The sequence below is a fragment of the Sebastes fasciatus genome, chromosome 8 (assembly GCF_043250625.1).
Source record: "Sebastes fasciatus isolate fSebFas1 chromosome 8, fSebFas1.pri, whole genome shotgun sequence".
NCBI lineage: Eukaryota > Metazoa > Chordata > Actinopteri > Perciformes > Sebastidae > Sebastes > Sebastes fasciatus.
Window position 1 is genome coordinate 3,720,717 of NC_133802.1, and position 114,886 is coordinate 3,835,602.

Here is a 114,886-nt window from a genome sequence, read left to right on the forward strand (position 1 = left end):
GGACCACAGAGAGATGTGCCGAGGCTTTTCAGGGCAGGTAAAAGCTAATGTTAATATTATCTTTGTTGATCCAGTTTGTTTGCTTTAGGGATGCACCGATACTACTTTTTTTCAGACCGAGTACAAGTACTTACATTTGGGTACTCGCCGATACCGAGTACCGATACGAGTACTTCTCTGTGCCAAAAGACCCTCGCTAACAGCCAGCTGGAGGGTGTGAGCGACACACGACAGGCTGGGGAGTCCCGCATACGAGGCGGTGCGCCGCCACCGGCTCTAGGTCGGCTTGGAAAGGCTCGTGGCGAAGGTGGCTCGCGGCCGCAACTTTACAGCGCTCCCCGCCCGGACCTCGCCGCACCGGGGACTAAGGGCTCGCTGTGCCCTCTCTTCCCGCCGGGGAGGGGCTGGGGCCCCCTGCTCCTGATGCGACTGTCGACTCAACCGCGTTGTGCTGCGACCCACGTAAAAGGCGCCAGGGGTCTGCGGCGATGTTGGCAACCCACCCGACCCGTCTTGAATCACGGACCAAGGAGTCTAACGCATTCATAACAGAAACCAGTTAGTATGAAGAAAAGCTTGAAAGAAGACCTATAAAACAGTATGAAAGAGGACACAATGAGTCGGACTCAATGAAAGCAAATAACCAATGTTGACTAATGCACCTGTTCTGATGCTTCTGGAAGACTGGACCGGACTGCCAGAAGTCCCCTAATTAAAGGATATAGAGGACCGTGGTACTAACGCAAGGATGTGTGAAAAGTTAATGCGCGCTGTAACATTCGGAGAAACAGTTACTGAACCTCTCAACCCCGCCTGCATGCTTCACACTTATGCTTTATTCATATGTGACTCACTGTCTGTGGAGCGGGGCGTTACTCTAAATGATGAGGTGCACCTATTAAAGGGGAAACTCAGCATATCGCAAAATGTCAAGGGCAAGTTTGCCTTTATGTGAAAATGGACTAGCTGAGTGCACAGCTGTGTGGAGAAGTTGACATTTTAGAGACACAAGGTGACCAGTCAACCCCCAAACTCACCACCTTTCACTCTTTTACCTGAACCAGGGTCCATTCACATTTATGAATATTTGTCTCCCTCAGTTCTCTTTTTGCCAAATCTTTTGCACGTTTTTGTTCATTTTTTATGCATTTAATGCTATTATATATTATATTATATTATATTATTTATCTGGATACTAGGGCTGTCAAAGTTAACGCGATAATAACGTGTTAATGCAAATTCGTTTTAACGCCACTAATTTCTTATTCCGTTTCTTTTTTTCTTGCAAGTTGCAATTTGTAGGTTGTAGAGAGTTAAGTTTTAAAGCTAGAGTGAAGATACTGGCATCATATGAAACTAGAAAACCTAAGGACTCCAGTGGTACTAACCATGGCCATTTTCAAAGGGGTCTCTTGACCTCTGACCTCCAGATATGTGAATGTAAATGGGTTTCTATGGGTACCCACGAGTCTCCCCTTTACAGACATGCCCACTTTATAATAATCACATGTAGTTTGGGGCAAGTCATAGTCAAGTCAGCACACTGACACACTGACAGCTGTTGTTGCCTGTTGGGCTGCAGTTTGCCATGTTATGATTTGAGTATATTTTTTATGCTAAATGCAGTACCTGTGAGGGTTTCTGGACAATATCTGTCATTGTTTTGTGTTGTTAATTGATTTCTAATAATAATTATATACATATATTTGTATAAAGCAGCATATTTGTCCACTCCCATGTCGATAGGAGTATTAAATACTTGACAAATCTCCCTTTAAGGGAAATTTTGAACAGATAAAAAAATTGAGATTCATTTGCGTTTAATCGCAATTAACTATGGACAATCATGCGATAGATAGCGATTAAATATTTGAATCGCTTGACAGCCCTAGTGGATACTAACAATATGTAGTCCATAATACATGCATCCTCCCTCTACATTGACTTTTCCAGGAAATATAGCACCTTAGAATCTCCGGCTTTAGAAAATGAACCTCTGAATTGCTCAATCCATCGCCGTCTTTCAACAAGCGCTGTCTCTCTGGCTGTTGACGAGGACAGCTTAATGACAGCACTGTTTGCACGCTAAAACAATAGGGTACATATATATTGTATATGGCTTTATGTAGGGCAGCATGTACTAGAACTGCTGTATGTTGCCTTGACTGTGACAGATGACCGTTATTCTGCTGTCTACCTGCTCAATAAAGAGGAATGTTTATGACTGTTTGTGTGTATGTGCGTGCACTCAATCATGCGTGCATTGCATGCCTCTGCGAGTCAATCAGAGCGAGAAGTAGCCTAATAGAGAGAGAGAGAGCGCAGAAAGAAAAGAGTACGAAAAAAAAACCAATAATGGGAAATCTGCCTGATGTGGAGAGTGTGTAAGCAGATTGCTGTATTTTATGTAAATCTTAACCTTTCTACCAGTGCTGGCTATCAGGCTTGTTGACAGCATGGTGCGTATCTGTCCTGTTGACAAGACGAGCGGGGAGACGGAGAGAGAGAGAAAAGACCTGTCACCACTGACTAATTACACTGCAAGCAAACAGTTGAGTCCTCTGTTTACATTTGGACAGCCAAGGGAGGCCGAGATGAGCATCATTAATCAGATTTTTCTATTGCATACTACCAACACACACACATGCACTCACAAGATTACAAACGACCATCAGTCATGTTTTTGATTTGACATGAAGGACGGTCTTTCTAATTACCAAAGAGTTTGCAGTGATGAATCCCAATAAAGAGCAGGACCAGATGTGGTTAATCAAGGCTCTCTGGGGTTCCTGGAAGCCAACACTGGGCTGCAAAGCTGCTGTCAAAGTCAATGGGGACACGGGCCATTTCTCCCAAAATCATTTGCAAACTGTTCCATTAGGTTGCACGAGGTATCGTAGGATTCGATTTGGAAGACAAAATAAATAGATTTTCCATTTGCTCACATGGGTATTACCAGGGATATACCAAGCTGTTGACAGTCGTTCCAAAACTATAGTAGATCAGTGCTGGAGAGATATTTTTGATTGAGAATTGATGTTTTCAGATCAGTCATAAAGGCCTGAGAATGTCCTTGTAAATCACTGTGCAGCATTTTTTTAAAGGTCCCATATCATGCTCATTTTCAGGTTCATACTTGTATTTTGTGTTTCTACTAGAACATGTTTACATGCTGTAATGTTAAAAAAAAACTTTATTTTCCTCATACTGTCTGCCTGAATATACCTGTATTTACCCTCTGTCTGAAACGCTCCGTCTTGAATTGCAATGGAATTGCGTTGCTAAGCAACTGTTTGGGTCCATGTGTACTTCCTGTCAGCTGATGACATTCACATACACTGCAACCGGAAATAAACTGGGACACATTTAGAATGTTTAAGTTTAAAACTGTGTAAGGGTCTAAATATTGTAGATTTGTGACATCACAAATGGACAGAAAGCCTAACGGCTTGTTTCAAACGCACAATTTCTGATACGGGCTGTGTGTATTTCTCCGTATATTGAGCGTTTTGATAGTTTAACAGGATTTATATAGCACTTAAACCTGCTTTATAATATAAAAATCTCACGTTTTACAATATGGGACCTTTAAAGAGGAGTGGGTGGGGTGGGGAGAGGGGGTTCTGAATGTGAACAAAAGGGCTAATTGCAGGCATATTTACAATATTAATGTAATGCTTAATAATTAAATACATTCATACAAAAAGGAAAGAAATTATTTCTCATCCTTATTAGACTCAATGCTGGGCTAAATACATTTCAAGTAGTTGAAGCTGCAAATAGTAATTGCACCTTTCTAATGACACCTCTCACCTGGAGGGAATTGTAATACATTTGGCACAAACGTCCACTTGGACTTAAGGACAAACTGATTAGACTTTGGTGATCAAAGGTCACTGTGATCTAACAAAACAAGTTTTTGGGCCATAACTCAAGAATTTATAATGCTAATAATGAAAATTTCACACATATATGTAGGATAAAATTATGAAGTGATGACATTTTGGACAGACATGGATGTAAATTGTAACTTGACTGGTTGGCGGAAGTTAACTGCGAGGCAATAATTCTAGTTTTGTTATATTTGTTGAAATTCTCATTTCATCCCAATAACAATTAATAAATGAAATGATCTGACAAAAAAATGAGGAAAAAAAATCCCGTATTTGCTGTTGTTGCAAGAGTGTAATAAACCAAAATTTCATGAAATGATTGGACAGCCTTCCTGCCTTCCTGCCTTTCTGCCTTCCCGCCTTCCTGCGCGCACTCTGCCTGTGCATTCATTGCGTGTCCAGAGTCTTCCACAAGCTACTAGCTTGACAACTGTGAATATTAACAATAGCCATGTTCGTTGTTTACATTCATAATGAGAATTTTGCGGGAGTGGCTTTGAAGGGAGGAGCTGTCAGTGTTGCCGCCTTGGCATCTTTCTCACAAGTATTTCATAGGATAAGAGTTGGCAACACTGGGCTTGGTTTTTCAGTTGGAACATTTTTTTAATCCAGTTTACTCTTGCTAATTTTTAACATTAGCATCAAGGAACCACAGTTTGAATGTACCCACTGTCATTATGACGGCTGATTCCGGCCAGTTCTAATACAACATTTGGTTTGAAATATCCAATAGACATAAGCAAGGAAAGGAAAGGAAAGGAAAAATCAAAGGTGATGAGAGGAGAGTACAGGAGGTGCGGCAAGTAGAGGAGTCCCCTGCCTTATCGTTTTAGCCGTGGACCACTGGTCATGGGTGGTTTCAGGTCATCTGGCACTAACACACTGGGCTTCACTGAGAGACACAAATACACACTTAGACAAGGGCCACTGGACAGAAGAGAGAGGGTGGAAGGAGGAGAAAGAGCGAGTGTAGCTGGGCTAATGTGCTGCAGGGTTTAAGTCAGATGTTCGGAGCAGGGCCATCCAGCAGGACATAGAATAAAATGGGGGATGTAAACGTAAAGTCTCTTACAGTTTATACAGTAAAGGAGTAAGAAATAAAAGCAAGGGTTACGGGAGATTGGCTTGTTGGTTAATTTAACAATTAAAACACTTTAATAGTAGACAAAGAGTTGCAATTTTTCTTTCAAGTCAGAAAGTAGATTAGCTTTGACCAGTGGGCTACCTCCGGGTTTGAGAAGAGAAGCCGATGCGGAAGTGCCTTAAACTTGCATTCTTTCTAACAGCCAGCAGGGGGCGACTCCTCTGTTTGGAAAAAGAAGTCTGATTGTGTAGTCTATGAGAAAATGAGCTTACTTCTCTCTTGATTTATTACCTCAGTAAACATTGTAAACATGAGTTTATGGTCTCAATCGCTAGTTTCAAGTCTTCTTCAATACAGCATGATGTTCATTTAATAATTTATGGTCGCATTTAGAGTCAAATAGACCATAAAGCAGGGGAGGCTTTAGGGTGTGGCTACCTTGTGATTGACAGGTCGCTACCACGTCGTTTGGAGTTGTCTGTGTTTTCGTCGTTCGACTTTAATCCTTTCACAGTGTGTTTTCAGTTCATGAAAGTTAATTATAACCTATTTGGTCGCCTAAAAATGTCCCCGTCAGCGTTTGTTTGTACGTAGCTCCTCCCTCTCGTGTCACTTCTGGTTGCAATAAACCAATATGGCGACAGCCAAAATGCCGAAATAGAAGCTTCAAAAAACGTCAGTCCACGAACCAATGGATGACGTCAAGATGACTACGTCCACTTCTTATATACTATATGTCTATGGTTTTGACTGGTCATTTTAAGGGCAGGAGATTGTGTTTATATCTGCTGGCATGTCATGAATTTGAACGAGTGCAGCTGGAAGGAGGCAATGGGCAGAACCAAAATGGAGCGAGTGAAGCCGAATGCACAGATGATTTGTCAGTCTGCAAAATAACACTGTAACATGCATTCTGTGAGGTGACTGGAGGCTTCATGGTAACGCTTTAGAATTTTACCAGCTCATGTTGCAATGCTGTATTTGTCGCGGAAGGAAAAAGTGTGTGCATGTGTGTGTGTGTGTGTTTGTGTGTGTCTGCGTGCGTGTGTGTTGACAGGTGACAGGTCTTCTGGGCCAATGAACTGGACAGACAAGACGCATCACTGTCACCTCACGTCTGCTCTGACAGGCAGCCAGGGCGGCCATGACAGGCGTAAGTAACACGTTTTAGCCTGGACGCTAACACACTGTGACATGTGCTCTCTAACACACAGGCTGCCCACTCACCACTTACAGTTTTTACAGTAATTACAGGCACCACACAATATTTTCGGCAGAATGCCAGCGATTGGGATGAAACTGGATGGTGAATGTTGCCTCTAATCATGTATGTTTGTCACACACACACAAACAAAACAAATATTTTTTTCTGTAGAAGTCTTGCACACGATGCCTCTAATGTGTTTGTAACACCACTTACTGAGATGACAAATTAAGTGTTTGGAGTAGAAAGATGTTACAAGTCATTGGTTTCTCTTAATCAAGTTTCAATTTAGGAAAGAAAAAGCATACACGCTTTATTGTTGGTAAACTCAATCAACGAGCATAATGAGAGTTAATGGGCTCTATCGTCATGCAAATGCAGACTATGGGAGTGGAAAACTGAAAATGTACACCCTCACATTGTCTTACACAGTTATGTGTATCATCAATCTGTGATGTTTAGAACCGTCTCCGAGTAATTTTGTGACTCATTGTGGTAATTCTTTGTCTCATATCTCTACATGCCTCGTCTGTTTACTCTCCTGCTTCTCTCACATTTCCCAGAATAACTGTCAGTGATGTTAACAGGCCACATTAACCTTTAACAACGAACATTGATCGCATACAGGCTTTCCATATTTTTTTTATAAACCAACTGTCCATATAATTACCATACATGATTCATTGTATGAGTACCCACTTAGCATAAGGAATGATTTAAAAAAATATATTAAAACAGACCAAGGAATCCAAGGTGTATTGCTTGTTGCCGCAATCGTGTAGACTCCTTCACTACAGGATGTGACGGGGCCAACATGAACAGCTCTCCCAACGACAACAGAAACAGCACATCGCAGGGACAGATGTGGTTGCTCAGGATCTGAATATTCATAAGTGCCCACAGTTCATTTCCATTCACAATATGCCTAAGTGCCTCAATCACACACAGTCACCTATGCACCAATTATCTCTTTGTTACCACAATATAAGCAATACCACCAGTACCTATTGATCACAGTTAATCAATTCTTCAATAAATGTTGTATAGTCAAACAGTGTATATTTGTCACAACTGAGGTGTACTGTATGACACTGACTAGTGGACACCTGCATTTTAATAAAAGGTCAATATCAGTTATTTGAAAGAGTTTGAGACTCATGCACTGTTTTTGGGTGTCATGGTGTGTATATATATATATATATATATATATATATATATATATACACATATAGGGCTGTCAAAGTTAACGTGATAATAGCGCATTAACGCAAATTGGTTTTAATGCCACTAATTTATTTAACGCGTTAACGCAATTTGCGATTTTTAGGTTTGTAGCTGGCTCAGTTTTAAAGCTAGAGCGAAGATACTGGCATCATATTAAACTATAAAACCGAAGGAATTCCTTGGTACCAACCAAGGTACTCGTTGTCGTGAAGGAGGGCCAAATAACGGTCCAAACTTGCGCTAAATTTTGGCGAGGATAAACTGGCATGGCGATTTTCAAAGGGGTCCATTGACCTCTGACCTTTTAAGATATGTGAATGAAAATGGGTTCTTTGGGTACCCACAAGTCTCCCCTTTACAGACATGCCCACCATTCTGGGTCTATGTCTATATATACATTATTCTTTAATAATTGTGTAGTATCACTTATTTGTTGATAATACCCAAATGCAACCGTCTCTAAACCCAGGAGATAGTGTATGTAGCAATTAGCCAATTTACCGTCTGTGTATTAAAAATGATTTCTTATAGATGATGATGGATGAATCTGAAATTGGATATAAGCCCTGTGTTGCTCCAGCCCTGCTGTCCTGCTGTCTGTATTTTCTAACTGTAGAAAACGTTAAGGCCACACCCCTTTTTGGGTGATAGAAAACCAAAGATCCCATAGATGTCACTACAATTTGAATCGTTTGGATTGTAATGCATTCATCTCTTGTTAAAATAATATTTGTTTGATATATATATCTAATGATTATTTTAAGGCCTGAACCTTGAGCGTTCGTGATACCTTAATAGATTCAGGCTGATCGCCGCCATGTCCCTTCAGTCTTCCCCCGTCCAACACAGTGGCCGGATATTGCTTATCCAGACATCTATACATCTTTGATTGAATCACATTAAGCTGAGTGTTGTCTGTAAATAACCAACCTGTTAATAGCCAACTGTTTGATCTATAGGCTGATATATAAGTTGGAGACGACAGTCTGATGCTGCAATACTGTGTGATCGCACTGCAGCAGCCTCCCACTCAAGATAACGTTAGCTATCCATCAGTAGTCACTGGCATCTTTTAGCCATTTTTCCACACTGACAGTGAATATTCACCTATCGTTTGGGCTTCAAATCTCAGTGTGAAAGCCTCGGTTAACTCGCTACACAACAGCTTTTCGTCATATTCCATTTTCTCCCAAGTGACAGCGACGTTCTGTCCCCTAAAGTGAGCACAGCCTCGGTGATGAGGTGATGCTGGTATGGTCTATGGATTGGAGCCAAAAATCCTCTCTATTTTTTATCTTTTTTAGGACTCTTGGGCATAGCGTTATAAATTTAAACCACTTTGTTTAAAGTAGAAGTTTGGAGACATGTTTCAACTTCTTCAGTTTACGCTGTTGCTGTCTATGAGGGACGCGGGATTGTTTCCTCCCCCCAAAAGGGTCGTGGTGATGAGAGCCTTCTCAGGATGACGTATTGCTGGTCTGATGTATAGCAAACAAGGACCGTTGACAACAACACCACACAATATGGCAGATAGTTTCCTGTTCTGTCACTGATGGTGTCTTTGTGATAAATGCAATGTGACTAGGAAATGCCATCATAAAATTAAGAGAAAATAAGCATTAGAAAATGTTAGGCAACCTCAGTCAGCATGCACAAACCTAAGTAGGCTTTATATTGAAAATGAATAACATAATTAGAGGATGATTCTGGTTTATTACTACTTGGTTGTTATCTGTAGTTTTGGCCATCATTTCTATTGGTAATAGTAAGACTGTAAGTTAATTGCGGACATTTGGGAACACGGCTCCAGGTTAGCCAGACTTATTTGGAAGAGAAAACAAAGGTGGGGGGCTGTGAAATTATCAATCAATAATAGTTTCACTTTGAGTTTTATAAGGACTGTCAAAGTTAACGCAATAATAATGCGTTAAGGCAAATTTGTTTTAATGCCACTAATAACGCATCAACACAACTTGCGATTTTTAGGTTGTAGCGGGCTTAGTTTTAAAGCTAGAGTGAAGTACTGGCATCATATGAAACTAGAAAAAAACTAAGGAATCCATTGGTACCAACCATGTCATACTAACTTGTTGTGAAGGAGGCTAAATAACGCTGCAAACTTAAACTAAATTTAGGGGAGGAAAAACTGGCATGGCCATTTTCAAATGGGTCCCTTGACCTTTGACCTCAAGATATGTGAATGAAAATGGGTTCTATTGGTACCCACGAGTCTCCCCTTTACAGACATGCCCACTTTATGATAATCACATGCAGTTTTGGTCAAGTCAGCACACTGACATACCGACAGCTGTTGTTGCCTGTTTCAGCTTGAGTTTGCAATGTTATGATATAATATTTGAGCATATTTTTTTTTTATTTTGTCATTGTTTTGTTTTGTTAATTGATTTCCAGTAATACATACATTTGCATAAATCAAACATATTTGCCCACTCCCATGTTGATAAGACTATTAAATACTTGACAAATCTCCGTTTAAGGTACATTTTGAATAGATAAAAAAATGTGTGATTAATTTACAATTAATTGCCATTAACTATGGACAATCATGCGATTAATTGCGATTAAATATTTTAATCGATCGACAGCCCTAGTTTAGATTTTATATAGTCTGGCTAAACTTGTCTCGTTTACATTCTGTCTGATCATCTATCTGAATGCTTGTGTTTCTGGCCCCCATCGTACGTTACAGCTACTTTGTGTAGTGACTTTGGTGAGTACAATGATATCATGAACCGATAGATATGATGACCAAAACTATAAACTGACCAAAGTTATAATAAACTGTAATTATACTTTAAGATAAATGAATTCTATTCCTCTCATACTGATACATCATATGCACATTTAGCCTTACATACTTTAAGTCAGGCAAAGCCAGAATTATTTTCAAGCCTTATCTCAGTTCAGAAAAAAAACCCGTTAAGACCGTGCTGTGTTTTCTGTAACTTAACAACACTAGAGATTTTCTGTCTTTGACTCACCGCTAAAACTGCAACCCATGCTTCTCCTTCATTACGCCTCCCAGGAAAGCTGTCGAACCCAGCAGTTTATGTCCAGATTACAGTTTGTCCAAAAATCCTGATGAGAGCTAAGTGGAGAAGACAGTCTTATACTCCACTTTAGCTTCACTTCATTGGCTACCAGGGCAATTTAGGGTTGATTGTAAAATTTTATTGATCAGCAATAGCTGCAGTTTTTCTCCTAAGTAGTCTAATAACACCACATTGTTCCACTGTTGCTGCAATAAAATCACCATTTAAGCCACATTGAATATATAGACAGGGACACATTTTGCGGACATGGAACAACTGCCTTATTATATCCTCTCACTCACATGGCTCTGTAACCTCTGACACTATTTTGGTCATCATTCTCACAAATGAATACACTAGCCTGGCTAATGCTCATTATTATCTCTTTTTTTCCCCCTCAGTCTCACACTCATGAATGAAAAGTCAATGTCCTGAATACTTTATAAAGCCTGAGTTGGGTCATTATACTGAGGGTCACCACGGTAACAGCCTTCCTATAGCCGTAGCCCATTATTGCCGCACGCTCCAGGAATGCAGCAATTACATGCTATGTATATTAGAATTGGCCTGCTTTGCTACAGAGGCAGCTAGCAGACAAACAGTGGTAAAGCTGAGGTCTGTCATGTGCTGGCCAGCGAGCAACATTAATGAGCGGGTGAGATGAAACATGGCACAGTGACTTGCATGCCTCTGAGGCTCGGTATAGTGGCACCGCGGGGACTTGCTGTACTGTATGAGGAGCTGTCACGGTCTGGGCAGCGCACCAGCCTCGTACGAGATGATAATCGCTGTTTAGATGAGCACTAGTGTGTTACCTAGTGCTGGCATTGTTTGTGTGCATGTGCGTGTATTACCCATCTGTTACCAAATGTTAATCTGTGACAAACACAAATGCAACATCTGCGACTGCATGGAGAGAGTTATCATAGTTGAGTAGTTAGAGTTTTATTTTCCTCTTCATCCTCAGTAGGAGGTGATGTGTGCTGACCTGATGCTGGGTCAGACGGAAAGAAAGGAGAGCCAGGTGGCGGTCTGATTGGAATGGACACTTATGGGATTGTAAAATGCTCATTATCCAAATCCTGATGATCATAGATGTTTGATCCTCCATGACAGCTGTCAAGTCCAAAACTGAACAGCACCATTTTATCATGCTGCCTGCAGGTCATTAAAAAGTACATAAAATGTCTTAAATCATCTAAAGTAAAGGATTTAATGCTGCACTGATCAATATTTCTATATTAAAGATAGGGTAGGTAATATATTTAGATTTTTTTTAAAAATATATTTCTTGAAATTCTCTTTATATCCCGAAACCAATCAATAAATCAAATGCTCTGACAAAAAAAAAAGGACTGTAATAAGCCCTTCAATCATTTCATACGGCCTGAATGCCAACTTTCTCGGTAGATTTAGGGACTTTTGGAGCTAATGTTGCTAGCAACTTTCAGTGGAAAAGAGGGCTTGTGCTGGGTTATCATTTTTAAAATCCAGCGTACTCTTGCTGGTTTAGCCAATGTTACCTACCCAAGCTTTAACAGTGTATCCGATGACAACGTGGGATATAGAAATGGCTCGCTTATATTGACGAACTTACAGAGAATTAAAACCAATTTCTATTCCAGTTACAAAAGTCAACTGTTTTCAGCGAAAAAAAACTCTGGTAACCCCACTGTACACTACATGCCCAGCTCTAAACAGCAAACAGACATAATTAGATGCAACTATTTATCAGCTAAAGAGCCACATATTTCCCTCAGAAGTTGGTGGAGACCAAAAACAGAGCTAAAAGGAGAATAAATATTGGACTTGCATTCATCATGTGTCAGGAAACACGAAATCAATGCTAATGTTGCTCTGTATCTGCTGAATTTGAAATAGGCAATTTCTTGCTAACATGTTCATTTATAAGGTGACATGTCAGATGTTGTGTTTTAAAGGCATAGTTTTGGTGTTTTGAAGTGGGGTTGTATGAGATACTTTTCCATAGTCAGTGTTTTACCTATCGTAGATGACGGTCGGCACGCCCCTAGCTTGGAGAAGCAGACCGGAGTTACCTAAGCAATGTAGCCTTCTGCTGTGGACGGGCCGGCAGCAAAACGTAGAAGAAATCAATATCAGTTTAAGTGTAAGCTATATTTTGAATATTTTTGCCGGTTACCTTGACCTGAGACAGCCCTTTCCAACTGGGAACTGAAGCCGTTGTATTCATCTATGCTGTCTATGCTGGTGCCAAAGCCACCAGACTCCATTAAAAAAACGTGCAATTTTACCTCACAGAACACGGAGATTGCTGGTCTACCGCTGCCTCGATCGGTTAGTTTGTTTGTGTTATTGCGTGACCCGAGGCCTTTATTATGAAGCGAGTTCAACATACCCAGGGTATCTTCTCGTTATCTGGTTTAACTAACCCAAACAAACGAGATCCCGCTAAATGGTCCTACGACGGTGGTTATCAACTTGGTAAATCAACCCAGTGTTTCTCAATCTGGCTACGAGCGTGTTCACATGAATGGGTCGGTGTTTGCAGCATATGACCAATCACAGACATGGACAAGTCTACAGACTTGCAGGCAGACAGGCGGAGCGGCACATGTTACAAAGGAAGAGCAAACTGTATTAGAAAAATATGAAGAAGTTAAACACATAATCAGACTAAAAATGATACAGTTGAAACTGCCAAATGCAGGAAGGACAGCTGGCAAAAGAGATAATTGTCGATTGTGTAAATGCGTTAATTAACAGACTTATTAACTTAATGGAAAACTCAAAAGTCAGATATTGACGTCTAGATGGGGCAGTGATATATAAATAGCTTCCAGAAATGTAAAGTATGAATAGACCATACTTCATTATTCCCTTTAGCAATGATATGGCGTGTATGACTATTTCAACCTTCTTTCAGCTGCGTCCCCGACAAAGCTCTCAAGTCGGTGTGAAACCGACTTGAGAGCAAGTGAAAAAAATAAATATAAAAACATAATTTAAAGCGGTAAGCACCCACAGCATAAATCCAGCTGTCCTTCCTGCATTTAAACTGTGTTGTTTTTAGCCTGAATTATGACTGTAACTTCTTTGTATTTATATAATATTATACCATACGATATGCGCACCGAGCTCTGGTTGGTCAGTAGGCAGTGCTTTCATATGAGTTGATCTCTTATCTGGAACACAAACTGCTCCGGAGCAGGTTAGCTGTTCAGCGTCAGTTACCATGGCGATCTACCGCGGTAAGAAGTGATCCACCGTCGTAGGACGAATAACCCAGGGTTAACCCCTTAAAAGTCCCATAACATGCTCATTACCAGGTTCATACTTGTATTTTGTGTTTCTACTAGAACATGTTTACATGCTGTAATGTTAAAAAAAAACTTTATTTTCCTCATACTGTCTGCCTGAATATACCTGCATATACCCTCTGTCTGAAACGCTCAGTTTAAGTGCATTTCAACGGAATTGTAACGGAATTGCGTTGCTAGGCAACAGTTCGGGTCCATGTTTACTTCCTGTCAGCTGATGTTATTTACATAGCCTACAACAGGAAATAAACTGGGACACATTTAGAGTGTTTACGATTAAAACCGTGTGATGATCTATATATATTGTATATTTGTGACATCACAAATGGACAGAAATCCTAACGGCTTGTTTCAAACGCACAATTTCTGAATACGGGCTGTGTGTATTTCTCTGTATATTGAGTGTTTTGATCTTTTACAGTATTTATATATCACTTAAACCTGCTTTATAATATAAAAGACATGAAAATCTCACTTTTTACAATATGGGACCTTTAAGTTACCTCACTAGGTCTTTTTCACATGAGACATTTTTACTTGTTAAATTAGGAAAAGCACAAGGTACTAATGACATTAGCGATGGCTCCTTTCTATTTAAGTGTCCCAGTAAGCCATGACAGTGTGACAGTGAGCGAGCATGCACAATACCAGGACCCTGCTAATTGGTATCCTACCTGCTATCATTAATTTTATTCTTTGCACCTTATTATTTATGCTTTTCCTACTGTGACATGTCAAAATGTCTTCTGTGAAAAAAAAAAGATAGAAAGAAATAAGACAAAGCAATGTGCAGATTTACCATGTCAATGGGATTGGCGGTGGTGCTGGTTTTACTGTATTTATTCATTTATGAGTGGCATTATTAGTCATTATCTCTATCTATCCATGCCGTAGCCGTATCAGCAAGAGTTCCACTGATGTTTATGAGGGTCACTAAACACAGCTAATTATCCCATCTATCCCTATCTCAGCTTCTCTTGAACTATCATCTTTGTATCTTTGTACAGTTCAAACAGCATAAAATAGCATGAAATAAAAGCATAAAACATCCAGCTTTTTTCTCCAAAATTGCTCCCGCAGTATAATTCAAGGGTTTTGTAGCGAGAAAAAAAAAAAAAGCACTGTGGCAGTAGAAGTCTAATACACACACCTCATTATCTCCCGTTTTTCCCTGTTTATTTGCCAGAACTCAACCAGAGCATTCTACATATAAAAGATTTACAGCATCTCCATGTACATATACTGTATATGGTACATGTAATGTCAAAATGTAATAAAATGCAATTAATTGTTGTCTAACACATGTTGCACATTCTGAAATATTCCATGTGTCTTTATTTACCGTCATTTAACCGCCCTCTATATTTTCTTATACAAATAAATTCCATGGCTGCTTTGTGAACCTTTCCATGTGGAAAATGCGGTTCTTCCCTCCTGTTCTCCAGTGTGAGGAATGAATATAGCCTACATGCTTGGCTTGTCCTGTTCTAGTGGGAATGGTACCAATATAAAAATGTTAATGCCATGCTCTACCAACTGAGGCCCATGGGACAAAATATGGAAATTTCTCAGCAGAAGTCTTTGGGCACCCATTAATATCATTATCATCACCACTTCTGCCACCATCACATTTGCATGCCAGAGGATGGTGTGCTAAAGCTTTGAGAAGTCATATCAGTTCACTAAACTTAAGCCACAATGCTCAACATTCTTCAGTCATATGTCAGAAAAAGCTGAATATGAGAGCAAGGACTGACTGGAGGACAGTGATGAACTTCTGATGTGACATCCTCGGACATTCATTTCTGAAGTTTCACATCTGCATCCAGCCCAGTCGCACAGCAGTTAATGAAGTGGTCACAAAATGTATTGTATGGATTATCGATGGATATCGTGTACATAGACACGAATTTCAAATTTTTTTTCGTGATGGTCAGCACAAAATCAATTCGTATGTAATCCACGTAATTGTGAACCGGAGAGTTTAGAGAGCGCCGAATGCCGCATAGGGAGGAGTTCGGTGTGGATGGGTGGGTCAAAAAATACAAAACTTTTGCCGAGGAGATCGGTGCTCGTGTCCCGTGTGAAACCACAAGTCAAAGTTGATTTATTTGTCACGTAACTTCCGTAGTTAAGCTCACTTTCTGAGTTATTTGAACCCAAACCCCGATTTTTTCCTAAACCTAACTAAGTAATTTTGTTGCCTAAGCCGAACCAAGTCGATCTTTTCCTAAGCCAAAGTAGTTTTTGTCATGTAACTTCCGTACTTAAGTTATGGCACTTTCGGTTTTATTTGAACCCAAACCACGTTCTTTTCCTAAACCTAACTAAGTAGTTTTGTTCCCTAAGCCTAACTAAGTTGATCTTTTCCTAAGCCTATAACTAAGAAGTTTGTTGCCTGAGCCTAACCAAGTCAATCTTTTCCTTATCCTAACTAAGTAGTTTTTGTCACCAAACTTCCATACTTAAGTTATGGCACTTCCAGTGTTATTTTAACCCAAACCGCGATCTTTTCTTATATCTTACTAAGTAGTGTTGTTGCTTAAGTCTAACCAAGTGGATCTTTTTCTAAGCCTAACTAAGAAGTTTGTAACCTAAGCCTAACAAAGTTGATCTTTTCCTAAGCCTAACTAAGTAGTTTGTTGCTTAAGCCTAACCAAGTGGATCTTTTCCCAAGCCTTACTAAGTAGTTTGTTGCCTAAGCCTAACCAAGTCGATCTACTCCTAAACCTAACTAAGTAGTTTTATTTTGAAAATTGACTGTTGCGGTAATTGGCATGTGCGTCATGTGTTGCTGGACATTTTTAGGAGCACGCTGCATTGTGGAAAGTCGTGCTGAGCATCACAAAAAAAAAATGTGTGTCTATGTAGACAAATCAAATAAATTAAATTTCGACTATTTCATGAACTGTATTGAGACTGTGTTGTAGCATCACCGATGGCGAGGGTCGTGCGTGTGCATGTGTGAGTTTTGTTGCATTTGGATGCAGAGTGTATGGGTGTTCCAACCAGCCATCCCCCCCCGAGGAGGTCACTTTGAAATGGAATAGATTTTTCTAGATCTCAGCCAAGGCTGTAGGGAAGGTCACTTCATTAATCACAGCTAAATGCCACTGTCTGCCCGTCTCCCTCCTTAACCAAGTAACACCCACAGATAACATCATTGATTGATACTAATAATTAATTCTCCTTCGGTACAGAACGACGGAGAGTATCATTCAGTGGGGAACCTTTAATTACTATGTAAAGACTCATTAGGTTAATGCCATCGTGTGCTCTGGTGGCACGGGGGGGCAAATGGATGTCTTCCTCTACCCGTGGCCTTTTGTGAAACAAGCTGCTTCCCCCCCCACCCCCCCCTCTCTCTAGCTTGTCTCTCGAGCAGTACTCGTCTACGTGCTAGCCTACTTTCTCTGCTGATTCAGTGTTGGAAAATGTCAAGTCAGATTTTGCTTGAGAGGATTTTGGCAGATGGGTTGAAGCACAAATGATGGCGCAGACACACACTCTGAGCCCGTGTGTCCGCATGACTGTCAGTGTGTGTGCATTTATGTTTGCCGTGATGATGTATAGGTACGTGTGTATGTCTGACTTTGTCTTGAGTCACATATATGCCACCAGTGTATCTGCATCACAAGCAACAATAGAGGACATGCCATGTTCCTTTATTATCTACCAAGCCTCTGCTGTGTGAAGGAAGCTGATGCAATGTACCGCTGAGAGGCTTTTACTTTTAAAATAATGCTCTGTGACATGTTCACATAAATAAATGTGTCATCTGCTACTATCTCATTCAGTCCTTTTGTTTCCGCTGACAATTACGAAAGCAGAGTAATGACTCATTCTATGAAAGCTTTTACATTTGCTCTTCTTTATTGTCAGTGTCTTGAAGATCTTTCCTGAGAATAAACCTCTCGCACACAGGAAGCGATGCGTACAACATTTCGGATTCATCATAAATAAACAATCGAACTTAGCATTAACAGAAATAGCCACAGTTGCTGAAAGAGGAGCAAAAACTCAAATTTCATCAAAAATAAAATTCAAGGAAAAATGTATGGATTACCACTAAGCTTATATGATTCAAGCTTTACAAAATAAAAGCCCAAACATGACTTACATTTTATTTTCAAAGCAGTTATAGGCAGGCAGAATATTTTTGGCATCATTGGGCAAAAATTCCATTCTAACCTTTTAGATTATTGTAATTCAAATGCTTTGAAAGACTTCTGCACCTCTTCTTGGCTCTGTCAGATCTAGCCCGTGACGGGAGACTTTGACCAATCACAGGTCATTTTAGAGAGAGAGAGCGTTCCTATTGGCTGTTCATTCAACAGAGGCAGCTGTCAATCACTTGCGAACTCCGATCAAACGGTGAAACTAGGCAGCGTTGATCAAATGAAGCAATATTCTGTTACTCAAATGCCTATTTCTTGCGTAAAATGTTTTCAGAAACATCTTATAGTGTACTGTTTAGCTGTAAAATGAGAAAGTTTACTCCGGCTGGTGGGCAGTGCTTGGTATTTCCTCAACTGATCAAAACATGGCTGCCGGGTCACAAACTTTCTCATTTTACAGCTAAATATAGCCACAAGATGTTTCTGAAAACATTTAATGCGAGGAATAGGTTTGAACGGAGTTCGCGAGTGATTGACAGCTGCTCAGAGACGGCAAGGCTCCAGCTCGGCTCTGATTGGTTGTTTTCCTCTAGCCTGTGAAATCTTGCAGATGCCATTAGGAGCACCACAGGACACAGAGGCACATGATTTGTTTTTTTCTGATTACCTGTCTCATGCACTACTGTCAGAATATAGTGACGTTTTATAAAAATATTTGTTTTTTTTAAATCATATGTGCTCCAATTCTACCTACTGCAGCTTTAACACACAATCAGATTTAACCAGTACACAAAGCCATGCCTGAACAAAGCTGCACTGGTCACTGATCTGATAACATGGCCTGAATGCATCATTCAGCTCATCCTGTGGCCCTCTCTGCTAGACTTTAGCTCCATCTTGTGGACTGTTTAGATATTTTCCAGAAGATATTGAGCTGCAACCTTAAAGCTGCAACCTGGCTGTGACGTCTTTTCACATTTCCACATCCACAGCTTTTACTCACGCAGCTGTGACTGAGCCTGAGTTGGACTGAGAGACGTGTGTAGTAATATCAGGAGCGGCTGATGCCACCAATCTGGTACATCTTGTAAAAGTAACATTTCAAAACAGGCGAGTAGCTCAAAGCATAATGTGGCAGGCTTAAATATATGTGGGATGCTGTGTTTTTTGAAAATGGGATCATAATTTTATTGTTTAAGCGTATAAATCCACATAGATTGAGATGACTGTAGTTGCTTTTTGCAGCCTTTGCAATGTAAACTGTTTATTTCAGTCACTGTGTGTGTGATGTTAAAGCTGCAGTGGGTAGAAATGGAGAAAATCTGATTAAAAAAAAAGTTATTTTTATGAAACGGTCACTATATTCTGACAGTAGTGCATGAGACAGGTAATCTGAAAAAAAAATCATGTGTCTGTGTCCTCTGGTGCTCTTAATGGCATCTGCAAGATTTCACAGACCGGAGAAAAACAACCAATCAGAGCCGAGCTGGAGTCTTGCCGTCTCTGAGCAGCTGTCAATCACTCGCGAGTTCCAATCAAACGGTCAAACTAGGCAGCGCTGATCAAATATGAATCAATATTCTGTTACTGTAATGCTCTGTAATTTCTCTGAAATGACCTTAGATTGGTCAAAGTCTCCCGTCACGGGCTAGATTTTTATAAAGCCTGTAAACAGAGCCATGAGGAGGTGCAGAAGTCTAGTTGTCTCTCAGAACAATTGAATTACAATATGCTGAAAGGTTATTATGGAATTTTTGCCCAATCATGCCAAAACCGTTCTGCCTACTGCCACTTTAAATAGGCATATTATCATTTTACTGAATATATTTTGATCAAATATGGCATGAATTGAATTGAATTGAATTATAGTCTGAAAGGAAAATGTCTCCCTTTACACAACTCTTATATCACAAAATATTGGCAAATTCCTTCTACCGTAGCCAACTTCTAACTGACACATCTGCCATAACTTTTCTGCCAGAAGCTGACGTAACTCGCTCACTGGAAGTGAATCAAAATCCTTTGTGTTTGGTGGACTCCAAAAATATCTCTGAAATTTGGCATTTCACTGACATTTACCCAGACAGAGCGACGGAGGCCCTCTTCAAGCAGTTGATGAAAACTATTTTTGGAAAGATTGACAAAATGCAAATAAAGAGCAAATGGATTTATGATCAATAGTGGCGACGGCAGACAGACAGCAGATGTCTGACAAATTGGATTTCTCAATTTTGGATATATCAGCCTGCAGGTAGCATGTAAAGTAATTACATAGAACAATGAAGTATGCAGACTTGCATCAATAGTCAGCGGTAGAGTGGATTCAATAAATCAAATCCTCCAGAAGAGGACAGAGGGACAGTGTGGCTTCCAGAATATACTTCAAACTTTCGAGCTTTTGGTCAAGGTGAATGACAAGGTGAAGGAAACTTTTAGCTCATTTGGTTCATTTTACAGTTAGATATTAAATTAAGCCTGTGCCAGGTGCTAAATTGTCCTTCGAAGATCATTGGCTCCAGCCATTAGTGGATTATTCTTTTAAAAGTTACTTAACAGGAGGGAGCCCATCGTAAACTGCATGCATGGAGGTTATAGACGCTGGGCTTTAATGTGTTTTATGAACTGAAAAGCATCTGAGGTTTATTGATTTTTAATTTACTGTAGCTGTACTGTAGGTACAGTACTGCGCTGTGGCTCAGTGGTTACAGCAAAAAGGTCTGACAACACAACGTTCTCATCCCAACTCGTCACATACTGACGCTTTGTCAGACCCCTTCTGCGTCACTTTTCGGTCGCAGTAAACACGCTCTTAAAGGGACTGTTTGTAACTTCTTACACGTATAAATCATTGCGGGTTGGTGTCCCATGCGCGCTCGCGTGTGGCTACGCTGTTCAGACAAGACTCCAACACAAACTACACGGAAGCACCAAAACCACAAAGTTGTATCTAGTGAAGCCCGTCTATTAAACAGTGTTGGCCGCGGTCGGAGGACGCGGGGGAGACCGTAGCTTTGGTCTCCAGGGCCGGAGTCTCTGCTGTAGTCTGCTCCTCTGCTCCTCTGCCTGCCTTCACTCACACACCGTGCTCGTTCTCACTTGCTCAGCTCGTTCTCACTTGCTCAGCTCGCTTCACCTCACATGCATGCGCGCACACTCCACACTGCAGAAGAGTTAGTTTAGCTCTGAGAATATCTAGTGAATGTACAGTGGACGTTTGTGCAGAAATAACTGCTGCAGCTCCTCCAGACCAACAGAGGTTTCCCGTGTCTTGTGAAGTGACGGGCTCCGCAGAGAGAAACGTTATCATCTCCGACCAAAACTCCGGTGTCTCCCCTGTTCCCTCCGGCCGCGGTCGGGAGGCTGAGGCAGGTAAAGCCAACACTATGATCAGCATTGATTCATGGAGAGACCTTCGTCTGGTCAGCTAACATTACTGCCAAGCAGCTGAAATATAGAGTGATATTGTGGTTTTAGCTGACGTGTGTCGCCTCACTGTGTTGAGCGATGCTCATTCATGTCTATGTAGAGCGAGCACAAGTGCGAGCAACAGGACGCTGACCTTCGTTGACTTAACGGCCACAGGTGTCGCTGTCAACAAGCAATTTCTGATTCTTACATAGAATCTCTTTAATGTTGTGAATTAAACAAAACCACTTAGAAGTAGAGAATTAGGAAAAAACAACGTGGTCGGGCTTAAAATTATTACGTTTGTACAGTGAACTTGTGACTTTACTTTGTGAACACGTGACAAACAGCTAATTGTAACGTGAAAGTGAAACTTAACACATCCTATCGCATTCGCTCACGCTCCACCTCCCCGGCGGTGCGGGCCCCCCGCGGGGCCGGGATCCCACCTCAGCAGGCCCTCACTTTCATTGCACCACAGGGTTTTGTATGCACCCTCTGACTCGCGCGTGCGTTAGACTCCTTGGTCCGTGTTTCAATACGGGTTGGGTGGGTTGCAGACATCGCCGCAGACCCTTGGCGCCTTTTACGTGGGCCGAGTCTCGCTATAGGGGCACGACGCGGTTGGGGAGCACTAAGGACAGTCCGCCCCTGTGACACTTTGGCCACAGGCATGGGAAGCACCTTCACCCCGAGCCTTTCCAAGCCGACCTAGAGCCGGTCGCAGCGCACCGCCTCGTATGCGGGACTCCCCAGCCTGCCGTGTGTCTCCACACCCTCCAGCTGGCTGTTCTGTCGTTTGGCACAGAGAAGTACTCGTATCGGTACTCAGTATCGGCGAGTACCCAAATGTAAGTACTAGTACTTGTACTCGGTCTGAAAAAAAGTGGTATCGGTGCATCCCTAGTTCATAATGTAGTTAATGGAAAGCCTGGTGCGTCTCATACCAGCGCTAAAGGGTGCTTTAACTGGCTAAAACTGACATGGCCATTTTCAAAGGGGTCCCTTGACCACTGACCTCAAGATGATATGTGAATGAAAATGGGTTCTATGTGTCTCCCCTTTACAGACATGCCCACTATATTATAATCACATCCAGTTTTGTGCAAAAAAACATGCAGTTATTTTAATGCAGTATAATTGTGTTATTTTCACCTATACTAAAACATTATGTTTGAATATTTCTGCATACTAGGGTCCCTAAACAGTCTTGAAATTACAGAAATTGGGTATGACTGGAAATAATCTTGTAGATCCAATGATTCCAAAAGTATTCATGTGTGATGATGGTAGTCCTCACATTTTGTTTAAACACGGTATTTCTGTATAGTTGGAGATAAAATCAGGCTCCACTAATATTATTAGTGTTATACGGGCCATTTCATATTACTGAGACCATGTATAGGTATAAAATGACCTGTGGTGACCTCTAGGATAATCACAGCCTCATGAAACTTTACAACCACAAACTAGAGACCTAGAGCAGTGGTCTCAAACTCAATTTACCTGGGGGCCGCTGGAGGCAGAGTCTGGGTGAGGCTGGGCCGCATCAGGTATTCCACAAAAAAAGCTTTGTTAAAAAAAACAACAATCTTCTCAAACGTCATTATTAACAGTTCTTTAACTTGAATGGGTTCTTCTGAACATGAACTGTCCTGAACATTAATGGAACATTGAAGAACATGAACGGTTCTTCTGAACATGGCCTCTATTGCGTCTCCCACTTTTCCTGAAATTGTCTGTGCTCGTCACCAACCTTTCTCTTCACTGCAGGCTTTGAAAAAGACATGATTGGGGCTGTGTGACAAGATATATATTCATTCCACTTGGTGTCACTCCGCAATAAAGTTGTGCCTGCTGTGTTTGTGTTGCTCTGCAATTACACCACCAAACCGCTAGTTGGCGGCGGCGTCTCTATGAGTTTCCTTCTTCTTCTTGTACTACAAACAGAAACTGAGGGAGTTGGAGCTAATAACTGTTGAACCACAGAACTTTTACTGACATTACTGCAACGCCGAAAAGAGAAAATATATCTGAGTGGATTTGTGTGAACAAACATTGAAAAGATGGAGGCAGAGAGAAGTAGAACTTGGTCCTGGCCGCTCAGCATCGCTGAGAGACTGGACCAATCACAGCTGTTGCGGTCTGCGTCGCCGCGACGTGTAGTTACATTTCTGGAGAGGTGCACGTCAGGCTACGGCGTCGATTCAACGCAGAAGTATAAATCAAGCTTTAATCGAGTTTATGCGATGTTACACGGGCGCTGCCATAGTTGTTGTGAAATGTTTCTCTGCTTGCATCAAGCCCGGCCGATTGCCCGTCCCCGGGAGCCATATACCCCACTGTGATTGGTAGGTTCGTTCAGCTCGGGCTCGCGCAACAAAGGGACCTTCCACGGCAAACTGCCATTCACATAAAACTCGCGGGCCGAGGGCGCCTGGTTAGCTCAGTTGGTAGAGCGGGCGCCCATGTAACAAGACTTGGTCCTGACCGCGGCGGCCCGGGTTCGAATCCGGCCTGTGGCCCTTTCCGCATCCACTCTCTCTCTCCCCCCTTTCCAAGACTCTATCCACTGTCCTGTCAATAAAAATGAAAAAATGCCCCCAAAAAAAACTTTATAAAAAACTTTATAAAAAAAAAAAAAATTTGCGGGCCGCACTAACATTAAACTTTCATATCAAGGTGGGGGCCACAAAATATCGTCTTGCGGGCCGCAATTGGCCCGCGGGCCGCGAGTTTGAGACCCCTGACCTAGAGCATTCAGAAGATGGATGGCTTTCCTAGGTAGATTGACAAAAAGGGGGTTTCTGAGCAGATTCTAGAACAGAAGTGCTCACCACCCAATCGCCAAAAAATGAAATTCTTGCAGAAATCTCCAAATGTCAAAAGTTTTTTAAAACCAAATCACAGCATGGCTTTTTCTATGGTGTTCCTCAAGGTCTTGGTGTCTTAATGTGGTATTTTGGAGGGATTATTATTGATCATTTTTATCAATCTCGATAGGTAAAAAATGGTTAAATTTAGCACCAAATCTGTGTAACAAATGGTATCAATCCAAAAATTGCTGCAACAACTTCTGAGACATAATAGAGCATGGGGATGGACATCATATACTTCTATCATAATGCTTTAAACCCTTATACACTTTCACAATTTATTTAAATTAATCAATTAATTCATGTTTATTTCTGATTTATGACTAGAACAATTTGACACACTGAGCTGCATCTCAAATTAATCTTCAGGTTCCAGCTTTCAGATGATGTACACCACTTCTATCTGCCCCTAAAGAGCCCCTGTACTCCCTAAAAAAATACAAAAAGGGGTCTATTGTGGGTCTTGTTTTTAGGGTATACATTTTATTAACTTACGTAAAACATTACCTGCTTAATGTAAGGCTTTAAGGTCTTTTTCAATATTGATTTTTCACCTTTCATTTCTCTTTCAGCCTGAACAATCAATGTCCCTTTCTTGACCGTCTTAATTTCTGCACATAGAGCAGGACAAATGATGACAGCTTCTTCTGTGTGCGTGAGGAGTTTACCAAACCTACCGCCACAGGAAGCAGATTGTTATATATGGTTATACGGTGAAATTATATTATAGGGCGTTGGATGCCAAGGCTACCTGGAGCATCGCCAGCCCTGCATGATGGAAAGGCCAAAAGGTTACAGAGAGAATATCCAGTCTCTAGATATAGATAAACCCTGGTGCAAGGTTCTACCTCGGGCACAGCCAGTTCATCCAGATGCATCGGGTCAGCAGATCCAATTCTTTCCAGCCCTGCATCATACAGGTCTGATCATCCTAATCTGAGTCTCCATCATCACACTATCATGGCCTCTAAGCAATAACATCCCAGTATCTCTCACAGCTCCTCTTCATCTCACCAGAATCATAGCTGGTCCAAGCAGACCAGTCAGACCATGGCATCATCATCATCAATCATCAGTCTCTTCATTATTCTCACTTTCTTGATGATCTTCTTCCTCAAGGTCTTCCTCATCATCAGAGGAGAAAGATGGAATGCCCACACCTTCATCTTTCCCAAAAACAACCTCCACTATAGTAGATTGGGAGAGTGTTCCCTTCACTGGCGTCGATGGTCCTAATTACGTCAGGGATCCTTTCAGCGGCAGGATGCTCAATGATGTAGGACAGTGGTTCTCAACCTGGGGTTTGGGCCCCCCTTAGGGGGGCACCAAAGATCACAGGGTGTGCGCCAAGATTTGTATGCTCTGAGGTTGTCAAAATTAGATTTGCAGAGGTATAACTAAAATCATAATAACACACTTACTGGATAATTTATACAAACCTCTGTATACGAATCTATTTAAAAAGGTGTATTTTTTTGCCACTTATTAGGCCACATTCTGTTTAAACCTGTTTTTTTCTGCCCAGGCTACACTAATATTATTAGTATTATACTATTTGTAGAATTAGATTCCAGTGGTACTGCGTAGTATTGTTTCTGACTCGTGTGAATCAAACATTTCCAATAAATCCAGAGCGTTGTAAAGTCCAAAAGTCAACAGTTACATTGAAAAAAGATAAATGTAATCATTTAAAAGATTTACAACATGTTTTTATCTAACAAAATATTCTGCTTCAATCCATATTTGTTGGCGTTTAGCCTTTCAAAAACATAATTTCCACTGCAGTCGTAAACAATATTTGCTCTCCCGCTTGCGACACAGAAAAGCGAGGCAAGCACCCGTATTAACGGGTTGGTGTAGCAGCAATTTAACAGCACCACAAATTACATTTATTTATCCACAATAACAAAAAATACTATTTTGGCTCGCTAAAACTACTCTAGTAAAAAAAAAATGAAGTTAAAAAAAAAGATCATATTATGTATCTGCATTTGCTTGGCACATTCGTCAAGATGTCATCACTTTATTTATGTTGACGAAACTGACGAGTTCTATTCATTAAAGAAAGTAGATTTAATGAAAAAAAGACTTACTCATTTAGTACACTGAATCACTTTATTCAAATTGAGGATTTTGTTTGAGGATTTGTAATTTTTTTAAGGGTGATGACGGCTTTTCTTCGATACAAGGGAATAGGGAGGGCTAAGGTAAGGAACCATTGATGTAGGAGACACCTGCGGGGGGAAAAAGGATGAAGCACATGATTTTTAAATCTCAAGTACCTCTCAAAAATTTTTATATTTGTATTTTTCACAGCCACTCTGATGTGTACTAGTCTATGCACATCAGATAATTGGTAACATTAGCTGTAAAATAAGAAAACAAAGTATATCAGTATGTGAGTCCTTAACTCTGGCATGTCAAAGAGCAAAGTGTGAAGACGGAAAACATCTGCAGTTCTCGCATGACCTCGGCCGTCACCGTTCCGTTACCATGACTTTTACTGCCGCACACGCTTATGTGTGAGTGCTGCTAACATGGTGAGAGCATAAGCAGTCAACCTTTGGGCATACTGTATGTCTGCAACCGATGAGGGAAAAGGGAAAACCCTTCTTTGTCACATGGATGCTACAGTTTCAACCTCCTTTAGTCTACTTTGCAAATCACTTGACTAAACGGAGACCGGTTTAGATCAGGTCTTGAAACTCCAGTAGGCGGGATGTTTTCTCTAAAACAGAGTACAGGATGGAAAGTGGGTTTTAAAAGCCAGAAAGTTCAGCAGCTGGCCAAGTAATGGCTGAGTCATTGGTATCGATCCATAATTCTTTCAACCCCCGCAGATATATTATGATCATTTTGTGCCATCTTGCAGTAAAACTCTTACTTAATGCACACTTAAAAACAGTCACTTCATCTTTCTCTATACTTTAAATGCAGCCGCCCAAAAAATGAGAGCAGCTGCATTGACTCAAATCCCAAACAGGCATTATAGATGAATACCACTAAATATTACACATTTTAGGTTTTATTCAATCGTTTATTTTTTGACTGTGCATAATTTAGAGTTTATATGCACCATCTTTGCACCTTTGTATTTTTTATTACATTCTCCTTGAATAAAATAATTATTAATAATACCTTCACTGATGACAAGGGACTGACATGAGACTTAAACTTAAAGAGGACATATCATGCTCATTTTCAGGTTGATGTTTGTATTTTGGGTTTCTACTAGAACATGTTTACATGCTTTAAAGTTAAAAAAACACATTATTTTTCTCATACTGTCTGTCTGAATATACCTGTATTTGTGCTCTGTCTCAAACACTCCGTTTAACGCATTTCAACGGAATTGCGTTGCTAGGATACAGCTTGGGTCCATGTTTACATCCTGTCAGCTGATGTCATTCACATACACTGCAACAGGAAATAAACTGGGACACATTTAGTATGTTTACTTTTAAAACTGTGAAATGGTCTAAATATTGTAGATTTGTGACATCACAAATTGGACAGAAATCCTAACTGCTTTTTTCAAACACACAGTTTCTGAATACGGGCTGTGTATTTCTCTCTGGATTGAGTGTTTTGATACTTTCACAATATTTATATATCACTTAAACCTGCTCTATAATATAAAAGACATGAAAATCTCACTTTTTACAATATGGGACCTTTAAACTAAGAGACCCTGGATTAGATAAGATAAAATAAGATATACTTTTATTATCCCCGTGGGGAAATTTTTCCTGGACTCCGTCCAACTGCAGTTACAAACACTAAATTAAAACAACATCAACAACAATAATAAACAATTCCACACAAGAAAGGGAAACAGTTTCACAGAAACAGATGTTTCAACTCATACACAGTCCACATACATAATGGCACATACCATCACACACACCATGGCAGGCATTGCACCCAGGTAGTGCAATGCACCGTCCACCGTCCCGCCCATATTACACAGACAATAGCCCAATATTACACGGATGCAACATATTGGACTGTCCCTATTTAACATATTGCACTGTCCCTATTTAACATATTGCACTGTCCTTATGATAGCGTTATGTTGCGAGTTGTTGAGAAGTTTAATAGACATCGGCAAGAATGAATGTTTGTAACGGTTCAATCTGCTCTGTGGGACTCTATATCTCCGGCTGGAAGGTAAAAGTTGGTACTCCTGATGTAAGATGTGAGTTGGGTCTGACACAATTTTCTGAGCCTGTCTGATGACAGACAGCTCATAAAGCATCTGGAGGGTTAGGGTGGTTTTGACCTCCATAATCTTCATGGCAGTCTGCACCAGGCGAGAAATCTTTGACCTCATCTGCACAGTCAAATTACCGTACCAGGCCGTGATGCAGTATCTTATGAGACTTTCCAAGACAGCCCGGTAGAAACGTAACATGATCTTCTGCTCCACTCCGTAGCACCCGAGTCTGCATAAAAAGATTATTTACACAGTATTATCGTATATGTATTATTGACATGATATCAATATTTCATTTTTTAAATATCACTACCAATATATCTCGACACCCGCAATATATATTAAAACAGATAGATTGATATAGATAGATTGATGTATAGAGAGAGACATTGTGGGTGTCGAGATATATATAATACACGCTGTGTAATGATACTGTACTTATCATTACACATTCCCACTGAATTTCTGTGGAGCTGTGTATCTATATTTAGATACACAGCTCCACACAAATTCAGTGGGAATGTGTAATGCGTACTGATAAGTACACTGCCGATACTGTCAGTATCACTGTAACAGGATACCCATTAAGATGGAAAGAAAACCAGCAACATTGAATTCACAAGGTCAGCTCTGAACAGACTGCCAACGGAGCAGCACCAGGTTACGTATCTTGATGACACTGTAGATTTCAGTGTTGATCTTCTGGCTTTTCAGGCTTTCAAGGAGAACTGCTCATTTACACAAATGTTTAAGCTATACATGAACAACATGTTTGCTCATATCAACACTAAAAACAGCATCAATCTGTGAGGGGTTGTGATTGGAAAAAGATGGGTTCATAATTATGCTTCTTAATTAATGTGTACAAAGTCTAAATGTCAGGGCTCAGTTTACATGTTTTGATCCATGTCTGTACGTGTGAATGTTCTGCTGCAAGCTGCCATGATTCATAAACTTCTGGTAATGTACAATAATTATTCCTGACAAGTAACACCTACTCTGCGTGGGTGGGAGCAAATCCAGTCATGACATGTTTCAGCAAGCAAGCCTTCTGATTTTTCACAAATCATTTGGTTGTTTTCCACACGGCGGATGAAGCATATGAAATGTTTTTTATTTTCTGCAAAGGGAAGACTACATCATGAGGCTACATGTTTAGTAGCCTAGTCCTCCAGGCTGTTTATCTACTGTAATACAGTATGGTATAGTATTATGCTGGGGTGCTGAGTCAAGCCAGCCAGAGATGGGCACATTCAGACAGGAAATGTAATGATTTTGCACTTCAAAATAAAGTTTTGTTTCAATGAAAAATTTAAATGACAATCTTTTAAAACAAGAAAGTCAAACGATATCCCAAACTAAATGTCATGTTTCCAGAATACATTTGCCTGTTTTTTTGCTTTAAATGCCATTTTTATGGCACATATTAGTTATTAATTGACATGAATGGAGGGAAAAGCTGACAAAAACTCAAATATAAACACCTAGACTCTTAGAATACAGTCTATTCTAATCTTTTAGGTTTTTAAAATAACTTAAATTTAGTTAATTTCCCCTCAGTTTTTGTGACTGGACTGGCAAATAAATGGAGCAAAAGTTCTAATACTATGTCTATAGGTTTGCCCTAACACTGTCAAGGGGGTTGTTTTATGCTCCTACTACTACTATTACTATTCCATAAAGACATGTAATAGGGATAATGTACAGCGAGCCGGTCATTGTGAAAGATTTAATTTCACAACAATGACCCGCTTGTTTAATATTATCCTGCTTATTACACAGCTACTTACTTAAGAAATCAATGATTTCACACAAAAATGGTCCGCCAGAGTTTGACATCAGAAATGCCTCCATAGTAACGGTCTGTACCGGCGGTCTACTGTAAAGAAATAACAGACAGTAAAACTGTGATTGACCAATCAGAATCGAGTATTCAACAAAGCACTGTAATAGAGTGCTCCAGGGATGAGTTATTTTTATAGGCCAACCAGGAAGTTAGCATCGCCCTGGGTTCCATTAACAAAAAGCCAATGGGATTTTTTCCCAATGGCTTTTGGATTATTGCAGGAAATAAACTCTGTAGCAAACAAACGTTTATGATACTAACATATTTTCTTCAGCCAGATAATCGTCACAAATTAATACCACTTTTATGATTTTTGAACGTTAGGCTATAAACGAACTACACCACGTTCGCATGAACACGAGTATACGCAACGAGGCTGTAAAGGTGTTTTGTAGTCTCATGTAGCCGCTGGTTAGCAACCGCCTTTGCTTATGACATAGGCTTCAAAATTTTCGAGTGGGATATTTAAAGACTTATTTTCTTTCGTAGAACAAAACGTTAAAATCTCTTCCGCTTGTGTTAACCACATAATAACAGGCTTATTTCAGGCATCTAACTAAAAAACCCGTTCCAAAAAAAACACTGTCTTCGAGATGAAGGAACCGGAAGTGTTAAAAAGCTAATTCATTTCCGAGTTTTAGGACTCATTCCTGTAACACACTTTTTGATTTGCAATTATAGCGGCACAGATTATTGTGGCATTTCAATTCGACTGTAGCAGATTTGTCAGCTAAACATTCATTCTGTGAACTCTACTCCAGCACAGTAACAAAAATAGGTTTCAAGATAAGTAATGTTTTTTTTTTACGCCAAATTCCATCAAACAATTTTTTCCCTGTGTTTAGGTGGCAGGAGTGAAAATTAGTCATCCTCACTATTTGTTGTGTAATGGTTGAGGATGATGAGGACCGGTGTTGAACACTTAAGATACAAAACATGATGTAGGCTATACAGGATGTTTTTTTCCCTGGCAACTATCATGTTTCTCCCAAATGATGAGCAGATTTTTAGGTATTCTATTATCAAATGATTTGAAAAATAGACCCTGTTAAGAACTGGTATTAACATGCGTCCTCAGTGATCAGATCACAAGAGGACAGCTCTGAGTACAGGTGTGAACGCACTCTAGACGCATTGAGGACGCATTGAGATCGGATCTTTCAGACCACATTCAGAGGTGATCTGGGCCACATATGACCACATTTTTTTATAGCAGTGTGTACGTGAATGCGCTCCTCGGATGAATAGACAGACAGACGCGAGCGCTTGTCTGCCTTGCAGCATGGAAACGGCCTCTGTGGTCTACTGTATCCTGTTGTTACAACTGTATTTTATTAAAATACATCTTATCTGTAGGCTACATATCTACAGACTATCCGGCTAGGCACAGGAAGTGCATTATTATCATACTGTGTCTGTGTTTTTCTTCCACTGCTTCCACACCCTCTCGCCTGCCCGATCTCCTCCCCGGCTCTCTGAAGCTCTGTACACTGTTTCCTGGCAAAGGCAGCGATGCCGGCAGTGGCGGAGGTGCCCGGGGACCACTGGTACAATAACCTTTTATTTTGATGTTAATAAAATGTACCCGAAATCATGAATATGTAGGATATTACTTCATGTAATATTACGTCACAACGTTTGCTGTATTAGCCATACCTTTGCTACGTGTTTCTTTGCATATAGAAAGTGCGATTGGATTCTAATGGCAGGTGTGAACAGACGTACTTAGAGCTGTCCACTTGTGTTCAGATCACTATAAGGACGCATGTTAATGCCAGGTCTGAACAGGGCCATAGTGCATATAGCCTAGCTCAGGGGTCAGCAACCTTTACTATCAAAAGAGCCATTTTAGGCATAAAAAAAAAAAAAAAATCTGTCTGGAGCCGCAAAACATTTTGAGCATTGTGATGAAGGTAACACAGTTTAAAGTTAGTATAAGTATATAGTATATAAGTCTAATGCAGTGAGGGCCAAAGGGCAAATGTACGACGGAGGGAAAAAAATTCTGAGATTTCCAGAATAAAGTCATAATATTACGAGAAAAAAGTCTTAATATTACGAGAATAAAGTCATAATTTTATGAGAAAAAAAGCCTTAATATTACGAGAATTAAGTTATAACTTTACAAGAAAAAAAGAAATTGTAAAAAAACGTAAAATTGATACTTTATAATATTATGACTTTATTGTCATAATATTACGACTATTTTTTCTCGTAAACTGATGACTTTATTATCATAATATCACGACTTTTTTTCACGTAAACTTATGTCTTTATTATCATAATATTACGACTTTTTTTCACGTAAACTTATGTCTTTATTTTCATAATATTGCGACTTTTTTCTCGTAAACTTATGACTTTATTCTCAAAATCTCAGATCAATGTTTTTTTCCTCAATGTGGCCCTAATACTCCGTCGTACCGTCGTACCATAGACCTACAACAATGATAAATAAAAATGAAAATGTAAACAAAAAACAGTTATTCATTTCCATTTTTAAAAATCCCCAGGGAGCCACTGGAGAGGAGCTGAAGAGCCGCATGTTGCAGACCCCTGGTCTAGCTGCTGGAAATTGTATGCGCCCCAGACCCCCCCTTTGGTTTCAGGGCTGGGCCCCCGAGTGTTCCCAACATCTGTCTCCGCCTCTGGTTTTGCGCAGCGGTTTGTTTCTGTACTCCCACACAGTTAATGTCGAACGGATATATTATTTTGAAAACCTCTCCCGGAAGTGAGCCGTAGGGGCATGTTGTCTGGTACTCTAGCGGTGTGTTTTGCTTCACCTTGTTCTGAGTAAGTGCCAGCTCTTTCAACAAGAGGAGAACTTCTCCCCCAAGCTTCGCTGTCTCCTCTGAACCATGGAGGCTCGGGCGCATTACTCCCGGGAGGAGATCAACAGCACGGTGTGGGAAGTCCCGGAGAAATACACCCGGCTCAAACAGATAGGCACCGGGGCGTACGGCACCGTGTGGTGAGTGTCCTTTACCTTCTCTACGCTGCGTCTAGTGTGTGTGTCGTACTAGACTGGGACCGGACTGGGTATGAATAGTGTTCAGTCTGAGCCAGGCGTTCATTCACGGTAGATAACGTCACACTGACTGCTGGTGGGCCCGGTTACACATCCTCTAGTCTACGACGTTACACACACACACACACAGTGATGTTATCAAGTTCTAACACCTGAACGCCTCATAGCGCATCCGAGCAGCATGTGTTAGTTAGCATGAAGACTATATATCATATAACAAACTTCCATGTAATTGTCTGTACAATAATAGTGAAAGTCAATATTAAAGATGGCCACTTTCATTTCTTCACGCACAAGGTACATTTAAATACATTGTGAAAGCCACAGAAACAGATAATATGCATAATACATGTATGCACATTATGCATGTGTATGTATACATATATAGCACAGGAATTCAATGGAAGTTTGTGGACAGAAATATTTAGGGGGTCAGGTGTCAGGCCATTAGGGAAACACAACTTTCAGTGGAAAGATCTTGTAACATTCATGTGTTTGTTTAAGCACATAGAGTAAATAGACACTGCACACACCCAACATCACTCTACATTATTGACTTACATATTGTTTACGCAGCTGACTGGATAAATACAGTCATTGTTTATTATTATATATGATACAGTGTGATTTATTAGTGATATATCATAACTTAACATTTCTTGATGATGATGAAGGCACTTGCAAAGGACACTCTGGTGTTTCATTTTTACGTCTTAAGATTTCATAAAAAAAAAAAAATTCAAATGAATTTTTTTTTTATCAAAACACTGATAGTGAGGAAGATCCTGGGTAGATAATGAGAATAAAAATGAAACATTATTATTTAAATCATACCCTATACTATTGCTAAGCTTGTTTGCAAAATATTTAGTCAACACTGATCTATAGAGGAAACCATAAAGTGCATCTTTGGATGGATGAGTGGAAATGCTATCGACTCTTCCAGCCCACAAATAATTCATAAACAGCTGCTGATTGGTTTGGGTTCCAGGGTCAAAAGTCCATCCGTTTTAAAGTAACACTACTAATAATTTTTTCAACAAGTCAGATGGGACAAAGTATGTAAAAGTTGCTACAATTATAATTGTCATACATACAAGGCTACTGTCAAGTTTTATACAAACATTATACAAACACGCTTGGATCGTTAACCTACACTCAGGGCCGTAGCCAGGATTTTAGAAATACTGACTCCACCGACCTAAGACATTTATGACTAGCCACGAACCAATCTCTGTAAAATGTTTTAAAAATCACAAAAAAATCGAAAAATGTAATCTCCCTACGTTATAAGCTTCTTCCGAAATCGCATACTGTGCGCTACATACCCGACATGTGTGCTATCGTTCAACATACTTTTGCGTATATAAACAGTAGTATTGTGTCTTTTTGGACGCACTGAGCAGTCATTTACGTTGTCACTTCCAGAGAGCCTCCTTGCCGGTTGGAGACGTGTAACCATGGTAACCCGTGCCAACCTCATGTGACCAAAACGACGGTTTGTGAGGATCAAAGTCTGAATTAACTTACAATATATATTACGCTTAGCAAAGTGAAATCTTACACTTAAAGTTAAATTGAAGCTTTATTGATGTTACAGAGCTGTCCGTCAACGTCTGCTGTGAAAGTTGTCGTGGGGTATTTATGCCGCCGTAGTGTTCAGCGTTGCATACTGTAATATCTTACCGGAAATAGTATGCAGTCAGCGTATTATCGGCAAAAAGTAAAGAAGCGGAGAGACAAAACTCCTGTGTTTTTTTGAGCCGCTGCCGCCATTTTGGACCGAAAACGCTTACTATATTTATATGATCTTATTATTCAACACAGGCCAGACTCGGTAGAATATGATGATAGAATAGAAATGATTTTGTTTTATTTTTGTACGCCACTTTTTAGGCGGCTGTTTTTCTGGCGTCCGGTAGTCGCTTTCATTCCAAAATGGCGGAAGCGTAGCTTTGCTGCTGGGCGCTGATGTTGCAACGAAACGAACAACTGACTTTCAGTTCTTGGCAATTTACATTCTTTGCTATTGGTTTCATACTATATTCCAGACATACTAAAAAATCTCCCATACTGTTTAAGCGTACTAAATAGCATGTTGATGTGGAATTTCGGACGCAACCAAAGTCTAATTTGTTGTCCAAAACCTTCTTCTCTATACTTGAAAATATGTAATTATGGTGAATACTAAAACCCTTTTATCTTTACAGAGTACATGACCTTGTTGCCCTGCCACCACCGTGCTCTCATCTCATTACTGTGGTGCAATAGACCACACGCACTTTAGTCAGTCACAATCACGTTGTTACTACTATTTATTCTTTTTCCATTGCAGCTATAAGAAATTGTGTTACATGTCATTATCCATACTATAACATATAACATTTTTGTAAATTGTGGCACCACAAATGGGATCATTTTGTAATTCCATTGCACAGATTCTACACATTCATTTTCCACATTTATTCAGAAAAAAATTTCAGTTTTGATGTGAGGCCACACTCAGCTTTGTTATTTATCCCATTGAGGGTGTTTACAGATCATGCGTCTGTGTACACTGACTGACCAATGAGGCCGATGACGAGGTGAAACATTTTGCAATCCTTGGGAAGGAGATCTATCATAGTGGACTTTGTCGCTACTGTTGTCCGAGCTGCAGATATCGGCCTGCTAACCGTGGTTACCAGGGTTTTAAAGCATTATAGTGTGGGAGTGATGGTCTGTTAGAGCTTAAAATGTCTGACCTTTCAAAGAAGCACCATCTGATGAACTTGGATCAAGCCACTTCCATTAGGCCTATCTGTAATCTTGCCAAATTGCACATCTTTCATAAATCGTTTTGTGGGAAATCACAAACGGAAACATAACCAACAGTTTCATAACTAAGGTATGTGTGAGATGTACTGTATTTTGTTGCGGGTGCTTGTCTGGTATGGATCAGCTGCTGCATGTATAATTGACGTTAATATCCTGCATTAGTGCATCAGCGTTGGCCACAGCACTATGCACAAGTGATGTGTGTAATATGTGTTGGTGGATGTGCCTCCAAATAGCCTAACAAGCCTGTCCTCCTACGAGTTGGTGCCCTGCAGATCACTGCAGACGAGCACATCACGAGTTGCCAAACATTTACATGTTCATGTTCAATAAACCACAGACTCCCCCCCACTCAGTTAGAGAATGAGTCCCACGTACAGTACCTCCATCTGAGAGCCTCTTTCTGTCGCATGGTTTCATTCGCTTCTAGACGAGAGTGAAACCTCAAAATAGACCGTCCTGTCATTTTTCTCGCTGCTCCCCCTGACTTCAGAAGAGTGAAATCATAGTGATACTAGAAGGCAGACTCAGAGTGCAAAGCTAATGGCTTGTTTTTTTCCATTATTCATCACAGCTCAGCCATAAATGAGAAGACTAAAGAGAAAGTGGCCATTAAGAAGCTCCACAGGCCCTTCCAGTCAGAGATCTTTGCTAAGAGGGCCTACAGAGAGCTCCGGCTGCTCAAACACATGAAGCATGAAAACGTGAGTAGATAAAACCCACATCTCATTCTTCCTTTTTAAAGGTGTTAAATACGGCGAGCATTTCTGTTGCCTCTCAACGGCTCTCAACATGGCGACGGCGAGCCGCAGCTCACAGCTAATGGTGCTAACAGCGCTAAACAGTGCAAACAACAGCAAAAGTGCTGACAGAGCTAGCAGTGTTTCCCTGAGAGGGGAACCGGAGGGTGGGTGCTACGCTTCCGCGACGGCGCCATCGGTCGGGATGGCGTTATCAGCCTTAACCGCCATATGAGAGCATTGCAGAGCAGCGGCCGTGAGCTAGCCAGTGGGGCACGCTCAAATGCACTAAAATGCACTAAAATGCACTAAAATGCACTAAAATCGCGCGTCCGGCCCGGCTTTGTCAACAAAGCACAGTGAAGCTCAGATTTAAGGCTGTCGCAGTGAAGGAATTTCCCCTACGGGGATAATGATCGGCTCAACAGCGTGATATGCGGTATTACTGCAATTTCTTTTTGTTGCAAATTACTTAAGCTATACTGATGTTAGTTCAGTATAAATAAGCTTTATTTTTAGGATATTATTATGTATATTGTTGCTTTTTAAATGGCAAAGAGGAACAAATGAAATATTGTTATTATAATGTTTGTTGTTAAATGCAGAACAAAGAAGGGAAATGAGGTGCAGCATTTATTTCAGCTCATATCATGTCGGCACAAGGTAGAGAACTCGCTATGGATGATGGGATGTCATGTAGGGAGAAAGGATGGACCCGCCGGTCTATGTGTAATAATTTCTCCATTATTGTTGTTGTATTGTATTGCAATAATACTGCAATATTGCAATATTTATTGCGACAGCCCTACTCTGATTACCACACACTGAGAGAGTGACTTCATTCTCTGCTCAGGTAGACATTACTCCGCTATACCTTCACATAGCAAATAGTTGTTTGCTGTAATATTAATGCTGTGGATATCGAATTTAACACCTTTAACAGAATGTAGATTTGACTTGTGTTTTTTTTGGCCGTTAAATAGCATAATCATTTTGCATTTTAGATATGATGATATCCTGTAAATACTTCAGCTCCTCACGTCTGCTCCCATGTCTCTGTATTTGTCCTCTCGCTCTTTCATTCCAACCAGGTGATAGGACTTCTTGATGTGTTTTCACCTTCCTCAAGCCTCGATGACATCCAAGACTTGTGAGTAATGTTCACCATATTAAGCAAAGCCCTCAGGCAGAGACAGGCAATGCCTCTTTCTAGGACAGGTACGGGCTCTGGACAAAAAGTGTGGACATGTCGATGCAAAGGTTCACTGTAATGTCATACACTATGTGGTCAGAAGTATGTGGACGCCTAAATCAGTGGTAGCCAACCTATTTTCCTTGCAGCCTCCCCTACTTGTATCTAAGAAAAGCTGAAAAAAACACTTTTTCCGATAAATTTTAACTTTTGGCCTTTACAAAGCTCTGGATTTATCAGAAATGTTTGGATCACAGGAGTCGGAAACAATCCTACGCGGCACCACTGGAATTTAATTCTACAAATAGTATAATACTAATAATATTAGTGTAGTCTGATCTTTATCTGCAACTGTGCACAAACACTGGATTTAAACAGAATGTGGCTTACTAAGTAGCAAACAAATAGATCATTTTAAATAGTTTCATATACAGACTTTTGTATAGAAAATATCCAGTAAGTGTATTATTGTGATTTTAGGTGTACATGTGCAAATCTCATTTTGACAACCTCAGAGCAGACAAACCCTGGCGCACCCCCCCTGTGATCTTTGGCGCCCGGACCCCAGGTTGGGAAACACTCGCCTAAATATTACACCCATGTGTGAATATTGAACATGGACATTAGTTTGCTACTATAACAGCCTCCAGTCTTCTGTGGAGGCTTTTCACAAGATTTTGGAACATGGCCACAGGGATTTTACTCCCATTCTGCCACTCGAGTATTAGTGAGGTCAGCTGCTAATGTTGGGCCCCGTCCTAAAGGTCAGGGCTCTGTGCAGGCCAGTCAAGTGCTTCCACACCAAACTCTGAGAACCATTTCTCTACGGGCCTGGCTTTGTGCACAGGGGCATTGTCATGTTAAAAAAGTAAAAAGGACCTTCCCTAAACGGTTACCACATAGGTATCATGATCTTATTGGTCCCTGCACTCACTGTGTCAAGAGAACTGAAGAACAATGACCTACATTTTATTGGTTGAACTTTGATGAACAGCACAAAGTACTGTACACACTAAAATGAGCAACTTTACAGTAAGTATAACTGACCATTTATAATGTGAAAATAAAACATTTATTCATTTTATTTTGCCATTTATCAATGAATAGTTATATAGCATAACACAGTTAAAATATCGATTTAATTGAAGTTTAGTGTGCTGGTAAGAGGAATACATTGAAGTGCATATTTGGACTTTTGCAGCAGCAAATTCAGAGGATAGTGCAAAGAGGAAGAGTATTGAAGGTCGTACAAACACGAGTTTTACATAAACATACACGAGCATCCTAATCTCCTCTATCAAAGTCTAAAACTTCCTGGATTACAGCATTAACAGGGTGTGGAAACAGCAAAAAGAAAAGCTTTGTCTTGTGCATTAGTTGTGATCTTTGACTGAATAAAGCTTGTGTAGACTGTTCAGTAGAGGTAATCACCTCTTTACATTCATTCTCTCGCTCCTCTCTCCCTCTCTTTTCCTCAGCTACCTGGTGATGCCTTACATGTTTACTGACCTGTCGAAGGTGCGAGGGAATCTTACAGAAGACAAAGTCCAGTTTCTCGTCTACCAGATGCTCTGTGGACTCAGGGTGAGCCAACCTTTCAGTTTTATATTGAAGCATCTCGAAGGTTATCATGTAACATGTAATGCCAGAATTATAGTGTGTATAGTGTGCACTTTAATTACATGCATCTATACATATCATGAAGGGTGCAGTGGGGAGTCAACTTGTTGTGCCTTAAAGGTAGGGTTGGTAGTGCTGTCCATTCTCATTATATCCGGACAGCAATCAATAAATCAAATACTCTGACAATAAAAAAAAATAAACCCATCCAATCATTTATTTGGCCCAAATGAAATGATTGGATGGGCACTTTGGCGCATGCATGCATTGTGCGTCACCGGAGTCTTCCACAAGCTTGCTAGCTTGACAGCTGTGAGTACTAACAACAGTAGGGCTGTCCCGAATACCCTTTTTTGGGCTTCAGTGAGAAATATTTGAAGGTATTCGAAGCTTCGTGGAGCAGTGCGGCGCGGCAGGCTGACATGTTCTTCTGTCTGTCAGTCTCCATTTCCCCCGTTTTAGTGCCCGGGACAGTGACGCTTCCGCTCAACACATGCACCTCTATACACAACAAACAGCAATATCCGTCTGAGAATAACTAATGTTGAATATGAATAATTGATAATGTTGTGGGATTATTCCTTATTTCAAGCGCTATTTGGGGATTTATACAGTATTATTACATACTTGTATATAAGAAATTAAATTAAGATTAAAAAACATTCAAGTAGTGATTTGGAGGTCAAATATGATGGCAACGGTCGAAGCTTGAAGCATTTAGGTCAGCCCTTAACAATAGCCATGTTCGTTGTTGCCAACTTGGGGATTTTCTCGCTAGATTTAGGGACTTTTGGAGCTAGTGCTGCTCGCTACCTTCATTGGTAAAGAGTTGGCAACGCTGGGCTCAGTTTTTCAGTTGGATTATTTTTTTAATCTAGTGTACTCTTGCTAGTTTCTCAGCATTACTAACCCTACCTTTAAATGAGTCAATATATAACACAATTATACACCATTATAAAATAGTAGAAAAGGTTTTAAATTATTTGAAAAAGGAAAGACACAGATTGATGCACTATAATAAATGCATACATTTTGGATGTGACTGCAATAAAAAATGCCTGCTCCCTACTCTGTCTCTCCCTTTCTGCAGTACATTCACAAGGCTGGAATCATCCACAGGGTAAGTACAGGTCAAATGTTCACTGTAGAGAGTTGACATTCCAGCTCAGGTAAAGGGAAAAAAAAGGAAAAAGCTTTATCCTGAAACAATGAGTTGGTCTATGATAAATGTATCTGTACAGGCCAGTATTAAGAAAAGACAGATAGCACACATGCACTTCTTCCTGTAATGGGAATACATGGGAATGTTGATTTGAATCTGTCAAATCAAACCCTGCCCGAACAGGTAGGATGAGTTGACTTGCTGATGTCTGACTGCATGTCTGGAGATGTTAGGTCACACCCGTTAGCAGCAGTGCCAAGTGGGTGTGTGTGTTGATTAGGGAAAGTAGGCTTATATCAATAGAGCACTTACATATCAGGCTGATATTAATGGCTTCTTATCTCTTGGACGATCTAAAATGTTGAAAGAATACAAAACATTCTTTTAAATTCTTGTTTTCCGAAGACAACAACAGGTACTCATTTGTGCAGGATTTCAACCTGCAACATCTACTGTTAAAGGTGTTATTGATGACATTTTTATGAAAACAAATAATAATAAAAAAAAAAAAGAATATATCCGCAAAACTTTTAGAAAGGTGCCAAATAAAAATACAGATTTTTCCTAAAAAAAAGAAAAATGATTTGTGAATTAATCATTTCAAAAAATTTTGACTGGTCCAAAAATATTTTTTTGTTTATGGAAGATATCTGACATTTGGTTTCCCAATTCTAACAAGGCTTGAATGCCAATAATATAATGACGTTGGTATCACGTGGTATCTCTGGGTCCTCAGTATTCAAGTTGCCGGTTAGTGTGGAAAAAAACGGATATATAGCAATAAAAGGAGACCGCCTCTGCCATGCCTGGCCGCACTGACACCGGTGTCTCCATCAGGCTGCAGAGTAAGTGAATATTTACCGTGGCAACAAGTGACAACTGACGTTAGCACATATTAGTTTAATCGTCCTAACAACAATAACCCATAAAATTACAACTCGGCATATTTAAATAAAACCAACAACAACTACCAACAACAGCCATAGTCCTTACAAGCTGAACTAATGTGTTGTCACCGGTTAGATTGTCAAAATGCGAAAAATTACAGCTTCGATACCTGAGGAGCTACGTTAGAATCTTCGCATTAGTGACGGTTGCGTCCAGTTAGCTAGCGTTATACAGTAGTTCCCTCAAACAATGTATCTCCAGCAGCATGGGAGGGGATGTGCATGCCGCTCTGCACACACAAACACACACACACACACACACACACACACACACACACACACACACCTAATGTAGGTACCTAGATGTTGCAAAATGACTTAATGACTCTACCAGGAAAGATTCATCACTGGACATGACAGTCATTCCACTCAACCATAAAATATGCAGGTTGTGCAACGGAACTGGCAACCATTTGTTGTGAAGTAAATGCAATGGAACGGGGGAGGGAGAGTCATCTAGTGTGACATCTAGCAGGGAAGTAGCAGGTTTACAAACACACTATTGTTCACTCTGTTATGAAGATTTGTCTGGGAATCGTAACTTTTTCACAGTTTGATCATAACCTATTTATCGATTATGCTAATTATTTACTAAGCTATTAGTGCCCTGTGTTAGTTGAGCTGTGAAATTTGTTTGAGATCAGTTAATTGTGTGCGTGTGTGTGCGTGTGTGTGTTTAGACTGTAGAAAATATGATCATGCACAGTCAGTGTTACCCTGCTATTACTCTTGTAATTCCTGCAGTCATGGTGTTATCAACACTCAGTGACAGTGCCACACTTACCACACGTTATGTCACAGTATTTTATGAGTTACGCTGCAGAAATGCTGCAGTGTGAGTCCTATAGTCAGCTTAGAGTTGAGCCACACCATTTGAATCCTCGTTTAAAAAATCCCCACAGTGTTCAGGCATCGAGGCATACAGCTGAGCCACACGAACTACAAGCACTAAGGCTCTTTCCGGTCCCAGTTTTGATACTGCACAGCACAAAACACTATCATTCGCTGTTAATAATCACTATGTGCAATGAGTAACCATCACTCAGCTCATTTTCTTTTACAGGATCTTAAGCCTGGAAACTTGGCTGTAAACCAAGACTGTGAACTGAAGGTTTGTACTCCTAAGGATTACAATAGAAAACATGACAGATCTGAAATGATAGGGCTGCTGCAGCAGCAGCAAAATAACAGGTTTCAGCAGGTACTAAAAAAGTGATAAAAGATATATTATCGAATTAGCAAAATACGGGAAACAGGATATGGATTGGATATGGATATGGACAGTTGTTTTAGTTACTAGACAGATTTGATTGTTACTTAAATGTGGCTCTGAAAATGTTAATGTAGGAACACATTATATGTGTGTTAAAGGTGCTAAATTCGATATCCAGAGCATTAATATAGCAACAAACAAGTATTTGTTATGTAAAGATATAGAGGAGTAATGTGTACCCGAGCTGAGAATGAAGTTGCTCTTCCCTCCAAGCGTGTGTCGTCATCGCCAGGCTGGCCGTGCATGCTCTTAGTGCATGTTCCTGCATGTGAGCGTGCCCCACTGACTAGCTCACAACAGCTCTCTGCACTGCTCTCATACAGCAGTTACAGCTGAAAACGCCATTCATGACCTACGGCGGCATTGCAAAAGCCTAGCACCCAAGGTGCGGTTCCCCCTTCAGGTTAACACTGTTAGCACAGTTTGCCGTTGTTTGCACTGTTAAGCGCTGTTAGCCACGAGCTGTGGCTCGCCATCACCATGTTGAAAGCCACTGAGAGGCAATAGAAATGCTCCCAATATCGTATTTAGTACCTTTAAAGGGGACATATTATGCTCATTTCCAGGTTCATACTTGTATTTTGGGTTTCTACTGGAACATGTTTACATGCGTTAATGTTCTAAAAACACATTATTTTTCTCATATATGCCATCTGAATATACCTGTATTCTCTGTCTGAAATGCTCCGATTTAGCGCCTGTCTCTTTAAGCACTGAAAAAAATGTCCTTTCATGATATGTCCCCTTTAAGATAATGTTATTGATGTATGAAAATATCTTTAAGGTCCCATATTGTAAAAAGTGAGATTTTCATGTCTTTTATATTATAAAGCAGGTTTAAGTGATACATAAATGCTGTGAAAGTATCAAGACACTCATTCCATGGAGAAATACACACAGCCCGTATTCAGAAACAGTGCGTTTGAAACAAGCCCTTAGGATTTCTGTCCATTTGTGATGCCACAAATCTACAATATTAAGACCATTTCACAGTTTTAAACGTAAACATACTAAATGTGTCCCAGTTTATTTCCTGTTGCAGTGTATGTGAATGACATCAGCTGACAGGATGTAAACATGGACCCAAGCTGTTGCCTAGTGTTTCAGACAGCGTGAATATAGATAGACAGTATGAGAAAAATAATGTGTTTTTTTAACATTACAGCATGTAAATGTGTTCTAGTAGAAACCCAAAATACAAGCATGAACCTGAAAATGAGCATAATATGTCCCCTTTAAACATTGGAACCATTATGGACAATATCAGTCTTTATGTCCATTCATTGTCAACACAGTTGGACGTGCATGTAAAAATCAAACACCATACCAAACAATAAATGAACTTAACAGATGAACTGTTATGTACAGTGTTCATTTTCCAGATTGTGATCAGTTCCTTTGCTTACGATGCAGATCCTGGACTTCGGCTTGGCTCGCAGCACTGACGCTGAGATGACAGGCTACGTGGTGACTCGTTGGTACCGGGCGCCTGAGGTCATTCTGAACTGGATGCACTACACCCAGACTGGCAAGACAATCGTAGCCGTTACTTATTCTTACCTCCGTCCTCGCTGTGGTCTCAGTATTGAGTTGGCCTGTCGGTGCTGTAAACTGTTTGCTGTTTGTCGTGTGAAAACATCCCAACTCCAGTTACGGGGGATTTCTTTCTTAAAGCTTGTATGGTACTTTATGGGTCAGCAGTTTTTTGTAATCCTGCTGTTGCTGTGTGAAATGCATTTGAAGCTACGGGTGTCATTTTGACAATAAATCTGTTTTGCCCTTAATCTGTTAGCAGTTGACAAAGATGGGCCTGACAGCAGCCTGATAGGGCTGAGACTCAATGACAGAGCTGTCGCCGCAATGAAGCTGACTTTCCCAGGATTTATGTTTCTTTAGGAGATAGTGGTTTGTCATTTTGTAAACAGCATCCACAGGATGGGATGTAGCACAGAAGGCAACTCTGGCAATGTTTACCCCTTTCGTAAGACTGTATTACTCACCAAGTGTTCCCCAATATAAACAGCACAAGAGATTCTGCACTCCGTGACTAGGAACTTTGCTCTGGCATATAAATGCCACCTACCTCATTTGTGCTGCACTGAGCTTAAGTTAAACACACCTTAGGAACGTGTATTCTCCTTGGGTTCTCATGTTCTTTTTTTCCTTTTTTACTCTAGTGGACATCTGGTCGGTGGGCTGTATCATGGCAGAAATGATCAACGGAAAAACCCTTTTCAAAGGGAGAGACTGTATCCTTTCATCGGCCTTGTTCGATTACTGGACTTGTAACTTCTGAAGCCTGTTGCAATGCCAGATAATTACTAGGGCTGTCAATCGATTAAAATACTTAATCGCGATTTAAGCGCATGTTTGTCCATTGTTTATCGTGATTAATCGTAAATTAATCGCACATTTTTCATCTGTTCAAAATGTACCTTAAAGGGAGATTTGTCAAGTATTTGATACTCTTATTAACATTGCAGTGGGCAAATATGCTGCTTTATGCATGTATATATTTATTATTGGAAATCAATTAACAACACAAAACAATGACAGATATTGTCCAGAAGCCCTCACAGTACAAGATTACTGCATTTAGCATAAAAAAAATATGCTCAAATCATAACATGGCAAACTGCAGCCCAACAGGCAACAACAGCTGTCAGTGTGCTGACTTGACTATGACTTGCCCCAAAACTGCATGTTATCATTATAAAGTGGGCATGTCTGTAAAGGGGAGACTCGTGGGTACCCAGAGAACCCATTTTCATTCATATATCTTGAGGTCAGAGGTCAAGGGACCGCTTTAAAAATGGCCATGCCATTTTTTCCTCGCCTAACTTTTGCGTAACTAAGGAACGTTATTTAGCCTCATGTGTGACAAGCTAGTGTGCCATGGTTGGTACCGATGGATTCCTTAGGCATCTCATATAATGCCTCTATCTTCACTCTAGCTTTAAAACTGAGCCCGCTACAACATAAAAACCACCAGATGCGTTAAAGAAACTACTGCAGTTAAAACAAATTTGCGCTTCATTGTCGCGTTTACTTTGACAGCTCTAATAATTACATAAGTTTCATTATACAGAAATGTAAATTCACTGTATGATTCCCAAATGGAAACACATCAAATTTTGATATCACGTTATTAAATCATTGAAATAATAATGGTGATTAAAGCCACTCGATTAAACCGTGACAGTTTTATGATGGGCTCTATAAATCAGGTGCAGAATGGAACAGAAAAAGGCAATCACAGTATATTACATGCAGCAAAAACACGTTTCTTCAGGCAACATCTAATACAGCTACTGCTGCACTATATTACATCCTTTTTCGGCATGTTTTATATTTACTTTTTATGTCCTGTTTTGCACTTGAGGCACTACTGATTTATAGCGTCTACTAGCAAATAAAGCTGTCCGCTTTCAGTTTCCTTTATTATTCTGTTTTATGTTTTATTGGATCACCAGGACATCCCAGGTTAAAAAAATCCTTGATTGTAACCCTTATTTACCAGACATGGACCAGCTGACTCAGATCATGAAAGTGACTGGAGTACCAGGACCAGAGTTCGTACAGAAGCTGGACAGTCCAGAGGTAGGACAAATCACAGTTTGTGTATGTCATAAATATAAATGTATGTGATGAAACTACAGTTTGAGTGGGATGTTTTTTTAAATTAGTGGTCCCAGTGGTTGCTAGTATTCATGACCTTTTAAAGCTGACGGATTTAAAAATTTTAAAAAAATAGATGTCAAATTAGAATTTTAAAGTCCTGCAGCACTCAGAGGTCGTGATATTCTTTAAAGGCATAATATATAACCATTGTCGGTTGGTGTTTGTAAACACACGGCATTCAAAGTTGGCCACACCTCCACAACTCAACGAGTCGAGAGAGCAGCGACAGTCGAACGCGCAATAGAGTGAATGAAGAGAGGGAGCGGCGATAGTGAGTACCAAGCAATGAATCAAGAGAAATAAAATATTTTCTGATTGTTTCACGGCGTTTTTTACGTTCTAAAGCACAAATAACACTGTCTGGAGCACATGTACATAAGACACAGAACCCATTCTCATCTGTGAAATACGGCCGCTTTGTATCCGACAGAGGTAAAGGTGGCGAGGTAAACTTGTGCCGATCGATGTATAATGCTTGTGCCTCGGCATCAGACGCCGGTGGGCGTGACAAAGCGTCTGTGTTTGACAACCTGGATGGGCTGCACACCCTGCGCGCTGTTACGTGGGGCCCAAAGGCTGTTTCTGAAGCCCAAAAGCGTCCTGACAGTGACAGAGGGCAGGGTCTCTGTAAATACAGACACCACCACACACTTCTAGTGGGGCTTAAGTGATGATTGAGAGGGATTATTTATGTATCAGTCTATACATTGTTTTTTTAAGAAATTCTTGCATATTATACCTTTTAGAGCTGCACGGTGGTGCAGTGGTTAGCACTGTCGCCTCACAGCAAGAGGTTCGAATCCGGCTTGGGGCCCTTCTGTGTGAAGTTTGCATGTTCTCCCCCTGTTAGCGTGGGTTTTTTCCGGGTTCTCCGGTTTCCTCCCACAGTCCAAAGACATGCAGGTTAGGTTCATTGTTGACTCTAAATGCCCCGTAGGTGTGAATGTGAGTGTGAATGGTTGTCTGTCTCTATGTGTCAGCCCTGTGATAGGCTGGTGACCTGTCCAGGGTGAACCCCGCCTTCACCCAAGGTCAGCTGGGATCGGCTCCAGCCCCCCGTGACCCCTAACGGGATAATGGGTTCCAGATGATGGATGGATTATACCTTTTAACTTCAACCGTAGTGGGACTACAAATATATAATTTGTCCTGAGGGTGGCACTAGAGGAAAAGTCAGATCATTAACAAAGCCATGTAGCAGGAAGGGGTAATGGAAAATGACAGTTATTAAAAGTTATTTAAAGACATTGAAATGAATCATAGAACTATTAATTTTATTCATAGGGCACCACAAGTAATAGCTTAAACATGTGTCTTTACAGTCAATCTGAAACAAGTTAAGTTCTTAACCTTTTCAGTATTTTTTTTTTTTATAAAACCAAGAAACAATGACTGAATTATAAATTAATCTGTATATTATTATCACACTATAATAACACACATAATGAATGGAATGAAATGTACACCAACCTCTATACATACTGCTTACCTGGACTTAAGCTCAGTGGTACTGTCCGTTTCACTTACTTCATTTATTGCAAGGTGCAGACTAGAGCATACAATGAAATTAGTACAGAATATCTTTCAACTTCAGCAAAGTAAGTTAGATGATTGAATGATTCATTGAATTTTACAGAAACACCTGTATCATCTGCAGACTGAAGCAGTTGATTTGTCATTCACACATACGCTAATATCTAACAATCAAGTGATGTCTTTGAAGAATATTTTCATTTATATTTTGATGCTTAATTTCATTTCTCGTTTATCTTTTTAACAGGCCAAAAGTTATATCAAGGCCCTTCCACGCCATCCCAGAAAAGACTTCTCAACGTTGTTCCCCAGAGCCAGTGCAAAGGGTGAGTTTAGCAACAGCTCGACTGGTCTACAAATTTTCATTTTTTACCTTTTATGACACTTGAGACACATGTAGTACAAGTACAGTCTTTCACTACTCTCCACAGTGCTGGTCCACCACAGCAGTTGGGCATCAAACGTTTGTTGTTGAAGTAATCATCTGTTTCATGTGCTTATAATTAGGGCCCGTGCAAGGAACCTATTGTTTTTGTCAGTATTATTATTCTTTTTCTGCTGCGAGATCGCGTTTTTGGGACCTTTTCCATCCCCAAAAACTCATGAAAATTGGAATATGCGTCAGAAGTGGCGAAAATTGCAATATTCTGTAGTGATTGGGCTCGGGTGCACCAGCGGGCTCGATAGCGCCCCCTATAGAAAGCAGGTTTCCAGAAAAAGTTACTTCGATCTTCACGAAATTTAAGTATGTCATTGCTCACATCTTCAATGGCACATTAAATATTTTTGAGATTTTTTCGGCCAACAGGAAGTCAGCCATGTTGGATTTCCTGCGTGATTTTAAAATTTACGAACACATTTTTGAGGACTTTAGGATGCACCAAATCTCATGAAACTTTACACGCACATCCAAACAGGTAATCCCTTTGATTCAGTGGTGAAATTTTTTTTGGGCGTGGCATGTTGGCTCTCTAGCGCCCCCTTATGTCCTTTTTGCCTTTGAACATCCATTCGTATGCCTTGGCATACTCGTAGACGCATGAAATTTGGCAACATGATGTAACACTGTAATGACTTTCTTTGTTCACGAAAGCTAGTTAGCAGGTAGGTCAAGAACAGGAGAAATTCTCTAAGTTGTACATTTTATGTATCTGTCAGTATTATTACTCAGTAGCGATTTCTTCTTTTTCGTATCTTTTGGAAACGGCTTAGTTACATTAAAGTTACTACGAGGAACTTTCATTTTAGTGTCGATTTTGGCGGTCCCTGTGGACAAAAGCGGTAGTGTTTCCTAGCACCAGAGTCCCTTTAGAAAACCTCTTATTTTACTGCAGCAGGGTCTGACAGTCTGTCCCGCTCAGTCCTGGTTCTGGTTCTCCCATGCCTCCCTTCCCTCCAGCAGGCCCAGCGATACGGCCTTGGGCATCCAGCAGCGTGGTGTCGGTGTTGGCTCCCAGCGGGGACCGGCAGAGCATCGAGGTGAAGCTCTGCTCCTGGCCAAAGGAGGAGGAGGCGGCGCAGCTGCCGAGCGTGAAGCTCTCCACTTCCCACCGGAGCTCCAGAGGCCCCATTGGAGTCTGAGCTGAAGGAGTTTCCTGGTGTACCTGCATGATTTCGCCTGATTTGCCGGAACTGGACTCGTTGGCACAGATGACAACCATTAAGAATAACTATATAGAAATAGCTGCTGAGGGTCTTGTTTACTTATATGGGTCATACAGAGGCGTCAGTACTGAATTGAGACTGTTTCATAACCAGTTAAAAGTTCCTCATAGTAACTTTTAGGCACAAAAACAGTACTTCGGACTTGTATGCTAAATTTAATAAAAGCTTGCAGCAACCTGCCGTATGGCTAATGTCAGTAAAAACGTTTTAAAACATTGACATGTACAATTTGATGGTTTTTCTGTTATGATCAAATAGTTGCATTATTTTGTTCCACTGTTTGCAGGTATCGACCTACTGGAGAAGATGCTGGTTCTGGACGGAGACGAGAGACCCACAGCAGAACTAGCTCTTGAGCACCCGTATTTTGACTGCCTAAGGGACCCAGACGACTTACCTGAGCCTACGCCATACGATGACAGCCACGACAACGCCACATTGACCCTGGAAGAGTGGAAGCGTAAGCGAAAATCAATAAGCAAACATTATTGAAAGGAACTGCCATAATATGATCAATGTGCAGATTTGAGTAGTGTACTATACACTAATTGCATATGTATTAGGACTGTCAAAGTTAATGCAATAACGCGTTAATGCAAATTGTGTTTTAACGCCACAATTTTTTTTAATGCCTTAACACAACTTGATATTTTTAGGTTGTAGGGGGCTCAGTTTTAGAGCTAGAGTGAAGATACTGGGATCATATGAAGCTATACCATCTTAGGGATCCATTGGTATCAACCATGTCATACTAGCTTGTCGTGAAGGAGTTTAAATAACGCTCCAAACTTGCTTCAAATTTTGGCGAGGAAAAACTGTCATGGCCATTTTCAAAGGGGTCCCTTGACCTCTGACCTCAAGATATGTGAATGAAAATGGGTTCTATGGGTATCCGCGAGTCTCCCCTTTACAGACATGCCCACTTTATGATAATCACATGCAGTTTGGGGCAAGTCATAGTCAAGTCAGCACACTGACACACTGACAGCTGTTGTTGCCTGTTGGGCTGCAGTTTGCCATGTTATGACTTGAGCATATTTTTTACGCTAAATGCAGTACCTGTGAGCTATGAACTATGGAGAGTCATGCGATTAATCGCGATTAACTATTTGAATCGATTGACAGCCCTAGTATGTACCTCTCATTTACAGATCTCACAGAATTCACATGTTATAGTCTCAGTTATGGTCAGATGTATTTACAGTACAGTCATTTTACAAATTTCTCAGAAAAGAGACTTTTATTCATATTTGTTTTTTGTTATATGAGAAACATATAAGCAGAAGTAATAAAGTTGTCTCATAGTGGATACAGTAAACTGTGGAACTGTATTATTATCATGCTTTTCAAATGGTAGAAGTGGACATTTCCTTTTAATTGTTTACCATGTTGGCCATATTGAATGATTTATAACTACACAAACACCCTGATGCAGGGCTTCTGTTAATGTGGTAATTAATAATTCATGCTATAATGAAATATGCTGTGGCTTTCTGTTTAAATTATTATTGGAGCTGTAGACATGCAGAAAACAAATGGTTTTCCCCTTTTGCCCCACAGGGTTATGCTTCAGAGAGGTGAAGAGCTTTGTGCCGTTCCCACGGCGGGACTCTAAGAGGAAAAACACCCTGACTATGACTCCGTGACCTGATGAATGTCTTCTTGTAACTACTGATGCCCCCCAACCTACACAGCATACAGCCAATGGTGCCCTTGTATATTCCAACCACGGATTCACTCTTAATTTCTTTTCCCCTGGATAGTGAAGAGTGATTATATTAAAACTGTCACACCTTTTTTTTTGTGCAAATGTTTCCTAAGTGTGGATTGCTCTTCATGTTACATATTCCCTATCACTGAATTGTCTTGCAAATGTATGGTGACCAAATGTCACATAGTTTACTGTAATGTTTTTCAATTAAATAATAAGACAAGATGTGTACAAAGTTTGGTTTTTGCAGCTAATAGTAAATGTTGCTGTCTAAGATAGACTGGCCTAATTCATAGCCAACTAAAATCTCTTGTCATTAAAATTAGTGCAGTCTTGAGGAGAAAATATCATCTTTATATGTTGTTCATTAAAATTAACATCAACGGACAAAGTCAAGGTTTTGCCAATGAATGCCCTGAAAACCCCTGACCAGCAAATCCCTGACAACCTGTCCTTGTGGACATAAGCGGTAGTGTTTCCAAGCACCAGAGTCCCTTTAGAAAAAACTTCTCATTTTACTACCCCCACCCTTAGGGGGGCGCCAATCCACTTACTGGATAATTTATACAAAAGTCTGTATATAAAACTATTTAAAAATATGTATTTTTTAGTTATTTAGTGGGCCACATTCTGTTTAAACCCAACACAGTTGCAGATAAAGCTCAGGCTACCATAATATGATTAGTATTATACTATTTGTAGAATTAGATTCTAATGGTGGCTGCATTGGTTTGTTTCGGACTCTAGTGATCTAAACATTTGCAATAATTCCATAATGTAAAGTAAAAATGTATTAGAAACAGTTGGATGTAATAATTTCCAAAATTCCAAAAAATGTAATACACTGAAACACCTTATTCAAATTGAGGGTTTTGTTCGAGGATTTGTACATTTTGGGTGATGATGTCAGAAAATATTGGTTCGGGGGGGATGTCACCATGACTGTGTGTTACGCCGAAAGCAACTCGTTTTATTCATGTCGCTGCTTGTATCACTTTGTGGTTCCATACTTCACTACTGTGATGTCTGATGTGCTGTTTATATTATAACTTCACACTTGCGCACAATTTTACACCCCAACCCTTGTGGATCTTTCCAGTATGTAGCAGCCTTTGACTATGTACTTTACTGGGCTGGCCTGGTACATTTAGAGGCTGCTGTGTGGTGTATAATATTGCACAGTACAGAGGCCGTTCATCATGGTTTCATGTTATTCTGTTTAATTCATTGTGTCATTTATTTGAAAGGGGATCCTGCACTTGCTGCCGAAGAGACTGATTTGAACCATGTGATACCCTAAAATATGATGCTGGTGGTCTGTCGCTCTCTCTGAGCCGGTGCGTGTGTGCATGTACACAAATAGAATAATCATAATTAAATTTGTGCATGTGTGCACACCTTGTGTGTACATGGGGTGACAGCAGGACAGGTGTCACGTTTCCACTACAGAGTGGAAGAGTATCCAGTTCACAGTTATAGTTTGCTGCTTTTGATTAAAAACTACACATGTACAGGTAGAATGAATAATGCTGTGCTGAGATCAACACACATAGCTGTCATTGGCCCTGTTGAGTAGCTTGCGCGCGAAAACCATGCCCTGGTGACGTCAAAGGGGCGGGCTAAACCTTTATCAAACTGCTGATCAAGGTAACGTTAGCTCACAGGCTACCACAAAAGCGGAAGTCAGCCATTTCGTCAAAATAAAAGAATATATATTGACGTAAATATGAACAGAATAACAACTCATTTACTCATTTTGCGCAGGTATTTGGATTTATCAAGACTGAGAGTTTTGCTTCAAAAGCAATACACTATTTAAAAGAAATTTATCCTAGAATGTCCCAAAGAAAGAGAAAAGAATGATTGCCTCATTTCTAAACAAATCAGACAACTTAGTCTTGGAATCATTAATGATACAGTATGCCCTATTATATGCTTGGATGTAAGGAGATCAGAGATGTCGAGACAATTTCACAGCTGTAAATAGTAAGACAACATAGAAGAAAAAAAAAATATGATTTAAAAGTTATACAAAAAATACGTGAAAGAAGAATATATTAAATACGAGTGCATTAAAGTCAATTATAACACACACACACACGTGTAAAACAACAAAAGGTGTGTGAAAGAGTATCTCTGTATTTTGGTGCATTGATATATCAATGCACCAAAATACAGAGATACTCTTTCACACACCTTTGCCTTCATTGCCAGTCTATAAAGAGCTGTAGTTATAACTACAGCTCTTTATAGACTGGCAATGAAATACTGTGAAAAAGATATGTTGGCAGGAAAAAAAATAAGTGTAATTAAATTCGGTCTCACGTTAAATATAATTATTTTGAGACGTATTAACTGTGAAACATTGAAACGACTGAAAACACTGTATGCACCGATAAGGACTTTATTTTGAAACATGTATCCGGAAGTTCTATGTTTTCAGTTTGGCTAATATCGATTTAGCACACATAGCTAGCCAGCTAGCCGAAGGAGGCTAATATTTCTCCTTCTCACAACATTGAGTCGAAAATAAGCCGTTTCTCAGACACCTAATGCAGATATACCACTCGTGTCCTCAGTAAACCTTTGGGATTGACTCACTGCCTTCCAAACGCCGTGTTGTTCAGAAACAGAAGCGGTGTAAAACAGCTCAGTACACCGGCAGCTCCAGCAGACTGTAGCCGGCTAACGGTGGTTAGCTGCTAGCTGTTAGCTTCGGCTGGCTGGGCAACAACCATTGCTGGAGAGGCGGCTTCACACCGCCGGCTGCCGAGCTACCTGTGTCACTCAGTTGCCATAATAGGTAAGATGGCTTAAGTTTGCTCCACATTGTTTAATATTATAGAGTGGTTCAGAACTGTTGTTTCTCTGTTAAGCCAGCAGCGGTTTAACTTGTTGTCAACGTTAAACTCTAGCAGCTAACGTGAGTTAAAGTTAGCTGTTAGCTCGCTGATCTCTGGAACTACTTCTCTCTCTACTTTAGTGTCAGAGCACGAATACTGTCACAATACTCTGCTCTCCTCCTCCTGACTTGACAAGATCAAGACGTTAAGCAGTGCTTCAGCAGTAATTTACAAAAGTAGAATTACAATATATTCAGAATAAGAGCTTTTAATAGTGTTTTAAAGAACTGTAAATATGGCTGACATTTTACTCCCGAAATAAGGACACTGATCTGGTCTCCTTAACGCTGATTGGCTCTGGGGTGGATCAGTCAAGCCGTACTGAACGCTGATTGGCTGTGCCCGTTGTGTTGTGTGGCTAGCCCTGATAGTAGTTGCCAACAGTTTATGCGATAAAGTAGAAAATCATCTGTAGGTCATTTTTGTGTACTTGCCATGCGTATGTTGACAGAGAAGAGTGACCCTCAGCTTGTGAGTTAGTCAGCTGTCAGTACATCGGTCTATGCATTTACCTATTTAGATTGAGAGAAGAGTTTAGCGAGTTGAGGTTTGTGAAGGAATGTTTACACTACAGGTGATAATAACCATAGCCCTGCCTTAAAACACTGCAGTGAAATGCAATGCATAACAGAGATGCTTTGAATGACTTAATATCTCAAGAAGTTCAAAGCATGTTATGCTTACTCTGGCCTTAGTTTTATGGCGTTTGTTACAGCAAATGCATTCGATCTTGCTCAGTCCCTGTAAGTATATAATGATCACAAGGGGAAATGAATAATAGCAAATCTAGCTTGATAAGAATAAGAGATTACTACGCAATCAAGATAACAAAAGCAAACAATAACAGCAAAATATTCTAGCAAGGGCAATGTCCTGTATGAATGATGAATCATTATAGAGGGCTATGACTAAAGGGGTGGAATGATAGCGTAATGTTTACATATTCTACAGTAGCCTCATCAAATGCGTATTCTTGTACAAATTATGTTTTGTATATTGAGAATTATAATTGACAACACTGTTTTCTCATATTTTTATATTTCCTTTTAAACCAACAGGAGATAAAGTGTGATTGGTGGCCTATGAGGAAGCCACGTCGAAAAGGCCAGGTGGCCGCAGGAGATGGAGCCGATGTCAGGAAGTCCAATGGGACCGTTGGCGGGCGTGGGGGTGCCCGTCAGCGATCCCCATCCCCTTACAGCCTCAAAGCATCTCCAACCAGAGAAACCCTGTCTTACTCCCAGGCCCAGAAGGTGGTAGAGGTGGAACTGGATGGTAGGCTTCACCGCATTTCTATTCTGGAGCCCTTGGAGGTCATTACTGAAGATGAGATGAAGGCTCAGGACATTAGTGAGTGTAACAGCAACAAGGAGAACAGTGAGCAGTCATCGTCTCCCACCAGCAGTGCCCAAACAGTCCGCAAACCCGTCACTCCCCGAGGCCGCAGGAAAGACTCCAAATGTCCTCCTGTCAAGTCACCACCACCTTCAAAGAACCACTGCCCCAATTCTCAACCACAAACACCTGAAAAGTTAAACACATCACACCATCAGCACATGACCCTCCCTGAACCTAAGTTTCATGTGTTAGAAACCTTCACGCAGGTCGAGGCACCTCCTCTGCCCGCGGCATATTACCGTTACATTGAGCGCTTAGCTGAGGAGCAGGAAGCTGAGGCAGAATATGACATGGACGATGAGGACACCGCCTGGCTGGAAATGGTCAATGCTGGCCGGACGTCAGAGGGCTACTCAGCTGTCACACCAGACACCTTTGAGCTGTTGGTTGACCGGCTGGAGGAGGAGGCGTACCGGGAAGCCCGGAGCCGGGCGCCCTCTCAGAGTGCTATTGACGACGATGCCTTCTGCTGCGTGTGCCTGGATGATGAGTGCCTCAACAGCAACGTCATCCTCTTCTGCGACTCCTGTAACCTGGCTGTGCACCAGGAGTGTTACGGCGTGCCCTACATCCCCGAGGGTCAGTGGCTGTGCCGCTGCTGCCTCCAGTCCCCTCAGAAACCTGTTGACTGTGTTCTATGTCCAAACCGTGGCGGCGCCTTCAAGCAAACGAGTGACGGCCGCTGGGCGCACGTGGTCTGTGCCATCTGGATCCCTGAAGTTTGCTTTGCCAACACTGTGTTTCTGGAACCAGTAGAAGGGGTCAATAACATCCCCCCAGCACGCTGGAAACTGACCTGTTACCTGTGCAAGCAGAAGGGCCGTGGTGCATCAATTCAGTGCCACAAGGCCAACTGCTACACTGCGTTTCACGTCACATGTGCTCAGCGTGCTGGCTTGTTTATGAAGATTGATCCTGTGCGAGAGACAAACGTTAACGGGACTACGTTCTCTGTTAAGAAGACAGCATTCTGTGAGGCCCATTCACCACCAGGACAAGAGGCCGTCTCAGATGAGGAGGGCGAAGGGAGAGTGGTGGGCAGTAGAGGGAGGGCTAGCAGAGGACGGAGTGCCTACACAGAGGGCCCTACAACGCCGAAAAAAGGCAGGAAGTCTGAACATGATGCCAAGACGGATAAAAAGAAAGGGAAGAAGGGCACAGAGTCAACAGCACAACAAACTGCTTCACCACAAGTGACAGTGCCTCAGATACCAACAAGCAGGTTAGATTTTATTTGATTCTGAGTACAATAAAATGCATCTGTTGTTCAACCAAAATTAAACACAAATTTTAAGATTTTTAGATTTGCAACAGTGTACAATTACAAGAAACAGTTGTCTAGTGTAGATACCTGAAATGATGTCATGTTGACAGTAAGACCAACCTGCATCTATCTCTGTTGTACAGGCTGAATATCATCTGTAAAGGAATCCTCTTTCAGAGGAAAAATCAGTTCATGCATCGGCTGCATAACTACTGGTTACTGAAGCGTCAGTCAAGGAACGGTGTGCCGCTGGTCCGGCGTCTGCACTGTAACGTCCAAACCCAGAGGAGTACTGAACAGGTCAGGGTAAGAAACAGTACTATTTTTGTACTTTTGTACGTTTTGTACTTTCCTTTAGATACATCTGATACAGTGTTTATACAACGGGGCTCAAAAAAATGTGTTGTACTTTGTAGCCTGAGGTGGATGAGAAGGTTTCTGCTGCAAGAGAAGCACTGAGATATTGGCAGAAGCTGCGTCATGATCTTGAAAAAGCCAGGCTGTTGGTGGAGCTCATCCGTAAGAGGGAGAAACTCAAACGAGAACAGGTAACGAACACGGAAGAATCTCACATGCATGTCGACCAACTGTGTTTCATTTTCAGGCTTGTCAATTCACCCTTTACTGGGGATGCACAATAGCCAATACGATGAAGTACTGGACTACCAGTGGTCTGTGGATGTTGAAATCTGACCAGATGAGAACTTAAAATTGTATTCCTTTTTGTAGAAATATTTCAATTTTAGATTTAGATTTTTAGTGGTTAGTTAACATTGCACAGTCCCTCACAAGTATGTCCCTCACATTGCTTCTTTTCTCTTTAGCCTTTGAGCAGTCTGTAAAAACTTGTCTGACATCTTTTATGGCTGCAACTTCCATGTATGGTGACATCACTTGCATATCCTCTGACAACTGCAGGTCAAAGTTCACCAGGACGCTCTAGAGATGCAGTTGACCCCGATGTTGGTGCTGCTCCGTTCCACTCTGGAACAACTACAGGAGAAGGACACAGCCCAGATCTTTGCTGAGCCAGTCAATATCAAGGAGGTCAGACATTTCACAGTTACAACACCAGATGTATGCAAACAGGTTATATAGAGTTGTGAAGTGGGAGGGCCTGTTGGTTCTAGAAGTGTTTTTCCCCATTATGTATTCCCGTTTCAAATATTTCTTTAAATGACATGTTCAGTGTTACTTGATAGACTCAAACTCGGGACTTTCCCAGGTAATTTAAAGACCCTATAGGTTTAAGTTCTTCTTATCACCAGTTTCAATTATTTCAACTTGTTTTCTGAGAAATCTGGTTTTCTCCATCATTTTGGGACGGCAGATGGCTCTAAATGCTTCAACACCCATGAGCCTTGGCTGCTGTTGCTATGGTGAAGAAGCCAGTCAGAGGCACAAATCAGGGGGGTAGCAAATTCAGAATGCTTTATATATAAAGATATATAAAGAAAACACGGCTCCATATAGCAATATCAATATTCTATGCAATATCAACATTTCATATATGCATTACTGTTTTATATATACACTTACTTATTATATATATATATTTTTTTACTGATGCCATGCTAATGTTGCACTGTCCCCTTTGCTGCTGTAACACTGCACATTTATTTGCTGTGGGACGAATAAAGGATTCTCCAATCTTATCTTATATTATCTTGCAGTTGCTGAATTCACCCAAAATGTTCCCAGAATTTAATTGAACTGATTTAAAATGCATATTAGAATACAATTTTCTCAACAGCATTATCTGTAGGTCCTGCCTGCTGTCAGAGGTGCATGTGACAGAATTTAAAGCTCGGTGATGGGATGTTTCTTGCCGAAATGCACCTTAGGAGGCGTAGTTAACCTCCCCTCTGAAGTTTCTATGTACACAGGCTGATATCTTCAACTTTTTATCAAAGAACCAGATATTTTCTAATATAGTTCTTCATCCTTTGTGTTGATTATTTAAATGGGAGAGGTTCATGCCCTGCAAAGCTGTCGAAATGCTCCACTTTTTGGGAAAATGAATGGGACTTATACTTAAGGAACCAGGGCGTCCGAAACGGCACCTCCTCTATATATAACTGCAAAGGGGCTGCACGGTGGTGCAGTGGTTAGCACTGGCGCCTCACAGCTAGAGGGTTGCAGGTTCGAATCCGGCTTGGGACCCTTCTGTGTGGAGTTTGCATGTTCTCCCCGTGTTAGCGTGGGTTTTCTCCGGGTACTCCGGTTTCCTCCCACAGTCCAAAGACATGCAGGTTAGGTTAATTGTGGACTCTAAATTGCCCGTAGGTGTGAATGTGAGTGTGAATGGTTGTCTGTCTCTATGTGTCAGCCCTGTGATGGACTGGCGACCTGTCCAGGGTGTACCCCGCCTTCGCCCAATGTCGGCTGGGATCGGCTCCAGCCCCCCCGCGACCCCTAACGGGATAAGCGGTTGCAGATGAGGATGAGGGGCACCTGTCAAGTTTTTTACACTTCTACTAATTTGTATTTTATTTGCAAACGTGCCCATTATCCTCATTAACTTTTGGAGTTATGTCTTGTCCTCAGGTGCCAGACTACCTGGAGTTCGTCAGCCAGCCCATGGACTTTGCCACTATGCGCTCTAAGCTGGAGAGTCATGCCTACCGCTCAGTGGCTGACCTGGAGACCGACTTCAACCTGATGGTGTCCAACTGCCTCCTCTACAACGGCAAGGAAACAGTCTTCCACCGGGTAGCGCTGCGCCTTAGAGACTTAGGAGGAGCCGTACTGCGCCACGCCCAACGCCAAGCCACCAACACCGGCCTGGACCTGAACACTGGCATGCTCCTCTCAGAGTCACCACAGAAACGAGACTTTTACAGCTGCACCTGGGAGGATGGTAAGTCACAGTGGTGGTACTCGACAGGAAATGTGAACACACACACATCTTTTGTACTTTAGATAGGGGTCTGTATGTATCCCTCTTATGTGATATGATACTTTAGATACTTGGTATATGATCCAGTACAATTAACTTCTTAAAATTTTTTATTTTAAGAATATTACATCAATACACTGCAACTCAAAGTTGATTTAATTGGACTGAAATAGATACAATATGCTATTTTTAATTGTCAACATGAATTGAGTTGTAATTGGCAGTACCTAAATAAAAATAATTACTATTTCCAATCTTTTTTTTATTTTTAAGGAATCCTTCTCCCACAAAATTACCAATTGTAAATCAGTTACGCACCCTCTGTTACTATGAATTTGTGAAGAAAACTTTGTTTTTCTCGCACGCCTCCACAGTGAACGGAGAATAATAAAACTGAGAAAAGTCTTGATGAATTGAAGTAAATGGGGACCGCATTTACCAACAGCAAAACTCTATCAAAACATCTATTTACAAACTCTCCCACAAATCCTGCAGTATAATCTAATTTGTATATTTAATTTTTTTAATTTATTTTAAGTCTCATATATCTAGTCATATGCTCACTACTTCCCAAACACATGCATCTTCGCTAAAACCTTACTATTTAAAACACTGTTAGAGAAGATGCACGTGTTTGGGAAGTAGTGAGCATACGACTGGATAAATGAGACTTGGATTATACTGCACGAGTTGTGTCAGAGTTTGTAAACGGATGTTTTGATAGAAGTTTGCTGCTGTTAAACGTGGCCCCCATTTACTTCAATTCATCTCTGTTTATTGATTGTTCGTTCACTGTGGAGGCATGCGAGAAAAGCAAGGTTTTCTTCGAGAATTCACGTAACACAGGTTGAGAGATTGATTTACAAATGGTTATTTTTTTTGGGTGAAGTATTCCTTTAAAGTCCTAACTGAGAAGCAGTTTCCAAAAATTTCCAAAATGTGTGTATATTGATGGGTTATTGGATGCTGTTTTTAATGAAATGCTGCTTAGCGGTCATTGTGCGCCTCGGACTAAGGCTACATCCACACTAATACGTTTTCGTTTTTAAAACGCCGTTTTAAACGCTGTTTTTAACGAAAACAATCTCCGTCCAGACAAGCTTTTAAGGGCCGTTTCAGAATGAATCTCGGTCCATACTACCACGCCGGAAAACGCATATCACGTGACTATTCACGTTCACTGGGCATGCGCGTGCCGGTGTAAACAGGAAGCAGCGCTGGACTCGGGAATTGATGCAAAGCGCTTGAATAATAGCTTGCTTCCTGCGCATGTAGGCAGTAGTAGCATTATAAAATGCAGAATTTAACTTCACAACAGCCGCAAGCATAGACAACACGGTCAGCAACGCTTGTAACTCATTATCCATGTTGAAATTAACCACTGGTTGTCGAGGCTGATGTCGTTTGTTTTCTTGAGGGAAAGAAAAGTATCAGGGAAGGACACGTCATGACTGATAAGACCCTATCAAGAAGCGAACGTGGGTGTCTGCGTCTTTGTTTTTAAAGGTCTTGGTTTCTGTCCGTCCAGACTAAAACGCAACCCCTGAATTTTAAAACTAAAACGGGGTCAACAACGTTTTCAAACATCTCCATTTAGGGGTTCGAAAACGTAGTCTCGAAAAAGTAGAGTGGACACTAGGCATAAACGTAGCAAAAGCTACGCGTTTTAATTTTAAAACGAAAACGTATTAGTGTGGATGTAGCATAAGAATCTGTATAATAATACTAAAAGTTCTTCAGTTTCAAATGAGAGGAGTTAGTTGTCTGTTCCAGCATAAATGTCAGCAACAATGCTTCTTTCTTCAATGATGATAATAGCAGCAGAGTGTATATGTATATATAAGTATATGCCATTGTTGCTGTCTTATTTTGCATATTACTCTGCTGTTAAGATTCCAGGTTGTTGTTGTGTGTATGTAGTGGAGTCTCACATTTTCTTCTGGGAAGTGATGGGTTTGAATGAGGTGTGAGATTTGGCAAGTTGGCAGGAGAGTTGGTGGCATATTATTTTTGAGAACTGTTTCAAACTTCTCACAGAATTTGTTTTGTATCTGTGTTTTTGTATCACTGTAGTTGTTTCTCTGACTCTGGTATCAATTTACTGATGTGTTGCTAGTTAGTCACCATCCCGTACTGGAGATGTAAACTTGTTGTTCAAGAAATGACAGTATACTGTGTCTGAAGACAGTGTACATGGCAAACTGATAAGTGTTGTAAAAGTAAAGTTCTGGCAGTATTTAGTAGTCAGTTGGTTAATGATCAGTTAAAGGGAAACTACACCCATTTTCAAAATTCATATATGTTATTCCTATGGTCTAAGAGTCCAAAAAATATTAGTTAACATGAACAATTCTCTCCCAAAAGCAGCTCCAGACTTTATACCCTCTGACATCAGAAGTTTAAGACTTACTTCTCTGGTTTCTGGCTTTAACAGAGAGAAGCTCATGTTGACAAATACTTATTGAACTTTTTTAGCCCATGGAAATAACAGATTGGTATTCTTGATTTAGGTAGCGCTCCCGTGTAATTTGACTGACCTTTGTGGAAAAATAACACTGGGTTCTCCTGTTTTTTGAGAGCAGAGACAGGATCCAATTTCTCGTTTGCAATTGCATCGGCTCTTGGACTGTGGCTTGTCATCTAATCCGTTCAATTAGAAAACATCCGGATTAAACTCATGTTTGTTGTACCTTCGTGAAACATGCATGCTAGCTTGACTATTAGTCTAACTCCTTCCTGTTGTGTCCAGTTGACAGTGTGCTGGATCCAGACAACCGGCTCCATATGACAGTGGAGGAACAGCTGAAGGAGCTGTTAGAAAAGATGGACTTTGTCTCCTCCATGCGATGCAGCGGCGCCCGAACCCGACGCATCCGCCTGCTCCGTCGCGAGATCAACAGCGTCCGCTACAGGCAGGGCCAACACCCCCGCCGCAGCCTTCTCAATGGACATCTGAAGGAAGAAGACGAGGATGACGACGAGGAGGAAGATGACGACAAAGACGCCAAGCCAGACAACGGCCTCTCGTCTTCGGACAAAGGTGGGTGATGAAAAGCACTGACGTTTCAACAGTATGAAATTGCCAATGCATGAACCTTTTTTAAAAGCCTCTTTTTTTTCAATGAGACCAGTTGTGAACATGAGCTAACGGAACATTGTCCTCAGGTAATTGAGCCAGGGTCCCCCCCACGCACCAACCCCAACCACCCCACTGTCTCCAGTCTAGTAAGTAGGGGCCCACAGAGTCTCGTTAGCCATGGCTGCCTCACAACTCCTCTCTCCCAGTGCACTCTATGTCTGCACCTCTTCTATACATCACTCTCATGGACTCACCACTCTCCATTGGCCACGTACAGTCATGCCATGTCATCCCACCTCTGACTACAGGCTAGTCCAGTGAAACAGTCTCTTGCCACCGTAGAGGACGGCAGCAGAACACCTGTGATTTGTGTCAGCTGAGTCATAAAATACTGCCATGTTACCATGTTGCTGGTGTTCAGTTGTGAGAGCAAAGTTCTTTATTCACTCGTCTTGATAAGGTCCTCCATATCTACAGAATACCTCAACTCCTTTTGGGCTGTGATTAGACTGTTGGAATGAAACCATTATGAAGTGATTCCATTTTCCAGTGTGAATACTACACCACCACATCACACATACTAAATGGACATTCATTTGAAATAAGTGCACTGAGTGAAATTGAATTAAATTGTTCTCCACTTATCTTCCAGAAGACCTGAAATCCACTTCGCCCCCGACACTGGAACCTACAGGACCGGCGCCTCCTCCACGGCATGGGGACCCACCTCTGGAGCCTCCCACCCTGCGGCCAATCACAGGGGAGCCCCAGTCCCCCAGCTGGCCCCGCAAACGCCTGAGGATGGACGGTGACCTCTCAGACGGCACAACAGAGAACACGAATTGCACTAAAGCACAGGAGCGGCCGGCGTCGCTGCCTCCCACTTTGCACAGTGAAGGACAGGCGGTGGCCAACGGCCTGCCACAACTCAGCGTCCCCCCGCGGCCCACCACCGGGGGAGTTGGACGACGAACTTCCGTACTGTTCAAAAAGGCAAAAAATGGAGCTAAGCTGTTCAGAGAGAGAGATAATTCTTTGCTGAACGGAAAGGGGCAGCAGGACAACAATACAAGCAATGCCCCTACAGCACCCAACTCCACAGCCAGCACCCCATCCTCCACACCTTTGTCCACTCCATCCAAGACCCCGCAGAAAAGTCCCGGACCCCCCACCCTCAACGAACAATGGACCCCGAAGCGAGAAATGTGCTCAGATAGTGAGCTGGAGAAGACACCAAATCATACACTGGAAAGTGGTGAGAGGCTTTACTTAGTTACTGACATTAGCTTAAGATCCTCCACTCAGGGTGGAGTTTTAGATCTGACTACGGGGCCGTACACATGCCGTGTCTAAAACGCGTGGAAAAACGCCAGCTGTGTCGCTCATTTTTTTCTTTCCAATGTGCTATGGAGGTTGCGCTCCTGTCGCACCTGTCGTTACTAAGCAACAAAAACATGGGTTCTGCGATGACGATGATGATTAAGTTGCAGTAATTAAGCAGGAAGCCTCACTGACTAAACTAAACAGAAAACAAAGATAAATGCATTTCCAGCACCGCAAATCCCTCACAGTAGTTTACACTTGATTTCTCTGTTAATTTGGCTGACCTTTCAACTGGATGTTGTGCCGTCCTCGGAAAGAAAGGTATAATAGTCCGTGGAACAAATGGTAAAGCTCTGCACTAAAATGATTAACTTCTCCTTCAAATATGTACCATAGACTGATATTTACGGAAGAAAGAAACCATATCTGCCGGCTGTGATTGGCTGTTCCTCATCACATGACGTGCAGCGTTCCAAAAGTTGACCTATGTTTACCTATATAGGCGCTTGGGAATGCTTGCGCGCCGCGACAACGCCACTCTCGCAATTCAGTGTGCCTACTGTGCAGCTACATTGACAACAATGGATTTGAGCGCGCAAAGGACGCGGCATGTGTACGGCCCCTACCTCTGACACTGAAGACATCACTAGGATGTGATCACATAGGATGCTTGTGAGAAAGTGCTGATTCTACATGTGCTATTAGCTATGAGTTAACATGTCTCATATAATGACAGTGTCTGTCAGATAGCACATACATGTGAAGGGATGTATGACTTGAGTGCAGATGTTTCAGTTTCCCACTAAGTAATGTTAAATGTAGCTACATTCTTGCTTTCAGAACAAACTTGTCATCCCTCCTCTTCAAGAGATAAAAGAGCAGTCTTCTTTTTGTCTTTATCTATTTTTATTATCTGTTTATCACATCAGATTAGAATTGTCTTGTTCTTTTTCTCCTGTGAGGAAACAAAGCGTGCTACCTGATCACAGCATAGGAACTTGTTTTCAAGCAATTGCCCTATTCCCTCTACCCTACACCACCCTGCATCCTCCATTATCTGCGATTACTGTGTGCTGTACTCTTTTGCACGGATTGTCGTCGTAGTAGCACTCAGGGCTGTACGTTAACTTCTTTTTGCACATAGCATGGGTACTACGGAGGTTGAAAGTTTAATTGCATGACTGTCCACGATTAATCGCGATTTATCACACATTTTTTTATATGTTCAAAATGCACCCTAAAGGGAGATTTGTCAAGTATTTAATACTCTTATCAACATGGGCGTAGGCAAATATGCTGCTTTATGCAAATTTATGTATATATTTATTATTAGAAATCAATTGATAACATAAAACTCAAATCATAACACAGCATGTCTGTAAAGGGGAGACTCGTGGGTACCCATAGAACCCATTTTAATTCACATGTCTTGAGGTCAGCGGTCCAGACCCCTTTGAAAATGGCTATCATAGTTTTTTTTGGAGTGTTATTTAGCCTTAGTATCTCCGCTTTAACTGAGACCGCTATAACCTAAAAATCGCAAGTTGCCTTTACTGAAATTAGTGGCGTTTAAACAAATTTGCGTTAACGCATTATTATCGCGTTAACTTTGACAGCCCTAATTTATATATTATTATTATTTATGCACATAGCATGGTGTGGTAAGTAGGGTTGCTGAGGGGGCTGCAGCACCTCCTAAAACCAAGTATAAAAAAACATATTTCAGTATTTCTTACTGGGATGCAGGCGTTATGTGTGGTACACAAGTGTTTGTGGTGGGAAAGAGGATTACATCTATATATGTTGCACTGTACAGCCCTGAGCACTGTATTGCAGTGTTTTTTTTTATTATTGTGACTGAGACGAGACTAAAGATATCCGTGCGTAGATGTGCCCTTTTCTGTATAGTTTCCCTCCTGTTCTTCTGAGACTGTTCTGACGTTTCTCTCATTTGCTTTCAGGACTGACCAACGGCTTCAACAAGCACAAAGACGGCGGGTCCGACTCTGAGTACAGCCCTTGTCCAGTCCTGCACAAAGAAATGTAAGGCATGGTGTATCTGTTGTCAGCAGTTGTTTGGTTATGGTAATGATTGACAATACATTGACAATACAAAGTGCTGTCTTACAGCAGCTCACCACCCAAACGAAGCCTCGGGAAACCGGCTCTTTCCAAAGTTCCCTTTCTGGATGTAGTCAACGGAGACTCAGATTACACTGGTATGTTTTTTTCTTCTTCTTTTTTTTACCAAGTTCACCTGAATCGCATTTTTCTGCTGTGCACCATTGTGTGTTACCCCTCTCTCTTGATCACAAATGTTCCCTAAGTATAGGACACTCCAACATCATTGGTCATGGGTTCATTTTCTTCTTATTCATACAATAATTACACTTTTTTGCTGCTGTTTTGCAGGCAAAGGCAGCCAAATGTCTGAGGATGGGGCGGAGCTGGAGCCTTTAGATCTGGTGTGGGCCAAGTGTCGGGGATATCCCTCCTATCCTGCTCTGGTAATCCCTTGTCCTACCTATTGTTACTATATAGAAGTATAGAACTACCACTCTTTGGTGCATAAATACTGAAAGCCATCTCACCGGACTTAGAAAGTGCTCTGTGCACACGGAGGTGATTTCCACCTTGTGACGGGAGAGATCTGCTGGCGTTCTAAACTAACAGTATGTCTGAGATGTACTGTGGAGCCAGACCAGCCAGTGCTTTGTAAACCAAAAGGAGGATTTTGAGTTGAATTCTGAATGCAACAGGTCAACACTGAAGGTTTCGGAGGGCTGGTGTTATATAGTCTGATCTTTTTGTTCCAGGTTAGAACTCGTGCAGCTGTGTTCTGGATAAGTTGTACTTTATGGATTGTTTTCCTTTTGTGTTCGTTCCAGATCATCGACCCGGAGATGCCTGAGGAGGGCCTGCTGCACAACGGGGTGCCCATCCCTGTCCCACCCAAAGAGGTCCTCTGTCTGGGGGAGCAGAGGCAGGAGGACACCAACGAGAGGCTCTACCTGGTGCTCTTCTTTGACAACAAGCGGACATGGTGAGGGTCAAACATGCGTAAATGTACTTCCAAAAAGTGTAGAAGCAAAGAGACGAAACTCTGCTGCTTTTTTTTACAACAGCCGCTAGACGGCGCTGCGGTAGCGCTGCCGCCATTTTGGACTGAAAACGCTAATGAGTTAGTGGCCATGGATGTATAAAGAGACGTCTGTAAATCAGAGGATCATTTCTTCCCAGTACGAACACTTAAGTATCCCTCATTTAAATCATTAGGTCCTAAAAGTTGTAAAATGAACTAACAGCTGAATCCGGAGTTATTTTCCTCACCATAATGAGCGTGCATCAGACCCACGGGACTGCACCGCCCTGCACGCTCATAGGACATATCCGGTTCTGCCAGCTTCCTGCTAGCTGTATGCGGCTGTAATAATGGATATATTGGCTGTAATTCATCACTTGTATTATCTTGTAATACACCCATGGGCTGTATGCTGTAAGCCTGTACCGTGGTGGATGTATTAACGTCTCTGTTCCCAAACAACCGGCTATCGGCCAGTAGCTAGTAGCATGACATCAACAGAGTTTAATGTAGTTGTAGGCTATTTACTAACACGCACGACAAAAGCACAGGAACAACCTCTTCTACATCCATGGTCTGTGGTCTGTTGGACATCCATTTTGGAGGTCCTTGACAGTTTGAGATTGCTCTCAAAATCTGTGGGCTGGATTTTTCTAACTTCCATTTATGTCCATCGCTCAATTTATGCTCCTCTAGGAAGCAGCCGGGCAAAAAGTTTAATAAATAAAGAAGCACTAAGTAAATAGTTATAATAGTATGCATATTTATAATATTTTTATTGATCAACACAGGCCATTTCGGTAGAGACATTAAATATATGACGATAGAAATAGTTTTACTTTTGTAGGGCACTTTGTAGGCGGACGTTTTACTGCCGTCTGTAAGTCACTTTCAGTCCAAAATGGCGGAAGTGTACTTTGCTGCTGGACGCAGACGTTGCAGTGGAACGACCAATTGCCTTTCACTTCTTATCAAAATCCGTTCTTCAGTACTGCTGTGCTCTTCCTGTCACACCGAGGTCAGAGGTCATCTACAGACTGACACGGAGCAGGTGTTTTTAGTTAAATGCACTTCAGCGGTAAAAGGTCCAGTCAAGTCAATAAAATGAGTTTAGTTTTATATATTGTAGTAATATGTATGTATCTTTACATTGAACACTTAAATAAATAGGTCCCGTGAACATTTTTGTGCCTGGTTAGGCATGCTGGTCTATAGGTTAATTTACAGTCTATATGTTAATTTAAAGGAAGCTTTGGCGCCCATGTTAATTGAGCTGATAAGACAGGACGTGGCGAGCATCGCGGTGCCGGGCCGGGTGTTTGTGCGCGAAACAGCTTAACACGCACTGGGCTCGCCGCCGCGGGGCTTGTGTGCGTGTGTATGTCCAGCTGTGACGTTCTCAGCTCATTGAGTCAATGGAGTGCCGGAGTAAAAGGAAAGCGCCTCTTGTTTTTCATGTCATTCTTTTTTCTTTTTTTTAAATGTAAACCAATCAATGGGTGTCGGGCTAACCAAAGCCAAATGAACGGAAACGGACATCCCTATTCCAAATCATGCAAACCGGTCTAAAAGCAGTGAAAGTGGTCATCATCAATCTGTGTCTTTGGTACTATAGGCAGTGGCTCCCACGTGACAAGGTGACGCCCCTGGGTGTCGACGACACGGCGGACAAGCTGCGCATAATGGAGGGCCGCAAGTCCAGCATCCGCAAGTCTGTCCAGGTGGCGTACGACCGTGCCATGATCCACCAGAGCCGAGTCAGCCACAGCCACGGCTTCGTGGCCTCCAACTACCTGTAGAGGGCGACGGTGTGCACCCACAGTCAGCCACTATGCATTTCTCTCTGGTCTTAAAAGCAGCAGGTGTGGTCCTACTGCCAGTTAAATTTGTATTCACACTGTGGTTCTGAAGAGGTTGCTGCACAGCACAGAGTCCCGGACTGCAGTTTCGTTACCAAAACCACTAGTGTCTGACACACAGAGCGGTGGTGTTTTGCCTTTGTATCGTTGTGGATGTGGAGCTCCAGATGTGAATGAAGTTACCTTTAGGTGCCACGTCGCTGCGATCGGTAAGCGTTAATCCCTGTTCAGGGGGTGTATCGAGGTATCTGCTTACTTCCACCTGGATGTGTTGAAGCTGTGTGTCTGGATCAAATGTAAAAGAATCCCCCCCTCTATTTTGTATAATGCTACTGCCAAGGAATCAAAATTGTCAGAAAAGAGATTTGACATATTTATATGAAACGCAGAAGACGTATGAATGGATCACTGCCATCTTTTTATACAATAGCTTTTTACATTTTAATCTTTTACAAAGACACTTGTATATTATAAATGCACACTTTGTGTACATATGTACGTGTATTATCAAACCCAATTTAATTTAATGTTGCTGTTTTAAAACGCGTATTTCAATCAACCCACAAGGGGCAAATGCGAGGCTGTGTATATTTGTGGAGATGAAATAATTCCTGACTTGCTGCAGTGTACTTCGCTTGTCTGATGTAATTTCATTGTGCTGCGCGCGAGTGTACGTTCAGAGCATACAACACAATGAGCCATTGTTCTTTATATTTGAAATTCTCTTTTTTGATACAGAGAGAAATAATTTATTTATGGAAGACAGAACTATAGAAATAAAGTTATATTGGTTAAAGTTGATAATTAAATCTTATTTAAAACAAATGGAGTGAGGTTTTAAAAACAATGCAGCCAACATTTTAACAGATGAGTTCACGAACCGTTTGATTTTGATGATTTCACTCAAAGACCCCCCAGAATATCCTATTTATTGTCGAGAGCCCCATTTTATTAAAATGGAAAAATAAACCTTTATAAGCTTGTACTACCTGCATATTTTACCTGTTCACCAAATATTTTGTCTGAACCAGTATTTCCACATTTTGGGAAATAAAATGCTCTATTAAAAACCTTTTGGGATACTTGACTACTGTTACATACTACATGTTTTTTTTCTTTTTAAAAATCAAAGATGAGACCAGTTCTCGTTCGAGTGTTGTTTAATGATAATCACTTGGAAGATATTTAAATGCTTTACAAGCAAGGATTCAACCATTAGTTCAAGATATCTGGAAGAGCTAACAGGTGTGGTAAAAGTGATGTCCATTTACACCCTGATTTCAGTCAGAAAGTTATCTTCTCTACTGATGAACTCCAGCTAGCATTCAGTCAGCATTTTATTTTAACAACACTGAGCATAGTGAAGAGTACGACGGAGTATTAGATTTCAAGAATAAAGTCATAATATTAGGAGAAAAAAGTTGTAATTTAATGAGAATAAAGTCATTCTATTTCAAGGAAATCTTTTCCAGGTCTTGATACTGATGATAATGTGCTGCTGATGAGCCAAAATATGAAGTGTTTAGTTATTTACGACACTTAAACTAAAGTATAACTTCACAAGATGCTCCATGTTCCTCATTTTCACACACGCTGCTCTATTTCCCCTCTAAAATAACACATCAAATTACTGCTTTATAATATTATGACTTTATTCTCATACTACGACTTTTTTCTCGTAAACTTATGACTTTATTCTCATATTACGATTTTTTTCTCGAAAACTTATGACTTTATTCTCATATTACGATTTTTTTCTCGAAAACATGACTTTATTCTCATATTACAACTTTTTTCTCGTAAACGTATGACTTTTTTCTTATATTATGACTATTTTTCTCGTAAACTTATGACTTTATTCTCATATTACGACTTTTTTCTCGTAAACTTATGACTTTATTCTTATATTACGACTTTTTTCCTTGTAAACTAATGACTTTATTCTTATAATATTACGACTTTTTTTTTCTCTTAAACTTAGGACTTTATACTCATATTACAACTTTTTTTCTCGTAAACTTATGACTCTCTTCTCAAAATATTACAACTTTTTCTCTCGTAAACCTATGACTTATTCTCGAATTCTCAGATTAATTTATTTTTCCTCAATGTGGCCCTAATACTCCGTCGTAGAAGAGTACTGTAAGTGTACATGTTACAACGACGGTTATAAAAAGACCTGTCTCTTTCCCTACAGTATAAACAAACAGCCGCAGTCCACAAACATTTCAGTCCCATCATAAACTAAAATTCAATAATGAATAAGAAAATGGAGGAAGATTTGTGTGTGACACCAAAGATTCCAATAGTTCGATCAATATTTGGATTTCCAAAATGTTTTTGTAAATTTCTCAGCTCGTACAGGACCATCTAGTCCTTCAATTCAAACACGAAGCTCTCCAGAGATGATAGTTCCGACATAAATAGAAATAGACATTTCCGGTGTGTCCTCTCCGTCAGTGTCCGGGCTGCTGTCTAGTCAGGAGGAGGTAGTTGTGACGGAGGGTTTGTTGAAGTCTGCCCGGTCCCCCTCGCACAGCTCCAGCCAATCATTCATTCACTTTACTATCTCAACCAGCTGAAGAGCTCCAGATGGGTCTATGATTATTTACAGTTGAATAGAGCATTTGCATGCCTTGACTTCACAGCTGGATTATTTCAGACCAATCGTGTGCATGTGAGTTTTTCATTTTTCTGTGAAATACCTTGAAATATTATTGTTTTTTTTTATTTTTCTGATTATATATATTATATTTTCTGAGTGTGTATGTCTGGATTCAGCCGAGTTGACCGGCGTCCCACTGTGGATGTTTTCCTTTGACTCTACATTTCTCAGCCAGTTGTGTGTTGACATACTGAAAATCTGCAGGGCTGATGATATTGAAAAAGAGAGGATTTTTTAAAGTAAATATCAGACTGAATTTGCTGCATACTCACTCAAATGCTAGCATGAATCATAAAAGTGTGTGTTGGTTTATTCACCTGGACTGAGGCCTGTTGGGTTGTGGGAGAACTGCTGAGCTGAGGAAAAACTACCGACCTTCATGACCTTTACTGCAGCCAGCCACCAGGGGGCGATCCAGATATTTGGCTTCACTTTTGGGGAGCTGTCATGTCGTCCATCTTTATATACAGTCTATATATTTTGTTACCCTCACTAGCTGTTCATGGGTGCAGTACACACACATTTCCATGATAAAAGCAAGCTCCACCAATCAGAGACGTCGCTCTTACACTTAGGATTGTGGGTAGTGGAGTACTTCTCCAAGACATCACGAATAACATGTATTTCTTAAAAAAAGGTTGATATCATATGGACTTAGCTTCTACAGGAGCATATAGCAGCCATCGTTTCACAATCCTGTAGCTTGAGGTAAGTCTACCTTGAATGGTTATGACATTATGGCTATAATAATCAAATCCGTGATTCAGAATATGAATGAGGTTTTCACTTTCAGAACTATATATATTACTTTCAGAACTAAGAAACATATATATATCTATATATATATTATATATATAAATATATATATTTATATATATATTATATATAAATACATATATTTGCAAAGTGGTTTTGGTTTTGATATATATGTATGTATACATATATATATATATATATATACATATATATATGTGTGTGTATATATATATATATATATATATACACACACACACATATATATATACTGTATATGTGTATATATATATGTATATGTATATATAAAATATACTGTATATATAATATACAGTTTGTCTAACCCTGAAAAGAATTAGACCTATTATGTGTAGAATATCAAACCACATTGCAGCATACACATATTTGAAAGAAATTGAAAGAAATCTGTAAAACCAACATTTCGTTTTTTCACCATGTTTTCATTATTATTACAAAATGTGGGTAATTCCAGCAGCTGGAATTGGTCTGGTGACGTCTGCATGAGCCTCTTTTACAGATGGTAGTATTGGGCAGCCCGCACCACTTTAAACCTGTTAATGTCTGTGAACATTACTAGATCTACATTTGGATATAATCCTTTCCGTTGTGCTCCCACGAGTCTCAGAAATCTAAGAAATCACCAACTGAAGTAGAAGTAAACAAGGAAAGATCATTGAAAGTGGGTACACCAATGAATACCACAAACTGAATGTCAAACTGATCGTACATAACAGTGAAAGAGTATCGGAGGGTGGAATTTTACTCAAAATGCAAGAACATTTATATGGCCACAAATATACTTTGAGACATGGGTAAACTGAAAATAATGTAGTTTTTGCTACAAAAAAAATGAGGGAAAATGCTGACATCACATTTTGACATTATGACATTTTAAATGAACCACTATGGCTTAACTTTCACAAAAGTTGTACATAAGTGCATGGAAATGGTCCACTGGTTATTTTGGCAATATAAATCTACCGAGTAACATACTGTAGGCCTACTTACTTTACAATAAAGCAGTGTGTATCATTTAAATAACGTTTTAATTTAAAACAAATAATGAAATCATTTCCCAGACTTTTTAAAAAATAATGGATAGCTTCATTTGTTTGGTCCACGTCCAGGAAATCTTCCAACTAAGATAATGCTTAAAACTACAAACATGGCTGCTGCAAACAGTTTTGGTCGTTGGTCTGAATCTGCTCCAGAACCACGCCGCCGTGTTCCATCCCGTCATCCTCTTCTCTGTCCTCCTGCCCTTCAATGGTGGTGATAGTCATTGCAGCCTGACAACCCTCGTCAGTCCTCCCCTCTTCCTCTTCCTCCTCCTCCTCCTCTTCTTCCTCCTCCTCGTCCTCCTCCTCCTCCTCTTCCTCCTCCTCCCTGTGTGTTTCCACCTGCTCTTGGCCGCCCTTTGAGCTGTCGTCCTTCTCTCCGTCATCTCCCCCCGGCCTTTTGTCTTTTCTCAAGAACCTGCTTCTTCTCCCTTCATCCTCTCCGTCCTCCTCCTCTGCATTAGGCATCACCAAGACCTCGTCTTCCTCCGCCTCTCCAGTCCCTCCTTCACTTCCTGTCCCGTTTCCTGCCGCAGGACATTTGTGATCTCTGTAATAGCTCTGTCTGGTGAATCCCTTGTTGCAGGTGGAGCATCTGAAGCGGTAGTTATCTGTGTGGGACTGCTGATGCTCGAGCATGTGAGCCCTGCGGCTGAACGCCTTCTGACAAAAAAGACACTTGTAGGGTTTGATACCTGGAGGGAAGAGGAGTTTATCACAATCAATATAATAATGCCGTCTGTTATTTTTGATGTTAATAAAAGGGTTTAGGGTTTAGTTTCAGTGATACAAACAATTCTCTCAAATTTGAAGCTGCTCTGGAGGTAGGAATACAAATTCAATGCCTAAAGATGATATTTATATCACTTTATTTAATCTATTGACCTTGTAAACATACACTTAGGATTTGCAGTCAAATCACAGGTATGTTTAGAAAACAGTCATTCATCAAACAGTAATATTTCCACATCTGGGTAACCACCAATATCAAATGTAGCTGATCTGTTCGCTCATTTCCGTATAAATCATGTGGGGAAAGGACATTTCATTATTGCTATCAGAATATCATCAACAATATTATGTAATCTTTGTTTAGATGAAAATGGTATTATTCACTCACCAGAATGTGAGAGAATGTGGGCTTTGAGTTTGTCTGGTCTGTTGAATTCTTTGGTGCAGCCTACGTGTGTCCTGATGAAAAAAGAAAAATAGCATTAAATAAAATTGAATAACTTGTAAAAAAAAAAAAAGAAGCAGGACAGTATAATGATAATAATAATGATAATAAAAACAGAACACATTTAAAACACAGGGATAACAAGAGGTACTAAAAGCCAATAACTAAACAAATAAAAACCCAAAGGGTAAAACAACTTAAAATGTCATAAAACATAAATTAAATCACAGAAAAGCAATTCTAAAAATAAAGTGACTTTTTAAAAGTGATTTAAAAGACGTGACAGAGTTTGCAGCCCTGATCTCCTCAGGCAGGTCGTTCTATAGTCTCAGAGCCCTGACTGCAAGGGCTCTATCACCTTTGTGAATGAATCTGGACCTTAGAACCACAAAGGAATGACAAGTCTGAGGATCTCAGAGTGCAGAAAGGGATAGAGGGCAATAATAGATCTGCTTAATAACTTGTTGCTTTGTAAGTAATTAGTAATATTTTATAAACAATTCTAAAAAATGGTTTCCAGGCTTTTGTATAAACAGAAAAGCACAAGTGAGAAGGAAAAGGAAAAAAGGATAAATGCAAGAGAAGTTGAAAAGGCTTGAATGATGAAAAAAAAAATTTAAAAAAATGAGTCAAGTAGGGAAGGAGGGAAGAATGAGTTAAATATGCTCGCAGGGCTTTTCCATTGGAGAGCCTCACCTAAAGGGACACTTGTATTTCTTGAAAGGTTCATGGATGAGCATGTGTCGCTTCACTTTGTCCTTCCTGTTGAACGTCGCCTCACAGAGGGAGCATTTGTATGGCTTTTCACCTGGAAAATGGAATCAGCATCAAACTCACACCTTTAACTTTCATTAATGACTCCTACAGTCATCACTTAAAGGTCCCATATTGTAAAATAAAGTATCGAAACGCTTAATCCACAGAGAAATACACACAGCCCCTATTCAGAAACTGAGCTTTTGAAACAAGCCGTCGGGATTTCTGTCCATTTGTGATGTCACAAATCTTCAATATTTTGACCATTTCAAAGTTTTAAACGTAAACATACTAACTGTGTCCCAGTTTATTTCCTGTTGCAGTGTATGTGAATGACATCAGCTGACAGGATGTAAACATGGACCCAAGCTGTTGCCTAGCAACGCAATTCCGTTGCAATTCCATTGAATTGTACTAAAACGGAGCTGCAACACCACAGGCCGAGCATTCGACCCGTTCTGAGCAGGCACTGCACTAGTACAAATACATGTCAGAGGGACAAGAAGACTGCTTTACGAAAGTATTTCAGACCTGAGTGAATACGTGTGTGCAGTTTGAGGTAGTGCTCTGTCTTGAAGGCTTTCTTGCAGATCTGACACTTGAACCTCCCTCCAATGCCATGAGTGGGGAGGTGGCGTCTGAAGTACCTTTCACACGGGAAAACCTGATGGCCAGCAAGAAAACAGATCACGCACTGTAACGAGGTCTTAGAAATGTGACATGAAAAACAAAAGCTCTGAACATCTCAAACCTGAGCTAGTGAACTGCGTATTTTAAGGCCAAGATATTAAAGGAGCAGTGTGTAGCATTTAGGGGGTCTATCGGCAGAAATTGGAATATAATATTATTAATCATCTTTTCTTTGGTGTATAATCACCTGAAAATAAGAATCATGTTTTTGTCACCGTTTATATCTACACACGGAGCGGGTCCTCTTCACGGAGCCGCCCGCCGTGATTCTACAGTAGCCCAGAACGGTAAAACCAAACACTTACTCTAGATAGAGCCTTTAGTTTTCGTGTCGGCCACCGTAGTTATCCTACACACTTGGTACAAAAGGAAAAAGTTTCAGTTGGTTGCAATCTGCAAACTCACCGCTAGATGCTGCCAAATCCTACACACTGTACCTTTAAGCATGGGAGACTTAAGGCCCACACCAAGCCCCCAGGAAGTGTGCCGGTCGTCGATCCCGACTTTCGTAGTGGCCAAACGACGGTACTGCAACTTCTGTGTCCATCACGTGATACATTGGGCCCAAAAAGACTTTTTCCAATAGACTTACATTGGAAAAGAGACGTCTGTAACTCAGTGGATAATTTTTTTTTGAGGTGAATCAACTCCCCAGTACGAACACTCTAATAGCCCTTATTAAAAAATTACGTTTTTAAAGTTGTAAAACGCACTAATAGCTGAATCCAGAGTTATTTCCCTTCCTCCGTTCATGTGAGTGAGACCCAGACTGAGGCTGGAGCGCAAGCCGTGATGACGACGTGACGTTAGGACCCCGAAGTCATGTGCCCGAGCGGACGCTACTCCACCAATCATCTCGGACGCTACTCCACCCAGATCCGGGTACTTTTCCAGATGGAAGTTGAGCCATTTAGGCTTCACGCCAATGAGCAACTCTCATAGGAATGACCGGGGCCCCGCCTCCAATGCTGTATGCAGTTCTCTTACTACATCCATGGCCCAGACACACCAACCCGACATCAAAGAACTAGCGGCGACGAAGGCCACAAGTTGCGTCGCCTCCCGTTGTATTTGTCTTGGCCAAAAAGGGGCACTCAAACACACCGCAAAGACTACAGCCGACAGCCGACGGCCAACTACCACGTACGTTCTGCGCCTGCGTGAGATTAAATAACTCTCCCTACCAGGAGGTCGCGGTAGTCTGTATTTGTCATTCAAAAAGGGAAACCGGTAGACTGAGGACTGTGGATTGCAGAGCCGTTGTTATGATACGTACATGAAACAAAACAGCGTTTGCTGATCATTTTCACACCACTCTTACTCACCACTTAGCTTCATTCTAGATGGCCATGTCATTGTGAAAATACCCGTGTGTTGGAATAATCAGATGCGATGAAGACGAAAAATGAGAAGAGCGTTTTTCCTCTTGACTTTACTCGTTTGCTTGCTTTCCTCACGTCCATTTCTCTTCTTGTGCACTGATTCGTTTAAGCTGAACAGCCAATCAGAGTAGTGTCTCTCACTGATGGGCTCCGCCGCCGATTCAACATGCTGAATCGGCCAAAAAAAACTCGGTCACGTGCAGACTAGAGCCGACGGTGCGGGACACACCGCAAAAACTAGTGCCGACGGATGCTCACCGACGGTGAGGTTGGTGTGTCGGGGCCTTTTACGACTACTGCAAGTCCAAATATCACAACAATAACAGCTAACCCCGCTGGCTCTTTACATGAGGACAGCTTAACAGACTCCAGAGGTGTATAGTTGGAGTGTGTTCACATCAGTAGTACCTTTTGACAGTGTGGGCAGGGAAAGTTGTGCGAGGCAGTCAGTAGGTGTTGCTCCAGTGCCTCCTGGGTAGAATATCTGCTTTGACACTTCACACACCTGAAGGAAAAACACAAGACAAAAGTCCTTTTTTTGTTAGAATGATGTACCATCCAACTACAGCACCATATTAGTCGTACCAGTTGTCTTTTCTTCTTGAGGAGCTTTAATCTATGAGAGAGACATTCTCCCAGTGTTCTTCCCTCTGTTCTGCTAAAATCAACATGTAACAACAAGTATGACTGATGGAGCTGACCTGTAGATGGAGGTTTCCTTGCGTGTGCTCTGTTGTGGGCAGAAGCAGTGGGAGTATTGGTGGACTCCCAGTTCAAACAGGGAGGGGAACACCTTGCTGCAGAGGTGGCAGCGGTAGGTCAGCTGCTCCTGGTGCGTCCTGATGTGCTCCAGGAACTGATCCAACTTCTGGAAGGTCTGGGAGCAGGACTTCAATACACACTTATAAACCTGCAGGGGAAGTGAGCATGGTGATTCATCTTGTTATGTAAGAAATAAAAAAAAGCACAAATCTAGTGTTTTGGGATCCCATTTACTTACTGCCCACCATTCTATAATGCTAACCCTTTCATGTATTTTTGTAGGAGTATTCCCCAACTTCTAGGTATCCACAGCTTTGTGCTATATGAGTGAATAGAAACATCTAAAAACGTCCTTGATAGTGAACATAATACTTGTCAAACTACTTTATCATTGTGTGGCTTGAAAAAGTCTGCTCGTCTCTTGCAGTGTACTGGTGGGAGATGCGCCATGAGCTTCTCTATCAGATAATAGGCTGGTTGGAGATGAGCCAGGCCTGTGCAGAATCAATCAACGGCAATCGCCGCGCAATGCATGCTGGTTAGATTTGTGTCCGACTTGATCCCGACTCGCCCCGACGTCATGCACACGTGGGCAACGATAACCTCGCGGGATCGAGGCGGCCGAAGTTTTTAAACCCAGGCGGCGAAGTTGCTCTCCACCGACTGCAAGACCCAGGGCATTATGGGAAACGCCTGACTGTCGCCCGACCAAAGAGCTGATTGGTTCTCAGTTTTGACAGCAAACACCGCGTGTTGTAGAAGGTCCGAAATTTCTGTGTAATTGTAATATTTAACGCTAGATTGTAGGCTACTAGTCTCATTTTGTGCAATGAAGGTTTCATCTGTTACCAAACACATCTTGTGTGGTTGATCATAATAATAATAATTCTGATAATGAAGGTTATTTATTTAGCACTTATGAAAATGAGTGCTCATTATGTGCTTTACAAGGCGGACATAAAAATAATAAAGAATAGAATCCAATGCCAGATACACTCATAGATTTACAAACAAATATAAATAAATCCCAACGTGGTCTGAGAACTACAAGTGGCCTACAGATCGGATCTAACAGGAAGTCATTTTTCCTGTGACTTCCTGTAAATTCTTTGAAGGCTGCTGGAAACTGTCCGACTTGACCGCAGCTTCTTGTCCCCGCCCCTTGCTGCTGCTGCTGCCGCCTGATCTCGTCTACTTTCCAGGCGAGGCGCAGTTCATCTCCAACGAGTCTATTCAATCCCACGAGACAAAAAGTAAAGCAAACATAATGACTCACCTGCTCCCCTTTGTGCTGCGTCAGGTGAGACTTGAGCTGGAAGTAGGTCTTAAACTTGCTGGCGCAGAACTGGCACTGGTAGGAGCTGTCTATTACAACTATCTGTTTGGTCTGAGCTTGGCACTGTTGGTCCTGGTTGGGCTGCGCCTGCATCTGAACCTGAGGATGCCCGTTCTGCACGTTCTGCCCGTTCTGCCCGTTTTGCCCGTTCTGCCCATTCTGCCCGTTCTGCCCGTTCTGCGTGGCTTCCCCTCCGCCGCCCTCCGGATCAGCCCGAGTCTCGGCCGCGCTCTCCTCCAACTCCCCTGGAGCTTCTGTAATCGAGAAATTGTATTTGCTGTAAGGGCTGGAGATTGAAATCTGATGCTGGATCAGTAGCTGTTATTGCTTTTTACAATTAGGATCAGCATTCATGTAGGACAAAAGTACAAGTAACCTACAACAAACCTCAATGAAATACAGAAGATGCAGCCTTGATAGCAGGATTTATTGCAGGCTACTGTATCAGACTGTGTTAGTTGTAGCTAGGTGTACCTAGTAACTAGGCAACTGAGTGTGTGTGTTAATCAATATTATTTATGGCAACACTTCATTTTACAGGTCTGCAAATTTCATGGTAATTAGGTGATGATTAGCAAGTAACCTACTTGAAATTTCTTTGGAATTACTGCCACATTACCCCAATATTTACCTCAAAATCTATCAAATATTAATATTAAATTTATCAAATATTTTGCCTATTGTGTGTTGCCTATTTTTGGGATGCATCAGTAGGATGTAAACAGATATTACCTGTTTGAACTATCTCTTCTTCTATTTGTGTTTGACAGTTCTGCTGTTGTGACCCCTCTTCCTCCTCCTCTGGTTCACCTTGCAGCGGCTGCTGCTCCCCGCCCCCCCCCTCCTCCTCATTGGGCGACACTGGTACCACCTTTACTGTGATTGGTAGTCTGGACACTGTGCTGGCCACACCCATAGGCCACACCTTTAAGATAAAGACAGTTGTTGTTTTTGCTGTGTTGTTGGTACTGCTTTTGTGTGGAGGAGTACACACTTTTGAAAAAGTAATATCAAAAACTATTCCGAACCTTGTGTGTCTGCATGTGTTTCTTCACGTTGGACTTTTGGGCGAAAGCTCGTCCACAGACGATGCACTGAAAGGGTTTCTCTCCTGTGTGACTGTAGAAAGAAAACAGTTAGAAGTCATTACTGAAAGGGAATTGAGTCCCTTTCTTCTGGGTTAAAGTTGATTTTCACACGGGTACGGTCTACCATGCCGGCCGGTAACTCACCTTCTAATGTGCTGCTGAAGATCAAAGTTTTTCGAGAAGATTTTGTCACAGAAATTACACTTCAGCTTTGGAACTTTTCCTTTCAGCTGCTCTGCTAAGGAGTGAAATTCAGCGAATGAATAACTATCCTACGATCATCATTGCACATTTCATATCCACGGTCATTATGTCTTCACGTGCAGTTTCATTAATGAATTAATGAATACTTGTTTCGTTTGAATGCATTTAACAGTAGTAGTATGCATGAATATGTTATCCTTAGAGGTGGAAGCTGTGACAGTAGCAGCATTGGAAGAGAACTTTGAATTGAGATTTGTATTGTCTCTAATCTAAATGATTAGTTTCAGAGAATTTTGAAATGTAAAAGAGTTTGTGAAAGCACAGAATATCACCTATAAGTGGTTTCGGTCCAAAACATAATTTCAAAAAAGCAAAACTTACAATATTCTCTGATCTTTTCCCTTACGTACCTATGGCTCCATCAGAGTTTTTTTTGCTACTCCTTGATCGTTTGGGGATGATGACCTTTTCAAAGTCGCCCAGCTCTGTCAGGTTGGTGATGATGCTGCAGGTCTTTGTTTTAGTGCCCTGCTTCCCGGGGCTGTAGACAGGAGGGGTGGTGAATGGCTGGCTCTCCACACACTGACTGGGCACCTTGGAGGGGGGGGAAACAGGCTCGGTGCTTTAGACTGCTTTTCACTTTCAGTCTTCTGTGCATACAACTACACGCCTTATCTGATAGCGTAATTTAGTATTTTTTAACTCATTTCATAGAGAGCCAAAGTCCCTCCCCTTCCCCTTCGCCTCTCTATTTGGAGTTTTCTTTAATATTCTTCCTTCAGCCATTACAGCCAGAAATCGTTTACATGTTGTATCTTGTGCAACAGCAGAAAATCTGGAATTAAATGGTGCATAACATATCTAATACTGAGATAATAATAACCAAGCAGCCAGCTTTAACTCACTTGTACAGGATGGAAAGGCTGCAGACCCAAGGTGTGGATCTCTGCACCACCACCACCTCCAGCCATATGGGGCAGTGTGCTGTACACCTGGACCACTGAGTTGCTGTGGCTCACTGGAACCTGTAAGGAGAGCGGCTGCTGGGCGGGCTGTCCGGCCGGCAGGGGGTGGGCCGTTGTCTGGCCGGATGGCAGGGCGTTGGAGGACTGCTGCTGCTGCTGCTGCTGCTGCTGCTGCTGCTGCTGCTGCTGCTGCTGCTGCTGCTGCTGCTGCTGCTGTTGCTGCTGCTGCTGCTGCTGCTGTTGCTGTTGCTGTTGTTGCTGTAGCTGTTGCTGGTGATGATGATGATGATGGTGGTGGTGGTGGTGATGGTGCTGCAGGTAAGATACACCAGCTGTGTGCATGCTCAGGTTACTCTGCAATAAAGCAAAGGAAGCAGATGCATTTGATAATAGTGCCGAAAAAAAGTATATTGTACGCTCAGAATGAACGACTCAAAATGGACATTTTCAAAGGTCCCGAAATTGCTTTGAAACATCTCACACTTTCGATGCTTTTGGTGACTTTAAATACAAAGCATGACACACAGTGACTGTCAAGGATACGATGCTTTATAGGGCGAAGACGTACAAAAAAGTGACAGGAGGCAAAACATCTACTGTGTAATGTTGTGCCTTATTACCTGTATAGGCGTCTGCATGGCAGCCATAGGCTGGTCGATGGAGGTGAAGGCTGAGATAGCCGACATGAGAACGTCGTCGCTAACCAGCACGTTGCCTTGGACCAGAGTGTGTGTCAGAGGGGAGGGAGGGACTGCGATGTAGGTGGATACCTGATGTAGAAATGGGGAGTAATACACAAACATATGAGTAATATAAACACACACAAGGGAGAAAACATGCATGATTGTGTAAAAATTAGAGCTGTAAAAGTTAACGCGATATTAACGCGTTAAGGCAAATGCGTTTTAACGGCACTAATTTCTTTAACTCAACTTGCGATTGTTACGTTGTAGCGGGCTCAGTTTTACAGCTAGAGTGAAGACACTGGCGTCATGTGAAACTAAACCTAAATAATCCATCGGTACCAACCATGTCATACTAGCTAGCTCGCGAAGGAGGTTAAATAACGCTCCAAACTTACGCTAAATTTTGGCGAGGAAAAACTGGCATGGCCATTTTCAAACGGGTCCCTTGACCTCTGACCTCAATATATGAGAATGTAAATGGGTTCTATGTGTACCCACGAGTCTCCCCTTTACAGACATGCCCACTTTATGATAATCACATGCAGTTGGGGGCAAGTCATAGTCAAGTCAGCACCCTGACACACTGACAGCTGCTGTTGTCTGTTGGGCTGCAGTTTGCCATGTTATGATTTGAGCATATTTTTTTATGCTAAATGCAATACCTGTGAGGGTTTCTGGACAATATTTGTCATTGTTTTGTGTTGTTAATTGATTTCCAATAATAAATATATACATAATTTGCATAAAGCAGCATATTTGTCCACTCCCATGTTGATAAGAGAATTAAATACTTGACAAATCTCCCTATAAGGTACATTTTGAACAGATGAAAAATGTGTGATTCATTTGCGATTAACTGTGATTAACTATGGACAATCATGCGATTAATCATGATTAAATATTTTAATCTAAGCCCTACTCAGAAGACAAAATTAATGTCACTGCACAGTTTTCCTCTCACAGTCCTGCTCTCACTGCTGTCCTGTTTTACAAATATTCAAATAACAAAATATTTCTAAAATGTCTTTATTTTGTTTGTTATATTTACTGTTTCCCTCTAGTATTCTTGGACAAATCTTCACATACACATTCATTCATAACTGGTTTATATACTGTACATTTACAGATAAACCAATGAAATATGTCCTAACCTACTAACTGATTCCCCATTAATAGATATAGAGCAAACACTTTATCACCCACATAAAAACACCCTAACTATTCTCACCTGTCTGTTGGCAGGAGTCTGTGGTCCCGAGCTGATTGAGGGGACCGGTGTGTAGGCATTGGTGGAGGCCAAGGACACTGTGGACAGGGAGGGGACGCTAGACTGGCACTGCTCCCTCTTGTGCGTCATGAAGGCTGGTAGAGAATTGAACTGTTTCTTGCACTTCCCACACAGGAACACGTCCTCGTCGTCTGTAGGAAGGACAAATAGAGAGGTTTGTTTGAAGCACCTTCAGTGCTGTATACTGCAGCTTTAACCTCCAGCATGTCCATGCAAATAAATGTCAATTTATGTATTGACATATTGTATTGTCAATTAAAGCGGCAGTAGGCAGAATGTTTTTGGCATCATTGGGCAAAACTTCCATAATAACCTTTCAGCATATTTAAGTGTTCTGAGAGAAAACTAAACTTCTGCACCTCCTCATGGCTCTGTTTTCAGGCTTAGAAAGTCTAGCCCTGATGGGAGACTTTGACCAATCACAGGTCATTTCAGAGAGAGAGAGTGTTTCTATTGGCTAGTCATTCAACGGAGGCAGCTGTCAATCACTCGCAAACTCCGATCAAACGGTCAAACTAGGCAGCGCTGATCAAATATGAATTAATATTCTGTTTCTGTAATGCCTATTTCTCGCATAAAATGTTTTCAGAAACATCTTGTAGTGTACTGTTTAGCTGTAAAATGAGAAAGTTTGCTCTGGCTGGTGAGCGGTGCTTGGTATTTCCTCCACTGATCTCAACATGGCGGCCGGGTCACAAACTTTTTAATTTTACAGCTGAACAGTACACTACTGTTTAGCTGTAAAATTAAATCAAGCGATTGTGGCCTCCCCTAACAGGCCTGGCTCCTGGAGGGGGCCATGATCTCCACAGAGGTCTTTGAATCACCCTCTAATCTTGCCACTCGCCTGGGAATAATTTGCCTTGTGCCCTACTAGGAACTGATACCCCCCTGCATCACAGCTCCCATGGTCACATGGAGACACAACCCCTTCCATAACACAGAGGTGAAGGGATTGTCTTATCTTGTGTAGCAAAATAGCTATGATTTTTTTATTTGTGGCACAAGCACAATTTGCAATGCCATAACATCAGGGAGAGAGGCTAAAAGTAAATGCTGTAAGTGATCAAGTACTAAGACGGAGACATTTTTGTCATAATCCAATAATAACCATAATTATTGCCCCGTGTGACTAGCTGAATAAATGAATAAATCCAAATATAAGCAAGCATTAAATACAACTTTTATTCATTTGGTTGTTTGGTTAACACTCAGCTGTCATTTACTGTATTTGCTACATACCCATAGACTGGATAGTGGACGTCCCAGAGACGTTCTGGTTGTTTTGGTCAGGAACTCCACCTTGGCCATCCAGCAGAGATTGGACTGCCAACACTGTCTGGTTGTCCATGCCTAAAGAGGGTGGAGAAACATGTAATAAGTCACATTGTATTCTGGGCACTCAATGGTTGTATGTCTCACTAAAATCTGAAAGTATGAATAATGTAGTTGTTAAGTTGTTAAAGGGTCTAGGTAATAAGCTGAGAGGGAAGAACAGTGTCTGGCCCTGGAGACGGAAGGGATCCTGTGTCTTGCTAATTTCATTTCAACAGGAAAGATCTTTCTCAATCACAGTCTGCTAAACCTTCAGATGTCAAATGAGAAAGTAGTGCATGCTTTAAGTCAAGATTAGCAGCTTTATGTTGTGTTTCCTCCAGCTACTTCAGCTCTAACGTTACTTATTATACTTTAAATACGTTTTGTGAAGAATGTGCACAATAATAATAATGATCAATACCTCAGGAAACCAATATATACAAAGCATACTGTATGGGTCGCTGTAGATTCACTACCGACTGACGCAGACACAAATTAGCCCTTTACAGTACAATAGCAACAAAGCAATGTGTTCAATGTTATGGCTTAAAAGACCAAAACATATTTGACTAAGATTCAAAACTTAAAACTCAAAAATTCCAAATTGGCAAAAACTGTTAGATTATTTAGACATTTCAATTGTTTAAAGGTCCCATATTGTAAAAAGTGACATTTTCATGGCGTTTATATTATAAAGCAGGTTTAAGTTCTATATAAATAATGTGAAAGTATCGAAACGCTTAATTCACAGAGAAATACACACAGCCCGTATTCAGAAACTGAGCTTTTGAAACAAGCCGTTAGGATTTCTGTCCATTTGTGATGTCACAAATACACAATATTTAGACCATTTCAATGTTTTAAACGTAAACATTCTAAATGGGTCCCAGTTTATTTCCTGTTGCAGTGGATGTGAATGACATCAGCTGACAGGAAGTAAACATGGACCCAAGCTGTTGCCTAGCAACGCAATTCTGTTGCAATTCCATTGAAATGTATTAAAACGGAGCGTTTCAGACAGAGGGTAAATACAGGTATATTCAAGCAGACAGTATGAGGAAAATTACATAAAAGCATGTAAACATGTTCTAGTAGAAACCCAAAATACAAGTATGAACCTGAAAATGAGCATAATATGGGTACTTTAACAGACCCGCATTGTTTTTGCTTTTTTGTTTTTATTCAACTTCTTTTCCTTTCCTTACATTTTATTTGTTTATGTTATTTTTATATCATTTTTGTACTGTTAAATATATTTACTCATTTTTTTTGTAATGAAAATTCTGAACATGTAGCCTTCTTTATGTAACCACTGTATTGAACTTTCAAAATAAAGTATGTTAAACCACACAGTGTGTTGTCATCAAAAGGGCCTGCTGACAACAATGTAAAATACAGTCTGAATAGCAAAAAGAAGGACACCCCATTCTATTGCCTGACTGCACTGATGTGACTGACTGTTGTGCATGAGATCTGACCAATAATCAATCAGTGTGTTTGTTTACAGTCCTGCTCACTCTCCCCTCTCTGGGATGTTTTGATTGTAAAAACTAAAATAGACTCATTTACATCGTTTTATAGGAACTTTTCTGCACACTGAAATGATCCTGGTACATTGACGATGTCTAAAATGCACATTCGTGTTTTATTCTAGTTGTAATTACGTGTTTATTAACAAATGATGCATACCTTCAAGCACTTCAAATATTGCTTGCGCCATCTTGTAGCTCCTCTGCTGCCCGATAGGCGCTCGATTAGCAGGGGCTGCCTGTTGAAGTGCGCTCCTCTCAGTCACAGGAAAGTACGACGGAAACACTCAAACCAGGATTTGGAGGCAAATATTTCCCTAATTAATGTTCACAATGGACCAACGGGGCTTAAACATCTATACCGACTGGAAGTGCTGCTTGTTTGCTTGTCTGAAGCCATCTAAACATGACGGTTGAGGTTTTTCTTTGCTCCCTATAACATTTTCCCCCATGTGACACAATTCAACACAGGACGTGACACACTTGAGAGATTTGCATACAGCAATGTCACGCGCGAGATTTAACAATTTATGCGCGATATGAAGTGTAAGCAACGGTACGTTAATTTACTGTACCTACTGAGATAACAAAACCAATGTGATGCTTGTACGTTTTTTTCCTGGGTCTTGAACGCACCTTCGGATCCACGACTCTGCGCTCGATACGATGACGGACAAAGGTTTGGACCAATCAGACGCCGCCCGGTCCCGCCCTACGGGGAGTGCCGCTTGTCGACCAATGGTAACCGCCGCATTGAAGCACGTGCCGGTTTTCGCGGCAAAAAAGATTTCGCGCGAAAAAGCGTCCGAGTCTTGTTTTAGATGTAGATCAGCTGGGACAATAACAACAATACCAGCCGATAACGGGGTCGGAACGGCGGGTTGAGAAACGGACCGGACCGGACCCGGTTGTGACCGACCGACCGACGGACCGGCGGCTACTGCTCTAACCGATCCGTGTGTTGATCTCTCCGGTTTAGTTCCTTCTTACATCTCCAGTTTAGTCCGACTGCTTCCTGCGTGCCCCAACTAAACGAGGGGGTTGAAGAAGTGCGGCTAATAACTCAGCTAGCACGCTAATCTGCTGCCCTATAGATATATCTATATATTCATATCTATGTATTAATATGTAAGGAGATCGCTCTGTGCTCCGCTGAGCTTCATCACATGTGCTCTCAGACTGCGCTGTGAGTTGTGCTGATGATGATGATGATGTGTGTCTTCAGCGTTGTAGATGTTTTATATTCTCGGTCGCTCCCTCCTGCAACGCTGCTCTAAAGTTCACAATAGTAATCTACCTGCGTCCCGTCTGAGCTGTGAGGAGATCTGCTCTTGTTTGACACACTTCCAAAGCTAGTTTTGTCGTGTTGTTTTGCTAACTTGTGTGTCGGGTCTTTGTGATGAGATCAGATGCTAGCTGGTTAGCAGAGCTGGTAGTTGTGTTGTGTTCAGGGGCAGTGTGGCCAGGCCTCGCGGCTCTACTCTGCTGACAGGAGACATGAAAACACAAAGATTAGCCTGCTAGCTCGCTAACCTCCAGCCTTGATTGCTGTCACGGCCAATGTGCGACTCTTTTTATTCGGCTATATCTATCAGCGGCTGAGCCTCAGAGGGGGAGAGTTGGGATGCATTTAGCAATACTCTTATATTTGCCACATTTCCTGTTTTGGCAGATCACCCGTCTTGCTGTTTCACCACCAGACCCAAAGTAGTCATTTTCCAGAAGCTAGCTTAAAATAGGTTCTCATTTATGTTGAAGTGATCTTGTTGCTTATGATGCAGATGTACTAGCTTGTTTATGAGCAATAGAGAAAAGGGGAACTTTTTTTTAAAGAAATGTCCAAGCTGCCTGTGAACACAGGCAAGCAAACTTTCAGAAGGTTTCATCACTGTTCCTTAAATTCACAGAGTACAGCAACTCCCAGTGGGTGTTGATACTCAAACTGCAGCATCTCTCTAGTTTGTGAGCCCAGTGAAGGGGTACTCTGTGACACACTGCCATGTCAGAGACTCTGATAACAGGGCAGACGTCCGAGGATCTGTTGGCTGACTTTGAGACTTTGCTGAACTCTGGGAGTATTGACCTGGCCGAGGACCACCAGATAGTGATCATCACCAGCCCCAGCAATGAGGGACTCCACCCGACCGCCGCCCCCACCAGCACGGGGGAAATCCTGCTGTTTGCCACGCCACAGGGCCCCGTTGATGTGGGGATCCAGGACAAGAGACGACCGGCTCTGGGAAGACCTCCGGTGAGGAGAAAGGGGAGAAGCGGTAGAGACAAAGGTCAAAGAAAGTGAAAGAGCGATAAGGGAAGTGGTTAGCTGAGGAGTTTTCCTTTCACATATTATATTGAAATGATTCCATGCTTTCTGCCTGTGTAACAAATCTGTACAAGTGCAGCCACCTGTTGCTTTAAGACATTTTGCTTTTCATTAAGTTGTCGTTTTCGCTCTCCTCTTCTTAATACATAATTAGTACATCATTCTAACAACATGTAGTATATAATTATAGTAGTAACATTTTTTTTTTTTGGTGTTTCTTCAGGTAAAGAGGAAGTTGGACCTGGACAGTGACCATCAGTATGTCAGCACCTCTCGACCGTCCATAGGCCAAGCACCACCCTCCACGCCAGCCCCTCCCAGAGGTACACACGGACACATGCACAGCTCGGTTTATTCTGCTGATTTTTTTCTTTCGTCGTTACCTAAAATTCACAGCAGAAGCAGCACGTCAGCGCCACGTGAGCACTACATCCATCCAATCCATACAAACTCTGACCTTTGCTACAGCCGTCATTGTCCTAAAATAACAGCTGTCCTTTTATCAGCACAGACAACAGCCTGCCAACCTGTCTTTGTCTTCACCAGGCCGACTAGTATCGGAAAGAACAAAAACTATTGGTCAATTGTCAAGACAATTTTTATATTATTATGCATTGATTGATTTATGTCGTGTTGTCCCTCCTATTGACCCTGATCAATCGTTGTGGTTCACAAGTTCAAAAACGTAAGGAAGGAGCTTTAAACGGTTGAATGGTTGTCATGCTTCACTTAGGGGTGTTAATAATTTACCGTTTAACCGATTAACTGTATCGGTAAAACGGTTAAAAAGAAACATTAAAAATCTATTGAAAAGCTGAGCAAAACTCAGCAGCTTGTCACTTAAAGGAGAAAAGCTGGTACACCTTAACAGCCCATCTTAAGAGAGTGAGCCGGCATTACATACATTGATACAGGAAGTTGGCTCAGGTCTTAAGCTGAGGAGTTGTAGCTTTTATTCACCGACAAATAAACTGTACACACACTGCTACAGCTACGTTCACAGCTATAACGCCACCAACAACCCCACACTCACCGCCGCCACACTAACACGGTCTGTCGGACACTCTTAACGCTCCACTGACAGACCGTGTGTGTTTGTGACTACGTTCGGCGAGCACAAAGCCACCAGCAACGCTACAGCTGCTAACGTAGCACAAACACACACACACACACACGGTCTGTTGGACATTCGCTGTCGTTAACGCCCTGACAGACACACAGCTGACAACCTGGCAGCTAAACTAAATAACGTGGTGGAGACTAAAGTGGCTGCACGTGTCCTCGACAATACACGCAGCACCGTGGCTGCTACAGTAACTCTCCGGGACGAGTGAACTGGGGACTCAGTTGTCTGTTGTGCTCCTACACTGCAGCTGGGGCACCGCTGCATGCGAGGCACTGATCTTGTTGGTTAACCGTTAATAATTGGTTAACGAGGGTCAGTTATTGGTTACATTTTTTTTTCAAAATTGGCATCCCTAGCTTCACTACATGCACAACAAACAAAACAGAAAATATACTTGAGTGTTTTGCCTCTTTTACACCAATGACCAGGGTTATCTGACCCATGTTCAACCCTTCTTTTGTCAATTCAAACCAAGCCAGTCAACACAGGTTAAAGGACCTGTGTGTAACAATTAGGGGGATCTATTGGCAGAAATAGAATATAATATTAATAAGTATGTTTTCTTTATTGTATAATCACCTGAAAATAAGAATCGTTGTCTTTTCGTTACCTTAGAATGAGCAGTTTATATCTACATAGGGAGCGGGTCCTCTTCACAGAGTCCGCCATGTTTCTACAGTAGCCCAGAACGGACAAACCAAACACTGTCAACTCCTTACAATTCCACCCTCTTTTTTTAAAAGTGGTCGGGGTGGGGCACAGGGGATGTTCAGGGGTAGTTAAGAAGTCAACCGTAGATGTCACATAGAAGTGGTGTACATCATCTGAAAGCTGGGAATAGGAGGATTAATTTGAGGAAAGAGCTCAGCACTGTGTGTCAAGTTGTTCTAGTCATTAATAAGAAATAAAAATGAATTAATAAATTAATGAATTAATTAAAATGTGAAAGGGTATCAGAGCTTAGAACATTATGATAGAAGTATATGATGGCCATCCCTGTGCTCAATTATGTCTCATACATTGTTGCAGCAATTTTTGGGTTGACACCATTTGTTACACAGATTTGGTGCTAAATTTAACCACTCGAGAATTGATAAAAATGATCAAAAATCCCCCCAAAATACCACATTAAGACACCAAGACCTTGAGGAACACTATAGAAAAAGCCATGCTACGATTTGGTATCAAAAACTTTTGACATTTGGAGATTTCTGGAAGAATTAATTTTTTTGTCGATTGAATGATGAGCATTTCTGTTCTGGAAACTGCTCAGAAACCCCCTTATTGTCAATCTACCTAGGAAAACCACACATTCTCTGAATACCCTAGTGCTAATACCACTACAGGTACTGCTGCTACTACTAATACTACTAATACTACTACAGGTACTGCTGATACTACTAATACTACTACATGTATGCACTGGTCAGTGATTTAAATAAGCTCATACATCTTTAGATGAGTTTGTTGTTACTGAGGTTCATCAGCTCAGCTGATTCAGAAAGAAAAGATGTTTGAGTAGTTTACAACTGTCTGTTAATAATAATGAATTTATTGATCAGCTTCAGTGTTGTTGAAATCACAACTTAAACAGATACTTCTACTTTATAACCACCATAATGGTTGTATTTATACTGTATACTTCTATTCAGAGAGGCAGAGTAAGACTTTTATTTGACTGTTTATTTGATTTTTAATTAAGTTTTATTTATTTTAATATATTTTGTGGGAGAAACCTGAGCACCAGGAGAAAACCCGTACTGAAATATAATCAATTTAAGTTTTTTTTAATGCTCGAAATTACCCCCAAATATATAAAAAAAAATAATTGGAGGTAATTTTGAGTGTCCAATTAGCTTCATGCATAACTTGGAATTGTGGGAGAAACCTGAGCACCAGGAGAAAACCCTTACTGAAATATAATCAATTTAAAAAAATGTAATGCTCTAAATTACCCCAAATATATTTAAAAAATATTTGGAGGTAATTTAGAGTGTCCAATTAGCCTCATGCATAACTTGGAATTGTGGGAGAAACCTGAGCACCAGGCAAAAACCCTTACTGACATATGATCGATTAACTTTTTTTTCATACTCTAAATTACCCCAAAAATGATCTAAAAAATATTTAGAGGTAATTTAGAGTGTCCAATTAGCCTCATGCATAACTTTGAATTGTGGGAGAAACCTGAGCACCAGGAGAACCCATGCAGACACAGGGAGAATATACAAACTCCACACAGCCGGACAGGTGGAGGTGTCTCTGTGAGGCTGCAGCGCTCAAGTTTTAATCGTATAAATTAATCATACGATTAATCGCGATTAAATATTTGAACCGATTGACAGCCCTAGTTTTGTCTTAGGGCATATTGGTTTGAGAGAGAAAGGGAATTGTTTTTGTTGGGTGGGTTTGGTTATTTAATTGTGTTGGAATAAACTGGTTTGAAGTATTAAAGATCTCTAGGATGTAAATGTTGTGGAATTTAATAGAATGGAATATTCTGCAGATGTAAGAATGTGATGCCAGTAGTTTTTAAATAGATGTACAGTATAACATGGAACACTAACTAGGCAGTTGAAAAGTCATTTTTAATTTAAATGTGATTAATTCTAATCCTTTTCCCCTCGTCATCCACCGAACTCAGCCTCAGTCTGTGCTGTAAGGCCACACGGGTTTAGTTTTACGGGGAAAGAAACTACCCATTCTAATTAAAAGCAGAATTTTTAAACCCATATGTGTTCCCTTTCCCTGTCTTTCCAGTTCCTCGAACAACGACGGAGAAGTCACGGTATGACACTTCCTTGAACCTCACCACCAAGCGCTTTCTGAACCTCTTGTCCCAGTCGGCCGACGGCGTGGTGGACCTGAACTGGGCCTCGCAGGTCTTGGATGTCCAGAAGAGACGCATCTACGACATAACCAACGTACTGGAGGGAATCCAGCTGATCTCCAAGAAGTCCAAGAACAACATCCAATGGCTGTGAGTATGAATAAAGAATAAATATGACTACATCAAATTGGTGTGTGAAACATAAACAATTGCAACTCTAAAATATAATAGGCACAAATACAGTAAACAGTAAATAAAAAATCTGAAAATATAAATTACAGCCCCTAAGCAGTAGGGCTGGGACGATACACCTACTGTATGTTCTGATTCGATACTATCATGATATTTAGGTGCCGATTCGATGTGTATTGCGAATCTGCAAGTATTGCAATTCGATATTACAATTTATTGTGATTTTTGTTAACTTTCTTTAACACTAGACCACGGGAAAAAGTTGAATCATACACTTCTAGGGACTTTATTTTGGAAAATATCTAAATGAATACAGTACAAATGTTTGATTTTCAGCATGTATGTAGTCAGATTTCCTGAAGTCAAATATATCAGTCATTGTCAGGAATTATGTATTACTTTTTTTTCCAGCAACCCAAAAATCTAATAATTTTCCCTCACAAATTAGTGGTATTTTCTTTTTAATTTATAAGGGAGATGTACTGTTTTATACTTCTGGTGAATATATTCCAATCAATCTTATTTCCATACATGTATTTTGTATATGCAGTACCGTTATTTGAAAACCTTATTTTGAAAACCGGACGTAGTCACACGTGTATACTTCCTCTAACTTCACCAAGTCTGTCTCTAGCTCTCCCGTCAGCTCCGTTCTCTTTATACATCCATGGTCAGCTCCATCGGGGCCGTTTGAATGCATTTAACATAACTGTCAGTATATGGGTGCTCTACAGTTGTAGCGTCGGCCCATTTGACCACGGAGACGAGAGTGACGGCCGGCTCGACCGCACGACACGACAATACGATAATGTTTCCTGTCCATAACGGAGTTAGCACGCAGCTTTAGCCGTGATGTCTAGCTCTGCTTTTCCTGCAATGTGTGAAACCCAAAGTGTTTCCATCCTTTACTGGATGTGTAGTGTTTACCAAGCTGGATTTAAATTGTGAGGGTGCAGGTCGTATCCACGTGGATCCACCGTTTTCTACTTTACCGTTTCAGCTAACTGCGGTTTGTTTCGGTTGAAGGATACGGAACGGACATGACGTCACGTTACTCAGACTACAACAATAAAAGCGTTAACTTCCCTCTACCTCCCTATAGACTCAAATGAAGCAAATATATTGATTCTGGTATTAAAACATCGATTTCAAAATCGTAAAAAAAAAGAAAATCACAATACATACGTAGGTGAAATCCATTTTTCCCCCACACCTAATAGGCAGGATGTGCCTCATTATGGCAGTAAAATATTAAAAAGTGGCTGGTATGTGGTGTTTGGAGTCAATAAACCTCAATTACTTTTTCTTTTTTCCGTGCTGCCTTCTCCTGCAGTGGTAATCGAGTTGATGCGTCGTTGGTTTCCCGCCATAAGGAGTTGCAGAGGGAGGTATGTGACCTCACAGACGCTGAGGAGCAGCTGGACGAGCTCATTTCTAAATGCAACCTCCAGCTCCGACTGCTCACAGAGGACCCACAGAACAAGAAATATCCTTTTGACTGGTTTTTAGTAACTTGTTTAATCTTGCAATCCATAGATGGCAAAGCGTTTTTTTAAGACGGCGCTGCAGTCTTAGAATGACCCCACTTGCTGCTGTATTGCATTCCTTAATGGTTGTGTTCATCACGTTGGGCTATGTGCACTGCCAGGACTTAAGGAAGTCATTTGATTCCCCAGACCAGCTGGTCATGGTGATCAGAGCTCCACCAGAGACCCAGATGCAAGTTTCAGAACCCAGCAAGGTACGGGCCTTGAATGTCATTCAGCGTTTTTGAAGCATGTTCATTTTGTGGTTGTGAGGTTTTCACCTGACCGTGCATATATTCACCTTCATCCCTCAGGGTTACCAGGTGTCTCTAAAGAGCACGCGGGGTCCAATCGACGTCTTCCTCTGTCCAGAAGACAGCTCCGGCGTCTGCAGCCCCGTGACAGGAAGTAGTCCCTCCAAACCCAATGCAGACACCTCCCCGGTCCCGCCTCCCACACAACCCACAGACCGATCACAAGCCAGTACATCCACAACAGCCCTGGAAGTGGGTTTATCATCGCCAGCGTCCACGTCGTCCACAGTGACGGCAGCCTCCCAGCAGGACCCCTCATCACTGGTGTTAGGTGGTGAGTGTTGACATCTGTCAGTAAATGAATGTACATTTATTATCCTCAATTTCAAATGTTTTTAAATGATACTCTTAAAGGGACTGTTTGTAACTTTTTACACTCATAAATCTACCGGGTCGGGATCCCATGCGCGCTCGTGTGTTGCAGGAGTCTCTGCTCCGCTGCCTGCTTACCTTCACTCACACACCGCGTGCGTTCTCGCTGTCTCGTTCCACCTGTACACGTGCATGCGCAGAAGAGTTAGTTTAGCTCTGAGAATATCTAGTGAATGTACAGTGGACGTTTGTGCAGAAATAACTGCTGCAGCTCCTCCAGACCAACAGAGGTTTCCTGTGTCTTGTGAAGTGACGGGGCTCCGCAGAGAGAAACGCTATTGTCTCCGACCGGGTGCCGGTGTCTCTCTGCGGGCGCAGTCGGGAGACGATAGCGTTTCTCTTCCTGCTTCAGCCCCGGCACCGACCCGCTTTTCCTGCTTCAGCCCCGGAGGCTGAGGCAGGAAAAGCCAACACTAGGATCAGCAGTGATTCATGGAGAGACCTTCGTCTGGTCACCTAACATTACTGCCAAGCAGCTGAAATATAGAGTGATATTGTGGTTTTAGCTGACGTGTGTCACATCACTGTTTTGAGCGATGCTCGTTCATGTCTATGTAGAGCGAGCAAAGCGTGAGCCCGACGCTGACTTTCGTTGACTTAACGGCCACAGATGTCGCTGTTAACAAGCATTTCTGAAAGTTACAAATGGTCCCTTTTAAGTGATACGGTTTCACTGCTGTAAAAAGTTGTCACTCTTCATGGAGAGCAGCAGTGTGGTCAACTTGAATTCATGTACAATGGGGGAAAAAAACTATCAATGGAGACTTCTTAAGCTTCTCCTTCTGCATAATTCACTTCTACATACAGTGAACACATGAAAGAGTTGAGTCTTCTGGAGTAAAGGGAACAATGCAGCCCTGAGCCAAACAATAACATTTCATCATACTAAAAGCAAAAAGGAGGTAGATAGCGTGCACATCCAACCCCAGTTCGGTACAGGTGCTGGAGAAAATGGCAACAAAGGAAAAGGAGACGCTGTCCGTTTTTCAACAAGCCTACATAGCGTTGGTTATGTGCGGTTAGTGATTTAACATTTGTCATTTGGGATGACTCTTCGTGCTGTTAAGTTTATATTAGGGATGTCAGGATGTCCGATACTTCGGTACCAAATCAATGCCGAAATTCTGAAAACGTGACGGTACTAGTTTTTCTACAGTACCGCAGGTACCAGGGATCAGGGGTAGAGACTAACGCCGTCTCGTCATGCCAGGCACCGTAGCAAATTTCTCTGATAATGCGACATTGTGAACAACAAATCCGTGTTGAAAGGAGGAGGAGAGCTAGTTAACGTTAGCTGTTAGCAGCCGGTGGGCAGCACAGTCCTGCTTGGCAACATAACGAAGCTTACAGCTAATGTACAGAGATTGCATAGAGTTACATTATGATCCGTCCAATCTCTATTCAGTAAAAATGAGTATTGGGCGAAGGTAAATTACAACGTTATCATGATAGGTTCAAATGTAATCTTGTAAAATGTCGTTTTTGGCGAGAAACTTGAGGCGGATCATCAGGGATTAATAATAAATTCACAAAAAACAGTATGCAAAATGGCATAAAGGACTGTGGTGAAGTACATGGAAATTATTGATTTGTTTTTTACTTTGTTATCGAATTGGATATCGAGAATCGTGGAATTTCACTGGTATCGGTGTCGACTACTAAGTTTCTGGTATGTTGACATCCCTAGTTTGTATTCCACATAGAAAGTGCAAGCTGGTTAGCCTAGCTTGCTAATGCAAGTACTGATTCCCACTCTTATTTTTTGTTCATGTTATTTCAACACCTGAGTTTTGTGTAGCTTCTGCAAACTCGGGGGTGAATTCACAAAAGATGAACAATTTTGCGGCCATAGTTCTCAAAGCACCCGCAAAGGGAAAAATGCACCCCTAACTGCGCTGCCAAACAAATAGGGTCTCTGTGCTTTTGTGCTATTTGCTCCTATTTAAATTAGGTAATATGCATACTGTACATTAGGTGTAAAATCCGCCCCTTTCTATGCAAATGAGCCTCACTGCAAAAACAGTCCAATGCACAAAGATCAGCGCTGATAGCCACGCACAGTTACAGTGAAATTATTAGCGTCTTCAGAGAGTTGGTGGTAACTGAAGCGCATTTATAAGGGCTGTCTGCTCAAATTCATTTATTTTGGGATTCAGTGACAGAATGCAATGACAGTTGTGTCATGAGAAAAAAATTAATAAAGCTCCCCTACATGCCATTTTTGAAATTGTAAAAGAAGAAAAACTAGAATGACACTCGGAGAGCGCAGACCTCCGCGCCCCCTTCTCTGTTCAGCTTGCGCCATCATCCACGTGTCTTTTGTTTATGTTGAGATCAGCTGTTCGTAGCGGAGCATCGTAAAGCACTTCATTCAAACTGGACAGAAACAAAATAACACTCACGTAAACCGTCGTCGTTACTCTTTCCAACAATCACCAAACTCAACTGTAATTTCACCGAGTTTAATGTGAAAAAACGCCAAATCTACAGCGAATGAACAAATTAGTTTTTCCTCTTCCTCTTTTCTCAAATCCTGGGCTTATTATTGACTTATGGTATGATATATGGACATGAACTCAATTGTTTTTGCTGACCTCCATATTGCCCATTGTGTTTGTTTACATAAGAAAGTCACCAACGTTTTTGCCAACATGATGCCAGAATAATCAGCAGGGTTTTCCCTATCATTTTAAGACTTGGGGCGTTACGCAGACATTGCATATTTTTGTTAAGAGTCCAAGACTCTTTATTGTTTATTTTATTTATTTAGGATATTTTAATATATTTTTCCCCTTCCAATTCCAAAGAATTAAAAGTTAATTTCTCTTTTTAAAGGTGGACTTTGCACTATTATTTTATTGTCATTATATCGGTTTCATAAAATGGTCTTAAAATGGCAATAATATTGTATTATCGCAATTATTTCTGGGGCAATATATCGTCCAACAAAATTAGTTATCGTGACTGGCCTAGATGGAAGTGGCACTCTGGTAAGCCCCTCCTGACTAGACCTCTGGCTCAGGCTGACTCTCACTCCTCACAACCAATGCATTGACCTCAAGCATTTCATACTTTGCCACGTGGATAATTGCAATCGGACAAAAAAAAAAATGGCAAATTGCACTCAGCTGTAAAACTCTATGGACGTGTTTGCGCTGTAATATCATTAGTGCAATATCATTTGTGAATACTGACCTTTTAAACGGGGCAGATATTAGGGATGTGAAGGTGAGGAAAATTTCTCACCGGTTAATAAACTTGTGACAACACCGGTGTTACCGATTTACACCGGACATTTTACAAGAAAAGTTGACTTTGATGTTTACCTTTGGGTGGGTGTGTGTCCGGCCCCTCGGTAGAGCTTTTGCTGCGGGGCCCGGCTGTGACCGCTCCGTCCTCCTCACGGCGATTACCTCATTAATATTATTGTTCTCTTACAGCTTTAGGTTTAAAATCTGAAATATTGCCAAATAGGCGCTTTTGTTTTTCGCTTCGCATCATCTTGTCTGTCAACTCTCTCTCGTCCTGCGTGTGTGAAATATGACACCTGCTACTCTGTGCTGAGACGCCGTACAGAGCAGATGCATTCACTTTTAGTTTGTAGCGTCCGTTGTCCGACTATGTGTTGATAACATGCCGCTGATGTGCCAAAATGAAGTAAATGGGTTTTATTTCTGTAAAAAAAAAAACGACGGTGGGGGCGGTGGGTACATAATGTAACCCGTGTGTGCCCGGCCACCGTGTAACACCAACCACCGCGACGAGCTTAGCAGATATCCGTTGCAAGTGAGTTTTGTGTTTGTCCCACATTGTACAAAGGAGGGGGGGACTCGCTAGATCTGCTGTCTGTTTTTCATGGGTCTAGTTGTGGTGATGGCAGAAGACCAGATTGTCAAAACTCAATTCAGCAACAGATCATCCTGTAACCTCAGCACTCCGTATGTTAGCCAGTGATTCAATTCACAGTCATAGCAGGAAAAGCACAGGCATTTTCAGTGTCACAGTAAGCCATGCCAATGAGTGAGCATGCACAATGCAGGACCTGGGAGCTGACGCCTGAATGGCATGCAGCCTTTGTTGATGTTATTACTGTAGTTCCACCTGTGCTTTTCATGCTATGACATGACAAAGTGTGTTGCTCTGTTACATACATGATATGTACTGTCACAAACACAAAATTGTTGATGCGCTTTCTGTTTGTGTGTTTTTAATTATCTAATTAGTTATTGCTCAAACTCCAGCGTTAACAAATGTTCCTGTGGTCCAGTGTTTTTTTGACATTTGACTTTCTGTAACAGAATCGCTCCTGGGAGGCGACCCGTTCTCCAGCCTCGGCGACATGCCCAATTTTGACTTCTCGCCCCTCTCCTCCTCGGACTTCCTGAATGGAGATGGCCTTCCTCTCACATTGGACGGTTTCATCAATCTGTCCCCCCCTCACAGTCACGACTACCACTTTGGACTAGAGGACCATGAAGGTATCAGTGAACTGTTTGATTGTGACTTTGGTGACCTATCGCAAGTTTTGGGGGACAGTTAGATGAAGAAGACGACGAGGAGGAGAGGAGGAGCTTGTGGGAGACTAGATTTCGGGCTTTTCCTCCGTTCCCTGGGGCTTCTAAACGAGGGCTGGAAATCAACATTTTATGGGCAAATCTTTGTCAAAAAACCCAAACTTCAAGTTTTAACTGTGCGGTGTGAGAAAATGTTTTGTGTAATAATTGCCTGTGATCCCCAAAATACCATCCCAACTCCAAAATCTCAGTCCCCAAAATTGTACAGCACATTATTAGCACTATTCTCTTTGGCCATTTGAATTTTAGACCAAGACTTTAGCTTTAGTATAGCTATTTAAATTATTTATATGAATGTTATTTTGATATTTTGTACAAAGTGTGTTTTTTGTTGTTGTTGTTGATAATGTTTTATCCAAGTGGATTGTGCAGGTGTTTGTGTGTGGAGTATGGGACTCGTAGGGCTGGTTTCCTTTACACTGATTAGCTCACATTGCTGCGATTCATAAGGCTGGTTTTCTGATGTTTCAGTCTGAAGTTATTTTCTGTAAAGGGGGGAAAAGTTTGCGTCCCGCTGCTGAAGCTGCTTCGATGAAACCAGCGTTATGAGAAGTGCAGATTCAGTGCCGGGCTGTCCAAAAGCGTCTTGGGAGCTCTGGTGCTCCACAGTGATAGAGGTCGTTATAAGCACGAAAGTAAAGTAACTCTCCATTAATAATGAGTTTTATCTATAACACTGGAATCCTGACAGACTGGTTTCTTTAACATCTCTGTGTCTGACGGTGACACTCGTGGTATAATTGCCCCCAACTTAATGACTAGATTTGCACATGTTCCACCAGCTCGTTCTCATTCCCAGGGCATCAAATACTGACGCTTTGTCACGGCTTTCCATTAACCACAATGTAAACCCATCTGCGCCAACAGTAAACGCACAGGGAAAGTGCTGTGATGACGTATTAAAAAAGAGACATACGGGGTTTCCATCTTTGAGAGTTTAGCATCATCTTCTGGACAGTCAGGGAGTTTCATCCAGGAGATCGCTATTCGTGTCCCGTGGTTACATTTCACTTTCACTTTACAATTAGCTGTCTGTTTGTGTCCCGTGTTCACAACCTCAAGTCTCATTTTCACTGTTAAAACATAGTACTTTTTAAGCCCAACCATGTTTTGTTTTTGTTGCCTAATCCTAAACAAGTGTTTTTGTTTAATTCACAACATTAGGCATGTGTTTAGTGTGACGGAAATAGTGACGCCAAGGGGTCTGACAAAGCGGCAATATGTGACGAGTTGGGATGAGAACGTGTTGGTTGGTAATAAATAGCTAACGCCGAAAACACACCAGGCAGCGGCGAAGTGTGGTGGGAACAAATTCTTTGTAACACAGGTCAACACGTCACAGCATTCACAGGACTCTCTGTTTACTGATTAGCTGCGGGTACTCACCTCGCCGTTAAAAGTTAAACTCTCCTCAACCTTTAGTTTGGCCGTACTTAGTTGCTGAATCAAAAACAGCCGCAGGTCGCCGAAGTCGGAGCGGCTGCCGCATCTTTCCATAGACCTCGAGTGGCAGCTCGCTGCAGGTCTCACTTCGCTGCTGCTCTGGTGTGTTTTTGGCGTGAAGGTCTATTTTTAATCGCCCTCCAATCCCACTGACCAACAGATGTTTTTACGGGGCTGTATATATTTATGTGAAAAATGAACACGAGACAAGATGCTTTTGGGGAGCTCGACCCGAATCTTTCTTCAAATAAATGGTAACATAAAGGGTTACCATGACATATTTAATATTCATATTTTCTCTTCAAAAGACACATGTCTTTTGGGCGTCTGGAAGAAGTCTGGTTTCACTGAATGGCTCTCAAAAGCCATGTTAGAGTCTAAAGGACGAAGGTAGACACTCCACAGTGTGACCAATAACGTGGTTTCGAAGGAAAAATGAAAATCCGTAAGGGTCCAGATTTTGTTGGTGTGCAGGAAACCAGGTGATGATAGTCTGCTGCAGTTATGCTAGTGATTAAAAACTAATACTGAATCCGTTGTTCTCTATTAGTTAGGCGTTTAGCCATAGTCTCAGGTGTTCGGTGCAGAGCAAAGTCTTAAATCAATGTTTTTTTGATGCAAACATGTATGAGAGTGTAACTGTTTTAGATGTGTTTTGTGGGTGTTGTGTAGGTTGATAATAGGTTTTTTACAGATTTAGAAAATTCTTGAAGACAGTGCATGTTTTTTTTTCAAATTTTTTTCAGCCAAGTGAGTGAGAAAAGTTCACCAGATGCCTGTAGACTAATGCTCCCTGCCTGACTCTTACTGTCATGTGGGGAAAGCTCCCAGCAGGCCCCGACACACAGTTAAAGCTCTTCAATAGATCCTCACAGACCGTACACTCTTAATTGCATGCCTTCTAAAAGCATTCAGTCTGGTTTGCTCCATCGTTAATGCTTAGTTCACACTGCACGACTTTAGCCCTGATTTTCCGCTCCATGACAGTTTTTTAGAGCTCCCCGGTAAAAAGCCCCAGATCGGAGGAAAATCAGCGTTCGCTCGCACATCAGCGCTCGAGCGTCATGTTTGAACTGCCATGTTTGTGCCTCGCAGACATAATCCAGATATCTAGCATGCTAAATATGTGGACCTGTCAGGGGACTCCGGCCACGAGCTACAGCCAATGAGAGAGCACAAGACACCTGAGGAAACCCGGGGGGGCGGAGGGGTCGCCTGTAACAATAGGAACTTACTGTATGTGCTGCATTTGCAACACGGAGCAAAATTGTTGTTGCACCTAGAGGAATAAATAGTCAAAAAGAGTGGAAACAGACTTTTTTTGTAAACACACGTGCCAACAACATCAGCAATGTGTAATTCTTGCATGTGTTTTAGTGAAAAATCTAGTTTGGAGATCTCATCGGGGATTCCTCCGGTGAGAGATCTTGTATTATGTGACCTCCTGTCGCCAGTCAGTCGTGTAGTGTAAAAACCACAGCGACTGAAAGACTCCTGATTACAAGGACAGCAAGTTGTGTAGTGTGAACAGTACAGCGATCTGATGACTTCGGAAGTCGTGTAGTGTGAACTTTGCTTAAAGCACAGCTGCAATCTTTGCTTTGACCGGTCTAATCAGTGTAGAGCAGCGATGACTTCTGGAAGGGTTAAGTGGAAGTGATGGACTCTGGATAGGAATGCAGAACATGGACATGCTGTTCAGTGTTTGCACTTCAGATCAGAAAGTTAATGTTCATGCCTTAAATCAATGACCTCTACCGGGTAAAGGAAGGTACCTGGGATATCTTATCTTAGCCCCAAAAGGATTCTTGTTTTTCTACGATAGTCACATCATCTTGACATGCTACTACATGCCTTGTTTCTTTAGAAACCACATTGATTTTCAGTTGTAATAAGCAGCAATAACAAAGAGGTTTTCACATCATGCACTCAAGAGTATGAGATGAAAAACTGTCCTGCTATGTATTGTCACAGAAATGTCTGCGTCAAAATGTATTTTTCTTGTTCTAAGTTATGTAAGCTAACATGTTTTTTTTTTGCATTCCTGAAGTATTGGGTTTTAATGTGTGTGGGTGCATGTAATTGTTTTGTTGTATTTCATATTTATTTTTTAAAAAAATGGGGTGGGTTTAATAGAAAAAAAATGGTACAAAATTCTCCATTTTCTGGCAGGAAGCGACTTTACACCCATACTTACTTTTACTTGGTAAATCCAAGCAAATCATGCATTGATAAATGTGTCCTGTTTTGTTTGTAAATTAGCTTCTCGGTAGCACATTTATATTTTGCGATGTTTTTTCCCCTCATAGAGAATATATTTCCCCGTTTTACCTGTTGTTTTGCATGTGCAACCTTTGCATTGGCTAATGATGCATAGAAATATTCAGGAATGCAGTTATTGTCATTTTGACTGAACTGGCTAATAATAATTCTTCATACCTTCTTTAGTCACGGCTTTCTCCGTCAAATCAGTTTAGATTACAGATTATCTCCATGTTGCAGGCAACATAGCTAATCTAAGGTTGTACATGTATTGTAGTGTAGCCTTTGGGTGCCTCAAACTGTCGTGTGAATGTGTGACAACCTTATAACTACAGTCATCTTTTGTTTCCTTTATCTTCAGATCTGAACCATAAATTCCAGTGTATAATTTCAGTTTCTGAAAAATGTTCAAACTGACAAAGGTGTTTTACAAGCCACTAAAATGTTAGACGCCCTTTGTAACCCTTTAGAATGTACCATATTTTTTGTCTCTCTGCGTTAAACTTCCAGCGCCAGCTGAACTGGTCGACACAACGAACGTCAGCAGTTCATGTCGTCAACCTGTCTTGTTTTGGTTCTCTGCAGGACAAAATGCAGTGCCTTGTTGAGGTAAAAATCTTAATTATTAATGAATATTCAAATCAGGAATTAATTTTGTGTGTTGCCATGGAGAAAGAATGCAATGTTTCAGGCGTTTTTGTGTGTTTTTTGTGGAGTTTTGTTTGGAAAAAAAAGTTCAACTTGAGATTTGCACCAGGGTTGAAATCAAATCACCTTCAGTTAAAAAAAAATTCAATAAAACTGTATAGGATTGGGAATTGAAAAAAATCAAAGCATGTATAATTTTCAGAAATAACAGGTCAGAGCTGTGTTAAATTCATGAAATATATGCCAATTGATTAAAGCTATACAACACTATAAATACCACCACATACCCTCATACGACGGTTCTTATATCTTATGAAAAGTCATTCCTCATTTGTCATGCGTTCTATGAATGTCTAGCAACACGTGTCAATTTCCGCTCGTTACATGTGTACAGTCTTTTCAAAATAAAACTTCCGTCTTCACAGGAAACAAGCCTTGGTTAGGTTTAGGCAACAAAACTACTTGGTTAGGTTTAGGAAAAGATTGTGGTTTGGGTTAAAATAACTACGGAGGTGGCATTATCTACGTATGGAAGTTACGTAACAGATAAGTCAACGTTTGGGTTCAAATACGTACAGAAGTACCGTTACGTGGCAAATCAGCGTTGACTTCTGGTTTCAGACGGGACACAAACAGCGGTGTCCTGGGCGAAAGTCCAGTATTTTTAGACCCATCCAGCCACCGCAACCTCCTCCCTACGCGGACTTTGTCGCTCTTTATACTTCCTGGTACACGATTACGTAGATTACGTACAAATTGATTTTGTGGGATATATACGAAATACGGTGCGTTTCTTTTCATAGGTATAGCGCCGAACGGTGTATGAGAACAGTCTGAATATCTATAAGGTGTCACTGTTGGGTGCAAAAAAGGTTTACAAGTGCAATCTGCTGACAAATGCTATAAAATTGCTGTGGTTTAATAGAACAAAAGTGAATTGACTCCAACCCTGATTCAGTCACTGTTCAAAGTGCTTTTAAGGGAAAATGTAGCTTATCCAGCAACTTAACAATCAATCTGTTGTTTTTTGTGTTTTTACAAATTTAATTGTCGCTAAATACTTGGGTAAAACAAAATCTACAGATTTGTACTTGTGAAATATTAATGGGCCCCAATATGCCCTTTTTGTATCAACTTTTCTTTGATAAAAATTAACTATTTTGATTTGACCCATTTGCGCACATCTTGTCTTGTTATACAAAAGTGAATCTCACACCAAAAATATAGTATTCCATTTAATCATTTGCTTTAATTGCAGATATTTTCAGCGTATAGTACACAAGGTTTGCAGTGTAAATGTAAAAAGATTTTTACCGTTCATGGTCAAGTTTACTGTCGGCCTGCAAAGGAACCACCAGGCTCGTAGGAAGAACCCGTTCGATTGGTTGTGAACTTCCTGAAGTCAGTGATTTCTTTTGTATTACTGACATTGAACATGTTATTTTTGCACCACCTCACTCCTATAGAGTGCTACAGGAATGAGTCCTGGAGATGAATTAGCCTTTTTGGACTTACGGTTCCCTTCTCTCGAAGTCAATGGATTTTTTTTAATGGGTTTTTGTAGTTAGATGCCTGAAATAAGATCTGTGGTTAACACAAGCTGAAGAGATTTTAACGTTTTGTTTCTACGACATAAAATGCATCAATAAATATCCCACTCGTGAATTTTGAAGCTTTTATGTCTTAAAAAAGGCAGTTGCTAACAAGTGGCTAAATGAGATTACTAAATGTCATCACGCCGACTCGTCCTCCTGTTCAGCCTCGTTGTGTATACTCATGCTCATGCGACTGGTGTAATTCGTTTATAGCTTAACGTTAGCTTTTTACTTCTGGTGATTGCATTCACACTTCAAAAATCATAAAAGCGGTGTTCAGTCGCGATTATCTCGCTGAATAAAATATCTAAAGGTCCCATATTGTAAAAAGTAAGATTTGTATGTCTTTTATATTATAAAGCAGGTTTAAGTGCTATATAAATACTGTGAAAGATCAAAACGCTCAATATACAGAGAAATACAGACAGCCCGTATTCAGAAATTGTGCGTTTGAAACAAGCCGTTAGGATTTCTGTCCATTTGTGATTTCACAAATATACAATATTTAGTCCATTACACTGTTTTAGACGTAAACATTCTAAATGTGTCCCAGTTTATTCCTGGTTGCAGTGGATGTGAATGACATCAGCTGACAGGAAGTAAACATGGACCCAAACTGTTGCCAGGCAAAACAATTCTGTTACAATTCTGTTGCAATTTTGTTAAAATGCACTAAAATGGAGCATTTCAGACAGAGGGTAAATACAGGTATATTCAGGCAGACAGTATGAGGAAAATATTTTTTTTTTTTAACATTGCAGCATGTAAACATGTTCTAGTAGAAACACAAAAAACATGTATGAACCTGAAAATTAGCATGATAGGGGACCTTTAAGTATCATAAACTTGTGTTTATGATACTTAACGTTTTGGTCTGTCATTCCCCCACAGCTTTAGGGTGTGGCGATCTTGTGATTGACAGGTCGCCACCACAGTTTTTTCTGTCTTTTTGTCTTAGAACTTTAACCCTTTCACAGTGTGTTTTCTGTTCATGAAAGTTAATTATGACCTTTATTAGTTGCCTGAAAATGCCTTATTTAGCGTTCGGTTGTACTTAACTCAATCTCGTGTCACTTCTGGTTACAAAAGACCAACATGGCGACGGCCAACATGCTGAACTCGATGGTTCGAAGCGGTTGTCCACAAACCAATGCGTGACGACGTTGACTTCTTATATACAGTCTGAGTGATCCCACCGCACAGCAGCTTTTAGGCATTTTTTTGTTGTTTGTGAGCAGACAGAATTGACAAGGAGGCACCTTCACGCAATACAGAGTCGATGGAGAGCGATGAATTGTTTTCCCCTCCGGTGTGGGTGGGACTTAATTGCGCTCTGTCTCTATAATTACTCTCTTCATTACTGTTGTGTACTGTAATCAGAAAATATACTACACATTATCTTAGCATTATTAGAAAAATGAAGGGCTGAGACTGAGATTATCACTGCCAGATATACCCAGAAAAAATACATTTCAGTCACTAGTTTTCCAGCAGTAAACATCACATACAACTAAATACAATCTCACCTACGCAGCTAGAGGGAGCCCTTCACCCAAGACAGCACAGAGGCCAGAAAACAAGCAGAGAAAGCCAGTCAGTAGTGCGTAATATGTAGTAATAAACAGTCTATTCCCTCTGAAATGTGATTTTTAGAGATGAAAGTCATTGGGTGTAAAATGTTGGTAAAGTATGACCTCACACAGAGGTTGCAATTATTACAAGGCTGTTGCATTGGATTGATTTGATTTGTACAGGAGTTTCTATTTTTCCAGTCACTCAGTGTATTTGTGGGCATATCATAGAGCTTGCTTTGGCTATTAACTCCTTATGCATTCAAATCTCATTCTGTTGAGTTGTGGTGAGTAAAAATAGTAGAATGTTGTACTTCCAGTCCAAGTCCTTGATCCGTGGTATTGGTTTTCTCATCTAACTATTTATATATGTAGACCATCTAACGTATTTCCCAAAATGTGAAACTAATATTTTAAATACTATTTGAAAAAACTTCACAGTTTTAAACAGTTTTCCTTTTTTTTCTTCAGATTACTACCTCTTTAAGGTCTCATATTGTAAAATGTGAGATTTTCATGTCTTTTATATTATAAAGCAGGTTTAAGTGCTTTATAAATACTGTTAAACTATCAAAGCGCTGAATATACGGAGAAATAAACACAGCCCGTATTCAGAAAATGTGCGTTTGAAACAAGCCGTTTGGATTTCTGTCCATTTGTGATGTCACAAATATACAATATATAGACCATTACACGGTTTTAAACGTAAACATTCTAAATGTGTCCCAGTTTATCTCCTGTTGCAGTGTATGTGAATAACATCAGCTGACAGGAAGTAAACATGGACCCAAGCTGTTGCCTAGCAACGCAATTCCGTTGCAATTCTGTTGAAATGCACTGAAATGGAGTGTTTCAGACAGAGGGTAAATACAGGTATATTCAGGCAGACAGTACAAGGAAAATTAAGTTTTTTTTTAACATTAAAGCTTGTGAACATGTTCCAGTAGAAACACAAAATACAAGTATGAACCTGAAAATGAGCACGATATGGGACCTTTAAGTGGAAAATCGCGTGCTTTTCATGATTTATTTGTGGCAAATATTGGTTTAAAAAAGCTATTGTAACCAACTAAAAATGTAGTTTTCTATTTTACTGGTGAGACCACCAGTATTGCATATTATATATATGGTTAGAGTCCACACTTCACTTGCTGGTGCTCTCCAGTTCACAGCGGTTTCGTAATTAAAAAAGATTGTTACAGGGGTTTGGCTTGCAGCTGTGGACCATTCATTGGCATTTCATGCCGCCGTGACTATAGATTCCTCTGTATTGATGCATTTCCACAGTTACGCATGCACAATGACTCATTTGCACGCTGGGGACCGGAGCCACAGCAGAGAGAAAAAAAGCACTCAACAGCGTGGCACTACTAAACCTGAGGGGGCGCACCCTATTTTTTCCCAGATAATATGACACTGAACAACAAACCTGTGTTGAAATCATCAGGAGGAGAGTTGGTAACATTAGCTGTTAGCAGCCGGTGGCAGCACAGTCCTGCTTGGTTAAATAACGGAGCTACTAAAGTTAACAGAGGTGACATTGAGTTATTATTATGAGGCGTTCAAACTCTGCTTAGGAAAAATGACTATTGGGCAAAGGTAAATTACAACGTTATCATGATGTGTTCAAATGTAATCTTGTGAAAATTAGGTTTTTGGTGAGAAACTGGAACAAATCCAGTTGTTCGAAGGAGATGTTTTCACAGCAATATAACATAGATAATAGAGAGATAATTATGACCTGTTTAACTTCCTAACAGCTTGCCAAGATTTTTTTAATGAAAGCAAATATTTAAATAATCATAATCATTTGAATTGTGTGTATTTATGCAAACAACCACTATAGATGACAATAACAAAGTACAGTACAGTGCCGTGTACGGTACCATCCCACCCCAGAAAAATAGGGCTTGCCCGGAAGTTACGGTGTAATTGGAACACTGGAATATACCATGCATATCATGTTTTTGTGTAATATATATCGAACATTGAATGACATCGGATCTAAAATGTTATTCCTTAATTTAGCGCAGAGATTTCACAAGTAGCAAATAAAATTTCTGAGTTGCAGACAAAAAAAAAACTTGCCTGCCACAGAGGTAGGCAGTGAAAAAAGTTAATTTCAGACCCTGACTGGGAGTCAAAATGATTGAACCTGGTCATTTTTTCAGTTATGCTAGTGGCGTGTTCTAGGGATGACAATGTGGGTCGGTCGGTCCACCTCTTTGGTCCAAACTGAAATATCTGTACAACTATTGGACAATGAATCTTAACACATTTTGGATGGATCGCTCTGAAATTTGGTCCAAACATTCAAGCCCACCTCAGGAGAAATTGTAATAACTTTTGACTTTTCATTATGCGCCAACATCAGGCCAAAATTTAATTTGTCTAATACTTTGGTTTATGATCAAATACCTGAAAAACTAAAAAAAAAACGTCATACAGTGGTGGATGACCACAACAACAGAGGGAGAGAGTGAGATTCTTATCAGTGTGAAGGTGGAGCCTGCTTGTCATTCCTTCAGGCACTTGTTACTCCTGCTATCAGACCTTGGACTGCATGCAACAGACTACACACTACACCTGTGGTGAGTTCACTCTGCACATCATGCTTTGAGTTACATTCAAATTAAATGAAGTTTAGTTTGATGTAATTGTAATTTCTTGAGATAGATGACTCATTTCATTTCTGGCTTGGCAAGACACTTTCTAACAAATTTATTAACCTATCCCAGATCAAATGAATCATATGCAAGTATTATTTCAACATAAATCAAATGAGTGACTTAACATGATTACCTTTTTATCAGGATACTACTTTGTTGAAACAAGTGGTTGACTTCACAAGTAAACTGGGAAAAAAAAGTTCAGAAACTTGTGTTTGGTGGATTATTTCTCTGTTGTTACAATACTAATTGGCATTGTATTTTACATCGTTGGAAAGCCTGTTTATTTACCTTCACAATGATGTCCAACTTGTAAGGATCATGCATTTGTGGGATGAGCAGCACAGCTGATTATGTGGGTAGCGCCCAAGAAAAATTTGCCAAAATGCTCTGCCAATGGTAAACAGTGTATTCTGTTGGTATTGACTCTTGTTTTGAGTTGTTTGGTGGATTGGATGATTGAACTCTATCAGTAACAAGGAACAAACAAGACATATTGGCTATTTTACACTTTATTAATTTAATACACTGTCAGGAGCCTTAGTAGCGGTGGAAGATCCATACGCAGCCACAACAGCCTGGCACCTCCTCAACCTGGTCACACGTTGCTGTGGGATGGCGTTCCATTCCTCAACCAGGATTCATTGCAGGTCAGCCAGCGTGGTTGTGTTGGTCACTCTAACACGTACAGCACGCCCAAGCTGATCCCACAAGTGTTGAATTGGGTTGAGGTGTGGACTCTTGGCAGGCCGTTCCATTCTCTCTACTCCCACATTGTGGAGGTAGTCTGTGATAACCCTGGCTCTGTGGGGGCGAGCGTTGTCATCTTGGAGGATGAAGTTAGGTCCCAGATTGTGGAGATATGGGATCGCCACTGGCTGCAGAATCGAATCCCGATATCTCACTGCATTGAGATGGCCTTCAATGACGACAAGCCTTGTTTTGCCAGTGAGGGAGATGACGCCCCACATCATGACACCGCCCCCCACCAAAAGCTGTTACTCCATCGGTGCACCATCCAACCTTCCAAGACAAAATCTGGACCCATCACTGAACATGACATTCCCCCACATGTTCAGGTTCTATTGTCTGTGTTGACCAGCGCAAATGGGCCTGACAGTGAAGGGCAGTCATTGCAGGCTTCCTGGTAGCCTTATGAGAATACACTGATTACTATTGGCAGAGCATTTTGGCAAATTTTTCTTGGGCGCTACCCAAATAATCAGCTGTGCTGCTCATCCCACAAATGCATGATCCTTACAAGTTGGACATCATTGTGAAGGTAAATAAACAGGCTTTCCAACGATATAAAATACAATGCCAATTAGTATTGTAACAACAGAGAAATAATTGACCAAACACAAGTTTCTGAACTTTTTTTTCCCAGTTTACTTGTGAAGTCAACCACTTGTTTCAACAAAGTAGTATCCTGATAAAAAGGTAATTATGTTAAGTCACTCATTTGATTTATGTTAAAATAATACTTGCATATGATTCATTTGATCTGGGATAGGTTAATGAGTTTGTTAGAAAGTGTCTTGCCTAGCCACACATGAAAGGTAAATAAACAGGCTTTCCAACGATGTAAAGTACTATGCCAATTAGCATTGTAACAACAGAGAAGTAATCGACCAAACCAAGTTCCCGAACTTTTTTTCCCAGTTTATTTTAGTTACTGAGGTGCTAATAAATTCACAGAGACAGGCTGTAAAGTAATGAGTGTAAATAGCAAGGCTGCAAATTACAGTATTTCAACACGTGAACAATATGAAAAGAAGAAAAAAACTCATCAGTTAATAATTATTTAGTTCAGTATTTTTCCAAGACCGTGAAATGACTGGCATCTTTAAACTTTATCTCCAAAACTGCCTTCTTCCCTTCTTCTTATATTTCAGCTCCTGCTCCACTGCTCTAGTGTTTGATAGATCATTTTCTTGTATCCTGTGAAAGCAGTGTTTTAACTACACACTTTAGAATAATGTCGTTTTTAAAATATGTCTTCTCTTTTTCCAGGCACTGACGATAGCCAGTGCCGACTGAAGTTGGTCAACTTCGAGGCTCATGAAAACCACACTTCCCATGAGGCACTGGGGCTCAGTGAAAAGTCGTGGTCGGTCATGGAATCCTCGCACAGAGTACCTGGTCCTGGAGGTTTGGCGAGGTATCAAAGATAAGATTAAGTTTGCTCATATTTAAAGCAAGAGTGTGTAATTCATGGAAGAAAAAATAACACAGTCCTACGCTTACAAATGAAAAGTTGTATTCATAAGCAAGACAAAGCACCCTTGCTCGATCCAATACACTCGGGTGTTGTTGATACAGCCTTACTTGGTCTGGTATGACCAGTAGCTTAGTAGCAAATCTTGCCTAATGTTAGCTAACTTTATATAGGTATTACTGAGTCAATTTGCTGACTTTAGCCCCGTTTTGAACACAAGAACTTTCCCCTGGAACTAAGAACCTTTTGAGGAACTCTTTGCGTTTCGTGGTTCATCCAATAATCATCCACAGAAAATTTGGTAGCAATCGGACCTACGGTTTAGGAGGAGAATTCAAAAATTCAGTTTTCAAAGAATTCTAAATGGCAGAAAATCTAGTTCGGCGGACTTTAGCGGTCCAAGAGGCTTTTTTGTAGAACACTCAGAGCTGGACATGTGTGTGAGGGTCAATTGACACTCAGCAGGCTGGTTGGGTTCATTATCTCTGAGGAGAGGCAGCTGTGGAGCCTAATTGTCGCTGATGACGATCAGGTGGTTGAAGCCTATATCTACCCCTGGTTTCAGTGCTCGGGTGCTGACTCGTTGTCTCTTTGTCAGAGGTAGTGAGAGTGCTGTCCTGTTTTTGCTCTATCTGTATAGGGGGGTGGAATCTGCATAAGTCCCACGTGAACCTATCCATGGGATTCACTCCTCACCATTTAGCTTCTTCTCAGAGCTGGAGTCTCTTTGAGTGGGTTAGGTCTGTGTGGCCTGCCTTCGCTGGTTCTTTTGTTTCCTTTATGTTCTAGTCAGCTGCTCGGCAGTGGTGTTTTAGTTTTAGTCTTTTCAAGTTATATTGAGTGCAGGGAGCCTTCCTTTTAGGCCTGTTTTCATTTGGTGTTTCCCCTCTCCCTTTAAATCGCTTGCGATTTTAGTGGTTAACCTTCGGGATTAACTTTTAGATTCCCCTGGTCTGCATGGCGTCCCTCTCCCCGTTCCCCTGACAATGTGTCAAATTTCAAGTCAATCGAACTTATAAATCTCTGGTGGTCTTTAGAAAAACAAATTTGCTAAAGGAGAACCCGGTGTTTGACTCGAGTTACCCATCCATGTGTTGGTGCTTGACATGAAGCAGTGTGATAACCTGTGAAGCTTCAGTTTTCTGTCATTTTGTTAATACATTTTGACAAAAAGATTAGTTAAATTATTACTGTCCATCCATAGAGACCAGCTCTAAAATCAGAGGCTTGAACCTCTGCCCTCTGAGCTTACTCTACAGCTGCTGCACATTGGCAGGTGCTCTCTGTCTGTCCTGCATAGTGTTCGCCTTACAACAGAGATTTATTACCATAGTCCCTTTCTGACCCTCCCTACTGGTAGAGGACTACTATTTCTAGTCAAGGACACACATTCAAAAATAGCCCTATCTATGTATCTATTGTCATGTAGATATCTGACTCCACTCTATACTCAGGGCATAGTAAATAAAAAAGAATATATGCAGTTATGAAAAGTTAACCTTCAAGCTGACTAGTTTGGCTGCCCTTTAAAAAGTTCAAATGTGGAGCGCATGTGATTATGGGGAAATGGAGATGAGTGACCTAACATGCATTCTCTGTGGTGTCATCCAAATTGTTGGCAGAGCTTTCCAACAGTTACTTCACTTTGCCCCGTGAGCATCATTTAGGCTGAGTGATGAATAGATATACTGTCGGCTGATATTATATATTAGTTTCATATGAATTGAAAGTCTCAAAACTGTAAGATTAAGAACAGGGGGTGCAGGTTAATTAATGTGAATTACTATCAATTAGCCTACACTTCATTATTCTATATATATATATATATATATATATTTACAAAAAAACAGTGATAGTCACCCATCTGTATACATAGGTCTATTACGATATGAATTTCCTATGCATGTCTCTAATTGGTATTTGCTTTATTCATTTCAGTACTGCAACCTGTCATATGCTGAGAAACATTCCTTCATGTTTTACAGTGTGAGTAAAGTACCAACAGTCTGTGGCGATGGAAAACCAAGTTGGCGGTTGACAGGTCTTTCGTATAAAGGCTGAAAGATGAAGGTCAAATCCCACAGCAGGTGTGTAAAACATTCTTCCTTTCAACTTTAGGGCATCACCCGACCAACGACAGCCTGATTCTGAA

General features: G+C 41.0%; 4 protein-coding genes across 12 annotated transcripts; 3 read left to right on the plus strand and 1 right to left on the minus strand.

Moving 5' to 3' along the window:
* Window positions 1-32,929: 32,929 nt before the first annotated feature.
* mapk13 (mitogen-activated protein kinase 13) lies at window positions 32,930-51,812 on the plus strand. 3 transcript variants are annotated; one of them, XR_012594867.1, is made up of 12 exons: window positions 32,930-33,189; window positions 36,638-36,767; window positions 37,895-37,953; window positions 39,474-39,579; window positions 40,706-40,735; window positions 42,788-42,835; window positions 44,411-44,525; window positions 45,175-45,246; window positions 46,518-46,597; window positions 48,459-48,537; window positions 49,611-50,336; window positions 51,437-51,812. XR_012594867.1 is itself a non-coding variant. In XM_074642866.1 (12 exons), exons 1-12 carry the CDS (start codon window positions 33,077-33,079, stop codon window positions 51,520-51,522), a joined length of 1,092 nt encoding a protein of 363 aa, XP_074498967.1. In that variant the 5' UTR covers window positions 32,934-33,076; the 3' UTR covers window positions 51,523-51,812. The 3 variants fall into 3 exon arrangements, 2 of the variants coding, with proteins under 2 accessions (XP_074498969.1, XP_074498967.1); XM_074642866.1 differs by having other exon boundaries at window positions 32,934-33,189; window positions 50,163-50,336; XM_074642868.1 differs by lacking the exon at window positions 51,437-51,812 and having other exon boundaries at window positions 49,614-50,156.
* A 2,158-nt stretch (window positions 51,813-53,970) lies between these two features.
* Window positions 53,971-70,464, plus strand: brpf3b (bromodomain and PHD finger containing, 3b). 5 transcript variants are annotated; one of them, XM_074642865.1, is made up of 13 exons: window positions 53,971-54,390; window positions 55,549-57,110; window positions 57,296-57,452; window positions 57,569-57,700; window positions 58,071-58,199; window positions 59,700-60,012; window positions 62,801-63,091; window positions 63,783-64,385; window positions 66,415-66,496; window positions 66,587-66,672; window positions 66,866-66,960; window positions 67,342-67,496; window positions 69,151-70,464. In XM_074642865.1, exons 2-13 carry the CDS (start codon window positions 55,573-55,575, stop codon window positions 69,332-69,334), a joined length of 3,765 nt encoding a protein of 1,254 aa, XP_074498966.1. In that variant the 5' UTR covers window positions 53,971-54,390; window positions 55,549-55,572; the 3' UTR covers window positions 69,335-70,464. The 5 variants fall into 5 exon arrangements, with proteins under 5 accessions (XP_074498966.1, XP_074498964.1, XP_074498963.1 ...); XM_074642863.1 differs by having other exon boundaries at window positions 53,973-54,390; window positions 57,296-57,458; XM_074642862.1 differs by having other exon boundaries at window positions 53,974-54,390; window positions 57,296-57,458; window positions 63,786-64,385; window positions 66,584-66,672.
* Window positions 70,465-73,568: 3,104 nt separating this feature from the next.
* On the minus strand, window positions 73,569-87,722 carry znf341 (zinc finger protein 341). 2 transcript variants are annotated; one of them, XM_074642853.1, is made up of 16 exons: window positions 87,232-87,722; window positions 85,468-85,578; window positions 84,166-84,356; window positions 82,872-83,021; window positions 82,192-82,605; window positions 81,697-81,880; window positions 81,227-81,317; window positions 81,023-81,113; window positions 80,727-80,919; window positions 79,935-80,248; window positions 78,598-78,806; window positions 78,305-78,401; window positions 76,356-76,488; window positions 75,765-75,876; window positions 75,012-75,082; window positions 73,569-74,586 (listed from the first exon to the last, which is right to left on the minus strand). In XM_074642853.1, exons 1-16 carry the CDS (start codon window positions 87,260-87,262, stop codon window positions 73,991-73,993), a joined length of 2,988 nt encoding a protein of 995 aa, XP_074498954.1. In that variant the 5' UTR covers window positions 87,263-87,722; the 3' UTR covers window positions 73,569-73,990. The 2 variants fall into 2 exon arrangements, with proteins under 2 accessions (XP_074498954.1, XP_074498953.1); XM_074642852.1 differs by having other exon boundaries at window positions 81,227-81,320; window positions 87,232-87,703.
* Window positions 87,723-87,864: 142 nt separating this feature from the next.
* Window positions 87,865-104,960, plus strand: e2f1 (E2F transcription factor 1). Of its 2 annotated transcripts, XM_074642855.1 has the most exons (8): window positions 87,865-89,322; window positions 89,618-89,717; window positions 93,281-93,500; window positions 94,876-95,028; window positions 95,169-95,283; window positions 95,383-95,594; window positions 97,778-97,797; window positions 100,053-104,960. In XM_074642855.1, exons 1-8 carry the CDS (start codon window positions 89,071-89,073, stop codon window positions 100,292-100,294), a joined length of 1,314 nt encoding a protein of 437 aa, XP_074498956.1. In that variant the 5' UTR covers window positions 87,865-89,070; the 3' UTR covers window positions 100,295-104,960. The 2 variants fall into 2 exon arrangements, with proteins under 2 accessions (XP_074498956.1, XP_074498955.1); XM_074642854.1 differs by lacking the exon at window positions 97,778-97,797 and having other exon boundaries at window positions 87,868-89,322; window positions 95,383-95,660.
* The last annotated feature ends 9,926 nt before the right edge of the window (window positions 104,961-114,886 follow it).

Coding starts and splice junctions, on each gene's coding strand:
- znf341 (XM_074642852.1), bottom strand. CDS start 87,262: ATGGCGCAAGCAATATTTGAAGTGCTTGAAG. Junction 82,606..82,871: donor CCATGCAGACGCCTATACAG/GTAATAAGGCAC, acceptor GCTTTATTGCAG/AGTAACCTGAGCATGCACAC. Junction 75,877..76,355: donor GCACACACGTATTCACTCAG/GTCTGAAATACT, acceptor TCCATTTTCCAG/GTGAAAAGCCATACAAATGC.
- mapk13 (XM_074642866.1), top strand. CDS start 33,077: ATGGAGGCTCGGGCGCATTACTCCCGGGAGGAGATCAACAGCACGGTG. Junction 36,768..37,894: donor AACACATGAAGCATGAAAAC/GTGAGTAGATAA, acceptor CATTCCAACCAG/GTGATAGGACTTCTTGATGT. Junction 40,736..42,787: donor AGGCTGGAATCATCCACAGG/GTAAGTACAGGT, acceptor TTTCTTTTACAG/GATCTTAAGCCTGGAAACTT.
- brpf3b (XM_074642861.1), top strand. CDS start 55,573: ATGAGGAAGCCACGTCGAAAAGGCCAGGTGGCCGCAGGAGATGGAGCC. Junction 63,092..63,782: donor CCTCTCGTCTTCGGACAAAG/GTGGGTGATGAA, acceptor CTTATCTTCCAG/AAGACCTGAAATCCACTTCG. Junction 66,961..67,341: donor ATCCCTCCTATCCTGCTCTG/GTAATCCCTTGT, acceptor TGTTCGTTCCAG/ATCATCGACCCGGAGATGCC.
- e2f1 (XM_074642855.1), top strand. CDS start 89,071: ATGTCAGAGACTCTGATAACAGGGCAGACGTCCGAGGATCTGTTGGCT. Junction 95,029..95,168: donor GAGGACCCACAGAACAAGAA/ATATCCTTTTGA, acceptor TGTGTTCATCAC/GTTGGGCTATGTGCACTGCC. Junction 95,284..95,382: donor AAGTTTCAGAACCCAGCAAG/GTACGGGCCTTG, acceptor TTCATCCCTCAG/GGTTACCAGGTGTCTCTAAA.